Genomic DNA, 126,768 nt, shown 5'->3' with positions numbered 1-126,768 from the left:
ACTAAGAGCTGAGTTTGTAATTTAAAGGACATTGATCCTGCTTCCACTGAAGTCACTGGCACTTCTTGAGCAGGATTGAATTCTCAAAGAATCTTGTGCACACTGGCAGTGTCAAAAGCCTTATGTGAGTCCAAGTGTAATCTGCACTGCCTACTATGAGTCCATTTACACTGCCAGAGCGGTATAAAGGGGCTTTACTGTAACTGAGAATCCGGACCCTTAGCTATTCTTAAAAGTTGGCAGATCCCTGAAGTAAATTTAGCTCTGGAATAAATTCCACTGACACTGATGTCAATGGGCATTACAACTGCTCACATCAGAGCTGAACTTGGCACCCCATTTCATTTACTTCAGTTTAATCTTCCTTCATGAGCTGGTTCCCAGGGCAGAGAGTACCTTTCAACATGGGTAAATACGCTATTTTCATATTAGCTTTAGGCAATGATCTGCTTTGTGTAACTTTCACTTTGACATTTTTAATCATCTGACATTTTAGTGGCATTTAAACCCACCACCTCCAACAACAAGCTATAATGCAATAATATAAACAGAGCATTTAATGAGATTTTAAGACACACGATGTCTGTACCAAGCAGTTCTATAGTGAATTATTAATCTGACTGAATTGTTGGACCTCTTCAGCAACACAGGACCCGCAAGTTTGTTAATGACATTGTCCCCTACATAAATATCATCTGTAAAGTAAAAGGAGAAGTGCTGTGGAGCCAACAGTCCCTCCATCCACATCCCTGCACCCAGTCCTTACTGCTCTTTTTGCTCCATCTGCTTGCAGAAGCAGCAAATAGCATTTAGACTCATCATAAAGAGATTAAAGAAAGGAAGCTTTTCTGACACCCTTCTACCCAACCAGTGCCCACTGACCTAACCAACTTGGAATCCTAAAAACTAGGATCCCACAAGGAATCTGGGATGATCAGTTTTAACATTTGAAGACTCAGAGGGTGAAAACTAGAGGCCCAGTTAATAAAGGATTTGGTATTTTTGGTCTCTAATATATAAACCATAGCACAAATGGTGAAACATACAATATTTCAGTTTTTCAGAACCCCAAAATCTCACTGAGTCTCAGGTCAACAGCGCCATCTAGTTAAAGCATTTCACAAACTAGGATTATTTCCCTGTACACAGTGGGTGAAAGTCACCCCGCCACAGAGAATGCACATGAAATACCCTATCTAGGCTAAGTTTGGTGCAGGTTCTCTGGAATGGGGAGAACAGCGCCCAGGGAGAGTGAAGAGTAGGTTTTTATTTTGCTGCTGTTAAAAATCCTCATCCAGGAAAAAACCCTCAGAAATCCTTCCAAATAATGAATATTGAATTCATATTTAATAATCAAATTGCCATTTATCTTCATCTTTTGGTCAATATATTTTTCTTAATTTGTAAATATTCCCCCTTCCAAAACACCATATATAGTAACTGTGGAAACTTGAAACTGAATTCCACCAACTGCCCAGAGGTTTGTTCTGACAGGGTAACACATGACAAGTGTTGGTTTGGTTTTATCATAGAGGGTTTTCTTGTTCTTTCTTGGTATTATCATAAGGGGTTTTCTTGTTTTTTTCAATGGTTTGCACACAGATGGGGTGGGATGCAGTTTCCCTGGGTGTTACTGGTTTAACGAGGTGATGGGGAGAGGGAGTTTGTTGTTACAGAGGACTCCAGCCAAAGGCCCGGAGAATGATACCCCAGCAACTGGTGACCAGGAGGCCCAGCTCAGGAGTCACAGTTCTGGCCAGTGGGAGGACAATGGGCTGCAGAGAGAGGACCCTGAGGACCTGACCCAGGGCCGGCTTTAGGAAGTGCGGGGCCCAATTCGAACATTTTCGGCGGGGCCCTGGCAGGGATGACTTAAAAAAAAAAGTGGAAAAAAAAAAGCCTTCCATTTCTTTCATGTATTATTTACTTTCCATAACTATATAAATAATAAAATTATAAATTATGTACATTGCATCATATATGCTGTTGATTGGTTATTAATGACTGCTGTTTCACATGTTTGGGTCCCAGCTGCTCCCTGCCCACCTCATTGAAGCAGGTGTGCAGGATTACTGTCCTGGATCTGCAGGGCAGCAGTGGACATGGGGCTGGCTGGAGGCAGGGCAAGAGGTGCAGGGCTGGTTGGAGATAGGGGGTGTGTGGGGCGGGCTGGCTTCAGGCAGGGCTGCAGGGGGATGCAGCAGGGGTTGGCAGGGCTGGAGACAGAGGCAGAGACTGGCTGGCTTCAGGGAGGGGGTGCAGCAGAGGTTGGCTGGAGACAGGGCAGGGTGTACAGGGCTGGTGCAGGCAGCAGTGTGTGTGGGGGGCTGGCTGGCTTTGGGCAGGGCCACGGGTGTGTGGCAGGGGTTGACTGGAGACACAGCAGGGGGTTTGACAGGGACTGGCTGTGGGCATGGGGTGCAGAGCTGGCTGCAGGCAGGGGAGCGGGGCTGGTGTGGCAAGGCAGAGGGTGCAGCAGAGGCAGCTGGAGCCCCAGCCCTTTAAATAGTCCCCAAGCTCCCTGCTATCCCAGGGCTTTGGAGGCTATTTAAAGGGCCCAGGGCTCCCCAGCTTCTACCCTGCCCTGGACCTTTTAAATAGCCGCGGGAGCCCTGGGGAATGCATGAGGGTGGCGGGGCTCTGGCGGCTATTTAAAGGACCGGAGTGGCAGAGGCAGGCAGCTGGAGCCCTGACCCTTTAAATAGCCCCAGGAGCCCCTCACTACCCCAGGGCTCTGGAGGCTATTTAAAGGCCCGGAGCTCCAGCCGGGAGAGCAGGGCCTCAGGGCTTGCCACGCTCTGGCTGGAGCTCCAGCCAGGAGAGCAGTGCCTTGGGGCTTGCCGCGCTCTGCCGGGACTCCAGCTGGGGCCGTGGGGCTTGCCACGCTCCCGCATGCACTTCGCACAAGGGAGTGGGACCACGGAAGACCCCTGAGCAGATCGCTGCCAGGGACCCAGGGTAAGTTAAAAAAAAATAGTAAGGTGCGGGGCCCTCTTAGGCGCGGGACCCAATTCCTGGGAATCGGGCGAATCAGCCTAAAGCCGGACCTGACCTGACCAGCCGATTCCAGCCAGAGGGGTGCAAAGAATGGCTAAGAGGAGAGGAGGCACAAGTGACCATGTTTACCTGGAAAGATGACAATGGACAGAGGCGGGGCTTGGGGGAGGTGATAACAGATGCCCAGTGGGAAAGCACAGGGCCCCTCAGCACTGGAGAGAGATAGCAGGCAGAGCCCACCTGTATGCAGGAGAGACTTAAATGTACTGTGCTGAGGGAGGCCAGGCCTGAGAGTTTCCTATGCAGTGTTCAGACACTCAATAAACCCTCCTGTTTTATGCTGTCTGAGAGTCCTTCTGGTGTGGAAAACAGGGTTGCATTATTCCCTCTGGGAGTGGAGACCCCAGGGGTCCAGAGTGAGTAGACTCCCTGTGAGGGCCACAGTGACAGACAGGTGTGCCATGGCTCAGAGAGGTGCAGTTCCAGGAGGTGGAGGGACTCAAGCCCCGAGAGAGAGACTGGACTCCTGAGAAGAGCTGTCACACTGAAGGGGGTCTCCTCCAGGGACCGTACGGAGCCAAGAGTGGGCACCACCTATGAGTCCATGACATAAACATTACAATGTGCGCCCTCTCTCCCATTTCCTCCACCCAGTAATCCAAGCTGGGGATAAAACCATCTGAACGTGGACAAGCCCACTCATCTGTTCATAATGCACATCACTCACTAGGAATTAGGTATTGCATCTGTCATACAGAAGCCTGTTGCTATTAGTTTATTAATGCACATATCACAAATGTTAAACCAAGCTTTCCAATTAATCTCTTAGAAAAAAAGGTAGAGATAGTAATGAAAGTGGACCCAGACTCATATATTTCAACATTTGTAAACAGGTATATTGACATAGATACAGTTGCACATATTTAAATGAGTAGATCACTAAACTGATATAGGAGTCGATCCTGCCCTCGCTCCCGTGAGGGAGGGCAGCTCTATACATGGCAGAACTGGTGCAATTTTGCTCTTCAGGGGAGAAGAGCAGGACAGGATCCATGGAGCTTGCATAAGGCATTCCATAAAACCTCTGTCCTGCAGAGCACAGCTCTCCAGCCTCTCTAGGTGGAGGGAAATTTGGAGTCAGGGATGGTGGATCTGCGACCATGTATTTTACCTTCAAAATAACTGGTTTTGGTATCTTTGCATTTCATGCCCACATATGCCCAAACCTAAAGCAGAGAGGAACACAATGAAAGGAGGTCACACATAGTAAAATGGGCATTGCACAGCCTGTTCCAGAGCCCACTGAAGACTTCCATGAACTTTAGAGGTCTTTGGATCTGGCTTTATGGCATCCCGAGGGGTGGAGGGATAACTCAGTGAGACAGGTGAATAATTCATGCAAGTGGTGCAGATAACTGAATTGCCTTTACCCAAGGGCTGGTTTGGTAAGGGTTTGTGGTGTTACATCTTTTCAGTGTTTGAAGATGACCAAAATTCTTCATACAGACCACAACTAGGCAAAGATGTGACAGATACAGAGAATATATCAATCAATGTTGATCTGAATGATGGCTTTGCATACACTATTTGTGAACCAGGCAATTAGATGCTGTGTGACTAAGGAATTTACTAGAGGTTCCCAAACCTTTCACTTGACAATTGTCTTCTAGACATGAACCAATGAAGTTTGGAAGCCATTGTTTCATACAGATGGAGGAGCTGCCTAAGGTCCAGTCTTCCTCCCACTCCCATATGGTTGCAATGGGGTTTGGTTGTAGGTCCTGATTGGTCCAATAGCCAGCAACAAGGACTCTCAGGGCAGTGATCTTCCTCACCTGTTGACCCAACTATGGCACCTTCCCCACCTGTACATTACATAAAATTTGAACTTGACCTTCGAAGCCCTGCAGAGTTCTGGTCTGGCCTCCGTCTCAGCCCTTGTTTCTTATTCTCCCCACTGTCCCACCAACACTGCCAGTCTTGATACCCTCAATGTTGTCTCATCCTTCTGCACTCTTCCCTCACTGCATGGAGTGCAGTTTGCTCATTCACCACCAGCTCATTCAAATACTGCCTGAAAATCCACTTCTGTGATGTTCTTAAGAAACAAAATGTAATATCACTTATGGAGAGAGGTTCTCTAAGTTACCCTCCAGGTTTTGAGTGTCCCTGCACCTCTGATGTATCTGAGGCAGGGACCATTTTGTGTATTGTTCAGTGCTTAGCAGATTGGCCACACTAAACAAGTAATAAGTCACCTGGTACAAATGGGTCAGCCCATAAAGACCTGACCTAAGAGACAAACGGCCTACTTTTACTGCACAAGCAGTCACTCATCTTCCCCCAGCCTCTATGTGCTTAGGGGGGAGGGGAGAAGGGGTTTGCGCCAAGTTCACCTTCATTGTATCATCCTCTTTTCTTCCACCCCGATTGCTTATTATGCTATAACACATACCCCAGCCACAGTGTTCCTGGGACATTTCCACGTACTGAGTAGATGCTTCTGATCATTTTCATCTTTCCTGTGTTTTTATGGCTTAATAAACAGATTTTGATCTCACACTAGGTTTACACCAGGATGACTCCATTGATTTCAGTGGAGTTGCTCCTATTTACACCAGCATGAGCAAGATTGGAATAAAAAGGCCTCTTGTATTTGCTTGGTCACCACACATTTTTATCAGAGCTGGGGATTGTCCCTTACAGAACAGTGCTGGTTAGGAGGATGAGTGAATCTCCCCACCTACACTTGGAGGATTAGAGGTGATAGGCAGGAGAGGAGCAGCAAAAAGCCCCATCATTTTGATCAGTGAACAGAGAAAGATGCATCTGCAAGACAGCCATGTGACTCAAGATTGGGCTGCCAGGAGATGGAAAAGGCTATAAAACCTGGGGGAGATGTCTCAGCACTCTGATTCGGTCCTGCCTTGGGACATGAAGTAAAGGATGTCCCCGTGAATGGGCCACTGGATGAGATCAAGCAGAACTGATTAGTGATTTCCTCACAACATCCCTTTTCCTGGTCATAGCTCCCTGCCCTTCCTTGTCTGTTCTCCAGCATGGACGTGCCCAGTTCGTTTTGCTTTTCCTCAGAGGTTTTATTTTAGCATTTTTCATGCTCTTCTCTGAATTCTTTAAAAAGAATCTGGACCATTTTAAAATGTGCTGCCCAGAGATGACACTAGTCTAAATGGTGGCCTGTTCTAAGCAGATCAGAGAAGAATCTTGCTCATAGTAAACAGAATGCTCCCAGTAAAAGACCAGTTTGCATTTGCCTTTTTTTTTTTTTTTGGTAATGTCATTTTGACGACATTCAATTTGTCATCCAGTTGACTGTCCTGGCTCCTTTGCTGCGGTATTGCTCCCAACTGCAACTGCATTTTTCCAATTGTATGCTCCATTTATGAATATGGTTATTCCTTCTCCATGCCTTTGAACATTATTTAATAAAAAGACAGAGAAGTTACTTGTACCACATGAGGTTAGATCACAGATACAGTATCACAGAATCGGAAGCAACCTCAGGAGATCATCTAGTCCAACCCCCTGCTCAAAGTAGGACCAGTCCCAAAATAGCCCCCTCAAGGACTGAACTCACAACCCTGGGTTTAGCAAGCCAATGCTCAAACCACTTAGCTGCTGAAATTAAGCTTCTGAAGGTACATCAGGCACTAGGAAATCAGAATCAAGATGTGAATTACAGACATTTTATGGGCTGGGAAAAGAAGAACTAGGGGTCATATGCGGGAAGGACAGGGAAGGGAAACTAGGTGAATATCAGAGACAGGGTCAAATCAAACCTCCAGATTCAAAACATCCTCAAAACACAGAGGAAGATCACAACTGGATCAGAAGTCTGAACTTCAGGCCCATCTCCAGTAAATATTTTGCTAGTGAGTGACAAATCTGATAACACATTACAACATACTTTTCAGGCTTGACTGCTGCAATGAAAAGTTTAAAAGGGAAACAGATTTTTTTCAAAACACTAAGAAAATGTGTGGAAACGTAATCATTTACACAGGTTAACTTTGGTATTTTCAATAGTTTAAGTCCTTGCAGTGTACACTGAATGTAATGAAATTAATGCTTCTAATCAATTCCATATGAAGTTGAAACAGTGGCCTTCTATCTCTGAGACATGAAAAATGGAGAGATACATACCTGTTTCTGGGACATGAAGGGGATGATAATTAGCCTGACTGGAATAAAGAAACTGCCAAAAATGGCACACTAAATTAATGTTGTTCCTCATGTTAGAAGGTAGTTTTATTGCAATTCAGCAAATAAGCTACATCCGCAAAACTGTTTCATACTTCCAAGTTACAGTAATGCTTGACTGTCCCAAGGTTTCCAAAAAAGGAGTACAGTGCCTTGGTTTCCTGCTCTCAGTCATCATAATGTAAACTTCAATGCCCACTCTTAAAAAAATGCCAGTAAATTCTCCACATATTAAAATATATAATTTACTGTAACTGATGCTGCATCTTAATGGAGTAACAGTCAGTCTCTAGATATAAAAGGAAAAGAACTACAAAGATGAGAAGTACATGTACAATAACTTCAAGTATTTTCAAGTCTCCTACAGTATTTTGCACTATCGTGACAAAAATCTTTTGTCATTATACAGAATGACAGTTAACTCTTGAGGAGAGCTTCACTGCAAAAGCAAAGTCTTTATATAGGCATAAATTCAACACCACACCAAAATATATGAAGCTTTTAACTATTAGGTCCCAAACAATTCTTAAAATTTAAAAATACTCTTCACAATGGAAATGGTAGAAGAACGTTTTTCAGTTCTTGAACAATATTCTTTCAGCTACAAAACATGATAAAAAGATGAAGATCCCTGTATATATTAATTTTAAACTCAAAAATCTAAAACAAACCATTACCTCCAAAGTATTACATTAAATGTGAAACAACAAAAACAGCCTTGGCTATTTGCTGTGAGTATGTACCAGTCTCATAGTATTGAATATGCTGGGATTAATACATAAAGGAAATTTAAGAGGTGATATTTTGTCCATTTTTTCTCTCATATCTCAAAGAAGGTGCTAACATGAAAACATCACTTTTAACTTCAGTTTACTATAACTGGCACTTTTTTGGGCCATAAATTTTTCAAAGCTATAGTAACAGCATTACCCAATCAGTGCTCAGGTTGGCAATCAGCATTCTTGTCCCAGTAGCTGTAGTAAATCAGTACTTCTCTCATTCTGGAACAGCATCTTAGAATTTTGTAAAATAATTCTGCCCTTTCAGTCTAGTGGCACATTAGGTTGCACATTCTAATGTCATATGGAATACTCTGATTCAGTTACCAAGATTCTTTCCCTATAATGTTAGAGAGGTAACTCATGGAAGGAAGTTGCATGGAACTGTTGCATTTGACTCTGTCAGTCAGAAGTGACTGCTATGGAAGCAGTTAACTTTGGGCCCACTCCTGTTTCCTTTGTGCAGACTCCTGATCTATATAGTTCAATCAAGCAGACTGTGTGAAACAGGAACTACAAGACGAACTACACAAAGAGTTGTGATGAGCATGGTTGCTACTGCAGCCTTACGGTTGCAGTACTGTGGCCCCTACCAGTAGGCTTTGATCAAGGCAACTGCCTTTGTAGCCTCTAACCAAACCCTACTCCTTAATCCCTCATGTGTTGGCCTGCTTACAAAGACTGCCACAGAGCAAAGATGCATAACACAGTCCTCTACCATTCCCTCTGTGTCCAACAAAACCACACTGGTTCAGCTGCACTGGAAGCCTCTTATGGCCCTTCCAGGCCTGTAAGGATTTAGTCTACTGAAGTCCGTGGCAAAACTGCCTTGGATTTCAGTGGGACCCAGATGGAGCTCCTTGTCTGTGAAAGGTGACAGGAATGGCTCATCATGACATAGTTCTGTAGGTGATAAAACAGGATTTAGATTATGCTCTGCCATCTCCCTCCATGTCTGAACAGTGACTAGCTCATGGGGAAGTAACATGATCTAAAGAAAAACAACTTTATCCTCCTGATGTGTTATCCAAAGCAACTGCCACTCAGGGGTCAGAGACCCTTCACTTGTGTCTTGCAACCTGCAAGTGGGCATCTCAAACCATTTATCATGAACAATGAAGTAAAAAACAAATGTCTAATTCTATGTCAGGAAAAGAAGTTGAGGTTAGCTAACACATTTTAGCTAACACTGACCTAATACTTTTTCTGCCTAGGGGTCTATCTTGGCCAATTAAGTCAAGGTAAACAGCATTACCCTGAATCTATACAAGAGAAGAGTTTGAGGTCAGGTCAGGGTCAGCTAAAGCATGTTAATTAACCCCAATCTCTTTTCCCAATGTAGACGTACCCACTGTCAAATATACAAGCCTACTGCAATCTAGACTGTTGAATGAAAAATAGTAAGATATTTGATTAAATGTGGGGTTTAGTGGTGAGTGTAGAAGGCTTCTCTCTGTTACATTGTTCAGGTTGAATAAGTTATTCTTTAAGCACATATATACTGCATTCTAATCCTTTTCCTTCCAAAATGAACAGGGAAAAATCACTCCATGAACAATGATGTGAACTCCAAACTGTGGAAGTACATTCATCTATCCAGCGTGAAGAGATTGCGCATGTGGTCTGGACACTGCCTACTCATTTTTCCGACGTCAATAGGCATTCACGGCAGGACCTCGTTCGGATAAAAGAAAATATAAGTGACAAAGAAACGTCTCCATTTAATAATGAAATAAATAGGACAGTAAAAATAGTCAAAAATTTAATACATGTGCTATACCTTTAAATTAAGGAAATAAAGCTATCACAAGATGTCACTAAAATGAAGAGAATAAAGAAAAAGGTGTCACAATATTCTACGGATTGACAACCAAGAACAATCTTCTGTTCCTTATAGTAAGGGAGATATTGTTGGGAAGTTTATACAGTGGAGACCACTTAATTACAGAGCCCAGAAGTACTGAACAGCAAGTCATTATTCTGACCAGGTTTGTCTCTCAAATCAGGTCCGCATTTCAAAGGGATTTTATCAGAGAATTAAAATCAACAGAGTTGCCTCTATGCACTCACCAAATCCCAGGCTCTGTATTTCAACAAAATCCAAGCAGTCTGAATGTTTTAATTTATGAGCATGGGCTAAAGCCTTTTTACTTAAGATACACAAGCATCCCAGAATCCAGCAGCTTGCAAAGTTAGCACATGAGAGAGCTTTGTATTTCAACAGTAAATCCTACGTACAGTCTATGCTCGTCACGTGAGATCACCACAGAAAGTTTTGAAATGGAAACTTGGAATTAGGTTTATGAGTGGGATCATTACTTGACTGTGGCACTGACCTCTACTTAGCTACTGTCCCCTTTGCATTAGAATATAAATCAAAGCCAGAGGTTAGGGAGTTATTTCTTTAGCTGTTAACAATTTAAGGGTGTTCCACACTAAGATAAATTCTAATTTGAAAGGCAGGTGCACACTGAAACATTTTTGCCAGCAGATACACTCTTATCCAGGCTTTTCATTTAAGTGGACTCAACTGTAAATTTTGAATTGCAAATATAATATAGCCAGTTATACTGTATAAGGTTTTTTAAAAAACAAAATCTTACAAACACACAATGATAGGATAAATAAATAAAAACATCAGTTAAAAATACAACACACTTACAGTTTCTTCTGTGCAATTATGTACCAATATGAAAAATATTACTTCCATCTCTGTCCATTTGCATGGTTCTGTCTCCTGAAACCCACTAAATGTAATACTGACAACAAAAATAAAGAAAAGTGATTTGCTGACAAATCAGTGCTCTGAGGCTATTAAAAAAAGCTCACACCAGAATTTGTCGTTTCCCTTGCAGCACAGCAGTGACCCAGTTTAGTTTAAAGAAAAAAATAAAACATTGGTAATAATGTTAATATATAAAATATTAGTTTAAAAACTCTAGAATGACCTTCTTTGCAGAAATGGAGTGTATACATTAGGGCTTACAACATACAGCACATCTGAAGGCAAATTCAGAGAATGCTGAAAGGCTCACTGCACACTATCTATGGCAAGGAAATACTGCAGCTTTAAAATAAGCTGCACAAATAGTCATCTCTCTCTCTCTCACATGAAAGTGTGTAAAAAGCAAATCAGCAAATAAACTCTAAAATAGATTTATACCAAAAATCCTCCTTTTTTTTTCTCCTTTTAACATTGAGTTTACAGCTTCTGTCCATTTTTCTGCACTGTTTTTTTGAGTTTTCTTCAAGAAAAGTCAAAGTTGTGTTTTGTGGCCACAAACAAGTTCGCAATATGACGTATTAGCAGAAAGAACCTTTGCATACTAATAACATTTGTTCCTTGTTGCGATGAGACAGATCATATGTCTATTCCTTTGACGAGGGAAGCCTCCAGTGTAATGTTGAACTCCTGTAAGGTCTGCAACACTCGAATCAAGGAATTAACAAGGGTATGATCCTTAATCAATGCTATATCCTCATACATCTGTGCTGTGATTGGACAATCTGCAAGCAAGGCGATCCAATGGTGTAAGAGGTGGTCTCTGAGAAAGTCAGATTTCAGAATTTGAAAGCAAAAACAAAAACCAAGTTAATGTCTCTTTTTAATGAAATTATATTTTTAATCTTTTAAAGAAATCTACCACTTTTTCCAGATAAACTGGGGAAGGAGGAATAGTACATGACACTTCGTACAACTATAATCTAGGGCAGAAGTGTCCAACCTTCTCAGCCTGAAGGTCAAGCATATTATTTCAAGGGTAAGAAGCCACAATACTTATGGACCAATTCGCTTGGCAGCAACTCCTTTGCATCACACAGACAGTGCAAAGGAAGCACAACCCACTCAAGTCACCTGCTGGGGATTCCCCAGTTGGCATAGGGCTGGCTCCTACACCTCCCTCCCCACAATGGTTCCAGCAGGCAGAGGAGAGGGAGTTGCTGCTCTGACCTGTGCTGACGCAGATGATCAGAGAGCCCTAACTGGCTGTTCGATCTCAGCTTCCCTCCAACGCACCCACCACACACCCACTCTCCTGGGTGGCTGTGTAGGAAAGGGGAACAGTCCCTTGCTAGGCACTCCCCTACGCTTAAGCAGAGCCAACCAAGCTCCCAACCTGTTCTCCTGGTTTGACTGCTCATTGTTTTAGTTTTTCACATTGTACCAATTTTCCAAAATCTCAGATCTTTCCAATTTCTGGTTCCCCTGAGACTTGAGGCTAATTGAAATTCTGTTGTATGTCAGTGTCCAGTTTTATTAAACCACCACCTTCTATATGAAAATCTCAAAGAGCTTTGCAAACATTAGTCCATCTTCACATCACAAGCAGCCTTGTGACCTTATCTCATCCCCTTCAAACCTTATGTATATGATTCAAAATGTTCCCCTATACCTGGCTCCAAGGCACACCAGCATCTGAAACTTGCCATCCTTTCCAATGTTTCTAGGAGTGTTGTTGATAGCAGTGACAAAGCGACAAAAACTCCTGGCTCTAGTCTGCCAGTTCTCCTCTGGGACTATTTCATTCTGATCAAGGGTCTCATAATGTATTTGTGCTTTTTCTTGAAAGAAAGTGAAAGATGGGTGATAGTGGAGTTTGATCAATGGAAATGCCAATAGCCATAAATGTGCTATGCAATAGTGGTTAGAATGGAGATCAGGGAGGTAGCACTACTAGGTTCTATTCCTGCAAGACAGTAAACTTAACTTCAATATACTTCAGTATAACAGCTACAACAAATGTGTATGCTGAAGTTATATGAACATTTGTAAAGCAATTTAAGACCCTCAGCTGACAGGCACTATGTAAGTAGATATAAGAATGGTCTTGTAGATGGGGCACTGGATTAGGACTCAGGATACCTGCGTTCAATTTCCAGCCACAGGCCTCCTGTGTGATTTTGGAAAAACTATTTATTCTACCCTATGCCTCAGTTCCCTGTCTGTAAAACAGGGATAATACTTTCCTACCTCACAGGAGTGGAGAGAGGATTAACATCCATTAAAGACTGAGGCAATCAGATACTTTGGTGATGAGGGCTATGTAAATACCTAGACAGAACTATGAAGTGCTATTTAAGTGACTCACTTTTTAAAAGACGTTACGAATTTGAGAGTACAGACATCATTGTGTGTCATTTCTAGGGTTTGTATTAAGAAGGTTCAGCAGAACTTTGCTTTGTATTATCTCTTTCACACTGCTCTATTAAAAATAACATATGGCGACCGGACCCAAGCTTCCAACTACATTAAACTCCTCCTCCTCATTACCAACTCATTCTAACACCATTTAGTTAGGAAATATTCAAAATGCTCAACACCACCACCACCCTGCCCTCCTCCCCCCCAGAACGTTAGAGTGCAATACATTTATTATACGATAATGCCAGTGTTAATATCCGAAGAACACAGATACATTCTCTTTTCACCTTCAGGGAAGAAGGAACACTCACTGCGTTGCATCAGCTCCTTAGCTGGTATAAATCGGTAGAGCTCCAGTGAATTTAATGGAAGTACGCCATTCACACCAGCTGAGAATCTGGCATACGAAATGGGTGATGACGCTACAGAAGGCAGATATATGTACTTTACAGCAACACTCTGCTGTATGTTTTCCTCACACCTACCTAGAAAGTCCCAAATAAAGACGTTTTTGAAGAGCCTGGGTGATTTAAATCCATGCTGAAACACCTGCTCAAGAGCTGAAACGAGTCCACTTTCTCCACACAGCAACAGAGTGAGACTGCCTCTCTGCCAAGGACATATGAAAACAAACAAACATTCTCTTTTCAGTTCTCCAGTTTGTATACAGAAAAGTAATGTGTGTTATTATGGCCAACATTTTTTTTAAATGGGTGCCTAAAGTTAGGCTCCTAAACCCATACATAGGCCCCAAAAATGTAGTTTGATTTCCCAACGTCATGAGAATCCAGTAGCTCCTGCTGACTTCTAATACCTTCACCTTGACACCCATCAAAATGAGGCTCAGAAAGGAAGTTTTCAAGTGGTCAGGGCCTATAATGTTTAGGCTGTGAAAATCCAATTCTTTATTACAGCAGGAGCTGTTAGTGACCCCTGTATAGCAAAATCTCTCTCTGTTAACCTGAGAATTTTCTTTCTTCATTACAAGGGTAGCCCAGCTTGCTTGCACAGTGGAGGCCAAACCAGACCTATCGGTCACTGGCAGCATGGTATACCCTGTCTCCTGGAGCTCACTCTAGTTAGAGATAACTGCCACAGCCAGGATAATTCAAATCTACTTTCCCACATTACAAACTGTGTTAAATGTAGTTTGAGTAAAAAGCACAATTTCTCCTCCAACTGCAGAGCATGGTCTATCTAATGACAACAAACTCAAATCTTTGGATATCAATTTTCCATCTCTGTTCTGGATGAACTATTTGTCTCCAGCGTGGATGGACCTGTAGATCTTATTTTTCAAAGAAAGGACATTTCAAGGCAAGTACAGATAAATGTTCCTATCCTTCTTTGTGCTATGGTCCACAGACCCATTACATGGGATTTGTATAGCAGCACGCTTGCAGTGTGGAAAGCAGGATACCATTTAAATATGGACACCCAAAACGAGGTAGGTTATACATAAATTATCTCCTGCATCTGCCCTTCGGCACTAAGATATGGAGACGACTTCTGCAAAAAGAAAGAAAATTAAATTAGCTAAGATTGGATGACCAATATGAAGAATTTGGTGAACAAATGGCCAACTAGCAAATCTTTATACAGGAGACATAATTGTCCGTGCTCCTAAGGACTAAACTTCAATGCTTAACCAAAGGTGAAATATTTCTTGAATTTATTTAAGGAATTAATGCTATCACAGTGGTGAAGACCGTCTGAATTATAAGTGCAATACTGGTCTCAGAAAAGTTCCCAATTTCAAATTTTAAAAAATTTGAATCTGATTGAGGACAGCAGCCATCAATAGGCTACTTTAATGACCAGGAAATACACCACCTCCTGCAGGGATTCAATCTAGATAGTGCTGCAAGAAGCAGAATGGAGGTTCCAAGGTCACTCTCTCTGACCCTGCAGGGTTGAAATAAGATTGAAGCTATAAGAAAGCATTTAATGTAGGGATTTGTACAAAACTTTATTTTTCTTGAACCTGCTGAAAATATTGTAGTACAGAGATTTGATCTTTTGCTTGGACACTACTACACCCAATAAAAGCCTCCCTGGGGGAATTCAAGGCTATGCTTTACTCGTTTAACTTTGTAGTTGAACTATAGACTTTAAACCAGCCAGAAAAATAAATTCTATTTGTTGATTTCACTTTTGGGGTCTATGAGAGCAATAATCATTTCATCCAAGTACTGACTTTAAATTCTTGCAATGGCAGAATTCTTCAGTGAGACAGAGACTCCTGAAGATCCAATGTTAGGTTAAATCAAGCCTGAGAGTCATGGTCTCTTCAGTATAACTGCCTTTCTTTCATTCCTATCTTTTGTATTGGCCCCAGGAGCAGTGGAAACAGAGCAAAGACAGACGGGCTCTTGTTCAGCTTTACTGGATGTCATTCACAACCTTGCATCCCGGGTCCTGACCACTAGGCACTTTATTTACTGTTTCAAGATACAAAAGAAGTCAATCACAAGTCCACCAAACTGATTTAGGATGATATATTTCTGGGTGCATGAGACACTTTTCTAAACCAGCTTCTGCCACATAATTTCTGGTATTGACCTCCTCACTTGATGGGCAGCGCACATAGAGATTGGAAACTTCGTTCCACCCAGGACAGAAAAATTTCAATCTGGGATGGGGCTGATCACATTCTTCCTAGTTGTTATAAAAACCCTGTAAGACAGATTGACTGTTGTGATCAGAACACGTCTGTTAAGCATGAAAGGAGCAGTGCTCTGAGGTGTCAATTGAATCACAGTATTCCAGTTGGTAAATGCTGTGCTCGCTCTTTCGGATACCTGTACCTCTCTGTCTTTTTGCTGCAGCTTTCTCTCCATACAGGACCCTGGATCAGAAAAACTGTCTGGGAAAATAAGTGAATTTTCTTATCTAAAGCCAATATTATTGTTGCCTCGGTCCTGGACAGAAACCCTGAGAGCACATGTGAGACCAGTGGTAATGATTAAAGCCATGCTCTGCTTGTCTCAGGCTAGAAATAGGACAGGGAGCAGGCTACAATGCTCTGAGCTGAAGTAGATCCTCGGTGATTTCATTCACACAGGGGCCTTTCCATGGGTTGCTGACACTGGGATTGGGACAAAGCTGTTCTTGAAATTCTTGCATAGCTCCAGAAGATACCCTCTCTGAACAACGTCCAGTGACCTCATTTGATCAAAACTGTTAGAAGCCTTTTTGCTCCCAAATTGAGAAAGCTTGACACCAACCAAGGGTTCAACTCCAAATAGAGCTGTTCGGGAGACCTGCAGATAGCCCTGGGGCAACAGATGACAAATACTGATCTTGCACGTGCTGTAGCTACCACTTGCAAAGACGTATTTTCTCCTTTTGTATTTCTTGAAGAAGTTCATCTTGCCAAATGACTTCTATTCCTCTTGATACTGCCTGGAATGAATCAGGATTACAGACTGACTTCTTCAATGCCTCTGAATAGCCTCAGTTTTCCATAAAGTTTCCCATTATATCACTAAACTAGCTTGGGACTGAACTGTCTGAGTATATGATTCCAAAAACCAAAGCCCCATATATTTATGCATGAAACACGTTTGAATCCCATGCTTTCCAGGGAAAAGCTCTTAGGCCCTGTGATTTCTAGGTTGAGAGGGATAATACCTGCAATACAGTCCACCCAGGTTAGTATTGCTTGTGAATGTGTGTGGAGGGGCTATTAGGGTGTCACATGACAGTTCAGATTTATTTTTTGTTGGTCTGATGCCAGCGGAATTTTCATACCCAAAGGAGGGGGCTGCGACCAAGCTGGCCTGGACTTTGCCTGCCTGCGAAGGATCTGTATAGCAAGGAAGCCACTCTGTCAGAGAAAAGTCTCCCTCAGTTAGAAATGCTGAGCTCCTGACCATCAATGAAGACAGCCACATTTAAGTTTGGCAGTGATACCAAGTCACATTTTGACTGGTGCACGCTGAGGAACCTTCCAGCTTTATAAAATGGAGGCCAGGGTAGAATGAAGTAAGTGATGGGCTCCCTCCTGCCTGCCAGTTCTTCCTCATCCAGGCTGCTGGCCCTCTCATAATTCCATAACTACCTATTGGGAGGAGGATGGAGATGAGCCATGGCAACCTGCAACAGAAGCTGGGCACAATAATCTGGACACTAAAGCACAGTGATCGGCAGTGGCCTCTTGTGACAACAGCCCAATACTTTCTGCCACACCTAAAGAGTAGGGAAGTCCCTGTCCCTTTCTTACACCTTCCCCAGAGTGCATGAGGAGGTTATATAGCTATAAGCTAGTCGAGAACTGCTGCAGACCTTCAAAGCCCAGTTTCACAATACTCTGGCAGGCAAGGTGCTCTGCACTAAGTTTATCCTCAGGTGTTGGAAGGTTTTTTGGTTTGGCTGGTTGTTTTAAACAAAAGGAAGAATTCCATTTGTGGGCTGGTTGCACGCCTAAAGGAATCCGCGTGTCTGTGGCCTGGTCTTCTCTGCATTGATCTGCTATGCAGCGCTCTGAAGATGAGTAGGGGAACCAGCCCCAATTTTATTTCATCACTTGTTTCCCCTTTGGGATTTTGTAGCCATAATGCTGATTCAGAGGGGAGAGCAAAATTGAGCTCAGACTGCTCCAAAAATATTTCGGGTTGCTTGCGATCCCTCTGTCCTCAAAGAAGTTGGGCTTATCTGTCCCACCTCCCCCACAGGGGTCCTTTTCAGTACCTTCTGAGGAAGGATAGGCTTATCAGAAGGAGGGCTCCACCCCCTCTCTACTGCACGGGATTCGCATGGGGAATACAGGCCTGTACTTCCCCTGGAGGTCTTGGCCTGGGTTGTGAGTAAGGATCCCTAGTGGGTGGAAGAAAGAACTGTTACACACGTGGCAGCAGGAGAATAAGGCTGGGCCAAAAAGCCTCTCACCTATCACCCATGGGGAAGTCGAGACAGCTGAGATCTGCAGGCTAAAGGAATTCAGATGTGATCTTCCCTTCCACCTGGCACGCTACTCTTGACTTCACTTCCCTCATGGAGATGGGGGAGGAAGGGCTGGCTTGCCTCCTTTCCTGCCAGGGGAAGGGCAGGATGGGGGGGTGCTGAGATAACCCTGCCCAGCCTGGGCTGCATCTGGTCCAGCAGAGCCAGCCTCTTCAAACCTTGTCTTCTCTCCTGCTGTGGGTAGGGGCAGCAGCAGGGGAGAGGGAATTACGAGGTAACCCCACCCAGATGGGGCAGTGAAAGGGAGTGGTTGAACTCCCCAGTGACACACTTGCTAAGGGGTTAGCAGGAGACAGAGACCCTTCCTTTGGTCTCTGGCTTTTCTCAGCCTAGCTTGCTCCCTGAAGCCTGTGGCAGCACCTGTTGCTGCAAATGCCTCAGAATGGAAAGCAGAGCTAAGGGGACAATCTCCTTAAAAATCAAACACAGCCCTGGGACACAGCTGGGAGTTAAGATTTCATTTTAATAATGTGTCTAATACTTAATCTTAGTCTACAATTTTGGAATAAAAACTGGAATTTCCCTCAGAAAAGCTCTGCAGGCAGGGTAGGCTGGCTGAGTCACTGGAGCCTGTGGAGAAAAAACTGGAGGAACTTCAGGACGTGGGGCATTCCCCTGCCGCCAGTGACTGGCAGGTCTGGTTCTGCCCCAAAGCTTCAAGCAGGCTGAGATACCACTGAAACAGATCTGTGGATCTTAACACGACAAAGCATTTCAGTTGCCCAACACTTCCCATGTTGCAGGCTATCAAAGCAAGGAATGCTGGGGTAGGCGTAATAAAATAATCAAAACTCCAACAAGTAAGCAAACATGCTGCTTCCTTCAGAACAAACTATAAGGGAAGCAGATGCCCTGCTCTGAGTACCATAATAATCAAGCCTCATGGATATGTAAGCAGAGTCAGGATGAGCTCTACTCTGACATCTGGTGGAAAGAATTTCAGAGAGTGTATTTGCATAGGCACGCCTGCCCCATCCCATGCTGCCGAGCTGTGGGACTGCTTTGTGACAGAAATGACAACCTCAGTTGAGTGGTACTTGCTAGACAAGGGACATGGGTTCCAAAACCCAGTGAATTGAGAGAGGCTGGGGACAGGTATCTGTGCCTGGTGGTGCAGTCTCCTTGTGGAGCCAGAAGCACCAGTTCCACCCACTCCTCTCTCCACTGTGGAATGTCAGAGTTGATTTTTTTTATTCCCTCAAGAATCTAAATACAGGTTACTGAGCTGAACTCACTTTGGGCTAATGGTGCACTAGCACTGGGGCTCCCCTACTAAGAGCTGAGATCACTAAGAGTTGAAATCACTAAAGAGCTGAAATTACTGAGCTGAGAGCACTGAGTACTGTGCTAACTAGTGGGGGAGCCTGAAGATATACTGTGGAACAGAGCAGCTGGCGGAGTGGAGCAGTTGTGGGGACGGCTGGAGCAGATCACGGGACAGCTGGTGGCAGCAGAGTGGCTGGCAGAGCGGAGTAGCTGTGGGACGGGTGGAGTGGCCCATAGAGCGAGCGGAGCTGAGCAGTTTGCAGGGAGAACTGGAGCAGCTCATGGAGCAGAGCAGCTGGTGGAGCAGAGCAGTTTCTGAGGACGGCTGGAGGAGCAGAGTGGAGTGGCTGGTAAAGCGGAGCAGTTCGTGGAGAAGGCGGAAGCAGAACCCACGGAGAGGCAGGGCAGTTGGCCCTGGACCACGTAAGGTGTCCCTTTCTACCCAGGCTGGGGGGAGGGACCTCTACAGATAAACTCTCGAACTCTGGGGTGGCATTGACCAGAGATCTTGGGTTGTTGGACTTTGGGGTGATTGGACTTAAAACCCTAAGGGGAAAAAGGACAGTACCAAACGTACTTGGAGGTGGGTTTTTGTTTATGGTTTGTGTTATAACCCTGTTTGTGGTGTTTCTCCAGTGGGATGCCGCATTGATTCCTTCCTTTATTAAAAAGATTTTGCTACACTCAGATTCCGTGCTTGCAAGAGGGGAAGTATTGCCTCCTAGAGGCGCCCAGGGGTGTGTGGTATGTGAGTGTCCCAGGTCACTGGGTGGGGGCTCGAGCCGGTTATGCATTGTGTTACTGAAACGGAACCCCTGGATACTGAACCCGGCCCTTGTTGCTGCCAACTCAGAGGGGCAGAAGGGTTACAGATACAAAAGCACATGCTGCTCTTGTAAGGCCATCATGGGACAAATGAAAGACATAGCTGAAAAACATACTTCAGTACATCCCAACATGCAGCTTTCTATGAGAAGAGTGAGGTCAAAAGGGATGTTCAGATACTCAGCTACCTTCTAATAATTTCCGTAAGTGGGGATATAAAGAAAGAGGGAACACACTCATAAGTTTGTTATCTCTAGGAAATGAAAGGGGATGGGAAGACAAAAGGGCTACAGCACAAGTCAGAGGAGTGTAGTATTCTGTGCTGCTGACATGCCTATCTACATGCTCCAAACTGTATAAGTGAGAACTATTAAGCCGTCCCCCACTCCCACCCCCATTTTGGACAATATAAAGGAACTGATGGCTCATTTATAGGGGCTCTTCATCAAATGCTTCACTCTTGTCTCAGAGCGAATAACTAAGACATGAGAAGATTTATACAACCACATTAAGAAACATACAGGACACTTGAGTGCCAAACAGATGAATCCTAGACAGAATTTGGCTCTTATTGTGGGTTCATCTACCAGGATGATGAGCATGGACCAAGAACATACAATAGTACAGTTAGCAGCAAAAGTAATGTACTTGGAGGTGTGCAATTCCAGGTTATAGGTTCATAAGCATCAGAAAAACAACAGAGGAGCAGCTAGCAAAAGAAAGTCTCACCTCCTTTTCCGGTTTGTGGAAATGCTTGACAATGCCATTCACTGCTTCACCAATAGCTTCCTGTATTTGACCTGTGTTTAACTCTGTGAAAAATAAGAAACCATGTTCATTTACTTCATAAAGGTTTGAGGTGGTACCTGTAGATCAGGGCTGAGGCACGTTCCTAGGGCAGGATGTGAGAAACAGTCATTATCTGTGGTGTACCTTGGGTTTGTGGTGCTGGATTGCCAGTACTTTTTCACACTGATATAAAGTTTAATTTTTTTTTCTTTTTAAAGTTGAAGGTGTAGACCTAAACTGACTGAGACATTTCAATCCAAAAATAGTATGGACATAGCTTTACACTTAGTTATGCAGATTTTCAGATTAGTGTTTGAAGCAAAAGAAAAAATGTATTTCAGGCTGCATGGGTGTGTGTGCACACCAAATATAGGTTTTTCAAACGGGTAGTATTGCTATAAATCAGGGTGAGCTTGAGAAGAAATGTGAAACAAGAAGGTATGCCAGGAATGACATGACAAGACAAGACAAGCCAAAAATCCTTTAACAGAAAATCTTTGCATGTAACCAGATATAATTTGCAGTCTATACTCATGGGAGACCCAGGAGAGTGTTTAAGGTAAATCTCTGTGAGCATGTCTACACTGCAATAAAAAACCTATGGCTGGCCTGTGTCAGCTGACTCGGGCTAAGGAGCTATTTAACTACGGTGTAGATGTTCAGGCTCACGCTGCAGCCCAGGCTCTAAGGCTCTGCGAGGTGGGAAGGTCCCAGAGCTAAGCATCTACACCATAAGTACACAGCCACTTAGCCCGAGCCCAGAGTCAGCTGTCACAGGTCAGCCACAGGTGTCTAATTGCAGTGTAGACATACCCTGTGTCGCAATCATCGCCTCCATTCCACAGTGAAATAGAAAAGGACACAGAAGGCACAAAAATAATGCAGTAGATTTATTTTTGGGAGGGGGCTTTACTGGCAACAGATAATTACAAGCAATGGAGCATGTCCCTTCTGACTTACTTGGTTTGTTATTTGGCGATATTGTGACAAATCTTCTGATCATACTTGGTGACTGCTGCAGTGGTGGGGTTCTGCACTGCCTTTCATCTGCCTCGGTATGTGACGTTAGTAACTCTCCCACCAGGATCCTCTCTAAACTGCCGTCATCCATCCCCTTTCCAAGCCACCTCCCACATGGAAACCTAAAGACATGAAGGCTTAGAATTGGGGACTGCAAATACTCTGGCTTCTGGATATCCTGACTGATTTCAAAAATTATTTTACTTTCTTACTGACACAGTGGCATACAAATCAATTCTATTTATTGCTGGCTCTTTCCGCCAACAGAGGGAGCACAAGTTAAATAGTCTTATTCCAGATTTGTGCTGTACATGGTAACAGATGATGCAGATACACAAAGTAAAAGTAGCAGCAGCCTTCCTGTCTTCTGCTCCATACACAGAATATTTGGTCTGGGAGGGTTTCTCCCTCCTTCTCTCCCCCCCACACCCCATATCAGCATGGTAGCAATCAGGTGATACTTTTAACTTCCAACATTGGAAGCACCTCTGTTAAATTTGGATGCAATAGTCAGAAAGAAGTTAGCACATTGATTTGCTGGTCAATTGCTTATGTAACCTGACATGTTAAACACTTAAGCTCTTATAGGGTCACATGGCTTCTTTGAAGCATCTATGAATACTTTCACAGCAGGGTACCTACAAACATCTTTGTATGCCAGTTTCCAAATCACTGACCAATCCACTGACACACAGATATTCAGTAGCCCAGACACCAGGAAGCTCTATGTTTCAAGCCATGAAGCTCAATTAGGAAAGCAAACCAGTATGCAAAAACAGGATCCTATCCCTTTGCTTCATGACAAGCAAGCCGACATTGTGAACAGAAAGGATTTATAGCTGTCTTCTCACTGACACAAGGCTGTCATAGCTTATATAAGCAAGCGATAGGGCACCAAATCACACTGCAAACAACACACATCATATCTGCAGTTAGAATTATCAAACTCCTCTTACCCGTCTCACTCAGCACATATAAGGTTTAATGCTCAAACCCACTTTCATTCTGACATGTCCTCAAAAATCAGAGTTCCTCCGATAATTTCATAGAGCTTTTCAGACTTGGCATGTATTGGTGCACATTATCTGTACTTGATAAGCAGCAAGTTCTAACTGGCTATTTGTTTGGTCTCAAGGCAGTCTCCTTTTGAGATGCTTACCTCCTCCCTCTAGGTCTGCACCTGTCTTAGTTGTTTGGGTGGCTAAATATGAACCATCTGTAAATGAAACTCAGTTTATTTTCCTAAAAATCTTAATCCTGCTCAATAACAGGAATCAAGTGACCCTCCAACCCCTTGGGCATCAGCACCTGAAGATGCAGAGTCTGAGAAGATGAGCATTGATGAACAGACAGGTCTGTTAGGCTAACTCTCTGCAAAAATTCTGCTTACCCAATTTAAAATGCCAGGATGATACTTACTTGTAAGTATGCCCTGTTATTTCGTTTCTGACCATAACATATTCCACTAGCCACTTGGCGTACAGGCCTGAATTATCATGTCCTATTTGTACTGTGGTAAGCTTTCCCAGGTTCTGGCACTGCAAATTAAACAAGTTATCCGTTATAGTGAAACAAACAGAAATTGACATATGCTGAGACAGTGTAGTCCAGAGGAGAGGGTGCTGGGAGGGGAGTCGGGAAACCTGGATTCTATTCCCTGCTCTGCCATTGACCTGCTATGTGACCCTGGGCAAATCCCTTTAACTCCCCATGCCTCTGGTTCTCATCTGTCTTGTCTATTTCAACGTAAGATCTTTGGGCAGGGACTATCAATGAATGTGTTTGTACAGCATTTAGTACAAGTGTACAGAGATCTCTGTTGGGGTTCCTACGTACTATTGCACTAAAGATAACGATATCAAAGAATAATGCCCTGTTAACACCTATAAGCTGTGGAGTCTACCATGACAAAAACAAAACAAAAACAAAAAAAACAGAAAAAACTCACATGACTTTCTTAAAGCTTCCCTATTTACAATATTGTGGGAACCTGCAACCTCCACAACCTTTTAGAAATGTTTGGTACTAAGAATCAGACAGGATATTTTGTACCTTGATATTTGGAGGAAATAAGGTTTGCTCACTAAACACAGAGAACTAATTTAAAAAAAAAGAAAAAAGAACTGAAAAGTCACCAGGAAACTTACCCTACAGATGAAAAAGAAGCTACAACGTAGGGTGAGGTGGTGACGTAAATGTCTTATGACAAAATTAATATAAAGCCAGAAGTCTCACCCTCCTCACCTAAGCTTATTTTACCAATCATTCTGCTCTGCATACTGCTTAAATACAGGTGTAGGATGATGGGTACAGGCATAGACAGTATTTGTGATTATGACACTAATGAAACATTACAAAAAATATGAATTTAAATTGAACAAAGAACGTTTTGCCAAAAAAATATTTCCTTGTGTCAATAATACAAACCTCAAATGTCATCTCCAATATATTCCTGGGAATCTGTAGGACTCCTGTTTCACTCAACTCTCCTGAGATACAAATCCAAGGGTTGGCAGTGAACATTGAGCCACCAAGTTTCTTGCTAGGAACAATCATTATATGGTATGGGATCACTGCAAATATAAGAAGCAACTCACTTAAAAGAATACCCTCCAAAAATAATAATCATGTAAAATAGTAAGTTAAGCCTTTTAAGTTATAAAGAGGAAAAGACAGTGTGTTTAAAACTAATTTAATCTGTCATCAAATGCCAAAGAATTGAACGGAGACTTTAGAAGCACACAAAAATTTTTGTACATACTGAGTGATCAGGAATATGCAACATAAATGCTGCAGTATATTAAAAGTAGAATTGATGACAAACATAAAAAAAGAATAAAAATATACTTCAAATAATGTCTTTGCATTTATTTAGTCTTTTTTCATCTGGAGATCTTAAAAATCACGTCACTAAGATGGTTACTGTCCCCATTTTACATTCAAGAAAACGAAGGAACCCGGGTTAAATGACTTGCCGATGGTTATGCAGGGAGTCTGCAGGAGAACTGGGATTAAAAGCCAGTTCTTTTATCTAGCTCTGTGCCTATATTTTTGTTATATAAACACATGCACTCAGAGCAGGCTTTGCTATGTGCCCTAATTCAGGCCGACATATTCAATCACACACTGAAACTTCAACTTGTTAGGTTCCTTTGTTGCCAATATTTACTGCAACAAAGCTATTACATTTTAAGATAAATGCTGTAGATGTCCAATTCTAGATAATATGTACTATAGCACCGTACACCTGGCTGTACCACAGATTGCATTAATCTGAACGTAAAAAGTGGAAAAAAATTCAAGAAACAAGTAATAAACTATTAATAGAAGTGATTTTTTAAAAATTGGTGTGACACTAAGTTTGGGCATCAAGCATTTATTTTCTTAGCATTTCATGATGAGCAGAGAAGCTGGGTTATGGCTCCTCTGACTCGAGAACACTGATAAAATTGAAGTATTACTCAACTGCCTCATGTCATGGTGTAGAACTCTAATGCATGGCCCCCTATTTACCAAACTACTTTTACACAGAATTCATTTATGTGAAGGGTCACTGTGTTCTTTGGCAATCTACATTGTTTTGTAATGTATAAATGGCTTATCATGAAGGCTGTTCAGCTGAAGCAACTGATATACTTCTCTCTCTCTCTCTCTCTCTCAACATCACATCATCTGACAGTGACCTCAAGAAAGCATTTGGTGCTGGATTTTTAAAAGCTTGGTGCTCATGACCTTTAAAACTGTTAAAACTCTTCTCCTTTTCATTTCTCCCCTCGATGTATTGTTAGCTGCAGAATTAGCGATAGCTTAGCAGTATCCACAACAAGGGCTTAGTGTTGGACATTATTTCTCCTTAGTAAGTTCTGTTGTACTGACACATTTTTTCATCTAAAACCAAACAAATTATGTCCCTCAGCCAATGATTTGATGAAATGAGGTTGCTCTGCAATTCTTCATTTATAGGACAGTGACATTCAGTTCACACTATAAAGTGGGAATTAAGCAACATTATTGATAGCTTTATTAGTTTCATGTTTCACACAGGCAACTCCTATTGATCATAGTGCTCACACACAGAGTAAAACAAACCCCTTATCAATATCAGGAATGATATTAAAAATGACATAGACATAGTGGTACATATCTGGATGTGAACAGGAAATTAATGCAGCTCCGTGAAAGAACATATCAAAACTGCTTAGAAACTTGCATAAGGAGAAGCAACTAAAAGCTGAAAACAGCACTGCAGGGAAAATGAGTACTTACAGATTGTTGTGAAAACATTGGTAAAGCAAAAGTAATCGACAGCATTAAATGACAGGAGATGATAGAGGAACTGTTCTTTCTCGTCATCACAGCGGAGAAAGGCATAACGCTTGTAAAGTTTTCTGACAAAACAAAAATAATCTATGACAGTAACAAATCAGTCATATGTTTTCTATTATATTAGGTAAACTGTGAAGAATATGCAAGCAATTACTAATGACAAGTAGTATAGGTGCTGAAAGCATTTAAATCAGCCAAGACACGTAGGCATCCTGCAAGTCTGTACGTTCTGGAATGTGTCATTTCAGTTTGTTGTGCTATTCTCAACCCCTTTTGCCAGCTTAGAGAACTGCAGAAAATTCAGAGAGTACCACACCTCTGAACTTAATTTAGGATATGGTTCCTTAGGATAAAATATCTCACTGTGTATATGCAGAAGGGGATTTTACCTTTTGGAGTAAGATCCTCACCCTTGCTCTGGCTCATTTATGCTGTGTAAAAAGGCTAGGGAACACCCAGTAGAAGACAGCTTTAAGATTGTTCCTTGAGCAGGCAGCATTGTCAATGGGGCCACAGCACTGCAGAGATTCTGGGCCGCTATCGTGCGGCCCAGAGAGGCTGCTGCTGTAATTGAGGCTACATCTGTACTGTGATCTGGAGGTGTTGTTTCCAGCTCAAGGAGACACACCCACGTTAGGTTTGATTGAGCTGGCATACTAAAAGAGCGCTGTAGCTGCTGCGGCACAAGGAGCTCGCTGCCCAAGTACAATCTTGTTCAAGACCCCAGGTATGTATTCAGCCCATCTAGCCCCTCCCGCCATTCATGCCACTGCGGTTACACTTCTATTTTTAGCATGCTAGCTCAATCAGAGCTAGAGCAAGAATGTCTCCGCAAGCTGAAAATGATCTGTTTCAGCTCCAGTTTCGACATACCCGTACACAGGTCCCCAGAGTTGTTTAAGTAGTTTCTGAAGCATCCCAAGATTGGTAGTTTAGAGAAGCCAATCCCTCTACAGAGGAATCAAAGGTAGACAAAGGAAAGCAATTGTATATAGTTATTAGTATTATTTATTCGCTAACCACCACCTTGTGCCTGGACACTGTACAGGACCTAAAGGAGAACTTACAATCTCTATCTTTATTAATCAAAATCTGGGTTGGAAAAAACCCATGGCCTGATATTATTCACTAGTACAGAGAAGTAATCATTATTTTTGTTAGGTTGATGCAGCTGCAGCAAAAAAGCCACAGAACAGACTTGGTCACTTTCTATTTACTGATTAAAATATTATTTTTATGGATGACTACACAATATACAATTACAAGAGACATCCAGAAATGAAGAGCAATTAAGCAAAAAAACTGCTCTCTTTTACAGTATCGGAACTAAAGAAATCAGCATTAACAAATATCCACAAAAGAGGAGCATGCAAAAATACATCAACCTAATTAAGGCCATAAGAATATTTAAACAGAATATATGTAAGATCAGTATAAAATTTCTATCACAACCAAGTGTATTACGGACAGATTGTTCCTTCCAGGCAGACCTCCTGACAATCTGCCTCAGTCTCAGAGAATACATAGGAAAAGCTGATAAGTGGATCACAGGCCAAAAATTTACAAAACAAATCAATAATTAACATATACAACATCCTCATTTATATAACCACCAAACCACAGAAAATGTTTCACTAGAAAGAAATCTTCACAGTTTTAAATCAACTGAACAAGCTCTTAGCCACAAGAGCAGTAGACCTATGAGCACCTAAAGGGGCAATGAGTCCATGTTTCAGTTGTATAACTTTAATTGTGTGTTTAGACAGCCTATCCAATAGGCTCAATGTCATTGGGGATGTCTGCCTGTCTGTATTTTACCTTTTGAAAATTCAACAAACTTCTGAACATTTTTTTCTTCATTTACTCAGAATGGACACACTTTAGTTTCCCGATCGCTTTAAGAGTATTGGTAACACAGCTCTTGCTCCCTATTAGTTTTCATATACTATTACATTAGCCACTTTCACTGTATTAGGTATTATTCCAATCACTAAGTTATCTCAACACTCAAGATTTACAACTCTGAGCCCATTTTTCAAAAGTAAGGTACTTCCATAGTTCCGGCTCCTACCTTTGAATATACACTTCAGCCTTTAGTCATGTAAAATGGGAACACACTGGTATCAGAATCCAGAAGCACGTTTGAAATTTAGGCTCACAAGTGTCTTTGGAATTCTCTTACTTTCATTGTCCACCACTCTGATTTGTGAATAGAGTGATCCCACAGAATTTCCTGGAATTGGTAGAAATTACTACAATGACCGGCACTGATTTTTCATTCTGGATTAATGTTGACATAAAGCTTCTTCCATATTTTAAAAAGTGGCCTTAGAGATCTGAATCATTCTGCATGACCTTCCACTGCAATAAATAGCAACTAGGCTGATCCTAAGCTACCTGGCTAATTCCTGATCCAGGACTGTTTCCATTTTCTAGGCCTCATTTTTTGTTAAGCAGCAGCAGATAAAAATTGCCACTAGTGTGCAGTCATTATTACAAGGACAGTAAGGAAATGTAGCCAGGGGCTTTCCCACCATCCTCATTACGTTCCTTTTCCAGACTGAATATATGTCTCAGTATGTCTTCCACATATGCCAAAACCTAGGGTGATCATCCGTCCCATTTTTAAATGGACAGTCCCATTTTTGGGGACTTTTTCTTATATAGGCGCCTATCACCCCCCACTCCCTGTCCCATTTTTTCACAGTTGCTATCTGGTAACCCTAGCAAAACCCATTCCCTTAATATTGCTAACTGCTGTAGTTGCCATGGAAAATGCATTGGAGAATGAGACACATTGCATGGTTATGTTTAATGCAGCACTTTGCATGGAAGTCCCCCCATCTAAAGAGCTGAAACGGCCTTGTTTAACACTGCTAATCTGCGCTGACTGCAATGCTCTACTCCTTCTCTAACTAGAGCATCTAAAAATGTTCAAACAGGCACTCAGGATTACTACTATTGATGCCTGCTTACATGTAAGCAGTCATCTGCCCGTCACTCTCCGTTTTGAGTACATATTTATATTTGTGTCTCTCGTTCTGAGCTACATCTAGAAAACGAGTATGTGTTTTATGAAGAAGCAACACATAGGCAAGTGCTTTTGAGCATCTCCTTTTAAATCCTGTTACGTGTTCTACATGGACAAATGTTGCCAGGTTTAACTAATTACCTTGATGCCAGGGTATCAGGCCATGCCTACACATTAAGCACTAATATATATAGCTCTGGCCCTTACCATTGCACCATGACTCCCAATTGCAAGGACTTACCTGCACTCATTTTCTCTAAATAAGTGACACTGATTAACGAAATCCTGGTGTCTGTTACACTTACATACTATACTTAGTTTCTCCTTTAATTAGTGGCATGTGTGTTATTTCCCCCTCATCCCTTATCTGTGGCAGCTATGTTGGCTCTTTATGAAAAGAGGTAGTGTCAAGGCACAAACTGTAACCCACAGTACCAATTTCCACCCACCATTTTTATCTTCCTTCAAAGTCCAAACAGTTTATCCAATCTAAGACTCATACTGAACTGCATAACTAGGATGTGAAAAACATGGGCACGCAGCGTTGAGACTGCAGTTTTAGAGTACAAGCTGAAACTCTCTTCACAGTTTGGCCTTCAGTTATTTATTTTTTGTATTGTGGTAGCAACTAGAGTCTCCAGTCAAGATCAAGGCTGCATTGTGCCAGGCTCTGTACATACACAGAGCAAGAATCCTTGGGGAGAAAGTAAATATTCCAGTTTTACACATGGAGGGGCTGAGACACAAAGACCCAACAGACAAAGGCCCTAATTCAAAGCACTAACAAACTGAAGCACACACTTGAGTCCCAATTGACTTAACCACTCAGGATGTCTCAAGCTGGGCACCCAAAATCACTAGTCACATTTGGAGAACTTGGCCTAAGTGACTGCCTAAGGTCACAGGTCTGTAGCAGAGCTGAGAACTGCACACAGATCTCCTGAGTTCAAGTCCAGGGCCTTAGCCACAGACCTTTCTCCCTCTCAAGCACATCTGGTGCTATGAATGGCTTGTTAGCGCTACCACTGTAATTCCTGATTGCGCCGTTAAACAGATATGAGCCTGGGCAAGTTTGTGTTTTTAAAGCTGAGCAATTATTAAACAGGTTTGATTTTTAAAAGTTCTATTTAAGATAGGTAGGCTTACTTTGTAAGTTCAAGATCTGAAAGAAGCTGCTTTAGATGCCTGGAGAGTAACTTCTTTTCCATGGACAGTCGAACCCAGGCCCTTGCCTTGCCAACGTCTGTTTTGATCTCACCAATATTCTGGATATGCCTAAAAAGGAAAAAATGATCATCAAATGTTGATTAAGAATATCTCCACATCATCATCATCTCAACTTTTTCACATCAAGCAGGGCTGAGGAAGGAACTCTGCCTTACAATATTTCTATATCTTGATAACTACTGGGGAAAAAAAGAGAGGACCATAAATTAATATAATTCACTGTCTAAATCCCTTTCATCCCTGTATATCTGGTTAAAGAGGAATACAAGACAGAAAAAGGAAGTATCTGTACTGCAGTGGCTTATTTTCAGGATTCTAGACCATCCCATTGCCTCACAATTTTTTAAGGTTCACTCCCTCCTTTATAGACTCAGACTTTAAGGTCAGAAGGGACCATCTTGGTCATCTAGTCTGACCTCCTGCAGATTGCAGGCCACAGAACCTCACCCACCCACTCCTGTAATAGACCCATAACCTCTGGCTGAGTTACTGCCATTCTCAAATCATGGTTTAAAGACTTCAGAGAGAATTCACCATTTACACTAGTTTAAACTTGCAAGTGACCCATGCCTCATGTACAGAGCCTGGCACAATGCAGCCTTGATCCTGAGAGGGGACTCTAGGTGCTATCACAACACAAAAAAAAATAAAACTTAAGGCTAAACTGTGAAGAAAGTTTCAGCTTGTCCTCTAAAACTGCAGTCACAAAGCTGTGTGCCCATATTTTACGTATATATTACAGGGAAGATCATGTTCCTTGAATAAGTTCAGTTCACTTCTCCCTCCCCAAAATGTTAAGATTAGCTAGGAAAAACTCCAAGGAAAGGAAAACCTTTAAAAGTGAATAAACTAAAGTTTTGTTTAGTTTAAAAAGAAAAAAAAACAGCATGAGCTGCAGACAAACAGCATTTCACCGAATCATCCAATCCATGCAGCTTTATTAAAGAGCATCTTCTGATTGCTGGTCAATCCAGGTTTTAAACTTTTTTTTTAAAAAACAGTCCAGAGAGAAGTATAAAATTTATATTAAAAATGTAAAACCTTATTTGCTTAAATACACGACTCCTGTCACTACATTAATTGATTGTAAAATTATCTCCCATATTTTATAGACTCTGTTACAAAATATTTGGTACATTTCAGTTGTTCAATAATCCCTATGCGTTAGCATTGCACACTGACAAATTTAAACTGCAAATATTCAATTATGAATCAGATGCAAATGCAGTGGAGACTTTGAACTAATCATGATAAAGAGAAGAAATTATGGAAATCTGCATTATATCATGCTTTTCAACTGAAGAGATCAAACAAATAACTCCCAGAACTCTATGGTAGGGATCATACCAATTTTAGAGAAAGGGGCACACAGACATAGAGAAGCTAAGTTATCTGCCAATGCCACAGAGGAAACTAATAGCAGAGCTACCAGGCCTCAGAATTAATCCATCTTCAAGTCTGAAAAGGTGTTTGTTACTAGAAAATGGCAAGTACAGGAAAGATATACTTTTAGTTTTGAGTTCCATATTTTTGGGCACAGGCTTTCACACTCTAAGTACATGCAATGGCCAATGCCCAGCCAATCCACTCAAAGATTCAGAGGTTGTTGAGGTTCATTGGGAAATAGAGAGGAGTTCAGAACTGCCCAACCAGTTCGATAGTGATTGTGTACATGTGACCCTGTCCCCCAGTCTGAGAGATAAGATACCATGGAAACAAATCAGAAGACAGACGAGGAAGAAGATTAAAAAAAATAAAGTGTCTGGCTATAGTTATAAGCCAATGAGTATTACAGTGGAGATACTGTAAGTATACGGTTTCCTCAGTGTGAAGCAAGTTTTCATTCAGGCCAGTGAAAGGGTTTCACTACAATCTCTGGTAAATGGCTTTGCAATTTCTTCCAGTTGAAGCACATTGCTTTCCCAGTTGAGCAAGCATCTCTTCCAGTTAAAACATACCAATTGCAAAACCAGGAACTAGAGCCAAGCAAGTTTCACCCTTGATATTCCAAGCTGGCCTTTATAATCCACAGTTCTTCATATCATGAAATTCTTAAGTTTTTCCAAGAGTTATTGATGAAAGTCCTTTCCTCCCCTTTTCCTTCATAACAGACTTTATGGAGGGCAATAAGAGAGGGTGATTTTCATTATTTACATTAAATTAACCTATTTTGTGGCAGAGCTCGGATTCACCCAGAATGATAGTTACCATACAAAACTCACATGAGCCATTCAGAATTATACTTTGTGTTACTGAAGTAAACCTTTTACACAAATTACATGCATAGGAATAAACACACAGATCTTAAGGATTTATTTTATTGCCCCAAACTAACCTCATATCCTGAATGAGAGAGATTCTCAGCGGCGACATGGCTGGGCTGGCATCTGACTTCCTCCTTTCTGAATCGAGAAGTACTCCTAAAGTGGGAAAAATATTTTTTTAATCAATGGAAAAATAATTCAAAGATTTAAAAGTAATATTTAAACACTTAGTGCCAGTAACACAACGGAAGTATTTGATAACATTCTGAGAGAAAAGGTTTTCCCCAGAATCCAGAAATGGTACATTAAATGCTGCATACTTTTCTGTCAGAGACACATGGTTTTGTGAAAACATTATGGCACAAATCAGTGCTGACTACGGCAGCATATTAAATCCATGGAAAAACACTGACTACAGGGCCGCCTAGAGGATTCGGGGGGCCTGGGGTCTTCAGCTGGGGGGCCCCCACTGCCAAATTGCCGCTGAAGACCTGGCACTTCGGCAGTGGGTCCCCAGGCAAAAGGACTCCCCATCGTGGGTCTTCAAGGCACTTTGGTGGCGGGTCCTGGAGTGGAAGGACCCCCCCCGCCGCCAAATTGCTGCCGAAGACCAAGAGCAGAAGAAGGTCTGGGGGCCCAGGCCCCATGAGAGTTTTCCGGGGCCCCCAGAGCGAGTGAAGGACCCTGCTCCAGGGGCTCCGAAAAACTCTCGTGGGAGCACCTGTGGGGCCCAGGCCCGGGGCAAACTGCCCCCCCCCGTCCCCTGGGCGGACCTGATTGACTGTTTACACACCAAGATGTTCAGACAACTCATAATATGCTCAGCATTATGACACATTAATGAACTTTGACATATCCAGAATTGGTGAGAGACCAAAAAGAGTGGGATCTAAACAGATTATCACTAAAGTATTATTTTCTGAAAAGAGTTCTTCACTTCCTTCCCAAATGAGCTAAAACAAGTTGGCATTATAGACACTGGACAATTCGGTGTTAAATGATATGCATACAAATATCCAGTGCATCACAGTCTTAAACCACAGAAATAGGTAATACAAGAAACCAAAATCTGCAATGTAAATGCTAAACAAACAATGCCATCTCTATATCATACTTAAACACTATATTATGAGCAATCACCTACTCTCAGTTTCAAGCTGGAGAGCACAGGATCAGCAGTAGTTTCGAACCCAGGTCTCTGCACATTACACCAATGTGCACAGGGCATCAGAATGAGAATCAGGAGACCTAGGTTCTATTCATCGCTCTGCCGCTGACTACCTGAATGTGGTAGGGTCATATTCTCTTCTGGAAAGCTACTGAATTTGGGCAAAGAATTTGGCCCTAAAAGCGGTCTGTGCCTCAGTTTCTCCTTCTGTAAAATGGGGACTAAAGAGCATTTACATTTGTAACACAGTGACTTAAGTGCACTATTGTACTCTCTCTTTTTTTCAAAAGATACCAGTTTGCTGAAAACAAATTTTACACTAAATAGAGAGTATTTATACTGCATAAGAGAATTTTATATTGTAGAGGAAGAAATATGTAGTTCCCCACTCTATTAATATGAAAGAAGTTATAGGCTTCCAATGTGTTCCCTATCTATAAGTATGGTTAATTATATTTAACTACCTATTAGGTACCATCAGTAAAAGTTATTCATGCAGCATATTACTGAAACCCTATTTACATTATGGTTGGATTTTAAAACAGGATGGATAATTTCATACTCAGTAACGCATCTATGCATGTTTAAGAAGGGGTAAAGAAAAATCATGCTTCACAGCAGAGGATGACTATTTCATGGGTTAAAAAGGGATCTTTCACCTTACGTACATCACTGCATGATTGGCTACGTGTATCAAACAGGTTTATTTTTGGACTGTCTCTGAAGCATCATGCATTGGTAGGACACCAAGCACCAGTTAACAGGATACCAGTCTTGAACAAGAAATTCTACTCAAAATAAGTCTTCAGAATTACATTGGAAAACAAGTCTACTCCATGTAAATACTGCAGTCACCAAATCAGTCTCAACAGTTATGTGAAAGTGACATCATCATCATAGTAAATCTCATCCTCTAAGACCTGGAGCAGTGGAGAATTTACAGTATTCTGCTGCTGATGCATAATTTGGAATTGGTTTGAAGAGACTAAAACCTAGTAATTTGGACATTTTTAGCATTTTTAGAGGAGTTCAGCTAGTACTCTTGAAAACCTTTCTGTAATACAAATCAATGTTACCTGAGGTACTGAAGCTACCTGACGTGGGCTTTCTCTGCCTATTTTCTTGGAAATGTAATAAGTGAGACCACAAAGCAGATTTTCCCTAAAATTAAAAAAAAAATTGATTGGTAACATATTGTATTTAGCAATGCAAATAAATAAATGTCTGTTGAGTTTAATAAAAACTGAAAATTAAAAAACACTAAAAGTAACATTTACAACAACAGTTTGTTCTAAAGATGTTTTGTTTTCCCTATCAATATCATTATTAAAAAAAAAAAAACAAGACAAAAAAGAGATAGGAGTAAACAGCTGAAAAAAGGACAGTAGAACAAAAGGAAAAGTGTAAATGATTTGTAAAACTGTCCTGCATATCTGCTCTTAGTGTAAATTTTTTTTTCAAGTAAGAAACTAGCTGGGGACCTACAGATTCTGGTACCTAAAAAAATCAGCTAAGCATCACTTCTCATTGTTTATCAAGACGTGATCAAAATACATACTACAAAGTGATGCGTACTACAAACTGATGTCCCATGACCCTGCAACCTGAGTTTGTAGGTGTCCACTCATTGAATGGGGAAGAGACCAATCAGATAGGGTAGACAGAGCAGACTCTTCAACTATGTCTACACTCAAAACGCTGCAATGGCACAGCTGCAGTTGCACTGCCATAGCGATTCAGTGTACACACTCACTATAGCAATGGGAGAACCCCTTCCATCACTGTAGTTAACCAACTGCCCCAAGAAACAATAGCTAGGTTAAAGGAAGATTATTTCATCAACCTACTGCTCTACACCAGGGCTAGGTTGACATAGATATGTCTCGCAGGGGTGTAGATTTTTCACATCCCTGAGAAATGTAGTTATGCCACTGGAACTTCTCAGTGTAGCCCAGCCCTGAGTCTACAACAGTCTACCCAAGCTGATGGCATGGGTTTGAGAGCTATTTTTTCAGGTCCTCCAAAAGATTTTCCAAGTTCCTCTAGCAAAGAGAGCAAAAGGCCTCATTACAAAATGTTTAAAAAAAAAAAACAAAAAAAAAACCCACTCCACATGCAGGAAAATAAAGAATTTCAAATAAAGTTTGAAGCTGTTTTTATAGATAGTAAAGAAACTTTAAAGGACAGCATTCAGAATGCAGTATTAGGACATTGTAAGCAAAGAGAAAATATATATCTTTAGTCATATGCTGCCTTTCTAAAAAGGGTCAGGAAACCCTAAAAGGTGAGATGGTGAGATTACCACTGACTCACACAAAACAGATTCTCAGGTTCACCCTAAAGCTATTTGTGATGATAATTAAATGCTACTGAAGTCACAGAAGGCACCAATAACCGAACAGGGACTATCCAGTACATGATTGGATCACTTCCTCAGTAAATGATTTGTAACAGATTCCTTTAGGAAACTAACACTTAATTGGGAATCCCAGTAAGGATTGAGAATCACATGTTTCTGCTAATGAGTAGACTAGAAAGTTTTTTGCATATTTATAAGGATGTTGTTGTTCAAAAAGAGGGGTTTGTAAGGGCTGTCAAATCTTGGCTTTATTGGGGGTTACTTATTTGCACCTGCAGTGAGCAGGCACTACTGACGTCATTTAAAACATCTAAACAGCTGGTTCAGGGTGCAAATAATTGAGGGGTGAATTCTGCAGGTGTAAAAAGAAAAAGAAGTCAGCTTTAAAAATCTAGCCCAACTTGTTCACTTCTGCAAGGGAGAATTAGTGTCTCTAATATACAGATCTACAAGAGATTTACTCCAAGGTATTATTCCCACACAAATTATGGTGGTATGTTTCTAAAATATAAAGCAGCATATGTCTCAGTTATGACGATGCAAGGAAATCCTCTTTCAAAAATGTGTTTCCTGAGAACATTACAAAAAGTGCCCCCCACAGAAGTCCGATTTCTCAGTAGTGAATCTGGAAGGTCCACTGTGGAAACCAGTACAGCTCAGTACAGCACTGCCGAGGACGGCATATGCTTTCAGTGCTGGAACACCTCTGAAGAAGGCAAATAAGCAAAGGCCTCTACAAACTACGGAAACTGCAATACCAGTGAGCACTGAGAAGAATTGTACTGTTTGTATCTGCCTGTTTCTTTTACCAGCACATTACTATTTGGAGAGTTAAAAGAGAGTAATGATGATGCAAGTTACAAGTATAAAGAGGAGAAGGAGACAGCACAAGGGAAGGAGGGGAAAAAATCAAGGTCTTCACATACACTTAGGCTGGACGAGACTGACAAGATCACTAGATCCTACATTGCATGATCATACTGGATCAGTTGAGGCAGGAGGTGGGCTTTGGTCAGTTGACGAGGTAGCGTTTAACAGCACATGAAAAAAACCAGTTGGTAACTATGTGAATGAAACTGATGCCATCAGCAAGGAAACAAGCAAAAGCATGGGGTGGGGGAGGGAAGCCATCTTCATTACTATGGTCTGCTGAGAAGGAATTGGCTCATTATTGGACGAATCAATTTATAAATAGCAAACTTTCACAATTTTAATAGAGGCCAGAGTGCATGTCAGAGTTGTAGTGCTTTTTACTTTGGATCACAGTGTTAGATCACTGTAACTTCCTTCGTCAGGCCTCTATATTCTACCCACAACAGACTGTTCAGCACTATTTGCCAACATCTGCAATCAATCAAAACATTAACCTTATGTGGGGTTGGCCGCCTGGTTGTCTGAAATGCCCAAATCTGAGTTGAAGCAGAGTATACTGATCGCCTGTCTTCTAGGATGAAAGTAGTACAGCTTCTATCCTAAGTAGTATACAGAGGGGAAGGGATGAGGCAGACGATATACCTTCACATAGAAACTACTGTTTAGTATGAATGAGAGCAATTTAGGCAATGGCGGCATGGATGCAGAGGACAGAGCAATTGGATTAGAGATGCCTGGATTAAAACGTATTTACTCTGCAAAATGCTTAAACAAATCATCATCCAAGTCCCTTTCTCCCTCCCCACACACACAGGGGAAAAGAGGAAGAAACAACACCTCCCACACTGTCTACTCTCACAGGAGAGCCCAAACAGCTGGAGCTCTGTAATCATAGAATACCAGGGTTGGAAGGGACCTCAGGAGGTCATCTAGTCCAACCCCCTGCTCAAGGAAAGTGGCTAGCTAGAGGCCTTATAAACTTCAATTGACCATCTCTAAATAAGTACCATGCCTAGTAAGAACAGCAAAACAAGAGGACAAAGGGAGTTTAGTTTTCCTGCTTGAGGACAAATCCCCACACTTGATAGTCAACTAACAGCACCACAAACTGCAACCTCGTAAATCTGCACAGCTACAATAAGAGAAATAAAAAATGGAAATAGATAAAACTATCATTCTATAAAACAGACAAATAAAATAGTAAGCAGGCATTCAGAAAGTCATCCCTGAGAGTATAATTGTGTACTATACTTTGAGCAGGGGGATTAGCTCAGTGCCAAAATTGTTGGATTTTAAGAGCATAGAATAGAATTGAAAAAAAATAAATTAAAAAAGAAACAGTGGAAAAATGGCTTTAAAGTTGTAAATTCTATGAAATACCATTATTTACCTGTTTGACCTGTAAACCATGACTCCATATCCTTTCTAAGAGATCACAAAGACTGGCTATTAAAGTATTCTCTTCTACACCTGTGATGTTCACCTCACCATGACCTAGTTCCACAGCTTCTCGGCCCATTTTTTCAACCAGCATCCTCTTGGTCTTGAAAAGAAGAAGGCAAAAAGAAAGTTATTCTTATTCACCAGGAACCGCTATGATCCTTCACAGTATTAAATTCCTTTACAATAATAACTGAGTGATAATACAATTAGGTTTATACTGTACCCTTGGCAGCTAGTGCAGAAAGATATTTCTCTTATTTCACCAATAGTCCACAATTACGTGGAATCACCAGTACTGATCACCTGATAACCTCTTCCATCTTTTTATCTAGTTGAGTTAGGCAGAGGGACAGATGTGGCCTCCAGAGACTGGTCCAAGAGCTTAGAATGGGTAATCAGCACTGAGCATACCTTTGAGTGGAACAGCCAGACGTCATGGAAGTCAGGGCTGGCCTGCAGAATCTGAAGAGATTCAGGAGCACGGTAGGTATATCCCAAGTCTAACCCCTTCCTTACCAGAGGTGTCAACAGGCAGAATCAGTTCTAAGGAGGTGCCTTGGAGTGACATGGAAAGTCCTACCTCATTCTCCAAGACTGTTTTTTCCAGAGTTTTTTTTTCCAGAGTTTTTTTTTTTTTTTTAAGTAATCCTATTACTCTGGAGTGTCCCTCCTGGGGATTCCTGAGCAGTAGCAAGGGGGACAGGGACTAGCAAACTAATCGAGATTCAATACTAGCTTGTTCTCTTCAGAAAGATCCCTATCTGAGATGGAAACAGTGAAGAATGAGGCTTTTCCTGCCCTCTAGCTGTGGCAAGGTCCTAAAATAGAGAAGGTAGCCAGGGAGCCCTCTCACTGAGGAAGGAAGGTGTAAGGACTCTCTGTGATAAACAGGAATGGTCCTGTTTATCCAGGCTATGTCTCCACTGGGTGAAGGTGAGAGACACTTGGGAATACCCTGCCGCCATCATGCTGTTCCTGTGAGCCTCCATCTGAATGATGTTTTTCCAAGAGGAACCATTTCCAGGATATCCAAGAGGACATGGAATCTGTCCTACTTGTCCCTGGAGTCTGCAGGTGGCTGCTGTAAGGGTGTGCAGTTCACATCCACCCTGCCCCTGCTATGGCCCAATAATGGCAGCTCTGTCTGCTATAGCAGTGGTAGGGAGGGGTCAGAATGAGCCTGCTGCTGGTGGATGCAGAGATAGAGGCACAAGCAGAGCATTTTCAGCAGACGAAGACGATTCACATTCATCCAGCCAGGTGGCAGCCACATCAGAGTAAAAATGTATTCTTGTAACAGATTTGCTTAACCATTCTAACAATATCTGTATGAAGTTGTCCTCATGAACAGGTTTTTAAATAGGTTTATTATTAAATGTTTGAACTACGGTAGCTTCCAAAGTCGCCAGTCAGGATCAGGGCCCCATTGTGCTGAGGGCTCTATGACAGCCATAAATAATGAGGTAATCCTTGCAATGGATAATTTATTCATTGCAATAGGCTAGAACAGAATTATACGAGAGGTTGCACTTTAGAATATGTACTAGCTGCCAAGTGTGTAGCCTTGTGGATAGAACATTAGAACCCAGCTCTCCTGGTTTCTGCTTCTGGGTCTGTCACAGATTTAGTGTGCAACTGTGGGAAAGTCACTTAAATTTCTCACTTCCTCAATCTGCCTATCTATAAAGACATAATAATTTAGCCATGTTTGACAGGGCTTTGAGTGAGTTAGAGATGATAAAGTCTATGTAAAGGCTAAGTATTTTATATGCAGTTATAAAATATAAGCATCCATAGTTATTGCCTCTCAATGATTTATGTATCAATCTCAGTTCAATCATAAAAATATTGAGAGTGGGATTTTCAAAAGTACATAAATCGCTTAATCACACTGACAATCCCACTTTAAAAGTCAGTGAGTTTTATGCTTCCAATTCAAATAAGTGCTTTTGAAAATACCTCCTATGAAAAACTTGTTCAGAGATCTGAGACTCCAGCAGTTTCTTTTCTAGCTCATGCACCTTTGCAAGTAATCACGTTCTGCAAACCAAATTAGGCCCTCATTTACACCCGGGCAACTCCATGGTCTTTGACTTATGTCTTCAGCGTTACTTAGGCAACTATTTTCTTCCAAGGGTTTACACAGGTGTAAATGAACGGAATTTAGGGACAGTCTATCACAAAGAGCAGTACCATATTCTATAAATAGTTCCATTGCAGTCAGTGGAAGAATAGGCCTGATCCAAAACCCACTGAAATCAGTGGGAGGTTTTCCATGGATTTCAACAGACTGTGGATCAGACTAACTGAGCACAGTAATTAACTAAATTTTTATTCATGACTAAGGGTCCACAATCTGGCTCTTATTAACAAGTATGTTGATGATACAAAAGATAAAATAGAGTCCAGTGCAATCCCTCTCCACTGCTAGTGAATTAAAAAGCAGTTAAAAAAAAAAAAGCAATAGATGACCAAATATTCGAAAGGGACAGAACTAGTGAATAAAAAAGAAGTGCCGTTTTTACACAGTCACTCTGCAGAGTAAAGCCATCTTTAATTTTCATTATCTGCTTCAGACTGACTTTGGGAACTACCATAATCCTGCCACATCCTAGAAGATAGGCATCACTTTTCAGCTCTAGGTATCTAATCCATTTGATGTAACAGTGCATTATATTAATCTGTTTTATCTACCATAGTCTGCTTTTGAACCTCTCCAATAATGGTTCCTCAGTGACCTGGTATTACCAAGTTATCCTCTCAGTAATGCCCAGTGCAAAATTATTCCATTGTCTAAGTGGCCTCACTGCTGTTATTCATAGGGCACGTATAATCAACACAACAGCAGCTAGAAATAATTCCTAATAAATCAAATTACATTTTCTATTTGTAGTTTCAAACTATCGCTTCTTTATACACTGTCCTTAACCACCTTTGTAAAGTCCTCACCCTTTTTATGTTATGACCTCCTAAGCACTGACATTATCACATGCTTCCTTTGCCATCTTTCTCTATGGATGTATCCATTTCCCCTAATCTCTCACTGCAGATCACACTTTCTCTCTTGTAGGACATTTCAAAAATATTCTCACAATGAAGCATTCAAAACTAGACTGGACAATACACTAGAAAATGTATGGCTGGGAACAATGCTAGACTGGCAGGAAAACAGAGACCTACCAGAGCATCTGATCTTTCTTACTTCTATAATTTTATGTTTTTATAGTAGGTCTCCTAATATGAAAAGTCTCCAATCTTTTCAGGATAACTAAAAACACATCCATTTATTTATTAAAGGGACATACAATCCCCAAAAGGGACAGCGTAGACCAGTTTCAGATTATGCATACATCTGAGAGAGCGAGCGAGCGAGCGAGCATGTGTATGTGTACATATAAAAGGTGAGTTTAATTTTACTAACTGTAGCCCAGCAACGTGTGGGAATGAGAAGTCATTTTCTCTACATTACCTTATTTCGGCATTCCTTCAGTAAGCCTTCAACAAATTTCCAGTTTGTTTGTGCAATTACCGATGGAGAGAGGTTAGACAGCTTAGGCTGACGAATGGTGCTGCCCAGATTCCTGGCTTCTTGGATATACTTCTGTTCAAGGATAGAAAAAACAAACAAACCCCAAAACAAAAGTGACAAAATGGTATACAGTAGCTATGAATCAGTGTCAAACAACCTGTCTTTGCTGCCGCCATGCCCAGAGGGAAAAAGATCACACCACCTTTCAAAAGAATGCTCCTTTATCAAGGATAAAGACATTTACTACATTAGTTAACTGAGTTAAGATCTCATATAAACTGTCCAGCTAGCATCAGGATGCAGTTGGGCCTTTGATTAACACAACACAAAACTGTTTGGATGCATAGCTTTAATTTCTCCCTCCACTACTACAGAGAGTGTTTCCTTTTTCTCCTCTAAAAAAGTCTTGTAATTATAGCTATACATACTTGATATTACTGTCAAAGTGAAACAGTCCTTCCAAATGCGATTATTTTGCAGGTAAGTAATGACGCTTGTGGAGGAGCAGCAAGGGTGACACTAAAGGTACATGTACACTGCAATTAGACACCTGCAGCTGGCCCGTGCCAGCTGGCTTGGGCTAAGGGGCTGTTTACCTATAGACATTTGGCCTCGGGCTGCACTGAGGGAAGGTCCCAGAGTACAGCCTGCCTGAGCCTGAACATCTACATGGCAATTAATTAGCCCAAGCCCAAGCCCGAGCCAGCTAGCACAGGCCAGCTGCAGGCGTCTAATTGCAATATATGCATACTCTAAATGGCTCTGTCGGCTGATTAAAGACAGAAGCTAAGCTAAGGAGTGTGATAACTGAAGCAGCAGTTTATTATGAATAGGCTCCAATATTACAGATCTAAAAAAAGAACAATCAACATTTTAGAGGAAAATGATTTCCTTGACTCATGAAGGTTTGAAAGATCTGTGCTACTATTGTTGCCGCATTCTGATGGATCAATATGTATTTCAGTGACACTTGAGAGGGCAGCATTTGATTGTTCTGGATTGTGATTGACTGAAATCCTACTCTTGCTACATCATAATGAATGAAGTGTTCACCTTTTACCAACCCCTCCCCCACTTTATCAGCCTTCTGAAACAGTCTAAACAACTATGAAATACATACATTTAACTATGCATCTTTGATGCCATGACTACAGGTCATGCTGTACATATGACATACCAGGTAAAGCTCTGACACAGATTTTATAGAGGGTCTGAAAGGCCAATCATGCTGGTCCCAGTCTAAATATGATTGCAAATGAAGCTCTGGCAAGGAAAAATCCAGATGCTGGCAGGAGAGGTTTGTAGCAAACAATCAGACAGCCCATATTAAGCAAAAGTACGGTAAGCAGATATGAATAAAAGCGTGCATGCAAAAACAGAAAAGATAACAATTAAGACAGAACTCAATGCCATTTACAGCTCAGACCAATAAATAAATATACAATATAAAACCTGTAAATAATGAAAGTTTAAATAAAGGAAAGAGCAAAAAAAATCATTTTAACACTATAATTGTGATGAGATTAAAAAAAGAATTAAAATGAACTATGTCCTTTACTGCATACTTGTGACAAAATTTCACAAGAGTTTTAACAGTTGTCAAATCTCAACTTCAAAGTTTCTTTCTAGACAATTGCCTCAGACCACCAATTTAATTTTTATTTTTACCAATCCCTGCCTACCAATCACAAGGATTTTCACTCCTACACTCAAAATTACTCCCTTTCAACTGTTACAGACTAATGGGGAAAATCTTGAATTATGGGGATGGGGTTCCCCATGGATATAATGTTCCCAATAGATTTTGGTACCACTCTAAATAAATATCTAAAACGAGTTAACCCTACAGACCAGAATAGCTCCATATTTCTGCAATATGGTTCATAAGATATATTATTTACCTCACATACTAAGGTAGCTGCTCTCCGATAATTAACCATTTGCTAAGTATATTCAGCTTTTGTTAAAAAAACTTCTTGGAAAATGGAAAGTCACTTTTTACATGTATAATTACACTTTGATACCTCAACGGTTCACATCTGCTATCAACATATTTGTCAAAAAGACTGTCAGATTATGGACTAACTACTACTCACTTTCTCTTTCTTCTCCTAAATGGAAGATGTTGTTGAGACACAGCGCCATAAAGAGCATGTGAAAGCAGTAAATGTTACTTATTTGTAGAATTTAAAAGTGCACAAACCTCTTTTTCTTTTTTAAATATGATTACAAAAGAGATGACTACAACCAATTTTTACAACCAAGTCACAAAATCCTGGAAAATAGGGTTTATAACTGAAAATGCAGTTTAACCTTTTATATCATTGTTCACATATAACAATGGAATGAATGAAGAAAATATATTTTTTAAAACATTTCCTGCAAGCATCTTAGTATAAACTTTAAAAAGAACAAAGTTAAAAGATTCTTCACCCAAACATAAAATAATGTATCCCAAAGCTTTATTTTTTGTTTATATATAAGCACATATCAATTCAAATTTTTTAAAAAGAAATCCGAACATCAGAAAAATGGTTCTCATACTACACTTTTTTGTACAATGGAAGTTCAGAGAACTAACATTTTGTTCTTGCTTAAGTAATTGCAAAGTAGCTGGCATCATAGGACCCAACTAATGTCATTTTAAAAAGGTTCACATAGGGATTCTTGGAGTTTCTTCCTTTCTAGCTAGGCCCCCTCCTCAAAACACAGAAGTGTACCTATCAAAGGAACACCACTTTTTACAAAAGGGCAACTATTCTGAATCCTCACAAAGCAGATAGCATCCATAGTATGCTTATAGCCGAAAATCAGCACTTTGAACAATGCAGCCTTCAAACGCAGCCCAATACTCAAATCAGACAGTGCATGTCTAACAGCATACTGGTATCTGACTTTTGCCACATTTAAAACACTGCAACTTAGGGCTGGTCTACACTACGGGGGGAAATTGATCTCAGATACGCAACTTCAGCTACGTGAATAACGTAGCTGAAGTCAAAGTATCTAAGATCGAATTACTCACCGTCCTCAGGGCGCGGGATCGATGTCCGCGGCTTCCCATGTCAACTCCGCAACTCCATTCGGGTTGGTGGAGTTCCAGTATCGATATAAGAGCGTTCGGGGATTGATATATTGCATCTAGATGAGACGTGATATATTGATCCCCGAGCAATAGATTGCTACCCGCTGATATGGTGGGTAGTGAAGACGTAGCCCAGTCACCATTTTTTACCATTGGTTTCATACTCATGGGACAGATCCTCACTGGCATAGCTCCTTTAACATCAATGGAGCTATGACATTTTACCCTGGCTGAGAATCTGCTCTTTATTTTTGAAAGGTCAGAGTAAGGAACAGCGGAGGTTTACTGTGGAATAACTGATCTGACATTCTGTAGAGAAGATAGTGTGATTTCTATAATGAAAAATGATATTATACAGTAACTGAACAGTTTTCACCTCTCTCTGATCATTGTCAAGACGCAGGTGCTCTGTGTGTTGTTTTTGTCTGTCTTTCCGCCTCCACTGCGCAGGAGCGTTTCTCTTTGTCCATCTACAGATCAAACAAGATTATTCATTAGATATCAAGAGTCAGCTGAAGAGGAGAGAAAAGCAGGAGCAAAGGTTTCCATCTTGGATTGTTAATAGGGCTTGTCCAAATTACAAAAAATAATCACTGGCAACAGACGTGCCAGAACCAGTGCCAAACCCAGGTTAACTGCAAGCACACACAAGTACAGACTGTGTTTAGCATCTCTTTGTAAGCAGCGAACCTGTAATGGTTTGAAAATGAAATCTGTCTGGAAGAATTATGTTCTTAGGGAAAAAACAAAAACACAATCTTGTGCACTTGGTTTCTAGTTTCCACTTTTAAGGCTTCTTAGTCACCTCTGCAGCTACTAACCTCTTCTTCCTCTTTCCTCCCACTTTTTATGAGATTGTCCCTTATTTTAAGCCATTAGCTCTCAACTGACCTCTGGCACAGGACTCTCTCTTTTAACCAGTATCAATTAAAGTCACTCAAAAATCTTAACTCTGTCCCCATTGCAATATTGGCCTCCTTGCTTCACTTTGTTACTAAAAGGATCCTTAAGAGTCCACCACATTCTAAGGTGTTATTCAGGCATTTCTCATTTAAAAGTGATTAAATATGCATTTTGACATCTCAAATTTGGTCTTATGCTTTAGATCTCAACAAGATCCAATGTCACTTCATAATGCACAATAATGTTTGCATACTCACTTGTTGCTTGCTGGTCCTATGGAGAGTACGTCAGACTGAAGCTTGGGGAAAAACCCAAGTTCATACTTCCCTTGTCCAATCTTCATATCTAATAAGTGTGGGTGGACCGCAGTGTGATCTATTTTTACAAGCCTTAATTCAATAGCTTTCTCTGAAAGTTAAAAAAAAAAAAAAAAGAGAGAGAGGAAGGAGATATTTCTTAAGCACGTAACTTCACAGATAACCAGTGTCCTAAGTGTTGGGGTGGTGTGTGAGAAGGGAAGTTTTAATCAAGCTGGGACACTGAGAGGTGCACTGTAAGCACTGCCTTACCAAAGCTGCTGCTCTCAGATTACGAAAGACACCTCTCCATACACACACTTTTTTCAAACCACTCTAAGCATTGCAGATAACCTTCCTTTTTTACGTTACCATATATACTAAAAAAAAAACCCCAACAAATCTGTAATATAAGGGGATAGGGGAATCCCCATATTGACCAATATCTGAACAGGGAGGCTTATGTACGAGACCATACTGTATCCAAGGACTGCTACCAATGGCAGTGAGATGCTCATCTTATCTGGAACATCCCACTCTCAGGCAGGTGAAGAGGAGAGCTGAACTGAATTTCCCTTTACAGATATCTCACATAGAGTTAGCTCACTGTCTCAGGTTCTCGCATTGCCCTTTCCAGCATAGAATTTATTTCTCCACCAGAGCCTCAATTTCCAGCTCTTCTCATTTATTTTTGAAACACTAAGACACTTCAATTCATGTTATGGCTGGTAAAATATCTTATTTGAACAAGTAGTCTAACTTTGGAAGTGCTAGTGAGAACAGCTATAGCTCCTTACATCTGAAAGAAATGTTCTTGTTACTCTTACCTGCCTCATCAATGGTAGTGCACTTTTGATACATAGATGTGCGCAGAGTTGGTGTCCTAACATTTAACAGTCTAATTTTATCTACTCTAGAATCGAACACTCTCAAAACTGGGTCTTTGTCATCTTCGTCATGGCACATAATCTTATTGTCAATAAAAGATGCAAACATCTGTGTTTCCAGAAATCTTGAGAGAAAAGGCAAGTAAGGTTCAGGCTGGTCTGACAAGAAAGATGCCTAGTGAACAAACAGAGACAAGAGACTATATAAAGTCTATACAATGCCTTGTTATAGTTCTGTATATCGTTAAAGTGAAAGTATTTCTAACCAAGCACATACTGAAGAGTTTTAGAGAGATCCAAAGCCTTCTGTTTTAGGGGTTTGGGAGGGTTTTTGCAGACAATGTTCCATTTTACTATGCATGCTGACTCCATCTTGAAAAATATACTAAGCAAACTTTTTTAGTTTGCCTGGAAGTCATCTATTTTTAGCATTTCATTTATAAACAAAAAAATACAAAGGACTTTAGAAAAACCCAACATTTTGAGATTTTAGCTCAGCTAAGCTCCCCCAGTGGCAAAACCAATACTGAATACACACATTATGTACTTGTGGTCTGATTCAAAGCCCACTGAAGTCAATTGGAGTCTTTTCACTGACTTCACTGGATGTTGGATCCATAGACACCAACTTCTCCTGGAGCCGGTGGGTGCTCGACCCCTCCAGCCACGCCTCTGTCCCACCCGCATTCTAACCCCTTCCCCAAAGTCCCCACCCCAATTCTGTCCCCTCCCTGTCCCTATTGGACTACTTCCCCAAATCCCCACCCCGGCCCTACCTCTTCTCAACCTCCTCCACAGAGTATACCACGTTCCCATTCCCTCCCACAGCTTGTGCCCCTGTGAAACAGCTGTTTCACAGTGGAAAGCACTGAGAGGAGAAGCGGGGATGTGGTGCGTTCAGGGGAGGAGGTGGAGGGGAGCTGGCGGGGCGGGGAGCTTGGCTGCCAGTGGGTGCAGAGCACCCACCAATTTTTCCCTGCTGGTGCTCCAGCCCCAGAGCACACACAGTGTCAGCGCTTATGGTTGGATCCATCCCAGAAGCTTGAATCTGTCCCAGAAGCTGTCTTCACAGCCCATGGCAGCGAGCCTCCAAGCCCAGGTCGACAGACACAAGCTCATGCTACTGCTCTAAAAACAGCTGTGCAGACATTGCAGCATGGAGGGGTCTCGGGATCTGAGCCTTACGGGATGCCTGCGGGGTAGCTTATTGTCATCTACATAATTTTGTTCTCCACCACAAGCACTAGAATATCTTCAAACATAAATGTCATCATTTGTATAATGTGCATCTCTTTTACAACTGATTGGAAGGTTTCAGTGAAGAAATTCAAATGTTCACAACATTCCTTCTTCACTCCACCCCACCCACATTTTCTGACCGCTTCTAATAACTTGTACTTTCAGGTTTGATTAGTAATTATTTAAACAAACATGACTCAGTTTTGCACTTCTTTTCAAACTTACTTTATCAAAGTTCTGCATCTGCTCCCTATTGGTAAACCAAGACTCCTTGTCCTGACTCGGCTGAATGACAAATACTTCATAGTCTGCGAACATCTGCGTAAAACGGTTGGCAAAAACTTCTCGGATTTGAATGTTCAGCTGGTAAACCCGGAACTCTTCTTCACCGCATTGAACTTTGAGATCCTTGTTGCTACTGGTTTCCTCTCGCACTTCCAGCTGAGAGAGTAAGGGAACAAACAAGAACCAAATGTGTCCCTTCCTTCATGGGAGGTTGGTACATAAGGAATGCAAGCCCACATTCAGGTCCCATTTGTTATCTATTCCTCCAAACAACATTCTAACCTATAACCCAGAAGATTCCAAACAACACTATCAAGGAGAGCATCATTTAATAACCCAGCTGAAAAGACTGTTAGTATAAGAGATTATAGCTCCAACAATAAACTGATATTCACTTCCAATGTTCAGGACACTAAAAATAGACATTTTTAAAAAGATAGAAAATATATAGAATACACAGAGACACCTTTTACTTTCTTTGGTCCTTAAAAAAACCAAAAACAAACCAAAAAAACCCAAAAACACTTTTATGAGGTCACAAGAGACTTTACTATTCAGGAATACTAGGTGAATATGCATTTCTCTCAGATGTATCATAAATCCATATTTATTACTGTTCCAAGTCATTATGTATTGACCTTCATATTAATATCGATGTGCATAATAAAAAAAAGTTGCTATACAAGTAGTAATTTTTGCAAGATCAGAAGTCTTAAGCGGCATGCTTTATTTAAAAACAGCACAATTCTCTAAACAGCCAACACAATGCTTTAAAATGTAATTTTAAAAAGGACATGGGCGGAGGTTTTCAAAGCTACACAGAGAATCCGGATGTTCGGGTGTCCAGTTCATTAGGTATCTATGAAAATCTCAGCCATAAATAACTACGTAAAATATCTGAAACGGTGCATATTCATATCTCCTGCTGCAATTATGGAACATGCCACTAAAAAAAGTAATTGGATGGAATATCTGGAGCTTTCCACATATGACTTGCACCCACATACAACAGCTATCCAATGCATTTTAAACCACATTGGTTACACTAGCTGGCTGCAATGCCTGGTACAAAGCCCTTAGTCAAGGACCAGCTGTACCCATGGATTCTACAATGACTTCTCTCCCGTGCAAACAGCTGCAACATTCAACAGTTCTTTCCAACTCTATCCTAGACAGGCAGTGTTTCAAATTTTGAAATTACTTCTAGTGTCAGAGCCAGGCACTACAGGACAGCTACTTCAGGAGCAGTTTTCATTTCTCAAACAGTTAAAAAAAAAAAAAAACCCTAACAAAAGTTATGCCCTGTCCACATCCACAATCAGACATTTTTACAGAAAGTTAATAAAGGGGGATCTGGAAACTCTTTTCTAATCTAAAATGGAGGAGAATGCAGAGGGGTCAGAGTGCATAGAAAGTCACAGGAGAGAGACACCTGTATTTCTCCCCACTATCTTCCAATGCAATAAGCAAAGAAAAGCTTCTTCCCAATTTCCCCCTGAAGAGAAAGAAAACAATGCAAAAGAAAAAAGTCTAAAAGAAACAGTTGATTTCAGAGAATCTAACATCCAGTAACTGAATGCTCACTCTTACTATCCTCATGCAGTTTTCTTTCCCCAATGCAGCTCTACTCCCCAGAGCAATTCTACAGCAGTAAGTCAGTTCCTTCTTTTAATTTCCCCTTTTGTAGCACTAACCTCAGCAACACAAACAAGAATCAGACTTACAAAAGGGGAGGTCTGTGGGAAGCAATTTAAACATGCGAGACAGATAAACATCCAAGACAAACAAGCAAATCTTTTTGAGAGAATTTTCCCTCCATATCAGAAATATAAAACAAATCTTGGAGACCTTTCAAAAACATCACTTACACAGGTAGGGCCCAATTTTCAGAGGTGCTGAGAACCCACCAGTTGAGAACAATGAGAGCCATATGTGCTCAGTATCTCTGAAAACCAGGCCCTAAACACTTTACAAATGAAGAGTTAAAATCCATGTGCATTTTATATAACAACCTGGTATATGGACTGGGACAGCTCTTTTCCAGACCCAAAGTCCAGAGTTTGGTCAAGAGACCAGAGGCCTAGCAAACAGTGATCAGCTAAGAGAAAGCTGGGGTAAACAGATAATCTTGTTTTGCTAAAGTATGGCTAACAAATTGCAAGGTGTTGGAGCTAAGAACTAAATAATTGTGTCTTATTCAGAGTTGTAGATTGAACAACGGATTCCTGTTCCTATTGTGTTAGTTTCTTCTGTAGGGAGATGTTCTTTCCACAGATCCAACCCTGAGTTTATGAAAAGTTGGCACATGTCAGTATAAGATATGGCATCCTCCCACCTCCCCTAGCAAGGGACCAATGCTTGCCTTAAAACACAAAGGAAACAATCTTTATTGCCATATACTTTCACTGTTCCTTTGTTTTAGGGCCAGGTCCAAGTTTTTTGCTGTCCCAAGCTAAAAATTTTTGCACACCCCCGCCCCAACTCCGCCCCTTCCCTGCCCCATTCCAACTCCTTCCCCAAATCCCTGACCCTGCCTCCTCCCCTGAGCGCACCACATTTCCCTTCCTACCCCAGGCTTGCTGCATGAATCAGCTGTTTTGCGGCAAGCCTGGGAGGGAGGTTGGAGAAGCAGAGAGGCGGCACACTTGGGGGAGCAGGCAGCAGTGGAACAGAGGTGAGTTGGGGGGGGAGCGGTTCCTCTGCCCCCCCCCCAGGGTTACTTCCTGCAGCTGCAGGAAGTAACCCTGGGGGGGAGGGACAGAGGAACCACTCCCAGGGTTACTTCCTGCAGCCCCTCTCCCCCAAGGGTTACTTCCTGCGGCCCTCCCCACACCTCTGCAGCTCACCTCCTCTGACGGCCGGCTCCTGGCTTTTTGTGCCCCAAAGCAAAAAGAAGGACCTGGAGTGCCGCCCCTTGGAAAGTGCCTAGAGCTGGCCCTGCTAGGAATGTATCTGCTGGACAACCAGAGGAGCTACCCATTCCTATAGACTCCATATCAGAATTCAACATATATATTTTATATTAATTAACTGTTAACTTGCTAACGTGAGACCGTGGGCGGAGACATTATGTAACTTGTTAACCATTGGCTACTGTGCCATCTTGTCTTGCTGCAAAACCTATCCTGGGGTGTGGAACTGCCTACCCCATCACTTTCCCTTGCCCATGAAAAATCCAAACATTCCATTGCAATCAATTGATTGACAGGGTCTCTGAGCCTAATAAGCAAGGTGACACTTTGCCAGCGCTGTATGTAATAAACTCCTATGCTTGACCTCTACAAAGTGTGGATTTATGTCCTTCAACAAACATTAACCAATACAGCCTCACAGCATCGCTGAGGCAGGCACATTATTATCCACATTCTACAGGTGGAGAAACTGAGACAGAAAGATGCCAAAATACCAATTTCTGGCTATGTCTACATAAGAAAAATGAAAGTATGTTTTTAAAACACTGATTATCTAACATGAGTTAAGACCCTAGTGTAGGCAAGCCAAGTATTTTTAACATGTCAACAGGGAAAAATAAACTCTAGGTAGAGCCAAGAGATTAACCTCAACCAAACCAGAACAACTTGACTTTGTCTATACTATGATGTTAATATGGGTTAGCTAACATATATCAAAAATATACTTTTTTCTAGTGAAGGTAAGGCCCAAGCATTCAGACAATTACTCTGTATATCTTTCACCCACTCAGTAGCTACTGCAATTCTGTAATACAACTCCAAAAGAGATTACAGGCAATTCCGTAACTTACCTTTTCTAGGCTCACACCTGTTCTTTTAACAAGTGCTTGAAGCCTTGCTATGGTCTCATTTTCCTTTAGCAGTTCATATGAATTTAAAGGTGATCCTGCTATGTTCCCATTTCTTTTATCAGAAACTATGTCACATGCTCGGAGGTTTTTCATCTTTGAGGCGCTTTCATTACAGTGCAGGTTTCCCTCAGGTGGAATTCCAAATGCCATTAGGATCTCAGAGATTTCCTGAATGAATTCGAGTTTATTCGGGAATTGGGGCAAATCCTCTGGAAGCTCAATGAAATGGTTGTCTACATCCACAAAGCACAGGTTAGCCTGCAAAATTAAGTCAGGATAGTATTACATTAAGCTTCAAACATGGAATTTAAATGTTTTATAAAGATACATTTTACATATTGTACATGGACTCTTAAATGTACTTCTACTCCACATACACTCCTTGGGTTAACCCAGCCTGAATCTGTTGGCCTTAAGGGCACACTGCAAAGCAAGGTTTCCCAAGCTTTTCAGGCCATGGTACATGCCCTGAGAAGTCCTAGCGACACATCAGTGAGGACACTAACTCATGTGTAGCTTTGCAGCATGGCTTCTCACACACTGATGCCAATCACCTGAATTAATGCTGTCCCTTCCATACTATGATAGGCCCAGTTCCTCTTGACATCCATGGGGCACAGTTAAGTTTGTGTGGTTATGTTATGAAAAAATGTTACCTTATTTTTTTATTTCCTGGATATTTTTTATTTTATTTTATTTATTTTTTTAAACATTTGTAGGGTTTTTTATATTGTAACACTAACCTTCTTCTAAGAGGTAAGCTCTTTGAGGACAGAACTGTATTATCCTAGGTTTTAACAGAGTTTAGCATAATGGAGTCCATTGTCAGTTGGTTCCTAGGTCCTACCTAACATATAACATATAATAAAACAAAGAATGGAGAACCCCTAACTCCACATTTCCTGGTTTTCTAACACTTGAATTGTTAAGGGTTGCACATCTTCAGTGGGAGGTGCACAGGGTAATGGTCAGTACTCCTCACTTTCATTGCACAATAAAGATTTTTGTGTTTTAATGGACTCAAAATAGTTATTCTGCAGTAAATAAACGGAGTACCATGAAGTTTAGTGTGGGTTCATCTTCCAGCCCTTAAAAGCAGATTTTTAATGGTATGTGTGTTGGTTTGGACTTACATTCAGTACCAATGTAATTTTAACACAATAAATGTTAGGTGTGCACACTACAGAGCCTCAAGTGCTAGCCTTAAGACATATGCGAACTGTAGTTGTTTACGCAGGAAGGGGTAGACAGCAGAGCAGCTTCCATGTGCTTCTTTGAAACCATGTGGCATGGCAGAGGTGCATGATTTAGGAAGCTCATGTGTTTTAAGTAGAAGACCCTGAATTTAGGAATTTCCCAGGGATCCTCATATATGCATCAGAGGCTTTAATAGCGAAAGGCCCAATCCTGCAAATACCTACCAAGCAGAGTACAAGTATTTGCAACATAGGGTACTGAATAATTAAGTCTCAGAACCAGTCCACTGTACTTGTAATTGCTCAGGGCAAAAGATGTTTAATTTCTGTCAAGTTGTTTAAGAAGTGAGAAGCCACTTACACATTAAGAAACTTTTCCAAAAAATAATACGTTTTTCTTTTACCCCTCATTTCACAAAAGCCTCGTCCAATTTTCTTAAGCTTCTCAGCAATATTTCATCCTAGTTAAAGATTCTCCATGTGACATTTACATTGGTTTGGTTTAGTATGGGAAAGATTTATTTGGGGTATTTGGAGGAGAATTGGACAAATATTTGGTTTATAATGGACAGCTAGCTTCATCCTAATTACAGAGAGAGACTAGAGTGCCTGCATAATCCAAAAAATAAAACCTCTTGCCAATAGAGGAAAAGCCAAACCAGATGTGAAGTCTTCTTCATAGGGGAAGCCCAGTGTTTGGCTCATCTCGCAAACATTTTCTTCTTCTAGTCAAATTGCTGCGTAGAAATTAGTCTCTTCAGAATACTATACACACAGCCTACACTGCAAGCCACAGAGATGGCTGGTTATCACACAACCAGTTGTTACTATGGCATTTAATATTTATCCCACTAGTACTTCTGCTTGTTCATGCTTAAACATGTGTTGTATAATATTTGCATTACTATATTCAAAGGTAAAAAAATATTTCTTCCGATTTTTGTTCTGTTTCTCCACAGCTTCTAGCACAATGGGGTCCTGGTTAATGAACAATGATTTTAGGTGCAACAGTAATGCAAGTAATAAGTAATAGTGATTTAGGGCCTCATTCAGGATAGCACTTACATGTCATTGAAATCAAGGAGACTTGAACACAGGCTTCAAGTTAAACAATTGGTTAAGAGCCCTTCTTATACAGGGATGACTTCCAGAATCAGAGCCATATTCCCCAAAGTAAACAGGAAAGACAGTTTTCCCTATTTTAAAAGCCTTTTAAAGATTCTAGACTTACATTTCACTGCAGAAAGAAAATAACTAGAAATTGAAAAAACTGCCATATGCCAGAATCAAAGTAGGTATAACACCCTCAAGCCATGTTCAGGTCATGTTGCAATAGGGTGGGCAAAAATCAAAGTTAAAAATTTGAATTTTTATTTAAATCTGATTTTTATGGTTATTTAAACAATACTTTAGATTCTTTTTAAAAATGCACTAAGGCCTAGACTTAGAATCGCTTAACCATTTAAATAAAAAATAGATATGCTGAATTCATGAGCTTCTTTTAAATCTTTTCAGTTAAAGGCTGCTTTTCCATACAAAGAAACAATCAGGAGAAAACATCTAATCTTTGAGGTCAAGCTTTATACTTTACACTAAAAATGTACAATTAGAATCTGAAAACATTAAACTATAAAATGGCTTCAGTAAATGTATATAGATATAATCTAGTAGCAAAAAGATGTACCAAATCTAGCGTAAATCAGGGCCGCCCCGAGGATTCAGGGGGCCTGGGCAAAGCAATTTCGGGGGCCCCTTCCATAAAAAAAAAGTTACAATACTGCAGAATACTATATTCTCATGGGGGCCCTGTGGGGCCCAGGGCAAATTGCCCCACTTCTCTCCCCCCCCCTGAAATTTAGTTATAACCATTAAAAGATGCTGATTTACATCAACCAATGAGAATGCACCTTTAAAAAGTAACAGAAGTACATATAGAAACGCTGATTAAAAATCAGTGACTAAAATCAAGGCTTTTCACTCCATGACTTCAATTACCTTTATTTAAATCAATCCGCCCTGTTTTGCAAGACTCCTGCATTTGCAGGATATCTGGGAAAGTGTTGATTTTTCAATTTATTTTTTAAGAGTGTGGGAGAGAAGAGGCATTGAGTCCATTAATTGACATTGCGTCCATTTGTAGTTACTTAATTTTTTCCTTTTTTTTATTATACATGCATTCAGAGTTGGATCAATATGTTCCATAAAATGAAAAATTCAAGTGTACAGAAGTTTTCACCATTCACTCAAAGCACTCTGATGACTTACTCATGGGAGCATAGTCTGATTGGCTTGTGAACAATGCCAGCCTCCAGAAATTTATGCATGGGCTCTCTCTTGGTTTGCTATGCACACACACACACACACACACACACACACACTTCTAAAAGTCAAAACTAACTTTAAAAGTTCAGTTTAAATAATGGAAAGATGTTACCGGTCTTTGAAAAATTGCTGACAGGGCATCACAAAGTTAGTCTCTGGTTTCAGAGACTAAGCACACAAACATATTTCCTTTGCCATACAGGCCTACACTATTGGTTTATTTTGTCAAGTATCCTGCCTCTAGCTTCAGCTACTACCTCATGCTTCAAAAGACAGTTAAAAAAACAAACCACACTTATTGCATGTCTACAATACAATAAAAAAGACCCCTGGCATGGCCATGGCTGGCTCCAAAGGCAGCGTAATTTGGGCTCAGGTCCCAGAGCCCAGACTCTAGTCTCACAAGGAGGAGCATCTCAGAGCCCAGGCTCATGCCTAAACCCAAAAGTCTACGCTGCAGTTTTAGCCCTGAAGCCTAAGCCCTATGAGCATGAGTCAGCTGACCCAGGCTCTGAGACTCAGTGCCATGATTTTTTTCATTATACCCAACATTGCACTCAAGTGCGCAACAAAAAGGTTCTTCCCAGCCTCCTGCAGTAATCAATCATACTATGCTCCAAAGCACTAAAACGTCATATGGTTTGAATGTTATAGTTTAAAGTCCTGCCTACAGTGTAATCAAACTTTTATGGACCAAAATAAATAGGGCTTCAAGTCTGTCAATCTTATGAGTGTGATGGGTAAATCAATTTTCATAGATTCATATGGTGACATCCTAGCTTCATGAAGTAAATGGCAAAACTCATTTTAAAACCAGGAGGGACCACTGTCCTTCTATAGTGAGGGTAGACAACCTATGGCATGGGTGCCGAAGGCAGCATGTGAGCTGATTTTCAGTGGCACTCACACTGCCCGGTCCTGGACATCAGTCTGGGGGGTTCTGAATTTTAATTGAAATTTTAAATGAAGCTTCTTAAACATTTTAAAAGCCTTATTTACTTTACAACAATAGTTTAGTTATATATTATAGACTTATAGAAAGAGACCTTCTAAAAACGTTAAAATGTTTTACTGGCACGCAAAACCTTAAATTAGAGTGAATAAATGAAGATTTGGCACATCACTTCTGAAAGGTTGCCGATCCCTGTTCTATAGAATACAATCCAAAATTCTCACTCAGTAATTCCTGCATCAAACTTGTATCTTTCCTTTAAGTTCCATTTAAAAACAGAGGAGGAAAATGCATCAATGTTTCCCAAAAGGACACTTAAAAGGGCAGAGAAAATAGTTCATTCACTTAACAATGAGTAAGTTCCCACCCTGTCATTATGCTGAAAGTAGAAAAATATACTTCAGTTTGAACTTTTCATACAATGTGCATATGTTACTCAAACTCCTCTCCTGTATCTGCATAAAACAGAGTCAAAGCCTGTGTACAGCAGGGATCTGTCTAGCACAGGTTCTCAACCGGGAGAGGGGGGTGGACTCACAAGCAGGATTCAGAGATTGCTTTGCCCTCTCCCATTGTGGTTAGATGGGAAGAAGGTCCACACGAAAAAAAATGCTTCTGTGGTAACATGAGGTTACAGTATGAAGAATGTTCAGAAGCAGTAGTCAAGCATTTTTAAAGCACCTCTCACCTTGGTATCCAAGGTCTCAATCCTGCAAAAACTCAAGTGCATAAGGCTAAGCACATAAGTCAATGGAACTAAGCACATTCATAGCAGATGCAAGATCAGACCACTTACACCTACGCATCTCTGCATAGACATGAGAGAGACTGAATATGCTTACAACACATGCGAAGGCTTTTAAAGGCTAACTCCAATGGTGTGACTGAGGGCAGAATTTGGCCCCATAAAGGCTGTCATGCCTAGAAAACATTTTTATGGGTTCTATGTTTCAAGGAACGTCTCTCTTCCATTCCTGCAAGTATCCATGATGACCATTTACACTGATTCACATTGCTGCTGCTCTTCATGCCAAATCATAATTTGCTGGGGAGAATTACTGGCGGCAGCAGCTTGTAGAAATTAACTCTGCAAATGGCTGTCTTGAAGCTGAGCAGTAGGAATGACATAAAATTGGTCATCACAACCTATTCAGGGTCCAAAATGAATATGCAGCATCTTCAAGAAATCAAATCATTCTACCAATAATAGGAGAAACACACAAAGCAGCCATTATTATTCAAAGTAACTCTCTTGGTCAAGATGATCTAATATGTTGGAATTCAGAAAAACAAAGGGCTTTGTTTTGGAATAGTAAAACAAACAAACCAAAAAAAGAACAAGGCCCTTGTTAAGATCCAATCTGAGAAGTGAGATCTTTGCAGTGGTTGGGATTAGAATGCTGATGGAGACAAGCTTTGGCCCAAGGCACAACTTCACCTTCAAATGTGAAAAATGTCATCTTTTCCACATTCTGACTTCACTGGAAAAGAAAAAAATCTGCCTAAGATCACAGGACCACATCATTCCAAACAAGTGTTTTAGCTTGTGTTTGACTCTCCCAGCACTTACTGAACAACACTGCTTAATCTCATCTGAAATTTCAAAATGATTACTATTTGAATTTCCACTGTGCTTTCCACCCCGCATTTCTTCTCACATAAAGAGATGAAATACACAAATAAAGCCTGTACTATGAAATGCCCCAGATAAACTGTTGCATTATTCTCACAATTTAGCTGAGCAAGCAAATTACTTTAAAAAAGATAAATTAAAAGAAATACAGAAAACATTCAGATGCTATTGCTTGCTAGGTTTTTATGATTTGCATGACAGCCTGTATAATCAGCACTGTGATCTACATTACTGATAAATAAACCACACACTTAGCACCAACGTTAAAACTATTTACGGTAAACTGGATTGTCCTTCCCTCCACTTCAATTTTTACAGAAGCATCTTCCTGTACAGCCCCTCCCCTTTCCTTGTCTGATTTCCTTAGAGGCCTGTGATGCAGCCACTAGCCCCACACCCCCACCATGGGCACAATCCTGCAAGATGCTGAGCATTCTGTCTCTAATGCAGCAAAAATTTAAGCACATATGCTCAACTTTATGCAAGTGAGTAGCACTATTGGCACATCGCAGGTCTAAACCCTATATCCACAGCCTCAAAGCCTTAACTCCTTTTATTTGATTTTGCTGAATTCAGACTCTTTCAAGGCCCTATTGAAGTTGAATGAATTTCACCCTCGGCAGATGACTTTCCAATGTACCCAAGGCCTTGTCTACACACTAGTTGTGTACTACTGAAACTACAACAGTTAGGACTGTGATTTTCTAACTGAAAAGTTACACCAGTACAAGCTCTAGAGTGGCACATTTATACTGGCATCTCCATATGAGACTAGCTATATTGGAACAAAGCTATAGCAAAGAGTACTGTTTCCACACACTGGGGGCTATACTGCTTTAACTATACCAGTATAATCCTCAAGGTCTGTCTCCTGTAGACTTAACTCAAGCCAACTGCCAATTAACTGGAGTTAGCCAATATATTTGTAAACACTAGTCTGGACACTTCACAAACATTTGTTCCACCCTGGACCCAGAAGTGTTGAAAACAATTGAAATCTAGAGTTTAAAACTTGTGTAGACATTCCTACTGTGTTTACAGTTGCAAGATTCTATTCTTTAATGTCCTCCATTTGAAAACCACTGACTAGCTAGTTCTTAAAACTCAGTTCTCTTCCATTTGTCTAAATTAGGTACTTCATATTTCTCATCTGAATTCTCTCTTACTTTGGGTAAAAGAGTTAGAGATAAAAGGCTCAGTCTTGTAATTCCACAAACTGTCTGTCAAAATCTGTTTTTTCCTGACCAACTCAAAAAACAATAAATTGATGAATGGGTAAAACTTCTCTTGACTCACACATGGTGTAAGATAATTTTTGATTTCTACTGTCAGAAGTCAAGGAAAGGCAGGATTTGGAAATAAGCTCCTATATGTAATTATTCTGATCTCTGTACAATATGAAAAGTGTTCCAAACTTTGAGCTAACAGATGATGCTACACACTGTAAAGCTCTTTTGTTACTGATCTTAATAGTTTGCTTTTGACTCAATACAACTATTAGGCCTTACAAGGCTTTATGTACTGCTGTGTGATGCCATTTTTTAGTTGCTGTATGTTTCCACTGTTGCATGAACTGAACAGCAGAAGTTTTTTTTATTTTATTTGTTTTAAAACTGAGGATATTGGACAGTATATGTTTACTGTAATCCACAGTTTTGATATCAGCCTGCAGCTGCATTTCCAAATATATTAAAGCTGACTGCTGATATTACTGATAACAGATACTGATCTTTGTGATTGTACTAATAGAATCCACGGCAAAAAACTCTCACCTGCTATGCCAAACAGAAAATGACAACACATTTTCAAAATAGGCGAGAAACTCCAAAATAAATGATCACATTAAGCTGCATGAAGATTTCTTTAGTATGGATCTCTTTTTCTTCTCTATTTCGCCTCTTGGGCAGGCACATGTATTCAGATAGAATAAGGCTGCACTGTAGATCTACCTTAGCAGATCTCCAAATTCACTCACATACATAGGTAGCTCTAGTCTCAGTTTGGGGCACATCAAAAGTACACTGTAACCAAAGACCAAGGTTTGCTTGTATGTACCGTTCATCCATAACGAGTGGGAGAGGACACAGATGCACGTTATTGTGTTCTGCAGGCCCACTTGAGTATAGCTTGGTTTACTTACCAGCTCAGATTATCTGTTGTATATTTGTACCACAGAAGTTAGCAGTACCTTTAGAATACTCCTGGTAATTCAGGAAAAACTCAAACAAGCTCCAAAACATGTCTCAAAATAAAAAGCCTTCTTGCAAACTACAGAAGTTAGACTCCATACATGGAGCATCACAGACAATCCTAGATGGGGAGCAACCCTGTAAGACCTAAAGTGTGCAATCACTAGAGGTGAGCACCAGATCTGGTACATTAGAAAAACATGTGATGTAAAAAAACTCACAATAATATTGAAAGTAATGCAGAAAATATTTCCAATCTATTACTAGGAGTGGCCACTCATGTTACAAACCTTGAAAATAAGGCCACAGAGCAGGACTGATGGAAACAAAGCTTTTCCAAAATCAGAGGAAACCATCAGAGAACAAAATAAGAGGCTCCAGTTCATGGTTCACTGGGGGAGAGGGAGAGGGAAATGGAGAACACGGAGGAGGGAAATTGGAAAAATATTTAAGGGTAAAAAGTGTTTTGGACCTCAGCTTCCCCCTCTATTTGCCATCAGTTTACCTTCAAGAAAAATCTATTTCCTTTTTCAAACCTAAGACCATTTTGATTACAGACACAGCAGTTAAAAATACAATTGTAAAGACAGCCAAAGGCTCAGATGGATCCTGAATATCAAAAATCCTATAAACATCCACATGGTACTGCCTCAGTCACCCCTAAACAGAAGAGGTGAGGAAACCTGCCATACTTTGGGACTGACTGCCTTTTTTCTTTATTTAGAAAAAAATATTTTTGGAATCTGAAGACCACACTTGCTTGTTCCAGTCATCCACTGAGGCATTGCTGATATTTTCTTAGCAGAAAGGATGTTAACTAGTGAAGCACTAAAGGCAAAGTGATAAAACTCAGTTCAGATTTAGTCTATCTGTACTTCCACAGTGGGACTTCTCAGAATGAAATATTGTATATTCATTGAGTGTAAGAGTGATACAATCTGGCTCTTTGAACAAGAAATTTAACCATTTAAGCTTCAGAGGAGTCAAGTTTTAGTCCAGGCTATTCCAAACTCTGGTTTAATTATACTGGAATACCCTTTCAACACTACATTTTCCTCAGAAGACTGTTTTATCTACGAGCTGCTATAGAAAACCAACTTTTAATTCTGTATCACTGTGTCAGTGTCAGTTATTTGTAACAAAACTTCCCAAATGTAGGTGCCAGAGCAGAGGTGGGCAAGCTTTTTGGGCCAAGGGCCACATCTGTGTGGGGAAATAGTATGCAGGGCTGGGGCAGGGGTGCGGGAGAGAGTGTGGGAGGGGGTGCAACGTGCAGGAAGGGGCTCAGAGCAAGGGATTGGGACAGAGGAGGGGGCTCAGGGAAGGGGATTGGGGTGCAGGAGCGCTGCAGACTGTGGGAGGGGGCACAGGGCAGGGGTTGGGAGGGGTTCGGGCTCTGGCCCCGCACCGCTTACCTAACGTGGCTCCAGGGTGGCAGTGGCATGCACAGAGGCCAGGGCAGGCTCCATGCATGCCTGCCCTGGCCCCATGCTGCGCCACTCCAGGAAGCACTGCAGCCCCTGGAGAGGGCGGGGCAGAAGGCTCTGCGTGCGCTACCCTTGCCGCATCTTCAGGTACCTCCCCCGAAGCTCCCATTGGCCGCGGTTCCTCATTCCCGGCCAATGGGACCTGCGAGGGATGGTGCCTGGAGGCAAGGGCAACGCACGGAGCCCTCTGCGCCCATGCCCGGGTGCCGCAGGGGCCACTTCTGAGAGCGGTGTGGGGCCATCCCGTGGGTTGGATCCAAAGCCTTGAAGGGCCGGATCTGGCCCATGGGGCAGCAGTTTGTCCACCCCTGTGCTAGAGGGATTACTTTGAGCATATAGGGAGCGATATATTCTTATTTAGGTCTTCTAGGAATATTAAGAAAGCCCTTCAGAAAGCCATTTACTTGTCAAACAGTGTAGATTCAAAATGTGAAAATAATTATTAATGTTAAGTTGTTGGGAAATTTTCTCCAGAATCTAAAGACAAGCTCTCCCCCTCTACTGGGAAGGGACTATACTTTTTTCATATGTTATGGACCATTGACTTTTAGATTACTAGTATGAATAAAAAATCCATATGCTAATAAATAATATATATTACTAATACACATATGCAGACACACACATTCATTTCACTCCAGCTGGCAGCTAAAAATACTAAAAGAAAAAAATCAATATTAGCTATATTAATTGGGCCCATCAAAACCAAGAAGAACATCTGCTAGCAGAAGTAAGCTGAAGTAATTGACCTCTCTCAAAGTTCTGCATGTTCCTGCTGGTGTCATTAATGATGCTGGTGCATAAACAAGGAGATAAACAAAAATAGATGGATTAATGTAGGCTTAGCTGCATTAGAAAAAAAAACACGAAGTACTTAATGCTTATTAAAAAGAATGTGAAAATATCTGTAGGGAAAGATTTAACTTTTCAGTTCCTAAGACCAACAACTGAATATAAACTATTATAAACACTAGTTGACATATAGATTTGAATACAAATAACAAAGGGTTGGCATGGTGACCAAAGCGGAGTTTACAGAATAAATCGCCACTCGAATATCAAGAGGCCTTTTTAGGAAGTTTTCTATCTCAAGCTGTGTTTCTGCACTGCTGGATAACGAAAAGCATGTATTTTTCTGCCAAATTCTTGCTGGTTTCTTTTCTATCGTGTTGAAAAACCTAAGTTAAAATGAAAACAAAAAGAGGCAACTATATGTCCATAAACTCATGGCCCTTTTCTTTGTTGTTCTTCATTTAGATTCCATAACTAGTGTTTTCACATATTTTCCTATTCCCTACACGGCCAGTGTTGAGGATGGATTTGTCCTGCCTACACTAGCATTTAAACTGATTTCAACACCAGTTGAATCATAGTGTTCAAGTTGCACTTCACAGGTATTAATTCTCATAGATTCAGAGACTTTAGGGTCAGAAGGGACCAATATGATCATCTAGTCTGATCTCCTGCACAAAGCAGGCCACAGAACCCTACCCATCCACTTCTATAACAAACCCCTAACCTATGTCCGAGTTATTGAAGTCTTCAAATTGTGGTTTGAAGACTTCAAGCTGCAGAGAATGCACCAGCAAATAACCCATGCCCCACACTGCAGAGGAAGGCGAAAAACCTCCAGGGCCTCTGCCAATCTGCCCCAGAGGAAAATTCCTTCCCGACTCCAAATATGGCGATCAGCTAAACCCTGAGCATATGGGCAAGACTCACCAGCCAGCACTCAGGAAAGAATTCTCTGCAGTAACTCAGATCCCATCCCAGACCACTGGGCATACTTATCTGCTGATAATCAAAGATCAATTGCCAAAATTAAGCTATCCCATCATACCATCCCTTCCATAAACTTATCAAGCTTAGTCTTAAAGCCAGATATGTCTTTTGCCCCCACTACTCCCCTTGGAAGGCTGTTCCAGAACTTCACTCCTCTAATGGTTAGAAACCTTTGTCTAATTTCAAGTCTAAACTTCCTAGTGTCCAGTTTATACCCATTTGTTCTTGTGTCTACATTGGCACTAAGCTTAAATAATTCCTCTCCCTCCCTAATATTAATCCCTCTGATATATTTATAAAAAGCAAGCATATCCCCCCTCAGCCTTCTTTTGGCTAGGCTAAACAAGCCAAGCTCTTTGAGTCTCCTTTCATAAGGCAGGTTTTCCATTCCTCGGATCATCCTAGTAGCCCGTCTCTGAACCTGTTCCAGTTTGAGTTCATCCTTCTTAAACATGGGAGATCAGAACTGCACGCAGTATTCCAGATGAGGTCTCACCAGTGCCTTATATAACAGTACTAACACCTCTTTATCTTTGCTGGAAATACCTCGCCTGATGCATCCTAAAACTGCATTAAACGTTTTAACGGTCATATCACATTGGCGGCTCAGTCATCCTGTGATCAACCAATACTCCAAGGTCCTTCTCCTCCTCTGTTGCTTCCAACTGATGAGCCCCAATGTATATCTAAAATTCTTATTATTAATCCCTAAGTGCATGACCCTGCACTTTTCACTATTAAATTTCATCCTATTGCTATTACTCCAGTTTACAAGGTCATCCAGATCTTCCTGTATGATATCCCAGTCCTTCTCCGTGTTAGCAAAACCCCCCAGCTTTGTGTCATCCACAAACTTTATTAGCACATTCCCGCTTTTTGTGCCAAGGTCAGTAATAAAAAGGTTAAATAAGATTGGTCCCAAAACCGATCCTTGAGGAACTCCACTAGTGACCTCCTTCCAGCCTGACAGTTCACCCTTCAGTACGACCCGTTGGAGTCTCCCCTTTAACCAGTTCCTTACCCACCTTTCAATTTTCATATTTATCCCCATCTTTTCCAATTTAACTAATAGTTCCCCATGTGGAACCGTGTCAAATGCCTTACTGAAATCGAGGTAAATTAGATCTACTGCATTTCCTTTGTCTAAATAATCTGTCACCTTCTCAAAGAAGGAGATCAGGTTGGTTTGGCACGATCTACCTTTAGTAAAACCATGTTATAACTTGTCCCAATTACCCTTGACCTCAATGTCCTTAACTACTTTCTCCTTCAAAATTTTTTCCAAGACCTTATATACTACAGATGTCAAACTAACAGGACTATAGTTACTCAGATCACTTTTTTCCCCTTTCTTAAAGATAGGAGCTATGTTAGCAATTCTCCAGTCGTACGGTACAACCCGAGTTTACCGATTCATTAAAAATTCTCGCTAACGGGCTTGCAATTTCATGCGCCAGTTCCTTTAATATTCTTGGATGAGATTATCTGGGCCCTCCGATTGTTGTCCCATTAAGCTGTTCAAGTTTGGCTTCTCCCTCAGATGTGGTAATATCCACCTCTATATCCTCATTCCCATTTGTCATCCTTCCATTATCCCTAAGCTCCTCATTAGCCTTATTAAAGACTGAGGCAAAGTACTTATTTAGATATTGGGCCATGCCTAGGTTATCCTTAACCTCCATTCCATCCTCAGTGTTTAGCGGTCCCACTTCTTCTTTCTTTGTTTTCTTCTTATTTACATGGCTATAGAACCTTTTACTATTGGTTTTAATTCCCTTTGCAAGGTCCAACTCTACATGGCTTTTAGCCTTCCTCACTTTATCCCTACACGTTCTGACCTCATTAAGGTAGCTTTCCTTGCTAATCCCACCCTTCTTCCACTCCTTGTAGGCTTTCTGCTTTTTCTTAATCACCTCTCTGAGATGCTTGCTCATCCAGCTTGGTCTACAACTCCTGCCTATGGTTTTTTTCCCCTTTCTTGGGATGCAGGCTTCTGATAGTTTCTGCAGCTGCGACTTAAAGTAATTCCAGGCCTCCTCCACATTTAGATCCACACGTTCTTCAGTCCAATCCACTTCCCTAACTAATTTCCTTAATTATTTAAAGTTAGCCCTTGAAAAGTCAAAAACCCTAGTCCCAGATCTATTTTTGTTTATCCTTCCATCTAGTTTGAACTGAATTAGCTCATGATCACTCGAACCAAGGTTATCCCCTACAACCATTTCTTCTATGAGGTCCTCACTACTCACCAAAACCAAATCTAAAATGGCATCCCCTCTTGTTGGTTCTTCAACTACTTGGGGAAGAAATCCATCTGCTATCACATCCAGAAAAATCTGAGCCCTACTATTCTTGCTAGCACTTGTCCTCCAGTCTATATCTGGGAAGTTAAAGTCTCCCATGATCACACATTTCCTGTTAGTGTTTACTTCATTAAAAACATTGAAGAGGTCTCTATCCATAACCAAATCAGATCCCAGCGGTCTGTAGCACACCCCAAGCACTATCTCAGGGGAAGCTCTCGTAGCTTTCTTTCCCAGTGTGATTTTTGCCCAGACTGTCTTGTTCATTCCATCATTTTTTATTCCTTTACAGTTAACCTCCTCATTGATGTACAATGCTACTCCACCACCTTTGCCTTTATTTGTGTCTTTCCTAAACAGCACATAGCCTTCAATACCTTTACTCCAGTCATGACTACTATTCCACCATGTTTCTGTTATCCCTATAATATCCGGTTTCACTTCCTGCACCAGTAGCTCTAGTTCCTCCATTTTGTTACCGAGGTTCCTCGCATTAGTGTACAGACATCTTAATTTTTGCCGTTTGGCTCACTGACATTCTTTACCCTGTTAGGCACAGATATTCTACCACCAGCATCATCTGTTAGTGTGGTATCTACACTACCCTTCCTCCTTATGTCAATTCTTCTGTCCACGGCTGTATCCCCTCTTACTTTGTTTTCTTCCCTCTCAAGGTTAAATTCCGGTGTGGAGATCACCTGGACATCTCCCAACCATCTCCCCCAAATTCCTAGTTTAAAGCTCTCTTAATCAGTTGGGCGAGCCACCATCCTAGAAGTCTATTTCCCTCCTTACTCAAGTGAAGTCCATCCCGAGAGAACAGTCTTCTGTCCGTAAATGCTTCCCAATGGCCGTACATCCCAAAGCCCTCCTTATAGCACCACTGCCTGAGCCATCTGTTGATTGCCATAATCTTGTCACACCTTTGTTGCCCTTCTCTAGGAACCGGCAGAATCCCACTGAAGATCACCTGAGCCTTGATTTCCTTAAGCATCTTCCCCAGTCTGGCATAGTCTGAAAGTAACAGTCTGCTGAAAAAGGCTAGATGTCTATGTCACTCAAGAGAATATTGATGGTCATTGTTAGCAAAAAGAAAGAAATAGTCTGAATAAAACAATGCAATATTCTTGCATCAAAGCTGCATTTAGGCATTTTTCCAAAATCAGTTTCATCCAAACCAAGATGATTTAAGAACACATTAAGACACTTTTATTAATGCTGGAAAGTCTCTGTTTTACTGTAATGTGCTCTTGCATGCCAGTATGGTTCAGACTTCCAAATTGCTTCCATATATTAGTCCACATGAGAGCAGGATGGATGGCCAAACACTTTCTGGACACCTCCTTGCATGTCGTTTTAAGGGTTCTAACTCCAGTACTTTTGAGAATGAATTATATGGCACTAATTGATTACAATATGATCCAATATGCAACACAGCTCCCAAGCAGGAGCAGACCTTGGCCAGCCAGGTGCTCTCACACAACTCTGAGGTGGAGATCCCCCTTGAGGATTTTGGAGTTGAACAGACTGGGAAGGTGCCTGATGCTGCTGTATGTTAATTTCAAGTCTACCAGGACTCTGCTCCTATTTGGTTTAGAAGCCTCAGGCTGACAGCTACCTGCTTCTGCAGCCATTCCCCTATGCTGTCTCAGACAGTGCTTAAGGTCATCCTATAACTGCACACCCTGATTTCCACAGCAAGCCATACCAACCTTTCCTGTTGAGCTTGTAAGCTGGTGGTGTGGGTAAAGGGGACAAAATAAATATAATGCAGCCATTTGTGCTGCCCTAAATCCATATTAAGATTGTCATCTCCTTTGGGTAGGGATCATCTTTTTGTTCTGTGTCTGTATAGTGTCTACCACACAACTGCTGTCAACTGGCAACAAATAAACATTGACTTCTCTGTAGGTCAAAATGTATTTTTTCTTCAAGTACCTTTACTGCATTAATACACTATAGCTGGTAGATTACAAGGTTTAACTTTACTGCAGCAGAAAGTTCCCAAAACAGTGAGTTTTATTTCTCTCTTCCATTGGAATGGATTTTATCTGATAACCCCAATGAAATCCATCAGGCCAATGCAAATAGGAATGCCCATAATGTGTATTTTCACCTTACACTCCCTATTATAGATTTGTTGTTCACTCAGTTTCTCTCTCACGCTTCCTCCCAAATACCTAGTAGCCTGTAAAATATCTATCAATCCAGCCAAGTTTCTCTCACCTCTTGAGGCAATTCCAGCTTAGATCTGTCATCCATCCATTGGAGTGCAAGCCATCAAATAAGGGACAGGAGCATCTAGGAAATGAAGGAGAGAGGCTGGCAGGATGGGAACATATACGGCTGCCACTGGAATGGAAACATTAGTGCTGTGATGGTCTCTGCCACAGTCATCAATCTCTGGTAATCTAAAAGTTAAAGAAAGAAAGAACGTTTGGTGAAAGAAATACACTTAAAACTCAAGGCAATAAATTGATGGGATACTATATAGTTTGAATTAGAATGTCCAAGTGTAACAGTTTGTCTAAAAGGTGTACACAGAGTCACAATGTATTATCTACACCAGTGGATACTCAGACCTCAGTGGTTCAGGGGTCAAATTCATTTTTTCCTTCTCTATGTATAAAGTGTGTGCGCGCACGCACACACATGTGTATTTTTTATATATAATTTTTATATATATATATATATATTATATATAATTAATTCTCACAGCAAAATAACTGACCAGTATTCTACAATTGGTTAATAACATAGTAAAAGCATCCTGGTCAGTTAGTAACTTAGGTTGGTTAATAAATAAATAATCTCATGGTGATTTAATATCATGTGAGGCGGCACATGCTAAGGGGCGGCATTCCGTCCATTCTTGGGCCACACAGCCCAGGTAGCTTCTTTTTTTTTTGGCGTGCTTCGGCACTTCGGGTGGCTTTTTTTTTTCCCCCTCCCCTGAGGTGGCAAAAATGGTAGAGCCGGCCCTGACTGTGAGATAAGATACCAGTATTTCCAGTAGAATTCCCACTTGCTACGGGTCTATAACTTCACTACAAAAGCTAGCACCAGGCTGAAACCCAACATACTGGGTATCTCTGAAACAACTTTGTTTTTTAAAATGTGTTTATTAAAAACTGCTGCAATCCATTTTGCAAAGCAACAAGCACAACATTGGTGGTCAACAAATAATTGAGTAAGAGATCAGGAACAGCTTCATTTGAATTTGCAACTGATTATTATACAGCGCTAGTTTTTGCCAGAAGTTTAAGTTAAGAATTCAGGGCTGAGAGATTTTTAAAAGATGATTAACCACACATGTCCAATATGCTGCTGTCTACAGCTATTGCTAAAGGATTTTTTACTAGATACTTATTAAGCATTCATACTACAAAACTATGCTAAAGCAAATACTTTTTACAGAAGAGATTTTAATCCTAATAGCTCTGAAACCCTTAGACAATTGATTAGGTATTAGCAATGGAAGAATTTCAAAGGGTCCAGTAGTTCAGTGCAGATAAGCATCTGAAAGTTCAGATGGTTTAGCTGATGTGTCCAAACCTCTTGCTCTGTAAACTGAGCTGGCAAAGACCGCACGAACAAGGTTTCAAGACTTAAGATAATTCTCACTTCCAGTCAAGCTGGAAATACAATAACAGTCTTCCTCAAAGCATCTCAGCAATGTTTGATTCTAGCCAGAAGCTGCATTTAAAAAAATGAATAATGCAGAGGAGGAAAAAATAGTTCTCTCTTCCCCCAACCTCAGAGAAGAGGTTTTTCTTCTTCTCAACCTGTTTACAAAACCTAGTAAATATAAATTTTGATATGCATCTGAATGCACAGCCCATCATTATAATTTCAAAAATTGCTACACACGCTGTCAAGTCTCATTATGTTGAGGGAGGAACTGGCAAAGGGAGAGTGCAAGAATGTTTGTTTGTTTTAAAGATACTGAGTGTCCATAAATTCAAAGTTATGGCTGCAATTCCATCCTTGTCAGCCCTACTCAGTGTTCAGACTGCAGAATATAATGTTGCTTAAAGACCAATGTGATTCCTAAGCAAAACTAGTGAGGTACATTAAGGACAAAGTTGCTGACTTAACTGTGAATTCCATGATTACAGGGGAATTCATTTTTTTACTATCTTACATACTGATTCTGCAACTTATGTCTGGATACTGGGGTATGTCTGCCTGCCCAAAGTTATTTGCAGATCATTACCTTAATCAAAGTCTGACTGCAAGGGAGAGTGACAAATAAGTTGTGACCAAGAGACGTGAAGGGAAAAGGTTTGAAAAACAAAACAAAACAAAACAGACCAACCCACTTCATTCTCCCTTTTAATGTTTTTCATTTTAAAGGGAATTTTTAAAAGCAGCCACGCACATATATACTGAAGAGTCCAGCAGCCGCAGAGAAGGAATGTTAATCTGAAAGAACAAGTCTCAAATTAAAAACATTGATTTCCTAATATACAACTGTATATTTTCACATTTCCAGAACGTATCACTTTTTAAAAGACTGTTATTTCCTGACTTTCCAGGGTGAAATTCAGTCTTCAGTGACTTCAGTGGAGCTGCATACACTTATGCAAGGCTGAATTTGGCCTACCATATTCATTTAACAAATGCCATAATCTTCTGCATCTCTTTTCATCCTGTAAATAGCTGACCATTTTTACATGTCTTAAATATTTTTGTCTGGAAACTGATACATTATTCTTGTAAACAGTAATCCACATTGAGCTCCCAGAGAACAGAAACTCTAATCTACATCTGTTCCATATTTTTTACATCTTTCCCCTTTGATCTCTGAATTTAATGAGGATGTTTAAACCAACTCTGCTAGTGTATCGTCCACAATCGGCTCTGCTTTCCCATAGCCTGACTGACAGACACATTATGGAAAAGCCCTAACTCAAAGGTATTACTTTTGTATTGTTTTTACTTTATTTACTGTTTAGTGGACTAAACTATTTATAGGTCTTGCATGTAACCAAAAACCCATTTACTGTTGTTAATTATTACTGTTTATCAATTATGCCAGAAGAAAAATGAAAAAGAAGAGGTTTAGATAGACTAAAGTTGGTCTAAAAAAATTGGAGGGGGAGAATCTCTGCCATATTCCACATCATATGTGCAGTGATTCATAAACGTGAATGTGATACTCTTTCTGCATAAGTGGCATGCAGCTTATTAATTCACTCAACCAGATACATAAAAAAGACATTCGTGGAGGAGGGAAGTATTTGACATTTGCATGACTTCCCACCACCTTTCTCCATTTTTTGGTGAAAAGTTTCTGAAGAGCTCACACCAAACAAAGAAAAATCCTGAAAATCAAACTGAATAGCAAGCATACTCACAGAACTAAACAAAAAGTTGTGGCAAGGCCTTGCAACACTGATATTTTTATTGCACGAGCATAGCACACCCCTAGCATAGATGCACTGCATTGGGTAAAAAAGAAGTGATTGGCACTAATTCAGCTTATCCTTACTTCAAAACTTACGTAAGTTGTGCTGGCACAACTCAGTGATTATGCCAGTGAAACACTTTTACATTGGGGAATTGCACTAGTGCAGCAACACTGGCAGAAAAACACAACATAAAAGGGTATTAGAGCAACATTTCCCAAATTTTTGACAACTTGAACCCTTTCCTGAGGAAAATTAAACCATTGCCCTCACACACACACACACACACACACAACCTCCCCATGTGTTGTTAAAAGACTTACCATGGTTTAAGAATTTTATTTTAAAATGCATCCTTTTCATTCCCTACATCTTGATACAATACTTAATTTCCCTTCTTACAGGCATAAATGAGCACTGAAATAATTACTGATGACATTAAAATATCATTGGCATCTAAGTTAATATTCATGGACATGAATAAGGCAGTTCACACCTCAGATCTACTATTTCAGGCTCTCTGCAAACTCACATAGACACCTCTGCATCAGCTACACTTGCTTTGTATTTTTACAGTCTTATATACAACCATAACAACTAGAGACCTTAAAAAAGACTGAAGAACTACTAAGAGATTTATCCCTATCCCTCAGCTAGCCTTTCATGCTGCCCGCCAGTGGAACATTTCCCACACTTTTGAAAATGATGCCTTAGAGTAATAGCAACACTTCTCTCGGAAATATCTGGTACACACTGTATATGGGAATCTAGCTATTTTACTGCAATGATTAAAAAACAACTTCCTTTTCTTTGCTGCTGTAGACACTTGTAAGTGGAACTACAATAACTCCACAACCCACAGAACTTCACCTCCAGGACAAAGCATGGCACCACAAGAGACTCCATTATCAATTTATCAAAAGTACCCCTAACAGGAGCCGAATTAACTGCAGTCTACAAGGGACTGAACTTCTGCCTCACCACAGATCATGGGGAGAACTTTTTGCCAACTCTGCTTCAAAATAATTATTTCACAACAAGACACCACCCACAACTACCATGTCCCATCAACAGGCATAAGAAAAAAATATTATCTGACTGGACACTCCATAGCAGATGACACCTTGATTATTATATTGATTGCTTCAGAAAAAAATTGACTTGAAATCCTTAAACATCACATCCACCACAATCTTTCCATTGCTGAGGGGACATCTATATAGTCTCTGATATCTAACCACCCGATAACGATCGAACCAGCAGACAAAGGGGATGCTATCATAGTTCTCAACCATGATGACTACATCAACAAGGCCAGCTAACTTACACCTAAGAAAGAATTAAAGACCACCCACCACAATTTACTCAGAAATTTAACGATATCATCAAATCTTTCCCCAAGCAACTCCAAGAGAAACTTTACAACCTCATCTCCCACAAACCCACCACAGGGTGAAGGCAGACTCTAGTCTCTATCTCTCACAGAAAAATGATGAGACACAAAAATCCCATGTCCCCTGTGAGTGAACGCTTCACAAAATCACTCCATACCTGACCTCTCAGTCCTCATCTTCAAAGAAAACCTGTACACCACCTTCAAAAGGCGAGCCTGGGAGCTTAAATTCATAACTTTGCTAGACACTAAAAATCGGTCTCAAAGACATGGAATGTATGGCTTATTACAACAATCTGTAACCCACTAATCCCTCTTTTTTGTCCTATGACTGCAGACACGTTAAAAAGCCCCTTCAGCTTGCATGGTCTCCTAGAATGTGTTAACTACCTATGTTAAACAATCTGTTCCACCCTGCATTTAGCTGTGACACACTGAATACCTTTTCCAGATCTGAAGAGCTCTGCATAGCTCAAAAGATTCACTCTCATTAACAGAAGATGGTCCAATAAAAGATACTAACTCACCCACCTTGTCATTATTTTAAAAAGTCATTTCTAGGCCTCATTTGAACAGTGGTGTTGGACAAACCTTTTTAAGTATTTACGGATTATTTTTGCCTCAAGCTAAGAATTTACTGGCAATCTCTGAAGAGAAAATAATTGCTCCAGTCACTGAATGAAAACATATCTTCTAACAAACATGAATTGAGGCAATAATTATCAATAAATACAAGGGTGTTGTTATTTTGTATTTAAGAACATAAGAAAGGCCCTATTGGGTCAGACCAAAGGTCAATCTAGCCCAGTATCCTGTCTTCTGACAGTGGCCAATGCCAGGTGCCCCAGAGGGAATGAACAGAACAGGTAATCATCAAGTGATCCATCCCATCGCCCATTCCCAGCTTCTGGCAAACAGAAAAGGCAAGCATTCGGACTTAAATCTAACTTGTTATATTTTTTGAACACTGAATGTTTTTATACTTTAAAGGTTTGTCTACATGGGAATGTTAAATCAGTTTAGTGTGTTTGCCCTATGTGCAGCCATTTAACTATATCAAACAGAAGTGCATCCACATGGCTTTGTAATGCCAACTTGCAGGTAGTTTCCTTTTACTCATAGCATCCACATGGCTCTGAGCTTTTTCAAATCAAGTACACAGCATTCTGGGAAGATGTCATGGTGCAATGTTCCACCACTCAGCTTTGTGCTCTACTTTTTATTGCAGTGCATTGGGCGGAGATGCATACTGGAACCAAGAGGAATTTTGGGACGTGGAGTCTAAAACTCATGAGATTCCTCTTGTGGCTTCCCATAATACATCTGTATTCTGTTGGTGCTGCTTTTGAACTGCTGTGTGGCACCAGGGAGGGCCTGCTGAGCACCACCATCATGGCAGTCATGCAGCTGGGTGGATTTGGATGCTGTAGAAATATGGCTACAAGAGGAGGAGGAAATTGAACAGCTACTTCTGCAGAGCATTTATCTGAAGCAGTTTTACTCAGCGGAGTGCTGCTTCTGGGCTCGGCCAACTCCTGAAGACTGGAGGGATGACAGACTACTTTTCTAGAAAGCTGCGCAGAACTCACCCTGCAGCTGCAGCAGCAGACCACCACATGAGTTCCCCTCAGCATGGAAAATCACAGAGATGTAGGACTTGAAGGAACAGTGTTGGGTCATCTAGTCCAGTCCCCTGCAGTCAGGGAGAAGTAAGTATCATCTAGACCTTCCCTGACAGGTGTTTGTCTAGCCTGCTCTTAAAAACCTCCAAAGATGGAAATTCCACGACTGCCCTGGGTAATTTGTTCGTGTTTAACTGCCCTTACAGTTAGGAAGTTTTTCCTAACATCTAACCTAAATCTCCCTTACTGTAACTTAATCCCATTACCTCTTGTCCTTTCCTCAGTGGATAAGGAGAACAATTTATCACCCTCCTTTTTATAACCTTTTACATATTTGAACACTGCTATCATGCATCTCCTCTACTTCCCTTCTCCAGACTAAACCAACCCTTTTTTTTTTTTCCAATCTTTCCTCTTAGGTCATGTTTACTAGATCTTTAATTAATTTTGTTGCTCTCCTCTGGGCTCTCTCCAGTTCGTCTACATCTTTCCTGAAGCACAGTGCCAAGAACTGGACACAGTAATCCAGTTGAGGCCTTATCAGTGCTAAACAGAGTGAAAGAATTACATTTTGTGTCTTGAATACAACACTCCTGCTAATACATCCCCCCCGCCACCTTTTTCCCCAACAGTATTACATTGTTGGCTCATTTAGTTTGTGATCCAGTACAACTGCCAGATCTTTATCTGCAGTACAATTATTTCCTATTATGTATTTGTGCAACTGATTATTCCTTCCTAAGTGTAGTAATTTGCATCCGTCCTTACTGAATTTCATCCTAATTAATTCAAACCATTTCTCCAGTTTGGCAAGATAATTGTGAACTCTAATTCTATTCTTCAGAGCACTTGCAAACCCTCCCAGCTTGGTATTGTCCACAGACTTCATATGTGTACTGTCTATGCCATTATCCAAATCATCTATGAAGATACCAAATAGAATCGGACCCAGGACAGATTCCTGTCAGACCCTATTCAATATGACCTTCCAGTTTGACTGTGAACCACTGATAACTACTCTGAGTACAGTTTTCCACCAAGTTGTGCACTCTGGTAGTAGGTTCATCTAGACTAGAAGTGAGAGGCCATCACCAACTGGAAGCTTGCCACCCCTGATTGCTACTAGTCAGTAGCTAACCAGTTTGGTACTGGTAGATCAGTTGTCAGTGCTGATGTCATGGAAGTTTGTAATGCTATTCAGGGGATGCTGCTATGCTGGGTCACAAAGTGTTGCAGTACAAGAGACATTATTGACAGTTTTGCAGGGATAAGGTGCCTGAACTGTACAGGAGCTACTGATGGGACTCACATGCCTATTCTTTGTCCTCCACACCAAGTCCAAAACTTTATGAACAGGAAAGGGTATTTCTCCATGGTGCTGCAAGGCCTGGCTGATCACTGAGGAAGGTTCACAAACACTAGTGTGGTGTGATCTGGAAAGGTCCATGATGCCAGGATCTTTAGAAACACTGGCCTGTTTCTGGAGCAAGCAAGGGAGTTTTTGTTCCCCATACCACTCTGGACATTAATGGAGTTATTCCGGGAGACCAGCTTACCCTCTGTTTTCCTGTCTTATGAAGCCTTTTGCTGGACACTTGGATAGGAGAAAAGACCTGTTTAACTATATCCCGGTTAGCTGCAGAATGACAGTGGAGTGTGCATTTGGAAGAAGGAAACGAAGGTGGATGGTGTTTCATGACAAGGCTGGATGTTTCTCAACAGTATGTATCCTGTGTAACAAGTACCACGATATTTTGCAAAATATCTGTGAGCAATGAGAGCACATGGCGGGTGGGTGAGAGGAACGGGTGAAGAATTCTGAATATTATGGACAGCCAGAGATGGCACCTCTGAAAAATGACCCCAGCAGTCAACAAGACAGGTCAGAGATGCATTGTACTCCTACTCCGAAGACAATCGTGAGTATCGAATGTACTGTAACCAAGGAAATGACTGAGATGTGTTTGTGTATTTATTTGATTAGGAACTGATACCACTGAGAGGAATGTTATGTAATGTATAGGTGGAGCTATACCTCAACGAAGTTTTGCAGCCAAGTTTAACAAAGATTTTTATTGCATTAACAAAGTTAACCAAGAACGTAGTGCAAGTTTGGCCATGCCTTAGTTCTATTAGTTTAAATGGAACTAAGGCATGGCCAAACTATGACGTGTTCAAACTCCTGTATGCATGTGCACAAAAGTGTTCTCCATCTCCAATATAATCAACTGTTGTGGGAAATGCCTGTAATTAGGATGATGGAAATGATGGTCCCAGTATGGTGTGTTCTCCATAGTTTGCAGGATATTGTAAGGTTGGCATGCAATGCAGGATCTTCATAACAAAAACTGCTCTATCACAGCTGTTTGTACTGTCTGCATTATGTCCATCTCCAGGGCTATGCGCTCACTTACATGCCTCTGCGAGTTATCCAGGAAACCATCCCTCCACACTTCTGCCTTGGCAGTCCTCTCTTGGGATGCAGTCACAAGATCCGTTAACGTGTCCTTGATTTCCTTCAGGAAGTTCTGCTATAGCTCCTTCGCTTTGACTTGGCCAGCACCCCTTCACCTTCCTTCGCTCTCGCAGGTCTACATTCTGATGACTTTTCTCTAGATGGGGCTAGACACACAGCTGTCCAGAAAGGGCAATCAAGTCCAGGATCTCTTAAGAGATCCATGTGGAAGCCTGGAGCAGCATTTAAATGGAGAAATAACATCCAATCAAGATGACCCAGAGCAGTAGAGGGCACACAGGTACAAAGACAGGTCAATCCAGGAGTGAATAAATGCAGTGTGGGATACTAGTTAGAGGACTGTCAGAAGTGCTTAATTAGTCCATGCAAACTTTAAAGTGAACAAACTCACTGGGAAGTCAACTTACTCCTTTTCCAGGGAGGATTACTTACTGCAATTTAAGATTCCAAATAATTTACTTTAAAAAGTTCATGTTTAGACACAAGGCTCTTTAAGGTGAACAAACTGGAGTTAATACAACATAGCATCCTGTGTAGACAAGCATTTTAACTTTTTAGATTTTCAGATCTGTATGCTTGTTAGTCAAGCTCTACTAAACTATGTAGAGTGATCTGATCTGACACAAAGAGCATATCAGAAATTGTTCTAACCAATTACATTGTCACGTAATTGGAAAAAATCAGGTTTCATGACTGATTTAAAAAAAAAGTGAAGTTTTTAGAGCAAAATTTTCTAATTTGGGTGTTTAAAGTTCAGCACCTAAATCCATGCTCGGACACAACTGTCAACAAAATCTAGACCATGTTAAAAATTAATTTAAATGATTTCACTTTCTACCTGCCTCTGAGTTCCCCTGCCAAATTTTGAGGTTTTTTTTAAATCAAACTTCCCTGTTTTAAAAGTGTTTTCCCTTCCTGCTGTTTGAAAAAACCCAAATAAACAAAACAGGAAATCAAACTGATCATATATGGGAAACAGTGAAAATTATATACAAAATATAGTTAAGTTTATAAAGTAAACAAACTGGAAAACAAAACAAAACTTTTTTCTCTAGTCCCAGTGACACCACTGATATATAAAAAAAAACTTCAGACAATTTTTAGATTGAGTGAGTCATTGTAAGTACCAAAATAAATGGCCACAGTTTTATTACAGTGGTGTTCTTCCTCTTCTGAAAGAGGAAAAACAAACAATTAACAATACTGATGCTAGAAAAAGAGTAGGGATATCTGTTGCTATTTTTCCAGAGGTTTTGCTGTAGTAAATTTAAAAAAAAAAAAAAGTGCATTTCAGCAAAGGATACAGGAGCACTCACAGGGGCTAGGATATAACAAAACAAACTTTCACTCACTTCAAAGTACTTACCAGTTCCATTTCAAGACAAATCTCAAAGAAAGTTCAGTTGTGTCTGGAGCATTTTAATAAAATGGAAAGGAACCAATGCAATCTCCTGGGCCATTGGCAACTCTAGCAAAGTCATGTAGTAACTTACGTTAGCAAGTGAGTATGACCACTTAAGGCAAATTAAAACACTACAGGACAACCACAATCAAAGAAGTTAACAAGCTTCTATATAAAGCTTCTTTTGTTAGTGAACAGACATACCTATACGTGAAGAACAGGAGTTGTTTTTATGAATATTATGTGTACCTCTGTTTACCTACTTGACACTGTTCAGACTGGCTAAAGGGAATTAAATCAAAAGGTGCTGATACAAAGAGCAAGCAGGAAACCAAACAATGGTAGGACATAAGATACCTTAATTCCCTTCAGGTTCTTTACCTAGAGGTAACAATGGATGGGCCACTAATTGGGAAGATGCTTCTTCCAGGCACCAGGCCAAGTTACACAGCTAATATGACACGGCTGAGGGCCTGAGATCAAAGTGATACTACATAATTAAAACCTTTTCTTCTAGAGAAGGTGTGTTCAGTTGTCATGGTCAGATAGTTATGTATCTTTGGATGAACAAATATGTTTGGTTTGTAAAAGCTGTTTGGATTCATTTTAAATTAGTTCATGGTCACAAAATTTTAGACGAAAGTTCTTTGCAACAAATACAGTTGGGATTACTGTCGGGAATGGGGCTGCACCCCACAGAGCTAACTGTGGTTGAACCATGGGGTTCTACCCTTGAAAGAGGTGAAGGAAGTGAAGCCTGTCATCTGAGGGGTACGCTTGGAGGGTATGAAAGGGGGTTCACACAGTACCCATGGTACTATTATTTATTTATTTATTTATTTATTTATGCATGCCTTCATTCCTTTTGACTATCTACATGTACACAAATCTGTTACTGGATATGTCTCCAGGATGACTACAAGCCAGTTTGATCACACTCTCTCTTGTCAACCAGATTATTAGAAGGATAACAGATTTACATTTTATGAAGTATATTATGGGAAACATCTGTTGCAACCGCCAAAACAGAAAAAACCCTAAAACTATTACTGAACCACCAAAGAGAGACTGAGAAATTGGCCTACTGGATGTGTATTCTAGTGACTCCCAAAATTAGAAAAAAGTGACTATATGTGAAATTACACCTCCTACACCGATTATCAGAGGGTAGCCATGTTAGTCTGGATCTGTAAAAGCAGCAAAGAATCCTGTGGCACCTTATAGACTAACAGAGGTTTGGAGCATGAGCTTTCGTAGGTGAATACCTACTTCATCAGATTCATGTAGTGGAAATTTCCAGGGGCAGGTATATATAGCAGGCAAGCTAGAGATATGAGGTAGTTCAATCAGGGAGGATGAGGCCTGTTCTAGGCGTTGAGGTGTGAAAACCAAGGGAGGAGAAACTGATTCTGTAATTGGCAAGCCATTCACAGTCTTGTTTAATCCTGAGCTGATGGTGTCAAATTCAAAGAGAAACTGCTGAGCTTCAGTTCATCTGCAAATTTGACACCATCAGCTCAGGATTAAACAAAGACTGTGAATGGCTGGCTTTGTATTTGGCAAGCTATTCACAGTCATTGTTTAATCCTGAGCTGATGGTGTCAAATTTGCAGATGAACTGCTAAGCTTCAGTTCATCTGCAAATTTGACACCATCAGCTCAGGATTAAACAAAGACTGTGAATGGCTTGCCAACTACAAAACCAGTTTCTCCTCCCGTGGTTTTCACACCTCAACTGCTAGAAAATAGGGCCTCATCCTCCCTGATTGAACTACCTCATTATCTCTAGCTTGCCTGCATATATATACCTGCCCCTGGAAATTTACACTACATGCATCTGACGAAGTAGGTATTCACCTATGAAAGCTCATGCTCCAAAACCTCTGTTAGTCTATAAGGTGCCACAGGATTCTTTGCTGCCTCTACGCCGATATAACGCTGTCCTCGGGAGCCAAAAAATCTTACCGCGTTATAGGTGAAACCACATTATATCGAACGTGCTTTGATCTACTGGAGCACACAGCCCACGCTCCCGCAGTGCTGCTTACCGTGTTATATCAGAATTTGTGTTACATTGGGTTGCTTTATATCCGTGGTAGAAGTGTAGTTTGTTTTGTAAATCCACAAAGGGATCGTTACATGATGTCATAACTTATTCTATATTTGAATTTAAAAAAGTAAATGAACCCATTTTATACTACTTTTCTCTTGTAGCTAACTAGTGAGAAAGCACACAATACAATGCTCAAGTATACGGATTCACTGCAACATAGAAAGATGCCTGATTATTTGACCATACCTGAATCATGTCCAATCCCAATTATACTGACACACATCTCAGCTCCTAATGTACACATAGTTCTGATAGTTCTCCAAACACCTTGCATTCGCATTGCTTTGTGTAACTGAATATTGTATTGCACGTGCAGGGTACAGTAGATCAGCAAAAGTTATTGCTGAAGAGGTAGGACATATTTTATACGTCATTAGTCATTTTACACACATTTTATTTGTATTCCACTTATTTCAGAGATCATTCTATATGGGACAAGAGGGGAAAAAAATCATACTGGAAACCAGCAGATGACATAATTAACACAAGCTACCTTGGGATTTACTGTGCCCTTGACTTTCTTTGCCATCAGTGGCTAGACCGCGGACATGCAGTCTATACTAGCACTCCACCATTGCTACTGGCTGGTGGGGCTGCACAACTGGCAACAACTCTTGGAAATATAAGAGAAAAAAGTCAAAATTCTCTGTGGGCATAACTCCACTTCCTGCAACGGAATTACACCAACAGAGAAGCCTAGGGTTGACAAAAGCTTAATGGAGCAACTGAAATTGGTGTGTTTAAGACTTCTGCAAAGGTGTTAGATAAAAAGTGATGTAGAAAACAAAACAAACCATGTGAAAGCAAATGCTGATCTAATCTAGCACTTGCCACTCCTTCTAAAAATGTTTTATATTTTAATTTATATTATTTGACTTCAATGAGAGTTGGCTCAGGGCCTGACAGAAAATGGAGATTTAAACTTGATTTTCAAATGACTTGTCCCAACCATAAAATTTGGTTGCGCGGTTTTTTTTTTTGTTCTCATATACAATTAACTGTATGCTTTTTGAAATGCAACCTGGGGCACACAGTTCATTGTATGTTTACAACCAGGGTGGATTTGATTTAAATCATGACTTAAATCACTAGTCAGGAAAACTCGATTTAATCACGGATTTCTACATAAAAGTGCATTCTTGTTGGTTGTTATAACCTTAACACAAATTCTTCACAACTCAGAGATAGAAGTAGGTTTCATTTTTAGAAGTCACATACTATATATCTTTAAAGTGATTTATTTTGAAAAAACTTTTCAGGTTAGTTTTACAGCTATATCAGAAAATGAATGATTGTTTGGTTATTTCATTTACCAAAGGTAATTGAAGCAGATATTTATGAAGTCACTGGGAGGTGAACTCTCTCCAATTCAACAGGTTAACCATTAATATTTGGAGGATTTTCTTTCCATATTGTATGAGGAGGAGAACATCACCAGACAGACATTTAACTGTTTTATTTAACTAAACAACAACGTTATATATGTGAATTTTTTTCAACAGCAAACACATTATTTTAACAAAACTAGCATATGATTTTGAATGTAGTTAAACATTCAAGTTTTTTTAAAATCAGGTTTGGTTTTTGTTAAAATTGTTTTTAACTAAAATAGTTAAATGAAACTTTTTTTTTAAAAATTGACTGTGTCAGTCAGGTCGACATAAGAAACTTAAAATATTGTCTTCTGCAGCTAACTCAGTCGTCTTCACCTTCATTTTCCTGTTTGCTCATAATCTGGAAAAGAAAAATAAGTTTTCCTGCTTTTTCAGGTCTTGAACTATTTCTCAATTTGGAATAAATTAGTCCAAAGGAAGAAAATATTCTTTCTACACTGGCAGAAGAAGCCAGCGGTGTTAAAAGTGAAATAATCACTTCAACAGTCTCTGAATCCAAGTGCTTAAGTGACTTCCACCAGTTCACTGGTGTGACTTTCCTTAAAACATCAGCTGCAAACATATATTTCTTGAATGGTTCACCCTTAGCTCTGAAGTTTATTATAATTGGCATTATGGAGGGATGATTGCTGGATGTCCACGTTATAGCCAACTCCTCTTCTTCCGCAGTTAAGGTGTGATCCTGGTTCCGAGTATTGAGAATATTTGCAAGAAAAGAGGCTGGAAATAGTACTTGTCTCATTTGATTTTTTTAATGCTTGTTATTTAACTCTGTCATTGCATATTTCTCTTTTTAAAGATCTCACTCAGTTCCTTCCAAATGTCAATAGCTTCAGCAATAAAACAGCTATTTCCCTGCATTTTGTTCAAGGCTACAGAAACAGGCTTCAGCGTACTCGGCATGTGTTCAACATTTCTCTTAAACGCAATGTTGAGAACTTTGGCTGTAACAGTTCCATCTATTTTTTCACAAATTTGTTCACAAACGGTCATCAGATTAGACCAGTTCTTGATATAGTGCTCAAAGCAGTCTACTACAGAGTTCCATTACACATCTTGTGGGAGAGTTAGCTTGGTTCCTCCCACTTTTTTCAGAGCAGTTGCTGCAAAGTGGCTGTTATGGAAGTATTTTGCAATTTCAACAACATTAGGCTTTATTTCTGGAACACTGATGTCTTTGGCTAGGAGGTGCATCAAATGAGCACTGTAACCGTATGTTATTAGCTTGCGACTCTCTTCACTCTCTTCTAAATAATTTCTTCTCATCTTGGATCCATTTGCAGCATTGTCTGTGACCAAGCTGCGTACCAGACATTTGAATTTTTTTTTCAGTTTGTTATAGCTTTTACTGCGACTTCTTGTAAGTATTCTGCTGTATGTTCATTTTTTGATGTATCAATTGTTTCTGTAATGAAGACATTCCCTTCTTTTGTTGATCCAGCACGTACAACAGGATCATTGTGGACATTGCTCCACTCATCAAGACTCAGGTTAACAATTTCACCCTCTAGACCTTTTGCACGCTGCTCAATTTCTCTATCGTACACTTTATCTAGCAATTTGCCTGCAACATCTGCTCTGTTGGGTGGACTGTATCCTGGTCTTAATGACTGAACCATGTTAATGAAGAGTGGGTTCTCAATCACATGGAAAGGAGAGGTTGTTGCATAAACAAATCGGACATTTTTTTTTTAATCAATTACCTCTTTTTGTAGTCTGATGGTTCTTATCACAAATTTATCCATAGTTGTTCTGGATGATGCAGAATGTCTTTTTCTTTTTGCTACAGGTGATATACTCTGGCTACGTGACATACATGATGTGACTGAAACACTATAATTGGCAGATAACTCTGAAACTATAGAAAATGATGATAATCTTGAAGGTGGATAGTCTTCAGAATCCTGTATGTTGAGGATGGATTCTCCTAAACAAAGCAAGTCAATGCAATTATTTATTTATTATTACCATACTGCTCATTTAGTATTACTCATTGTATTCACTGACACTCGGTACTACTTTAAAGGTGAAATTGTAAAAGGAATATCTGCCTATTTCAGCTATTTATTTTTTATCACAACTGCATCTCAAATGATAGTACCTTAGAGTAACAACTATATTGGCTCAAACATGAGAATTCAAGAATAGTCCAGAAGGAAGACAGGCAGTCCTTAAGAAAGAAGTATGAAATAAAAAAAGTTTACCAACCTGAAGATCCTGCTTGTTCAGACACGTTCCTTTCATCATCTTCAGCGCAGCTTCCTCGTTGGAAGGAACACTTCTCATAATGATGTTTCATTTGGGCAACCAGGCCCTGCATTTCTTTGTTGCACTGTTTGCATTTTGGAAGCATGCCTGTCTTATCCACAGGTAGAAGAACTTCATTAAAATATTCCCAAACTGGGTCTCTTTTACAGCCTGCTGCCATTGTAGGTTTTCCCTTCTAATACAAGAATGGTATGGTAGATCTCAAATCAATGAAGGCTACGCTGAAAGACCTTAAGACGTCCAGAATATGCTACTCAAACAGTTTCACTTTTGTTTCTACTGCCTGTCCTTCCCTTCTCACATTTATCTCCAGACTTCTTCTCTGGGTCCCAATCTATTCTGCCCCCAACAATCTTGTATTCATTGAACTTTTTGAAACTTTGTACTTTTAGAGAGAGGTAAGGGATTGACTGTGTACACAAATTTGTAGAGACACAATAGAGTTGAGGTCTGTTATTTCTCACCTTTATATATTATTTATTTTAAAACATTTTTTGCTGTTAACAAGCATGTTATCTCTGGAGACAACTCCACAGTTTGAGAGCTGCAAAACTAAGCATCTCTGATGGTATCTTCTAGACTGAGCACTCAGTCCCAGTGGGTAAATAGAAAGATTAACCTAAATAATCTATACAGAAGCCCCTGGAGCCCCATAAGATTGGGTCCCTAATCTATGAACTATTGGAACACATTTACAAAACTTTTCTTAAACATTACATGAATATTGGTTTCATACTATATAATTAGAATTTATAATCCCCATTCCAGATGAGATATCTTATTAAGTTACATTATAGCCTCAAAAACTCTCTTTAGATCAGATTTTTGATAAAATGCGTTTTGAGGAAAAAACTAGTTAAATAAAAACTGATTTTTTAATTTAAAAAAAAAAAAAAGACATTGATTTTTATCCAACCTGTTTACAACTGTGTATGTCTATGCTACAAGTAGTACAGTAACAGAGTTATAGCACCGTCACTATGCTGCTGTAGCACTATAGTGGTGGACACTTCCTATAATGACAGAAACGCTTTTTCATCAGTGTAGGAATTACACATCCACAAGGAAAGGCAGCAAGGTTGACAGAAGCATTCTTCCATGACCTAGCTGCATCTATACCAGAGATTAGGTCAGCACAACTTCAGCGCTCAGGGCTGTGAATTTTTTATACGACCAAGTGCCATAGCTGTGTCGACCTAATTTATGTCTAGACCACACCTAAGATGCCACTCATTGAATGAAGTCAGAGCAGGAATTCAGCAAGCTGGGGAGAAATCATTCATTTATTCCTCTAATTAATGGTTATTTTGCAAAGAAAGCAGAAGGCCAGCTTCCCTGTCCTGTCTCACGTCATTACATCGACACGAGATATTAAAATAAGGCCAATATTTTCAAACTTAAGTGCCTGAAGTTAGGTACTATGATTTTCAGAGTTGCTGAGGGCCTTGAGTTTCCAGTGAGGTCTGATTTAAATCACTCTGACAGCAGCAACACACTGACAGCAGTGACATGCCAATAGGAGTTTATTACAGTTATTTATTTTTGAATCTCTATTAAAAAAAATGATGCCATTAGTTACACAGGACAAGACAGGAGTACTCACGCTGTGAATAAAGCAGTATCTGAAATTCCAGAAGAGCACAAGTAAAGAGCTGAACCACATTTTCTACTCCAAGTAATTCAAAAACTTCTTTAACTGGAAAGTCAAATAATGGCAGTTCACTGGTGCTTGGTCTCTGGCAGATAATTGGTCCATAAACACCTGAAAATTTTAAGGATCTCCCTGCTGGAGGAAGAGGAACCTCATAGAGAATATTGTAGATATAACTTTCCAAAGGTAACGGTGGTGGCTGAGGAGAAGTTACAGCTTGGTGAAGTTGCTCTAGTACTTTCTTACAAGCCTTCATGAAAGACATTGGGGTAATCAGACAAATGCACTTAGAGACATACAGTGTGTCTCTGCTAATATCATACGAGTTAAAACGCTGTAGCTTTGATACAGAAGTTCCATTACAGTCTTCTATGCTGCTACAGCTTTCTTTGTCATTTGTGGGTGGAATATGCAGAATGTCATATTCAGCATTGTGCATATGATATAATGTCTGCATTGCACTACAGATTTGCTTGCTGGTAACTTCCTCATAAAATGTGAGAGAAAACCCAAATGTCCGTGAGCCATCTTCACGGGTGATTATAAACGAATGGAACTGAGGGTCTCTGGAATCAGCTTGGGTCTTGAAAGCAAGCCCTTTAGGCATACACAGCTATAAAAGAAAACAAAAAGTGGGAAAAGTTAAATAAATAGTACATAACATTTTGATTGTTCTTTCAAATTTTTTGGCAATAACGGACAGCATTTGAGAATGCTGAGAACTGACATTACATTTCATTTCTCTCTAAACAGATTTTGTAAGACATTACATTAGGTAGTGTCTTAAACACAAACACATTAAAAACTAAGAGTTATTACACAGAACAAAGGCATGCAGCGTAAGGCCCACATCCGATTTCCACTGAAATTCACAGGAACTTTGTCACTGACTCCAATAGAAACAGAATTACACCATACAAAAATAGTGGAAGAAAAAAAATGTTTTGATCGTGATTTTGCTTTTAAAAGAACATCGGTTTTATCTAAAGCACAGTAAAAATATAAGGTGAGGTAAGAAGTTAAATTCCATTCCCTGAAAAAAAGGAAAATAGATATAGATGGAACAACTAATCATTAACCACAAAAGGACTAATTTTCCCTCACTTCTGCTCCAACAACCTACTCTCTGGCATACTGCAGAATAAGGGTAAAAAATTATTCATCAGGAGTCCTGTCTCAGCACAGGGGGATGAACTAGATGACCTCTTGAGGTCCCTTCTGGCCAGAAAATTGCATGATAATATGAAAATAATCAGTTATTTTAAGGGCAAATGCCTTCTTTTTATATTCTCCAAGTACAAACTAATCTGCAAAATTTAAAGCAACTTGTCAATTAGTATTTAACATTTTGTACAACAGCTTTTTATTTTGCCATTATCAAAAGATAATTTCTGGAAAGAGTCCAGCTGGGCATTTATTTTTAATCATTATAGTAAAGGGAGCACTAGTCTTAAAAACCAACAGAAACAAAGAGCACATTATGTCATACTGACCATTCCCACTGCATCCTGGTCAAAAGGATTCCATTCTACATTCTCAGGATAACGAGCAAGAACTTTAGACTTAAACGTGCGTCTTAATGGAGTCTGTTCAAAATTTTCACCTGAAAAAGTGAAAGAAAAAATATCAAGTCAATCATTTCATTCTCTTTCCAAGCTCTTTCACATAAGGCCAGAAAGCAAATATCAGTAGCCAAATGTGAAGATAAGTGAATTAAGTACAGACATTCCCTTGAACAGAAACAGAAAATGCAAGATAGTTAGCATGTAATTAGACTGAAAAGTATTAGCACTGGTAACATTTATACACAATTATTTATCTGTGCTTTTCTTAAAATATGAATGTGCTAGGGGCAGTCTACAGTTATTGTTTTATCTTTATTTCTTAGCAGCAACTATAGAAGCTGCATTTGGGTTATTTCAAATTCTGTTTGGAGAACAGCAATAGAATACAATTCAGATTATGTTCTGCTGTGTATTACCCATGAAAAGCACAAATAGACAAGAGATGCAAAGATGAAGCAAAGAGCTTAAGACAGAGCTTGAGACAGACACACTTAAAAATCTCCTCAAATTTTCTTCTTGGAGACTGACAGTCTGGAAATCCACCCCCTACTATAAAAAAAAAAAAAAAGTCAGCTGTGAAGAGAGAATCTAGGAAGTTAAGAGGTCAAAGGGCACAAAAGATATTGATATTGAAAGAGCTAGAAAGTTTGTGCTGTTTTTCTTTTCTTTTTCCTTTTACCTTCTACTGCACTTGCAATGAAACAGCCGGCACCATCTCGGGTTTTAGAGGCCTGTATATACTGGCATAGTGCTATATAACAAATAAAAACAACACTGCATTACAATTGAATAATGTGAACTATTCAGTAATTATATAGCAAGAAGTGACCAATGCACAATATTTCATACAGAATTAACCCGCACAATAGATTTGATGCCATATTTTCCTAACACATACTTCTTAAGCATATTAACAGCTATAAAAATGGAGCATTAATAAGCCATCAGAGATGTCAACAATAAATACACTTCAGAGGACGGGAATTCTTGCGCAACACTTTTCTATGGCCAAGCCAACACTGCAGTGGTAATTAACTACATGCCTTCTTTAAAAGCTATATTCTAAAATTCCCTTAAGAGAAGATGATGAAATTCACCCCATGCAACGGCCCAGTCCAAGGCCTATCCCCACTTAAGACCTACGTAAACCTTCAAAATAGGGCTCAAGTGAGATTTAAGTGCTGTGTGGACATGGTGCTGGCTTTCCCCATAGAATAATGGGAGGCCTAAGTGGCCCATAAAGCCTCATTTGGAGCCTCTGTGCTGGGATGAATTTAACTTCCAGAGAATAAAATTTAACCATCATGGGTCTTGCTGCTGTAGCTCACTTCATCAACTGTGATTTTTAATACTTTTTTAAATAGTAAACAAATACAAGGCAAACAAAATTTGCCTCTCAAAATAACCTTTGCCTTCTTACTAGAATGTGGTTAGCAAGCATGCAGTTGGTGACAGCTGCTGTAACAATTACATGAAATTGCATGCTTTAAATAAATCCAGAGACTTCAACACCACCTGCAAAAGGAAAAACATACACACACAAAAAAACCCACTACATTTCAACCCCTCATTTATTATCTTGTACATAATAATTAAGCAGCAAAGGCAGTTGATTTTGAAGTTGTTGGGTTTGTTCTGTTCTTCTACAGTAATATTTAAAATTACACTTCTGTATTGACTGAAATGACTTAAAATCTTTATGCTATATAACATTAGGTTCTGCAAAATGCCCCCACATTCCTAAATACAGCTTTCTGAGGGGACACAGCAGCAAACTCTACCAACTAACTCTTTTAATGTGGTTCTTAAAGTGAAAATCCCTAACAAGGGCTCCAGTTCAGGAAATCACTTAAGCACATATACCTCTACCTCGATATAACGCTGTCCTCGGAAGCCAAAATATCTTACCGTGTTATAGGTGAAACGGTGTTATATCGAACTTGCTTTGATCCACCAGAGTGCACAGCCCCGCCCCCTCAGAGCACTGCTTTACCGCATTCTATCCACATTTGTGTTATATCGGGTGGTGTTATATTGGGGTTGAGTGTACTTCAAAGTTAATCATCTTTAAATGCTGTACTGAACAGCGACTTTCTTCCCGAATCAGAACCTAATAGAGGACCTGAGATATTTAATCCCCCATATTTAAAAAAGAGCCCCCAATTTTCACTTTCATGAGTTTAGTTTGATATATTTACCAAAAAAAATGGTGGATGTGCAGATTGATTGCCGTGCAGCCTTTTTCAGCTGCTTTTGTAATTATGTATATCTTTATATGGTACTGAAGCTATATCTAGTTACTGCGCAAGAGCCTATTTGGGAAAATTTGAAAACTATTAATAGGAACATCTGGGTATAAAAAAATAAGGACCCATATATAACTCCTCTAAAATGTAACTAACAAGATCATTTGGAGGGTCAGAGTCAAGGAAAAGGATTATTTAGTAACAATGACATTTATGGAAGAGTTTAAAATGAAACAACTAAAAGAAAAGTGAACCCAACAGCCTAGACCAGTGGTTTTCAAACTGCGGGTCGCGACCCAGTACTGGGTCGTGGAACGTAAGGCACTGGGTCACAGTGGCTCTGAACAGCACCGCCGACCGGGCCATTAAAAGTCCCATCAGCTGTGCTATCTGGCTATGGCAGGCTAGTTCCTACTTGCTCTGACACCATTCTGCACCCTGGAAGTGGTCAACAGCAGGTACAGCTCCTAGGCAGGGGGGCCACAGGAATCTGTGTAATGCCCCCATCCCGAGCACTGGCTCTGCACTGGAGCTGGGTCGGGGGGGGGGGGGCGCGATGCCTGTGACCGAGAGCCGTGTGGAGCTCCTTGCGCACCTCCGCCTAGGAGACAGACCTGCCGCTGGCTGCTTCCAGGGTGCAGCATGATCCGCAGTGCCAGGACAGGTGGGAAGCCGCCGGAGGTAAGACCACACCCCATCCCTACGCCCCAATCCCTTGCCCCATCCCTAAGCTCCCCACACACCCCAAACCCCTCATCATCAGCCCCACCTCAGAGCCTGCACCCCAGCCCTGACCCCCTCCTGCACCCCAATCCCCTACTCCAGCTCCAAGCCCCCCCAAACCCAGGGCCCCCTCCTACACCCCAAACCCATCATCCCCAGCCCCACCACAGAACTCCCAGCCTAGAGCCCTGACCCCCTTCCACACTCCAAACCCCTCATCCCCAGCTCCGTTGGGTCGCAGGCATCAACAATTTTCTTCAACTGGATCGCCAGAAAAAAAGTTTGAAAACCACTGGCCTAGATGCAAGCTGCCACTCTGTCAAAAATGGGCAAAAAATATTAATGACATTCCATCCAGTAACCCCAGATCTCTCAACTTTCACACAGATGCTAAAGAAAAACCCCAGAGATCTCTGTAGTACAGGCTTTTAAAAACAAGTCAGGAGATTTAAAATATCTACTGTTTTCTACATTTATGTCAGTCTAGAATGACGTAATATCAGCTTTAATCAGTTCAGAAAAAGACAGACAGTTACTAAGTTAGTTTGTTGTTTTCTTCTTCCATGGTACTTCAGACAAAAGTTGCATGCCAACTTCTCTCCTACACCTTTGTGGTAGGTGGTTTCAATCACCAGGTTCCCAAAACCACAAATATCAGCAGACGTTTAAAAGAAATTAAACACAAATATTCCCTGGGTTAGGAACCTTCTTTTAACAGGACCTTTCATTATGATGATCAATTTCAAAATACATGTTTACTGAGACCATTTTATCTCTGCAATAAAGAGTAATATTGTGATATCACTCAAGAGAATCTGTCTGAAATATATTTAAGGACCTGCACCAAGAAAACAAAGTGTTGCTCTGCAATATAGGTGAAATCAGAGACTGCTTTCCCCACTGGCCTGCCCCTTAGGGTAGAGCAGCCAATAACAGCTGCTGCAGGACTCAGGTATGGCTCTTCCCGGCTCCCTCTCAGGAGACACAGTTATTCTCATAGGAGGGGCAAGGGAAGATGCTGTAGGAAGAGCCCAGCAGCTCAGGGTGTCTCTGCTCCCCTGCACCTCCTGTGAGCAATGGGATGGCACTTGGGAAAGGGAGGGCGAGGGGAAGAGGGAAATGACACCCCCCCCCCGATCTGGAGCCCTGCTGCAGCCCCCACAGGTCAGGGTGGGGGAGGGATGAACCACCCCAGGAGGAGTAGAAGTGAGGCTGGGAGGGAGCTGAAATGATGTGGGGAAAGGGAATAGGATTGATTTGGGGGTTGGGGGAAAGAACAGCTGCAGGAGGCAACCAAAATTCATCTTACCCTATAAATGTGGGAGAGTAGGCAACACACCGTCATGCACACACACAGCGGGAGGGGAGAGGAGTTCAGAACTCAAAAGACAGACCCCAAAAACATGTTAATGTTAAATATAAATAATAATAATAATAATAATAATCTCATGATGTTTTTAATCTTAGGGGTTGGCAACACTGTTTTCCAGTAGTTTACTTCAGGCCACCACATTTCTGAACATATTGGTGCACGCATCAATATAATGATGAGCCAATTTCACAGTCTAACATTACTAATCATATTACAGCAGCATGTGGAGATCCCTACTGAGATTGGGGCAGCCACTGTGCAAGGTACTGAACCATCACACAGAAAGGGTTTGTACACTGGAGTTTTAACTCAAGGAAAGTTATTGTCAATCAATTATTCAACCCATACACAGGCTCTGAAGATACAGCTTAAAAGCTCCTCCTCTCACAGAGAGTCCCAGCACAGATGGGGGACCCACAGCAGCCAGGGAGGGAAAAGTTTACTTGTTTTACCTCACTATGCTTCTTGTTCTCGTTATTATGACACTTACTATACTTCCAGACTTTCACCTCTACCCTCCTCTTCTCTCTTCATTCTATCTTATCTTTTCCCCATTTTTCCAGAGTCCCCACAATAACAAGAAAGTGGAAAAGAAGCCACAGAAATTGGTGGGTTTAAATGAAAATTATGTAAGCAGGAATAAGGTTAAGATATAAAATTGAATAGTTAGGAACACAAGCGGAGTTTGTGTTTATTACAGTTCCCATCCTCTGACACTTTACTATTATTTGTTCGTTAAAAGGTACTTCCATCTTCTCTTAAACTAGATTACAAATTCTTGGGGAAGACCTGCCTGACATGGAAAGTCACTATCATCTCCTCCTCTCCCCAGGATCCTTTTCAGACACAGACAGAATCCCAAGATTTCAATTCCCACCTCCATCCGTAATGCTGACTGTGAGGCATATCACAGAAAAGTATTAAATACACAATTAACACTGTCAGGAAGCATCAAGGTTCAATACTGAGCTGATTAAACGGATGCAGCTCACAGATGTTGTTCAATACCTCCCTTCTGGTTGAGCTTTAAATAAGCTCAACTGATGAGCTGTCTTAGGCCAAGTCCACACTTAAAATGCTGCATCGGTGCTGCAGTAGCACTTTAACAAAGATGGTCTAAGATGACAGAGAGAGCTCTCCCATTGGAATAGTTAATCCACCTCCCTGAGAGGAAATAGCTGTATTGGCAGGAGAAGCTCTCCCACTGACAGAGCTGTCTACACAAGGGGGTAGGTCAGTATAACATCATCGCTTAGGGGTGTGGATTTTTCACCCCCCTGAGCAATAGTCATACCATAGTCATACCAATATGAGTCTGTAGTGAAGACCAGATCTTACACGTGTAAAGGAAACTAAAAACCTGTCCACTCTAGGACAAAGTTAAACAGGTTTCAAGAACCCTTTAACATGATTTCTATTGGATAACTTTGATAAAATTAACTTGTTTTCACAGCCTTATTAGAGTTCATGCTACTCCTCTAGTAACTAAGATATACTTTGTGTTGCATGGAATCCTGAGACAAGGCAAGGAACTAGCCAATCAGTCCCGACCTTGTTTATACTGACTATGAAATGACTGCTCTTCAATTCAGATAGCATCATGGGTTTAGCCGTGCATCTGTCTATTTGAATTTACTCACTGCACATTCAGTACAACTGCTGCTGCATGTATTTAGAATATCCCATACTCAAACAACCAACTGTATTTAATCTGACAAACAACAAGCCACCAGGTTTCCTTTGAAAACTGGAAGCAGACCATGTCATGATGTGTGTCACCTGCACCCTGCCAAACCACATCTCCTCTCTGGTGTTTAGGATTCTCCTCTGTGTTTGTCCACAGTAATTCTGTGTGGTACACCTTAACGGGAGAGGACACCTATAGCTAAGTCCTGTCTGACTGAGACCTTTAACAAGGTTTAGGCCCCAGAAACTCCTTTCCCTTCAGCAACTCTCCTCAGAGTTGCAAGATTTGAGTCTTCTTTGGAAATGAAATTACCCACACAACAGTAATCTTCTTAAGAAGGCAATTTGAAAAAATGTTCTGCATGTGATACCTCATTTGAGTACTTTGCAAAGTCCTGTCAACTAGGCTTCCCAAGACTTGTAACCTAAAGAAAAAGATCTCAAGTCTTTAGTAACTGGTTCTCTCAGATCCTTTTCTGATGACCCCTCAAAGAACTACTCTGGATACAGTAGGGGAAGGCTTTTTCCTGTCTCCCACCTGGCCTGCTTATCATCAAGTCTCAAGTCCATAATAATATAAGGTTGCGGCTACATCAGCAATCCCACAAAGGATGTCCTATTTTCACAAAAAGCTGGGAGGAAGGAATGCCAGCTAAGTAAATGAGATAGGCACGGTAAAGGGTCCCCAGCTATACACCAAAAGAACAATGTTACAACTAAAATGGATTGAAATCTTTTGCACACATTTCATCATAGAAAAACTGTCTCTTCTAAAACAAAAAGTTTGTAGAAAAATGATCAATGTGACAAAATTCCCATGAAGTGTTTCATGAATCTTAATTTGACGTAGTTGTCAAAATAGTTTACTGAAAACCATATTCTTACCGAAAACTGGATATTTTTTTTAAAAAGTGACAAATTTATTTATTTTTAAATCACATTAATGGACTATGAGTCTATTTCAAACTTTGAAAAAGGGGAACTTCAAACATTTTTCACTAATTCATTTTTCCAGCAGTTCCAGTTACCACCTATTTACAGGAAGTCATTGTCTAAGACAATGCATGGTTAGCAGCCACTATTATTAACTGTACAGTATATTAACTACTTTGTACATGGACACAATTCATTTGTGACAACCTTGTGACTAAATGGTTACAAAATTAATTATAATGCAGAAAAGTCTAAATTGTATATAGTAGATCTGAACCGTGCTAATTATATTAAATGCCTCTAACTTATAACCCCCAGGTAACTTATATGGGGTCCAGTTATATTATCTGGACAGGAATTATTACCTGTACCTTTTCCGGTGCCAATTCCTTCCAAGGAAAACTTTAGAGTTTTATGGATCTGTTTTTTCCTAGCCATTTCTTTTTCTTTTAAAAAAATGAAAATATGTTTGCAAGGGGATTCTTTCCTGGTTTTAACACAATCACTTAATTTTTGCAGCCCACATGCTACCGTGGCAGATTTCTGCTCCTGTTTTCCAACACTAGATAGTATAAAATAGTTGATTTTCACAGAGCACATTTGTCCTTAAACAGAAAAGGGTGAGGATGAAAGATGTTAAAAATGTTCATAAGTGAACAGGAAAACTGCCTTTAAAAGAACCACACAAACAAACTCCTGTTTGTCAACAATTTCCACCTTGAGATATTTATATAAGCCTTTTACTGCAGAGCTACTATTCTTGTAACTTAAATTGTGCAAGACTGTGAAAACTGCACAGAAACAGAACAACCGCAGAAGGGCGATGTGAGAGGAAGCATAGTAAAGCTCCACTGTCACTCCCTATTGCAGGAACAGCAAACTTGGAGAGAAGCCCTTTATTAACCAAAAGAAGCCTGTAAAAATACAAGCAAATTTGATTGATCATGATACACGGACCTTAAAGAATCATTAACAGTGCCACCTTCATTTGTTTATTGGCTCCAGTACAGAGTCTGAGCTGCTCAAAACAATTACAAAGAAACTAAGTTTATTGATTTTGATTCAATCAAGCATCATTTCCTTTTGTTAAATGGCCATGACACAGGATGTTACTGATCCAGCTCATTCAGTCTTGAGGTACATTTACATTATTACTCCATTTTTTAATGATAAGTCATACTGGATGTAACAGCAACATCAAATTTATATTTTTACATATGCTTATATGAATCTTATGTGGTATAAAGACCGATGCTCCCCTCATTAAGACATCAGATATTAAAATACATTAAATATTCAAAAATCTTAAAGGCTGTTAACCTTTGACTAAATATAATGCAACAAATTAAATAAGAACATGTAGTGATTTGCTGGTGGTCTGCAGCAGCAGCAATTGACACTCCCAATGCTGGCTGAGCTGTGCTAGCCAGCACACTGGTGGAGTAGAGCTAAGTCTCCAACTCCCCTCACAATCTCTCCACACCCACTTACTTCTGCATTTCCAAACTCAAAATCTAGGCCAGGGAACCTGTAGAGGAATGTAGGGGGGTAGTCCTCCTTACCCATGGCACTATGCAATCTTTGTCACAATCTAGCCCTCAGTGTCTGAGAGACAGAGAGAACACATCTCAGCAATGCACACATTAATTCAAAGCTGATTTATAAAACAATACTACTCATAAAAGTTAAGGTAATTTCAAATACATACACTAATTTATAGTATGTTCTATGTTAATTCTAGCCTGCTTCCAAGAAACTGCAGTGCAATATACATGGACATATTTAAATGAAAGTCAACAGCAAATAACTCCCTTTTGATTTCTTAATTCTTGTTCTTGGGTGGAAACAGCATTATGTAATAACATGTTGCACAGTCAAACAGGATTACATACAGGTATCAAGTATGAATCTGACAATTACATCTAAAATGCAGATAATGTATTCTAAGGGGGACTGGCAGTTAAGAATGAAGTACTTATTCTAAATTCAGCTTCAGGCAAGAATGATAGTGGGAGTCTTGATTCAACCCACAACAGAATTCACAGAATATACAAAAAGATTTAAGAAATCTTTCCCATAAAAGGGAGAATAATTGCAACCCCATAAGATTATTATAAGTAACAAACCTACAATCTGCTCCTGCCCTATAATCCACACACCAAGTATAGTTACAGTTGGCTTGCAAGACAGATACTGGAATATTGCATCCATTCCTGGTGTCCACATTTTTAAAAGGATGTTGAAAAAAATGGAAGGGATGCAAAGAAGAATCACAAAAATGATTCAAGGCCTGGAGAAAACACTTTACAATGAAAGATTTAAGGACTTTTACTCTGTTTAGTTTATGTGACACTGACAAATCAGCTAAATGATTTATTAATGACTCCATAACAATTTAACAAGAGGCAGTGCAATTGCAATCAAGACAACCCACTTATGTATGAATATCAAAGAAATGTTGATTAGGCTAGCAATCCCCAACTCATTCACTTTGTATTGATAAGAATCAAAGAATAGTTGCTAAATGTATTTATCTGTGTTTACCTTGATCTTGTTAGAAGTTTACCAATGTAACCCAATTAGCTTTTAGATGCTAAAGCGTTTTACTGTCTTAATTACTTTACATTATGTATGCCACTGTCAGGGCCGGCTCTGGGCACTAGCATTCCAAGCATGTGCTTGGGGCAGCCCTTTTCAAGGGGCAGTGCTTTGGCGCTTTGCGGGCAGCTCTTTTCAAGGGGCGGTGCTCCAGATTTTTTTTTTTTTTTTTTTTTGCTTGAGGTGGCAAAAAGCCTGGAGCCCGCCCTGGCCACTGTGTTCAGTTAATCTTAAAATCAAAGATGTGAGATACTGCAGGAAACTAATATTATCTAGACTGTCTCCAGCTTAGCTATCTCTGTTATAAAGGACAGGCTAATTGCCTTATGTAAATGAGTGTAACTAGTTTACCTGTATATGAATAGGAAATAGAAGATTAACTTCAAAGTAAAGATCCACAAACTATCTGCATTGCTTGTTCTTCCTAGGAGAAAAGCCCTGCTGTGACAATTATTTTGAGGAGGCTTGTCAGCCTGCTAGAGAGCTATAAATATTGGACCTGGGGCATGATCCTGTCATCTCTCATCTGCTGAGCTTTGAACAGGGAAAGTTTAAACCGTGGGATTGAGATCTTCCAAGTATTACTTGGAATACCCTGGAAAAAGCATGGAAAGACTAACAGACTTTACATCTAAGCTGCCTTTGGATTCTGACCTGTTGGGATAATTCCAAAGAGACTTTTACAAGCCAGAAGATATAACATTACTGCTATGATCTTGATTTATGAACAATGAAAATCACTTGTCTGTACAAGATTCCTTAACCATTCAATAACTCTTTTCTTAATAAATCTCTAGCGAGTTTACTAAGGATTGTACGACTGTGATATTTGGGTAAGACCTGAAAAATATATTGACCTGACAGTAAGTGTCTGATCCTTTGGAAATGGCAGAGCTTTAAGTCTGGTGAATAGGGTTCTCAGTAACTTATTGCTATATTAGACCTGTTTGTCTAGATGGGAGCCAGCGACTGGAATGCCTAAAGAGGACTGTGGTTGGCTTCTGGTTAGCCAATGTGGTACTGCAGAAGCACTTTTATTACTGGCTTGGTGAATCAAATTATAGAATAAACCACCAGCTTTGGGGATTGTCTGCCCTATTTCTTGCAGTCTTCCCTGAATGTCGCATTTTCAGTGTGACCCCTCCAGGCACCCAGTCACAGTTTATTAAAAAGATCAAGAAGTGGCTACAGCAGGGATCTCAAACATGCAGCCCGCAGGCCAGCTCTTCTGTGCAGCCCGCCAAGCTCCCCACGCCCCTCTGTCTACCTCCAGGCCAGGGGTGGGCAAACTACAGCCTGCGGGCCGAATCTGGCCCACAGGATTGCCCACCATGGCGCTGCAACCCCGCGTCGCTCCCTTAAGCAGCTGACAGCACATCCCATCAGGCCGGAGGGGAGGGGGCAGGAGGCAGAGGGCTCCTGCGTTGCCTCGCTTCAAGGTACCACCCCCCCCCGCAGCTCCCATAGGCCGGGAACAGGGGACTGTGGCCAATGGGAGCTTTGTGGGAGGTACCTGGAGGAGCAGCCTGCACCTCAACTCCCTGCCCTGAGCCCCTGCCACACCCTGCTTCCCCGGGTGACAGGGATGGGGCAGCATTGGGGTGGGGACTTTGGGGAAGGGGCAGGAAAGGGGTGGGAAGAGGCGGGGCAGGGCCTCGTGGAAGGGATGGAGTGGGGGCAGGGCCGAGGGCAGTGAGGGTCGGGGTGTCAGTGATGCGGCCCTCAGGCCAATGCACTAGACCTCATATGGCCCTTGTGGTCATTTGAGTTTAAGACCCCTGGGTACAGTATACAAGTATCTTCACGGTGAGAAAATACCAGGTACTAAAAGGCTCTTTAATCCTGCAGAGAAAGGTATAACAAGAACCAACTGCTGGAAGTTAAAGCCAGACAAGTTCAGTTAGAAATAAGGCACAAATGTTTAACACTAAGGTTGGTTAATCATTGGAACAAACTGCCAAGGAAAGCGGTGCATTTTCTGTCTCTTAAAGTCTTCACACCAAAATGGGATACCTTTTCTGGACGATATGCTTTAGTCAAACACTTGGTTGGGCTCAATACAGAAGAAACTGGATAACATTCTATGGCCTGTATTATACAGCTGATCAGACTAGATGATCTAATGGTCCATTCTGGTCTTTAAAAAAAAAAATCTATTGTAAGATGTACTATTTGGTTTTCTTCCAGAAGTGGCCACATTTCAGAGGTGCTGCATATGTCTGTGAAGAGCTTTGGGATGAAATGCAATTTGTAAAAGGTGCGTGATTTTCTAGTAGTATGTTCCTCTTCAAAGAGCCCTATCCCAACTATAAGAAAGCCCTCCCAAAATGACACCACCCTGCTTCTACTTCAAAAAAAATCCCGACAATCGCCCCCAAACATGTCAAAGGAACTTAATATAATCTAAAACACACACAAAGTCCTATTACCAAACTCAATTTTTACTACAAAAGGGAGACTGCCAGAGGCTCCATGAAGTCCACTAGGAACTTCAGAATTGCTATTGATTTTATTCAGACGGCACTCAGATACTATAGTGATAGGCAGCAGTACAAAACCCTAAAGGCTTTTCTACACCTGAAACACTGCAGTGAAGACAATACCTATGCCAACAGGAGGTCTTCTCCTGTCGATGTAGGTACTCCACCTCCCCGAGAGGCGATGGCTAAGTTGGTGGGAGAATTCTCCCATCTACCAAGCACTGTCTACACCAGAGGTTAGGTTGGTTTAACTGTGCCGTATAGAGGTGGGGATTTTTCACACTCCTGAGAGATGGAGTTATACAGACCTAAGTTCCTAGTTTAGTCCAGGCCTAAGATAGCTCCTGTCTTTGCTAACTGGTTAAGTGTATTTACAGCTTGCTATCAGGTGTTTTCAAAGACAGCCCCAGAAAGTTTTCTTCTAATCCCCCCAAAAAGAACAACCAGTATTAAAATATACTTAAAATCCTACATCTCATTTTCAAGCTTTTGCTAAGCAAGCATCAGGCCTGTTTGAATCTAGCAGAATGCCTATAAGGGAAGATTTATCAAGGAGTGTTAAACTAACCAGAAGACACTCACATACAAGATACACTCAACCGAGGGCACGAAGCACACCTAGTTACTCTCTTGAAATAAAGACCCAGTTAACTTTGCTTCTAGCTCAGTTTTGTTGATCAACATGTATAGGTTCAACTCATTACTTCTGCACAGTTAAGAACTGTGACTGAATAAATCTATGCATTCACACTCTACACGCTACTGTAATAATCTTTATACAAGGTATGCCGTGTGAGGTTCCATCTGAAAACTCATAATTTGCTGGTCTGTACTGTCCCGATAAAATGTGTGTGTCAACACTGTAATAATGTGAAGTTTTAAGATTCCCCTGTATGATGTCAAGAGTACATGTTCAAAACTCACGCAGCATCAAACTGGTCAAACAGGCCTGTCTTGAACAAAAGAGTGTATGTTTCTCTTAATTTACATTTAAATACTAAACTGAGTCATCAACCAGGAAGGGAAAACAAAGATAGCTCAAAATAGGTGGGAAAAAACAGCAGGGAACATCCTTCCACACTGACTCTGTCTCCTAGTTCCCAGCAGAAAACATTTTTCAGGAGGGGGATTGAAACTAGAAAAAGAAGGGGCAAACACTCCAAGTCACCCCCTCTCACTCCCTCTGTGTATGTCTGACATTGCACCTAAGAAAAAGGAAAAGAGCCATTGGACTTCGGGCAGGGTCCTGACATGAAGAGTTTGGTCAATAACCTTACTATATCCATGTGGTAAGAAATTTTGCTTGAATCTGATATAGTTTGTTAAGTTAAACACTAGTAAGTGTTTTATCTTTATTTTTCTGGTACCTGTTTCTGACTTTTATGCCTCATTACTTGTATTCACTTAAAATCTTTCTTTGTAGTAAATAAACTTGTTTTATCTAATCCAGTGTGTTTAATTGTCGATAACTTCATTTAAGTAATAAACTGGCATATTATTCCCTTAAGGGAATAACATACTTAATATATTTGTCCTGTCCAGGAGAGGGCTGGGCAATACAGCACATACCGATCCAGGACTTGGGGTGTATTGGGGTAACCCTGCAGCATGACCAAGGCTGGTAAGAGCCAGGACGTAGCTGGCAGGCTAGAGTTACACACAGACACTCAGGGTGTAGCCTGCATGTTTGTGAGCAGCCCAGGTGGGAGCATTGTAAGGTATTTGAGGTTGCAGGGTGGGGGTGACACTACCCCCACTGGATTAATTGTGCCTTGGCATGTCACAGGAACCTAAGCCCCAAATCTGCAAAACACTTATGTACAGACTTAATTTTATGCAGTCAAGTCAACAGGACTACATAAAAATGCAATGTTAAACAGAGTACTCCCTCTGACTTCAATAAGATTTACTTATGTAGGGTTAAGCATGTGCATAAATCTTTATAGGATCCAGGCCCCACGTTAGAAAAATAATTTTTAAATATAGATATAATCATCTTATGTTCTCCGAACTCTCTCCACTATTTTAACTTCTTTTTATGATGAAGTCCCTGAAGATACAGAGAAAAGAGAAGCTGAGAGGTTCTTGTCCAGAATTATGAATTAGCATAGATGCATAGTACAGATATTGTCAAACACCCTTTGGAGTGTTTTAAAAGGTTTCCAATAATTGGTGGAGCCCAAGGGCACAGCCCATTACATAAGGAGAAGGGATATTCTGGCCAGAACAGGACAAATATCATTCTCTCATAAGTGAGCAGACAGTACCTCTGTTGTTGGAGGCCTCATCAAAGTCCCACACAACAAAACCATGTTCATCTACCTCAGAAGAATAATAGAGTAGACTCTGATGGGATTTGAACCTGTGGTTCCAGGCTTTATGATTATTTCAGACCTGATGCTCAAGTCCATACCATTTCAGCCTGTATGTTTGATTCACTCAGCAAGTTACATTCTAACACTTTGAAAAGCCTTTTCTTTTGGGGGGGGTGGGGGGGAAGCAGACATCAAAAACAGTCAGTAGCAAGGTTTAAGTCATTTAAAGTATATCTTCATTAGTAAATTAGGTTGTGCTAAAACACTACCTCACGGAGTCGTATTAGCAGTAGCACAGGTTTACCATGACCAGCTAGCACAATGTTAAACATAACTGGTCCCTGCCTACACTGGCTAAAAAGTCAAGTTTAACAGGTTAGTTAAAATGACTCCTCAGGGTTGTGTTTTAACCCAATCCCGCATTATAGTCAGGAGAAGCCTTTACTGATACACAGCCAAGCTCACACCTGCTTCTGAAAGGCTAGCAAGATCCTTTGCTTATTTCTTTAGCAATGTTATTATGAAAGCTATAAAAACAGGAAACAGCATCGAAGGCTTGGCAGTAGCTGGAGTAAGAAATGCAACTGTTAAACAAGGATTCTTGGAACAAAAACAAGATTCAGCCAAAGTTGCAGCTGCCAGATCTGTAAATGAACAGCCATTACAGAGATGGACAACTCTGGTTCCAAATTATGACTCGTTTCCTTCCTTCCTTCCAACCTTTCTTCTCAAACAGAACCACATCTATTTTTCATTCAACAGTTTTTTCCTCCTCCTCTCTCATTCACCCTGGACATGCTAAAAAAAAACTTAATTCTTTCCATTTTTATCCTAGAACGCTCACATTCAATGCTTGCAGTTACTCCACTTGAGAAATCATTAAGTGTAATAAACATTGAACTGGTAACAATAAATCAGATCAATTAGTTAAATACTGAGACTGGGATTTAGGCCTCTCTGAAAAACTCCAGCCTCAGTCTTCAGAAGAAAAGCAACATATTATTTATATTCAAATATTTTCTTAAGGACTATAGGTACCCATTTTATTATAACAGCCTTGTTTTATTATTGATTATTAAGGTCTCATCTACTCTGTTGGTAGGTCTCCAAGAACCTGTAAATCTGTCAATGAACCCTTCATTTAGGAAGGGTTCTTAACTCAGTTTTTTTGTCATCGTGCAATATATGAGTCTCATATTTGTAACTTAATACACCTGGGGATTTTTGCATGCTAGTGACTGTAACAGTAATCCTGTGCCTCACTATCACTTAACCCTGACCAAACAGCCCGAAGTTAAAAGGTAGTCCTTATGTGTGAAGCCAACAAGGGTACTAATTTGGTATACAGATACTTGCCAACTACGAAACTGACTAAATATTGGTCTATATTTCTGAGGTCATAGTTAAGATTTTCAGCTATAGTGTGATCCAAAGAAATCACTTCAAACTCAACAGCTAATCAATGCATTTCTTTTAGGAATGTGACAGGAACAGTAGCTAATGTGGCATGTAGGCAGTTAGGTGTGGGGAAAGGTTCTTCCTTTTCCCACTACTTCCTTGTTAAGGTTTTGTCAGCTAAGCACCCCTAATCTGTTTGTAACAGATTTTTTTCCCTCCTCTATGGCAAGACATATATTGCACATCTTTAAAAAAATCATCATTTATATGTCCATTGATTTTGATGCACAATAAATATTTTCCTGTTGCAGTCTCTTCCTGCCCACCTGCCTAACAAGCAGGAAAATAGCAGCCCCCATAGAACAAACACAATAGAGGTGCAGGATATGTAGTACAACTTCACTGGGTGAAAATATCTGGACTAGCTGTTGCCACAGGTATGGAGCCAGTCCTTCCAAACCCTCTGAGATTAATAAGAATAAATTTTTTTTAATTAATTATATAACAAAATTAAATAAAACTAAGTTTGTTGTAAGTTTCTGTATTTTCATAGTAGAGCATAAAAACAAAAAACAGAAATATACTTTCCCGTATATCCAAACTAGTCCTCTGTCTTTGCGAGGGTCTCAAAGATGACAGGGCTCTGGGAGATCTCAACCAACTGACTGACAGCTCCTCCTGCCGCCAACTACCAGGGAATCTTTACTCTAGTCCACTGAGCATGCTTGCTGTAGTGCACACTATTCACATCTGCTAGCTCCTTTCCCCTGTGGCTCAGTGGTTGCAGGGAGGTTACATAAATTCAGACATTAAGAGTCATAGAAAAGTTGAAGCTTTAAGTATTAATCATTTTAACTGATTTTGTATACTTTACCTGTGTACTTAATCGATAGAGTTTATCCTTTTAGAGAAAGGAACTTTTTCAGAAAAATTGGCACAGATATAAGCTGTTCTGATACCCTGACTCTCAGTTCATAGCAACTCATCCTGCAAGTATTCCTAATGAAGTCAATAGGATTACTTGAAGAATAAGTAAAGGTATCAGAATCTGGCCTTATGAGAGATGATCCCTTGTGTCAGAGGAGTGATGTTGTCAACCACAATGAAGTCTCTACAATAAGGATAAAGTTAGTTTGTGTGGGAGACCAACCTTTCATAGGAGACAGACCTTTCTCGGGATCCAGCCCATGACTGCGGAACGAACTCCTCCAAGAACTAAGTACCATCACAAATCTCACCAGCTTCCACTTTAAGTGTTAGGCACATTACTTTGACTTTGTCTTCTCTAACAAACATAGCAACATGTGTACAGTATTAAAAAACCTCCTAAATAAAAGACACACCCCTGCACATACTTTCTCCCCCTGGGGAAAGGATGAGAGAACAAACATGACAGACATTATTCACGTTGCTTAATGCATTACTAGAAGGCTGACACTATAGTGAAGCCCACAGTATAAGAATCTACATAGAAAAGACTAGACTAGAATACACATCTGCTTACTTATACATTTTCCTGTATAGTTTCAAGGAAACGGTGGGGCAGCCAGTCAGCAACCAGGAAGAAGCTGACTAGATTCTGGAGCGATTGGATGAAGAACTGTGTTTTGGAGGATAGCAGGTTGTTCTGAAACAGTTTTCCATTGCTTGCACAGTACCCACAGCAGTGAATGGGCCTCTTTAATAAAAAATAAGAAAAAATTAAAATCTAAACGTTTTGTAGAAATTTTTATTTTTAGGGAGGGATTTAAAAATTGAGTTCTTTAGATGGAGATACTGGAACCTGTCTTTACCAAGGCAAAGGGTTTAAAACAAAAGAATCCTGAGAACTGTATGCAGCTTCTGTCACTATTTCTACATTCTGATTATACTGGCACCCTTTTTCCTCAACTATGGGTAGGGCCCTACCAAATTCACAAGCCCTTTCGGTCAATTTCACAGTCCTATGATTTTGAAAACAGCAAATGTCATGATTTCAGCTATTTAAATCTGAAATTTCACAGTGTTGTAATTATAGGGGTCCTGACCCAAAAAGGAGTTGGGGGGGGTCACAAGGTTATTGTAGGAGGGGGCTGCAATACTGCTCCCCTTATTTCTGTGCCTGTGCAGACGGCGGTGCTGCCTTCAGAGCTGGGCTCCCGGTCAGCAGCCGCTGTTCTCCAGCTGGCCAGCTCTGAAGGAAGAACCACCGCCAGCAGCAGTGCAGAAGTAAGGATGGCATGATATGGTTTTGCCACCTTTACTTCTATGCTGTTGCCTGCAGAGCTGGGCCCTCAGTCAGCAGCTGCCACTCTCCAGCCACTCAGCTCTGAAGGCAGCGCAGACGTAAGGGTGGCAATACCACAATCTCCCCTAAAATAATCTTGCGAGCCCTCTGCAATTCCCTTTTGGGTCAGGACCCCCAATTTGAGAAAGTCTGGTCTCTCCCATGAAATCAAGATAACATAGGGTAAAAGCACACAAAAGACCAGATTTCACTGGGGAAAACCAGATTTCACAGTCCGTGACACATTTTTCATGGCTGTGAATTTGGTAGAGCTCTAACTATGGGTAAGAATATATCAGCACTTCTATTGTAGAACTGAGCTAAAGGGTAGGTCTCCAAACTAACCCCAAACCAGCCAATGTTAAAAAGAGTTAACATCTTCAGAACAGAAACCACTTGCTTTCCATTTCCTGGAGGTAATGATGGTTTCTATACACATCTAAAGTAAGTGTCACGATTCTTTTAAGCATGTATGAAACTCTCCCCATGCCCTCTGTGACAGATATTGCAACAGCATGCAATATCTTTGGGGACCATATTGTATTAAGTTTGTGTATCATTGTGGGCTGGGAATTGTATGAAATTCCAGCGGGGAGGGTTATCACCGCTCCTTAAGACAGGTCCACCCCCTGCAGAGGCTTTAATATACTGGTTCAAACTGGGTTTTCCGAAGACCATCAGACAAAGAAAGGGCCTTTGTTACAAAATGGCTAGGTTTAATCTGATTCAGGGCCTTCTTTCTGATCCGGCAAACAGACAGGCCCATCTGTATAAGGAAGGGGGCACCAACCCTTGGGCAAGGGCTAGAAAAGTTTTGACCTACTGGGGCCACACAGGACAGCTAATAAGCTTCTTAGTTGGCATATAGAAACTTTTATTTTTTATTTATTTATTTAAAAAAAAACACACAGGTTCTCTCTGTAATGCTTTTACCTGCTTGCTTAGAAAGAGCTGCGTAGTAACTTGTAACTGCTGGCAGTACACTGTTCATAGTTCCCAGAAGGAAAGCAATGCACAGGTGCTGACTGTTAGACTTACTGGGGATATCACAGTGTAAGGCAGGCAGCTCTCCAGCTTTAAAACCCCATTCAGAAAGAACAGAGCCATGTCTCCACCCAAGAGAGGTGATGTCTGAGAGATGGAAATCTTAAACTGGTGCCCTCAAGGGACCAGGAGAGGGATTATACGTGCAGTTAACACAAACTGTGACATCCTCTGACTACCCTCCCAGATATGCACACACAAAGACTCTAACTATCTAGGAAAAGCCTGAGCAAATGGAAAATCCTTGGAGCATTTCATGTAGGTCAACAAACTCCAGCTTACTTGGAGCAATGATGGAAACAAATTCTACAACCAAGAGCCTCAAATGTCAATATCCCATCTCCAGCCCCCAACACAGAAAAGTTACAGATAAGATTGCTTCAGCAATTGAGTCCCTCCTACACACCTGCAATGCAGCAGACAGCCAAAGCAGGTCAATTTCACTTCAGTATTTAAAAAGGGAAGTGGAAGTACTCTTGACCAAGATAACAGTACTTTTGCCTTAGTCAGTCATGAGGTTACGTAAGGCCCCAAAATAACCGTTTCTCAGGAAACTCACTGAATTACCTGACTTTTTTTTAAAAAAAACATTTAAAACTGTGTTTATTTTTAGAAGATCCTAGAAGAGCTTAGCTGTGAGTCAGACATTCTAGTCCTGTATCTCTCTTAAAGAGGTTTGGTCCAAGCATAGGATTGGGAGCCAGGAACTGCCAAATTCTAATACAATACTATGTCTGACACAGACATCCCTCTGTGGCCTTGGACAAATCACTTAATCTCAGGCTTAGTTATCTTGCTAGTGCAATGAAGTTAACGCATCTCTCCCCCCTCAAAGGGATGTTTGTAAGGATTAGAGTTTGGAAAATGCTTTTAGGGATGAAATACTTAATAGAATTACCCAGAGAAATATTAATAATTAAACTTCACTGCTCTTTCTCTCCCTCCCCCATCACCAAAAGGAAAGTCTGAATACGTTTCCCATAAGAACCTATCATCCTCTGGGTAAGAGCCATGACAGTTACCCTCCTAGAGAACTAACAGACCATGAGCTAAACCCCTCCTTCAGCTGTACCAGAGAACAAGGTACACCATATCATTGGGCACAACAGTAGATGTCAGGGACAGTTCCATGGTGGAAAAGAGTGCAGGGGTCACTGTGCCTCTGCAATAACCAAGAGGCAGGCACACTGTAGCCACTACATGTCAGTTTGGGGCTGGTTCATGAACTGAATTATGAAAAAAAAGTTCTCTTCAGTGGGAGGTGATGGCCCCTACGTACACTCTCTCACAAGAAAGCAATATCACTCAATGTCTGGCTCGCTCCTTATCCAAGGGCTGACGTCCTAACTCTTCCACCTTTGCCAGGATTAGGCCCTGTGCGTAAAGCAGCCATCCACCTATTGAGTTGCAATATAGGAGCCATCCTAAGCCAGCAACCACCACTGAGTTTCTAGGAAAGAAAGTGAAGAATACCATCGCCAACTGAAAATGGAGGGGAAGTTGTAAGTATTATGGCTCAACTGTTCCCCTTTCCTCTGCAATTTGGAAGGGAGTAAGAGAAAATCCCAGCAAAAATAACTCACGACATGTGGAGGTTAGGACGGCAGCAGCTCTATAGCAAGGAGCCAAGGGAAACCATCCATGTGAACACTGCACAGATTGGTTCTTTATTCTAACCCCCAAAGGACCACACCATTCTACAGCATGATTGATACTCAGGCCTGGGCTACAGTACAGAGTTAGGTCGACAAGACATCTTATGCCAACCTACGTATTTACACTAAAATTTCGCTCCCACTGACGTAACTCGCCTGTTATACCAACTTAGTAAATCCACCTCCACGAGACGCACAGAGTCAATGACAATGTGGTGTCAGTGAGGACACTGTATTGCTTAAATCAACTGTTGTTGACTGTCAGAAATTATCCCACAATGTCCCACGCTGACAGTTCAATTGGTGCAAGCGTTCCTAGTGAGGACATGCACTGCCAAAACAAGGAGCAAAGTGAAGACATGCTCAAGCAATGTAATTACTGTGGTGGCTGTATGCAGACATAAGTTAAGTCACCTTAATTTTGTAATGCAGACATAAGGGAGCTGCATCAAGAATCCTATCCAATTTTAAAACTTGTTGAAGCCATAATGCTACCCCAGGCCAACATCAAACTGAGCCATTTCAAACTCTACTGAAGGTGCCTTTGAAACCAGTTCAGGCCATCTGCAGCTGGTTTATACTATGGTTCCAAATGGGTTTAAAATTGTTTAACTGAACTGGTTTTAAATCCATTTCAAATTCTGGGAGAAATTTAACCAGTGTACACCAGGCTTACATGGCACCTCCCCTGCAGTGCTAGGCAGAAGTCCCTATGGTAGCGAACACTGACAATAATTTGCTTTCTGTAGCTCCTAACTTCCCACCACCACTCACCTTACAGACAGATGTGAAGACAAAGGATCACATTTTCTAAAACACTTAAAGTGACTTAGGAGCCTACATTCTATTTTCTAAAGTTACTGAGGCCATGAATCCAAGACCCACAGACTTCCCAGGAGACTTAGCTCTTAAGTCACTCTAGTACTTTCAGACCTCCTTTCATTTATATTCCACTTCAGACTATTGTTTAAGTTTGTTACCAGAACTTCACAGAATGGTGCCAAGAGACACTACTGGCTGCAAGAGTTTCTCCAAGAGGGAAAATGAGGCTGGATAAATAGTGTCACAGTGGTTCACAAGAGGGTGCTGTGTGGGCCACCCCTGCCACAAACCAGTAGTGTAGCTAGTGGGGCTCAGGGGAAGCAGCCGCTTCCCCTCAGCACATTTTCCAAAAGCGGTGCCTGCTGAGCCGGCACTGGGCGCAGCATGGCCGGAGGAGCCCTGGGGGGGAGGCAGCAGGCGCGGCCAGAGAAGCGAGGGGGCCAGCTCCTCGGTCATTGCGCCCCATGGTCAATGCGGCCCCAACATTGCCGCAGCTATCTCCTGTGGCGGTTCAGGGCTCGGTGGCCAAGAGCTCCCCGCCCCTTGCTAATGCGATGGGCAGGCGGAGGCGGGGGAGGTGGAGGTGAAAGGGCCCCTGCGCCTTTAAGGCCGCCTGGCTGGCGAGCTCCGCGTGCAGCGCATCAAGCGCCGTGAGCAGGGCAAGCTTGTAGATCTGGGCTACAGTTTACCCTGGACAGCAATGGGAGGGTCAGGGCCCAGCCTGGCCCAGCCCAGCAGCACCATGAAGCGAGGCTCCGCCAGCGACTCACGAGCCAGAGCCAGGATCCGCCCACGGCGTGAGGCCTGGATTGCCTGGGGACAGGCGGCAGCGCAGGACGGAAGGTGAGCGGTGCAGTTCCAGTGCCTTGCACTGGAGGGTCGGGCGAGGGGCTCCCCGGGGCCGGGACCGCAGGGCAGGGGCGCAGGCCGCACACAGCACCCTCTTGTGAGCCACTGTGACACTATGTCTGGACAGGGGGCCCTCGCACAGCATAGGAGCCTGGAGCAGGATGGGACCCAGTGGGTGGGGCCAGGCAGTGCAGCCCGGCAGGGTACACTTGCAGAGTGCGCTGGGCAGGAGAGATTCTACCAGGACCGCGGGGAAACAGGGGCATCTGCAGCCCCAAGAAGCCCACAGGAGTCCTGAGCCAGGCCCTGGGGTTAAACAGGAGGAGCCAAGGGGGGCGTGGCCAGAGGAGGAGCAAAGGGAGAGCGCCTTTTTTATGTTTCCTCCCCCTACACTTAGAATCTGGCTATGCCACTACAACAAACCCCCATAAAATGACAATCACCCAAGAAATAGTCATCTGGGGAAAGCTTTTCCCTGGAAGGAGGAGGAAATAAGCCTGACATGACAGCTTTCCAAGCAAATTCCCCACCCTGAGACCATTTGTATCAACATTAGACAGTTTTTCTCTATTTGGTAACATTTCATACTCTAGATAGCTGTAAACTTGACTGCAAGCCACAAATCCAGGAAGCTCTTGTCACAAGTATCAAAAGAAATACTTTTTGTATACTGTTAAAAAATAAGTAACTGCTTCTGACAATGTCACTTCATATGCATTATTGCTGCCATGTGAACCCTGTGGGTGAGAGAACTCAAAGGCACTAAAATGAGAAGTCCCTAAGAGCAGTGAAGAGAGACTTGAAAAGCCATAGTTTTCCAAACAGGTGGTCCCTATGGCCATTACAAATAACTCCCCTCAAGAATGTTATAGTTTGAAAGTTTAGAAGAGAATAACCTTTGCTCTTAGTTTGTGCATATAACAGCACTGTAGTTGCTTGCTTTTAGGAAAGGCCAGTCCTTAAAAAGATCAGCAAAGGAGCAGAAACACACTTACACAATGTTTCGTTCATTGGTGGAGCAGGGAGGGGAGCAGGGGTAGAGAGAAGAGAGGAGTATGCTATGACATGCTATTTAAAGTAGGCTCCAGAAACTAGACTTTTAAAATATTAGTTAAAAAAAACCTCGTGAGTCCACTGCAGCACTGAGAAGAGAACCCAGAAACCTTGGCACCCAGCACCTTGTTATAGAAAAGCATACTCCTTTCTTTACAAAGAAGTTGAATACCCAAGACACAGGGATTTTTAAAAATGTACTGGGAAAAAAAGGTCATTCATTTTCTATAATCGAAATTTTGGAAGACACAACTGGTAATTTTACCTACAGCACAGACATGACAATCAAGAGTTTGGTATTATAGAAACAGCTTAATAAATTGTAGCTCCAAATGTGATTAATGGAGTACAGCTGCTTTTCCTTACATCAGCCTTCCCATTCTTTATTCTGCATATCAGCTACCACAGCACGTCTGCCTCAGTTCCCAATGAGACAAAAGATCTCTTTGGCACTCTAAAACACAGAAAGCAACTCAGGCTTCTTGGGGAAAGGAAAACTGGGGGGAGGAAGAGGAACTGCTAATGGGACCTAGAGCTTTCCACAGGTGCCAGTTCAAATGCAGCTTAAAGTTATCATCTGATGCCTGTTCAGAGTGAGTGGCCTGTGTGAAATCAGTGAGTAGCCTCAGTGCAAATCCTGCTAGACAATCCCCCATAACAGAATCAGCACCTTTGTTAGCAAGGCCAAGGAGACCAAAATACCCTTTCATCTTTAGCATTAATCCCTCATGTAAGGATAGAGGCACACTGTCAGGGCAGTGTGGGAAGCCTGCACTGCTGTTATTCCCAAAAAAAGGCAACACTACTTCAATCTCCAGGGAAGTCAAGCCAGCACCTCCCACCAACACATTCATCTTTGCCAAAAGGGATACATATTAGCCCCACCTTACAGATAAAGAAACATTTATTTATTCAATGAGTAAATGTAAACAGTGTGCTGCAGAAGTCTATTACAGGAAGAGACCTCAGGTCTGACTCCCAATCCTATATCTTAATCAAAAGATCATCCTTCATCCACAAAGCAAGAAAATACAAAACAAAAAGGAAAACATCAGTAGTTAAGAGGGAAAGCATCAATCAAAGGTAAGCATTACAATGTTTTCCTCTAGTTGAAGAATTAAAACTAAAAGAAAATCTTACTCATACACTTTTAATAAGGTAAAGGCTACAAGTGTATAAAAGTCATTCCCAAAGTCATTCAAACAACTGCTGGCAAGAGTATTATTCTATTAGCCACCAAAGAGAAGGAAAATGATATTTCTGATGCTCTAATACAATGAGCAATTTATCACTTGACCTATATGATACACAGACAAATTCTTCAAGTACTTCAGTTTACCTGAATAATGCTTAAAAAGCTCTTAAATGGAAAAGGGAAGTTATGTGTAGGTGGGGTGAACCCTAAAACCAGGGGCTACTTGAAGATCATCATCTATTCTAAACTTAATGCTGAGAAACAACAAGTACAGGTGTATTGGAAGACTGAAGGAGCCAGGAATAGAGCCTCCAAATGTAAAGGGAAAGAGACAGAGGGGAAACAATATTGCTATGTTATTGCACAAGAGAAACACTTCTGGCTCCAGAAACAGTAGCCAAACTCATTCAGGTGTAGCTCCACTGAAGTCAATGGAGTTTCACTAGGATTAATTTATACCAATATTTTCCCATTACCTTGCTAACACATACAGTGTCACACAGGGGAGGATAGCAATTGAGTCATTTCACTTGTTCCAATTCTAGTTATTTTCCTTGATGATTTCATGCATCAATACTATTAAAGCATTTATTATGTATGGTAAGGTGCCCTAATCAGTATCCAGGCTTCGCTGTGCTAGGTGCTGTACAAACACCTGAGTGGGCACAGTCCTACACAATTTACACTCCAATTACAAACAAGATACAAATTAGTGTGGAGAAGGGAGAAGAAAAGGATTCCAATATATCTGAAAGTTGAGGTGGTTTTTTTCTAACCCAAAATCAGTAGTCAGCTATTCCTGACTGCTGCACAACCTAGCCATCCTTGGTTAGATGATTTCTTGCAGGGGTCACAGCAGAAGTGGGTCTTAGGAGCTTTGGAAGGAGGTCTTACACATCCATTCAGGGAGAGCGTTCCACATATAATGGGGCAACGTGGAAGAAACTACAGAAGTGTTAGCAGAGAAAGCCAACAGCAGACGTTCAAGCCTGGCTTGTTTAACAGAGCAAAGGGATAACACAATATGGACCTCCATCCAGAGTCAGCGGAAGTCTTTCAACTGACTTCAGTGATTTGCGGATCAGACCCTATAAGACAAGGGGAAATAAAGTAGAGAGGGGCAGAGTTGCTAAAAGTCATGGAAGGTGAGGACAAGAAGCTTGAATTTGATACAGTGGAAAATGGGGAGCCCAGATGAAGGATTAAAAGAGGAGGGTGATATGGTCAGAGCAATATTTAAATACTATCATGATCAATCCCTGAGATATGCCATAAGTTTAAATGTTTAACCAGACCATAGTAAAGAGCAACTATTGTTTTTTATTGATCTATTGTAAAATCATCAGGATCTTTACTTCACAGCACAAGTTAATTTTAGACATTTGTATTCCTTTAAGCATTTCCCCATTGTACACTGTAATTTTGGAAAAACATTCATTACCTATTTGTCACTATGAGATGGAAGTTATTTCCAAGTACACTCAAGTTCTGTGAGCAAGAGACTATATTGGATTATCAACTGATGATAAGATTTGTGAAACTGCAATTTCACATTATATAGTGAGGAGTTTCTTATTTCCCCAACTCAGCTTGCACCTAAGCAACACAATAAACTAATTCATTCTTTGTTTTTAACTACATAGTAAACAAATGCTGTCCAGAGGCTTTTGTTAATAAAACTGAGTTAGGAATTAGAATACACATCTTTAGTGTAAAAGAATGTAAAATAAACTATTGCCACATAAACTAAATAATTTTATGACAAAACTAGTTTGGTTTTTTTGTCCCAGTTTTCAGACTGTTTTTGAAAAACTCACTTATAGCTGATTGAAAAATAAAAGGCACTACACACTTCTCATTACATTTCCAAGATGCAGACATGAGACTTAAATCCTATCCATACTGCAACAGTAAGTGACACTACATATAGATTTGTCTTAGGGCTTGTCTACACTGGCACTGTGAACATACACACACACCCGAGAGCAGCAAGTTTCAGCACTGTGAAGCACCAGTGTAGACAGTGCACCAGTGCTGGTAGCTGTGCCCCTAGTGGAGATTTTCTCTCTTTTTTTTTTTTTTTTTTTTTTTTAAAAGAGCACTGGGAGAGCTCTCTCCAAGTGGTCTGCCATTACTACACAAATAGGGCCATCCTTACCCATATGCAAAGTACACAGCTGCATAGGGCACCAGGAAATTTGATGCCCCAAATTTCCTGGTGTCCTGCACAGATGCATGCTGCTCCAGCCCCTGCCCCGCCTCTTCCCCATGACCCTTGCCCCACCCAAGCCCCCACCCTGCTCCACCTCTTCACTGCCCCAACCCTGCCTCTTCCCACCCCTGCTCCGCCCCAGCCCCGCCTCTTCCTTCCCCTGAGGACTGCACTCAGGCCGGGCTCGGCTTGCACTCACTGGTGATAGGAAGTGCAGCGACCCAGCCCCTGCCACACCGCCAGAGAGTGGGGGGGGGCGGTTCCCCCCACCTCCTAAGCCAGTCCCCCCACCCCGAAGCCTGAGGCCATCCCCCAACCCCCAGGGAGGCCTGGGCCCCCGTCCCCCACTGGGGAACTGCGTAAGGCCCCAAATAGCTAGGGATGGCCCTATATACAAGCCACGTAAAAGTGCTGCCATGGCAGCGTTTTAACATTGCCAGTGTAGACTAGCCCTTAGTAACAGATACACTTCATTATTTCATCTATTAAGTAAAAATGTTTGTAATACAGACTTACTAAACCACAAAAATTCTACCACTGTCTTCTGGGGATTCTATAGAACCCATGGAAACATCTCATTTCCTCTCTTGTCCCCCACTCCTGCCACCCTTAGGGAGAGTTTTTAAGATAGGACAGTATGACTCAATCAAATACTAGCAAGTAAAAACTTTCTAGCTGCTTGTCACCAAGACATCCAGCAAGAACAGTTTTCATTACTTCATTGAAATCCAAATAACCATGCTGTATAAATTTCTGGACCAAAAAAAGTAACTTGGAGGTAGAGAATATATTGTCCTTAAACCACTCTGAGTGCAAATGCCAATCATGGAGTTTTGTAAAATACTGTGAGTATGACATTTAGTAAACTTTTTATGCAGACAGAAGAAAGTGGAAACAGAAGCCATCTTTTAAGCAAAAATAATCAGAAAGAAAATCAAACTGTTCATGAGTTTGTAGTTTATTTACAAAACTCAAACAAAATGCTATTTGATAATATTATTGTAAAACACCTGAAGTATAAGATTTCATTAGCTTAGCTATAATAAAATCTGTTTACAGCATCCCTAGGGGTTCTGACAGCCATTCTCAATTTCCTGTAGCAAGTTTAAGTTACTATGACATCATTTTGGGGCTTTGCTCAAGGCAGACCCGATATAGAAAAGCCCTGAAGAGAATCTCAGTGGGCTCCAATCAAGGGATCGTTTGTGTTTAAGCTTTGCTTTATTTTAAGAATCCTGCTTCCCCTGCTACCGCACACAGCAACTGTAGTGCCAATGCCTTAGTTCCAACAATGGCCTCTTATTAAGCAAATTGTTTCAACAGTTCAAGAATACAGAATGGATTTTTTAAATACAGAAGTAAGCGGAAAAGCTACACAAGGCTCCTTTTATTCAAATAAAGGAATCTTCCAGGAAGCACAAAACATTTAAGAGCCATTTCCATTGACTTCAATGGACTCTGGAGTAGGATCTTAGCTTAGTTTGTTCATATACTGTAGTCTACTTAAGATTTAAAAAGCAATATCTGCCAACACACTATCATGCATGACTAATACTAGTTTCTTACACTAAACCCATCCAACTGTACTGAAAATCCACTTAAATTATATGCAGTGAAGTTATATCAAATGCTTTTCTTCTCAATTGTTTCACTGTGTGCCAATCCTCATTTTTTCCTCAAGGAATACAGAATCTCTTTAAATAGAGTGCATATCACACTAGCAAAATATGGTCCCAATTCTGCAAGTTACTGCACGCAGGCAGATCTGGCACCCATACGGAACAGTTGAGAGGATCGGGGCCTATATTTCCTCAAATTTCCTTTAGCAAGAAAAGGCCGTACAAAACAGCATACTCCAGTCTTTATTTCTTCAAATTCAGACATAAAATTAAGGTAATATCATACAACAGTCTTTCAGTTTCCTAAATATTAGATAGTTATCTCAAAGTAACATTTATTATGAGGAGGAGGAGCTATTCACATGCAACAGAGGGAAGAACTATTATGCAGCAATTTGTGGAACTCAACAAGGCAAAAAACAATAGGAGCGACAAATATAACACCAGGAAGCATCAACTGTTTTCAGCATACAAGTCTTGTTTACTTCTAGCTATTATTAAAGCAGCATTATACCCTTAGAGTTTCTCAAACTTTTTACCCCAAATACATTTAAACGTTCATATCCTTAAAACTAAACTTTATAATGTACTTTTAAGTACCAGATTGTGCCACCCTTACTCACCCACTCAGACTGATATCCTACTTTCAGTTATTCCCATTGAAATTGAAAAGGGCTCATTATACAGTAAGTTACTACTCCGCATGAGTAAGGGTGGAAGAATCTGGTCCTATGCGATTAATAAGAAAAAGTTTCAGTCATAGACAAAATGATGCACATTTAGTCAACAGAATGAGTACTCCTCTATACAAATTTCAGTCTACAATGAACATTAAAAAAAAAGTCAAAAAAATTTCCAGTCAATATTACTAAGACAGTAACGCCCACTGCACATTATGAAACACATTTAAGGAAGCAAGAAAACCCAAACTGTGGGTCACATTCTGAGCTCAGCTACATTAGTGTAAATACAGAATAACTCCACTGACTTCAGGTGATGTTATGCCAGATTCTGATACTGTGTTTGGCTGGAAAAAGGGTCTTACTCCGTGAATAGTTCAACTGAAGTCAATGGGACTACTAAAACTGAGAGAAAGATATCAGAATCTGGCACTGTACACTTAATATAAGAAGAGGAGGATTGTAATGACATTGTAAGACACACCTCCTAACCAGAAGCAAAAGAAAAAAAATGCATGTGTCAGATAATAAGGACACAGCTTCTAAGACAGATACACTACTGAATTCAGTTGTATCTTAAAGGAAATAAACTCTTAGAAATAAAACTATTGTCTTTTAACATTTTTATTGTTCTTAACTTTTATTGTAACTCAATACAAACATGCAGAATATAATTTAATAATCTTGCTCAAAAATGGCAGCATATATAATTTTTAACTCTAAAAAATATTTTAATAATTTATTTTTAAAAAAGTTATTTTAAAAGCTTCCAGGAATCTCACATCAATTGACGGAAGCAGCAGAGCTATAACACCACCACACACGCAAGCACACATACCCCACTTTTGAAAAGGGCATTAACCTTGTTTTAAGCACAGATAACAAGCTCCAAGAAGTGTAGCCACGTACAGAAGAATTTTAAAAGTAATGTACTTATCTGGAATATTTTCAATGCCTAAATGAGCCTGTTAATTCCCTGGCCACAAACCAGAAGAGTGATCTTATATGTATAGTGACCATTATGTAGTACTGACCATTATGAATGTGTTTGGGACATATTGTACCATCCCAACATGCCTAATTACTGCACTCCTCCACACACCAGCACCCTAGTTATGATAACTGATACTTGTAACACTTCAATTAGAGTTGAAAGCTCCTCCTGGCTTTATTTGTTGTTTCTTCTTAGAAAGATACCTCTACACTGCCCAGCTCTTTTTACGGGTTGTTACTAAACTGCCTACATCGCCTGAAATAAAACACCTCGCCAAACGTAAGTGCGGCCAGAAGGCCGTTAATCCTGAGAAGGGCCACGATAGGCGTTTCTGTGCGGCCCTCCCCTCCAGCTGTTCAGAGCTGCCTCCAGCACCCCTCCGTCCTCCACCCTTCATCTCACACCAAGAGAAAGCACAGGGCATTTCAGCCCCACCAGCGGCCTTTGCTAGGATCATCGTCAGCAACTCGGGGTCTTACGGCTCCCTGTTGCTGCCACAACAAAGCAGCTCCCAGGGACCTTTTACTGACTCCGTATGGCCCCGATCCGGCATGTGCACGAACCAAGCCACGGGAACTGTTCGCAGCGCACCCCAGACTCTCGCTTCATCCCCACCGGGAGCCGGGCATCCTCCAGGGCAACCGCAAATACCCGCAACACCCCCCCGGCAAGCTGCCTCTCCGGGGAGCGGGGGCAATTGCAACCCACCCCTCCCGCAGGGGCTGCGCACCGCTGGGGACAAAGGCAGCCCCCGGCGCCCCTCACCCGAGAGCTCGTCCGGCTCCAGCCCGGTCTCGGTGTCCAGCCCGCAGATCACGAAGTAGTCGGCGAAGCGGCCGGGTGCGGAGGAGCCGCCTCCGCTCATGCTGGAGCCCGAGGGGTGCGGAGGGCTCAGCGCGCCCGGGGGAAGGCGGCCAGCGCCGGGGCTGCTCCAGCTGTGCCAGCTGCGGCGGCTGCCGCTGCCTCCATGACGGAGCGGAGCGGGCAGCGCCGCACGGCATTGTGGGTACGGCCCCCAGCTGTTCTTTGGGGGGGAGAGAGAAACCGCAATGCTGCGCGTGCGCTCTGAGCGGATGGGATGACGTCATGTTGCTGCCTGTGGGAGGCTGGACGGCTCTGGGCGGGGCAGTGGGCACAGGTCTCGCCACCCAGCCCCCTCCCGCTGTTGCCTGCCCGGCCCCAGGGCTCTCCCTTCCCGCCCCACGGCTCCTCGTTCCGCCCCGTCCCGGTGCACGGGGCTCAGCTCCATCTGCCCCCGAGTCCCTGTTCCCTCAGGAGCCCGGCGGTGCTGGGTCAGGCCAGTGGCACGTCCAGCCCGGTGCCCTCTCTGCTCACACTGGCCCATGTCTGGTGCTTCACTGTGAATGAACAGGGCTGTTACTAGGTTACCAATTTTGGTTGGACTGTATTCCTGGAGATTGAATCACATGACATCATCTTCAGGGCTGGCCTCAGGATTTATGGTGCCCTAGGCGAGATTATTAAACTGGTGCCCCTGTGCCTGATCTGCTTTTAGCAACACAAGCATAAGCTTATGATATTGGAAAACTTGCCACGTTCACGTTATTAAAACCAGTTTAACTTAATGAAGCACACTGTAATGCTGATGGACTAGCACTAAAGAAGCAGCACTATAGAAAAAATTCTGATATGACAATGATGCAAATATATTTTTTTAATTTATCAAAATTTTATTGGAAATTTATATGAAGCGGTATTGAAATAAAGATTTGTTTTCAATTAAAAGCAATCTTTCTGGCTTTTTTGGCTGCAAAATCAGTAATAATGTCATCGTATGACAAAGACAAAGTCGTGTCTTGTTCGATTGCAAGAATAGCAAGACTAGTTAAGCGTTTCTGACTCATTGTAGAGCGGAGATAGTTTTTAATGAGCTTCAGTTTTGAGAAACTCCGTTATCCTGATGCTACTGTTACTGGAATTGTCAGTAGAATACAAGTGGCAATATACACGTTAGGATATATGTCAACAAGTTTGCGGGTATGAAAAAACTGTACAATGTCCATCACCGATTTTGCATGTGGCAACACTGATGACAGTGTACTCAATTCTTCATACAGTTCAAGTCCAGTTAAATCAAAACTATCACCGTGCTTCAGGAGGCTCTCTAGGTTCTTGCACTTTGTCATTAGTTGCTCTTGTTTTCCTATTTCATTGAATGTAGTTATGTTATACAAAAATCCAAACTGTTCATGGTGTACTTGCAAAGTATTAAACCTTTCATCAACAGCAGATACTGCTTTATCCATCACAACACTAAAAAATTCAACCTCAAATTTCTTTTCTGGATCGTCTATGGGCATGATCTGCTGTACAGATTCTTCACAAAAAAGTGTCCCTGGCCTTTATAACTCATATTAACTATGTATTTACTTTATGAAAGTTGGAGAAAACATTGTGAAAACATAAAACATTGGCTGCCCAACTTCTGGGCTGGCAAAAGTTATACTGACTCACAGGGAAAAAAAAAGCAGGAGAATCTTAGTACAACATATGGTCACTCTATACCAGGGGTCGGCAAACTTTCAGAAGTGGTGTGCCAAGTTCACTGTAATTTAAGGCTTCTCGTGCCAGTAATACATTTTAATGTTTGTAGACGGTTTCTCTCTATGTCTATATTATATAAATAAACTATTGTTATTATCTGAGGTCTTGGCCACTGGTCCTGCTCAGGCCACTGCCAGCTGAGTAAATGAAACCCCAAACCAGCGGCGGGCTGGTGGCTGAAACCCTAGACAAGGATCCCAGGCCCTGCTCAGCCCGCTGCTGGTCTGGGGTTCTGACCACCAACTCCTGCCAGCCAGGATCCCGGCCGCTAACCCCCCCTCAGCCCGCCACCAGCCTGGTATTCTGCTCACCCAGGCTGGCAGGAGGCAGAGTGGGGCTGGCGGCTGAGCTCCTGACTGGCAAGGGGCCGGCAGCCGGAACCCCGGAGTAGCAGTAGGCTGAGTGCTGCTGGCACCCCAGACTGGCAGCAGACTGAGCCACTCAACCCCCCCACCGGCCCTGCTCAGCCTGCCACCATCCCACTCAGCCCACTGCCAGCTGAGTGAATGGAACCCCAGGCTGACAGCAGGTTGAGTGGTTCAGCTGGCCTGCTCAGTCTACTGCCAGCCTGGGGTTCCTTGGGGGTCCCCAGGCCAGCAGCAGGTGCTGAGTGGGGCCAATGGCTGGTATCCCAGCTGGCAATAGGACAGCAGCCGAAACCCCAGAGCAGTGATGGGCTGAGCCGCTTAGCCTGCTGCTGCATACCATCAAAAATCAGCTCACCTGCCACCTTTGACACGTGTGCCGTAGGTTGCCGACCCCTGCTTTATACCCTAGTAAGGAGATGAGCATATTACAGTTGTTGGAGGGCTCTTATCAGGAGTAACAGGCTATAGGAAAGTCAGTCAACATTTTTTGTTTCTCTGATGAAAACTGGCCCACTCCCTGCCTCAAACCAAACCTGTCACTAATAATTGTCAACAACTTAATTTTCTGTTTTTGGCTAAGATATTGATTTAAAAAATATATATATTGAAATTGGATTCAGGATTGTTAGCAAGAATTTTTGGCAAACAAAGTTGTTAAATGACAATCTAAATGGCAACGCAGTACTGCTTTCATGCTTGGCTCCCCCCCCAGCCTGCTGGTCCAACAGCTGCAGTAGAGGAGGAGATAGGTGGAAAACTGCAGGACCCCAAAATCCACCTCTTGGGGTGCAGAGTGGCAACAGCAGCAGCAAACCCTCAGGTCCAATTACACGCCAGTGGGCACCACCACCAGCCTTACGGACCATGGTGAAGTTAGCACAGCATCTGATCTCAGGGACGGGGCACCCATGGAGCCACAGCAGCTCATCCTGCCCTGTGCAGCTCCCCCCGGATGAGATGGATCGCTGGCAGCTGCCAGCCCGGGGGAGAGGCGCTCCCCAGCTAGGGTGGCCAGATCCAGATGTCCTGATTTTATAGGGCCAGTCCCGATATTTGGGGCTTTGTATTATATAGGCACCAATTACTCCCACCTAGAGTGACCAGACAGAAAGTGTGAAAAATCAGGACAGGGATGGGGGGGGGGGGTAAAAGGAGCCTATATAAGAAAAAGACCCCAAAATTGGGACTGTCCCTATAAAATAGGGATATCTGATCACTGTACCCCAATCCCCTATCCTGATTTTTCACACATCTGGCTAACCCCAGCCAAACCCTGTGTGACATTTCAATCCTGGCTCACTGCCCAGGAAGTGAGTTACTTTCACTTTCATTCCTCAGCAAGCAGCCAGCCTCCCCTCCCCCAGCACCTCACCCAACCCAGCCCTGATGGAGGGGAGGGAGAAGAGAGAGAGGGGTGCTCCTGGGGAGGAGGGAGAAAGGAGGGGGTGCTCCATGGGGCTGGGGGGAGAAGAATGGATGTTATGGGGGACAACAAAGGATACTGGTTCCAGAGCCGCAGAGCCTGCCTCACCTCACCTCAGCCGGGGGGAAAGAGTCACACTCACAGGTGAGCTCCTTCCCCAACCCCCACCCCCTCCCCTTCCCAGAGACCCCAGCAGCCAATCCCATTCCTCAGACTGTGCTGCATTCGGCTCTCTCTAGGACCCATCAGCCCTGCTTCTACACTGTCTGGGCTGCCTGCAGAGTGGTGCCCTCAGGCAGAGTGAGGCCCTACGCGGCTGCCTATTCTGCCTATGCCTAAGGATGGCCCTGATCATCTTTGATTCTGGGAGACTCCAGACCAATCCCGGAGGGTTGGCAACCCCCATTGCTTAACTGGTGAGCCAGCATCCAGCAGTCAGAGGTTAAAGGACGGTGGGAACATGGGGTTGCATCCCTGCCCATCCTGGCTATTAGCCGTTGCTGGACTGACATGCCATGAACTTGCCTAGTTCTTTTTCCAACCTAGTTACATTTATTGGCCTTCACAACATCCGCTGGCGATGAGCTCCACAGGTGGACTGTGCATGGTATGAAGTATTTCCTTTTGTCTGTTTTAAACCTGTTGTCTATTAATTTCATCAGGTCACCTCTAGACCCTTCTACTGCTCCCCACACACCCTCCAAGTTTCGTGAGGGCTTGGCTACACTCGAAACTCCAAAGCGCTGCTGCGGGAGCACTCCCACGGCAGCACTTTGAAGTGTGAGTGTGGTCGCAGCGCCAGAGCTGGGAAAGAGCTCTCCCAGCGCTGCAGGTATTCCACCTCCTCGAGGGGATTATTTTACAGCACTAGGAGCCACGCTCCCAGCGCTGGGGCACTGTTTACACTGGTGCTTTACAGCGCTGTAACGTGCTGCACTCGGGGTGTTTTTTCACACCCCTGAGCGAGAAAACTGCAGCGCTGTAAAGCGCCAGTGTAGCCAGGGCCTGAGACTCTCCTTCAGACCCCTCATTATACCCCTTTCTCTGCCCTTCAAACCTGTAAAATTTTCCTAATTTTTCTCGTGAGGTAGACTTGGCAAGGTTGTTCACAGACAGTGGTATAGTGTCGGCCTGTACTAGCTGCCTGGCTTGTAAAAAACATCCTTCCTCACAGAGACTCCAGTCTAAGAGCTGTTTCTGCTATTTTTTTACAGTGCTGTAACTAATGCATGATAACTATCCCATTGTAAAAGCCTAGATGAGACAAAGCACGTTCTTTCACATGTTCTTTCACAACAGTACAAGCCTGGGACTCAGGTTCAATTACTTTTTCTGCTGCAGACCATTTGTGTAAGTCACCTAGTCTCTCTGTGCCTCACTTCCCCATCTGTAAAATGGAAATAATTATAAGACTGGAAGGGACCTTGAGAGGTCATTTAGTCCAGTACCCTGATCTCATGACAGGACTAAATATTATCTAGAACTGTGGTTTTCAGACTTTTTCTGGGGACCCAGTTAAAGAAAATTGTTGATGCCTGCAATGCAATGGAGATGGGGATCAGGGGTTTGGGATGTGGGAGTGGCTTAGGGCGGGGGCTGTGGGGTGGGACCAGGAATGAGGGGTTTAGGATGTGGATGGGGCTCTGGGCTGGAGCAGGTGGTTGGGGTGGCAGAGGGGGTCAGGGCTCTGGGCTGGGGCTGGGGATGGCGGGTTTGGGGTGCAGGAAGGGGTTCTGGGTTAGGGGGGCTCAGGGCTGGGGCACGCGGTTGGAGTACAGACTTACCTCCGGCAGCTCCCAGTCAGCGTCGCAGCCGAGGTGCAGAGGCAGGTTTCCTACCTATCCTGGCACCACAGACCACGCTGTGGCCCGGAAGCAGCCAGCAACAGTTCTGGTTCCTAGGCGGAGGTGCGCAAATGGCTTAGCGCGACTCTCACCTGCAGGCCCGCCCTCCCCCCAGCTCCCATTGGCCAGGAATGTGGAGCCGGTGCTCAGGGTGGGGTCAGCATGCGGAGCCCTGTGGCCCCCTGTCTAGAAGCTGGACCTACTGCTGGCTGCTTCCAGGGCGCAGTGCGGTGTCAGGAAAGGTAGGCGTTGCTGACCAAAGCAAGGTGACCCAGTGCCTGACATGCTGCCCACCCTGTACTGGGTCACGACCCATGGTTTGAAAAAACACTGATCTAGAAAACCATCCCTGATAGGTGTTTGTGTGCTCTTAAAAAGCTCCAAAGACACAGATTCCACAACCCCCCCAGGCATAGTAGCCCTTTCCTACCTCACAAGAGTTATATGAGGAGGATAAATACATTATGGTATTATGGTAAGAGGGTACATAAGGGTATATCTTCACTGCAGAGTTAACTGAAGTGATAGGCACCTGGATTTGGGCACCCAGCTTAGCCTAGCCCAGGTCTAAGCAGCCACACTGTTAAGTCTAACCCTGAGCTGCTGTATCATTAGGACTTCTGGTGGTATATCCCATAGTGCTTTGTGCTGCAGTAAGGTAAGATGCTCTGTTATTTTTTTTCACTTGAGCAATTTAACCTGTGTCTTCACTGCAAAGGGGCAGCTTACTGGCTCTAGTGAAAGCCTTTTGGGTTTTAACCAACAGCCCTAGATGAGCCAGTTAGCCCAAGTTCAAGGCACTACTAAACTTGGGTGAGAGGGATTTCTGTGTGAATAGAGAGGCAGGGGAAAGTTAGGGGAAGCATCCAAGTAGGCACTCAAGTTAGAGTGCAGTGAAGACACCCTTAGACTGTTGAGAATAACTGGTGAGTCAAAGAGGAAGGCTGACAGCACTGGTAAAAGAAAGTGGCTGATAGAACTCAGCAATTCTCTCAGTAAATCTTGGTGTAACTTTGGGTGGTTTGTAATCCTGTCAGAGATATTAACAGAACGTGTGTGTTTGTAAAATTTGGAATCTGTGGGATTGTGGTGGTTTAGCTGAAGGAGCACAAAGCAGTGTTAGGAAATAGCTTTCAAAAAGGGTGCATTTTAAAGTGTTGTAAATATGGTATAATATAAAAGTTAGTAAACATTTTGCTAAAAAAAATTACCTAGAAAATTCAGTTCTTGAGAGTTATTGTGCCACATTTGGAGACTTTTAATCATTAAAGTGTGAAAGAGAGATTTTAGCTCTGCTTAAGTGCAGATCTCATTGTAACTTACCTATGGAGTCACTACTGACATCTCTGTAATAGATGAGGGGTTAGCTTTTATGTGGAATAATATTCACACATGGCTTTGACTAGTGCTTTATTAGACAGATCTTTTACTTTTCACAGTTCTAAGTTAATTATAACTTTTACAAATCCTTTTTTAGTTTTGTTTATGTCTGAGTCTTGTGGTAATGAAAAATACCAAATGAACAAACACCTTCAGAAACTGAAGTCCTGTTTCTCCATTGGACAGGTACACATAGCCCTGGTCTACACTACGAGTTTAGGTCAAATTTAGCAGCGTTAGATTGATTTAATCCTGCACCCATCCACACAATGATGCCATTTTTGTCAACTTAAACTCTTTAAATCAATTTCTGTACTCCTCCCCAATGAGAGGATTAGTGCTGAAATTGACCCTGCTGGGTCAAATTTTAGGGTAGTGTGGAGGCAATTCGACGGTATTGGCCTTTGGGAGCTATCCCAGAGTGCTCCATTGTGACCGCTCTGGACAGCACTCTCAACTCCGATGCACTGGACAGGTAGACAGGAAGAGCCCTGCGAACATCTGAATTAGCTCCAGCGTGGACCGAACTGGAGGTTCTGCATCTGATCGCTATATGGGGAGATGAATCCGTGCTATCCGAACCTCCGTTCCAAAAGATTAAATGCTGGAATATTTGAAAAAATCTCCAAGGGCATGAAGGACAGAGGTTATAACAGGGACCCGCAGCAGCGCCGTGTGAAACTTAAAGAGCTGAGGCAAGCCTACCAAGGAACCAGAGAGGCAAACGGCCGCTCTGGGTCAGAGCCCCAGCCATGCCGCTTCTATGATGAGCTGCATGCCATTCTAGGGGGTGCCTCTACAACTACCCCACCCCTCCGCTTCCCTCCTCCCCCACCCCTCCCACGTTACCTTGACAGTTATCCCCCCATTTGTATGATGAATTAATAAAGAATGCATGCATTTGAAACAACAATAACTTTATTGCCTCTGCAAGCAGAGATCAAAGGAGGGAGGGGAGGGCGGTTGGCTTACTGGGAAGTAGAGTGAACCAAGGAGATGGATTTTCATCAAGGAGAAACAGAACTTTCACACCATAGTCGGGCCAGTCATTAAACTGGTTTTCAAAACTTCTCTGATGCACAGCGTGCCCTGCTGTGCTCTTCTAACCGCCCTGGTGTCTGGCTGCACGTAATCAGCAGCCAGATG

The 126,768-nt window shown here is 41.5% G+C and overlaps 1 protein-coding gene across 1 annotated transcript; it reads right to left on the bottom strand.

Annotated features, from left to right (window-relative positions):
- Nucleotides 1-7,447: 7,447 nt before the first annotated feature.
- Nucleotides 7,448-119,095, bottom strand: DENND5A (DENN domain containing 5A). The gene is given in 25 exon segments (XM_030560403.1): nt 7,448-11,542; nt 12,392-12,560; nt 13,626-13,749; nt 20,926-21,008; nt 21,946-22,127; nt 23,425-23,543; nt 24,433-24,578; nt 26,272-26,393; nt 30,509-30,637; nt 32,925-33,009; nt 35,098-35,182; nt 38,644-38,796; nt 42,166-42,297; nt 45,687-45,780; nt 46,471-46,621; nt 47,337-47,571; nt 48,861-49,076; nt 52,684-53,001; nt 68,834-68,885; nt 68,887-68,953; nt 68,956-69,018; nt 86,290-86,950; nt 87,831-87,940; nt 88,582-88,653; nt 118,808-119,095. Coding segments are annotated over 25 exon segments (3,852 nt in total). The 5' UTR covers nt 118,908-119,095; the 3' UTR covers nt 7,448-11,358.
- Nucleotides 119,096-126,768: the final 7,673 nt, after the last annotated feature.

Source organism: Gopherus evgoodei, chromosome 4 (genome assembly GCF_007399415.2).
Source record: "Gopherus evgoodei ecotype Sinaloan lineage chromosome 4, rGopEvg1_v1.p, whole genome shotgun sequence".
Lineage (NCBI taxonomy): Eukaryota > Metazoa > Chordata > Testudines > Testudinidae > Gopherus > Gopherus evgoodei.
This window is presented reverse-complemented; position numbering and strand designations above follow the sequence as displayed.